The sequence below is a fragment of the Cheilinus undulatus genome, linkage group 7, assembly GCF_018320785.1.
Source record: "Cheilinus undulatus linkage group 7, ASM1832078v1, whole genome shotgun sequence".
Lineage (NCBI taxonomy): Eukaryota > Metazoa > Chordata > Actinopteri > Labriformes > Labridae > Cheilinus > Cheilinus undulatus.
In genome coordinates this window covers 23,325,385-23,469,563 of record NC_054871.1, presented here as the reverse complement: position 1 = coordinate 23,469,563, position 144,179 = coordinate 23,325,385, and the positions used below count along the sequence as shown (strand labels likewise).

The window sequence follows — 144,179 nt, the reverse complement described above, 5'->3', positions numbered from 1 at the left end:
GTTTAAAACACATATACTTTAGTAAACAATATGAACAAAATCTACAGTCCCCCCCAAAAGTATTGGAACAGTGGGCCCAATTCTTTTATTTTTGCTGTAGACTAAAAACATTTGGGTTTGACATCAAAACATGAATATGAGACAAGACAGCAACATTTCAGCTTTTATTTCCAGGTATTTACATCTGGATCTGATACACCACTGAGAAGATAGCACTCTTTGTTGAACACAGACATTTTTCATGTGAGCAAAAGTATTGGAACATGTGGCTGACAGGTGTGTTTTGTTGCTCAGGTGTGTCAAATGACATGGATTATTCACACAATAAATAGCGCTGAATGTCTACACTCAGTTTCAGATTTGGGTTTTGCATTTGGAGACTGCATTTATAGTTGACAGGTGTAACCAACATGAAACCTAGAGAGCTGTCTATGGGTGAAAAAACAAGCGATTGTGATGCTGAGTGAAGATGGAAAATTAATCAGAGCCATTGAACAAACATTGGCTATAGCCAGTACAACCATTAGGGATATCCTAAAAAAGAAAGAAACCTCTGGTGTACTGAGGCCAGGCTGGGATTTGCCAAAAAGTACAGAGATGAGCCTCAAACCTTCTGGGACAAAGTTCTATGGTCTGATGAGACAATGATGAACCTTTACCATAGTGATGGAAAGGCTATAGTTTGGAGAAAGAAAGGATCTGCTCATGATCCCAAATATACAAGCTCATCTGTGAAACAGTGGAGGTAATGTCATGGCTTGGGCTTGTTAACTCTCCTAAGATGGGTGTGGTGTTTATTTTGTATTGAATATTTTACTTTGTGGTACTTCTGGTTTCCGGAGCTGGTTGCTGGCTGCTAACTTGACTCTGTTTCTCCTGAGGCGTTCACCCTGCCCCCCTGGTGCTGTGGAGAGGCACACCTGCAGCGAATCCTCTAATCACACCTGCTATTTAAGACTGGCTGCAGCTCTCTACAGCGCCTGAGTCTTGTCTACATTACCTCACGGTAAACGTCGTCTCCAGGCTCCTTCTCGTGATCCTTCAGAGAAGTTCTTTGTGCTTTTTGGATAATTCCAGTGATCTCTAGTGTTTGCATTTTGTCTATATTGTCGCTAACGTGCCTCTCCTCCTTTTTTCCAGTGCCTCCTGCTCAATTCACCACAGCCAGCTCCAGCACTCCCTCACTCCCTCCTGGACTCTTGGAATCCCCTTCCCTGGTGCACTTATCCTCACAAATAAACTGTTAAAACTGCTTCCGTCTCCGCACCTGAGTTCAACCCACACACAAACATCACAATGGGCTCATTAATCCTCAATGATGATGTAACACATGATGGTAGCAGAAATAAACTCAGAAGTCTACAGAAACATTTTTTCTACCAGTTTAAAGATAGATGCAACCAAACTGATTAGGAGATCCTCCATCATGCAGCAAGATAATGACCAAAAACACACTGGCAAAACCACAAAGGAGTTCATCAGAGGCAAGAAGTGGAAAGTTTAAGACTGGCCAAGTCAATCTCCAGACTCGAACCCTATAGAACGTGCATTTTACCTGCTAAAGAGGAGACTGAATGGAGTAACCCCCCAAAACAAACAACAACTAAAAGAGGCTGCAGTGAAAGCCTGGAAAAGCTCCACAAAAGAAGAATGTTAAAGTTTGGTAATGTCAGTGGATCACAGGCTTGATGCAGTTACTGCAAGAAAGGGATTTAATATTAAACATTAAGTCTTATTCACTTTAATCTAGTTTAAGTCTATCTCTGTTCCAATACTGTTCTCACCTAAAAATGTGGTGTTCTGTTACAAATAAAGCTATCTCCTAAGTTTTGTATCATATCCAGACATAAATACCTGAAAATGAAAGCTGAAATGTCGATCTCTTGTCTCATATTATCTTTTGATGTCAAACCCAAATGTTTTCAGTCTACAACCAAAATACAGGAATTGGGCCCACCGATCCAATACTTTTGAAGGGGACTGTAAATATTTAATCATAAAAGAAAGAGAATCTATCCCTGGACTCTGAATTGAATTGCATTCAATTTGGCCAACTTTACCTGATAAGCACAGTTTATAAGTAGTCAACCCTATTTTGAAGCCACAAATAAGTTGTGTGCTGTACATTTTATCCATTTGTACTTATGTTCTTGCCAATTAAGAGTTCAATATGCATTATGAATGACTGGTCGAAGTTAAGGTGAATCATTGGTGCATTCATGGGGAATGTTGTATGGAAAGTTCTAGATTCTTCCCACTGAAGTATAAACCATGCACCGATTTGAACCGATTTAATTTACTGAAAGGACACATACTAAGTTAGTGCGGTAGTAAGTGCTATTGCCTCTCATCAGGGTATTCCTTGGTTTGAAACAAGCAGGATCTTACTCTGTGGAGACAAAAAAAAAAAATCTGACTTTTACCTGCTGGAGTCTGGACCAAACTTTAAAACTATTAAATCAGGGACAGAGTAGAAAAACTTAAAAGGCAAGCTGTGCAAGAAAGGAGCATGGGGCTGTGGGATTCAGCATCATGACATGAGGTTCAGGGGCCTAACCCCCTGGTTTTAGATACAATAGATTGCAACATTTTGAATACACTACCATGAAGGGTGTAACAAAGGGAGGAAAAAGGGTACTGATTACCCGGGCCCACAGTAGGAGGGGGCCTTGAGAAGCCTGCAATGAAAAGTGTGTTTTAATTTATTTTTTCTTATTAATTAGTGTCATTGTTGAATCAAAAGCAACTAAATGAAAAGGTCAACAGACTGAAATTTGTATCAAATAGAGAAAAATACAACACTGGGGGGCCCCTGCTCCGCCCTTAAAAATTGCCAAATGGTATAATGCAGCACCGTGAAATAATGCAGTTAAAATTCATTTAACTATAGTAAAAAATGTTCATGAATGGGGAAATTATGGTTCAAAAACAAAATGCATAGATATTTGCAAAAAGGATGCAACATTTGTTGCGTGGCTAGTTGGCTAAGGGGGGGCCCTGTGTGATATTCTTTCTGTGGGCCCAAAATTTCTAGCTACGCCCCTGACTACATGGACAAAAGTATTTGACAGCCTGACCATTAAACTAACAGGGAGGGACTGAAATGACATTTGGCATTGGACTTTGTGATGTGAGGCTTGCATGCAGCTGCTCGGCCATGGAAACACAGTTGTTGTGCTTACATTAATACCGGTGGAAGTTCAGAGCTCTTCAGCTATGGAACCACAGAGCAACTTTTACTCACCATATGCCTTAGCAGTCATTGACCCCACTCTATGATTTCTTCTGAATTGTGGCTGAGTTGCTGTTGTTCCTAAATGCTTCCATTTTCTGATAATATCACTTACAGTTTTAGTATATCTTTGAAATGGGTTGGTATCAAAGACCCTGCATTCAGTTGGTTTTATTCTTGACTTAGTATGAACTTTTTCAGTCACCATGGGTAATGTCTTCTTCTCAGGCACTAACATTACCTGTGGTGTACCACAAAGGTCAGTTGTAGGTCCAGATTTGTTCTCTATTTATATGCTGTGAATTAGCTAAATAATCCAGCGCCATAATGTGTCATTTTATTGATACACAGAAAAAACATAGATATCCCCTCCTCTGAGACACAGTGACCCTGAAGCAAAGATTATGTCAGAGACGGTCTCACTGATGTCAACACTTGCATGGGTGAAATACAAATAACTCAAAATTAGAAATGACTTGTTCTATTTGCATGACTACAGTTATAAAGTGAGACTTCTTTCTGCTTCATTTATATTAGGTCTGGGTTAGGGTTAGGTTTAGGCTGTTCATGTAAGTCAGGGGTGTCCAAACCATGGCCCAGGGGCCAAATGAGGCCTTGGCCCAAATTCTAAAATATGAATGAAAAATGGTCCACATTAGAGCATAAAACACATGCTTTACCATAGTATTTATTTCATCTGTGTTTTTGGACAGATGAGTAGGCTATAGTTTTGTGTTACCTTGGGGGCTTGTCCGGGAAGGTAACACAAAACTGTACTTGTCTGTTAGTTAGAAAACACGGAAACAAATAATAGTTTGTGAAGACGGTTTGGCTCTTTTTGGATTAGCGTATGTTTTACATTTAGCACTAGACAATGCTACTGTGCTCATTCTGTAAACAAACATTTTGACATGACAATTCATTAATTAACTTTTTTTTAACTTAACTTTAAAGCATATCGGATCCCTTAGAATATATTTTCCTTAAATCAGACTGGATTAACTAACTTTGGTATCATAAAGAGAAGGTACACTGCCTGGCCAAAAAAAAAGTCGCCACCAAAAAAAGGTCACACTCTCTAACATTTCGTTGGACCGCCTTTAGCTTTGATTACAGCACGCATTTGCTTTGGCATTTCTTTGATAAGCTTCTGCAGTGTCACAAGATTTATTTCCATCCAGTGTTGCATTAATTTTTCACCAAGATCTTGTATTGATGAAAGGAGAGTCTGACTAGACCTGACCAACTGCAGCAACCCCAGATCATAGCACTGCCCCCACAGGCTTGTACAGCAGGCACTAGGCATGATGGGTGCATCACTTCACCTGCCTCTCTTCTTACCCTGATGCGCCCATCACTCTGGAACAGGGTAAATCTGGACTCATCAGACCACATGACCTTCTTCCATTCCTCCAGAGTCCAATCTTCATGCTCCCTAGCAAACTGAAGCCTTTTTTGCATGCCAATGATTTGACCCCCCTTAAACAGACTAACATCTTTTCTACGACCACAGGATGTGTCTTTCGACATGGTTGTTTAAGAAATGAGAAGTTTTTCATTGCATCAGCTGGGGTCAAATAACTTGTTGCCAGTTGAAAGATCATCGCCCATGCAGTAATTACCCAATAGGAGGCTCGTACCTATTTGCTTGGTTAAATCCAGGTGGCAACTTTTTTGTTTTGGCCAGGCAGTGTATATGAAAGTGGCCCCAGCATCCTTGAATGTTCTATATGTGGCCCTCATTTGAAAAAGTTTGGACACCCCTGATGTAAGTAATTGTGCAGGGTCAATATAAGCTGTGCTGGTAGGGCAGGAGATTACATGAGCTGACACTAAAAACAAAGACATACAGTAAAAATATGTCAATTATTTACAGTCACAGTTATAAAAAGCAGCAATTATCATTCCAACAAGTTAACTTTTATGATTTCCCTCAACAAAAGCACTAAAATGTGTAAATAGGTGGGAAAATTGCATTTTTCACAAGGACAAGGGTGACTACCAGACAACAAGGCTATGTATTGATCATCCTCAAAATGGATTATCAGTAGGACACCTAATCATGGACGTCAACACTCTGGCTGGCAAAATGCCTTTGAATTGAATCAAACACTGGCCGACAATAGCGCAGACTCTGATCCCTTCTCACACCACTGGTTTGTCAATATCAGGCTGCAGCAAGCTTGCACACAACACCCAGCACAGGATTGATCAGACTACACAGGCCAGGACGCATCTATCAGTGACAGGGTCTGTCTGTTACAGGTCATGCAGCAAACAGAGAAAGATATGACACTGTAAAATTAGATAAACCTTCATGAGGTTTATGACATGTGAGGATCCATCATGAAATACTCAACACACCCTTTGAACCACTTGCAAGGATTGTAAAATCCAATAAGAACCATTCAGAAAACTGCAGCGCAGTGAAGTTAAAAAAGGGATGAAGACTTTTATAGATTGTTGAACCTTGACACAGTGTCTGAAGTCCTTCTGCCAACAGATAAAAACATACATTTACAGAAACAGATCATGTGCATCCTATGGGACAGGTATAAGGCGTGAGGTGTTATGTATTGCACCTGTTTTCTGTCTGCATTTAAAATAGGAATATTACAAATATGGATTTCACCATAGCTTCCTGATGTTGGAGTCCACAGTATTGATCAAATACAGCTCTAATACATTGACTTTGCTCTTCCCACTGAACAACACAAGCAGGGTGAAACATTGTCCTGGATGTATCTCAAGTCTCCTTCTACACAAAACGTGCTGACAGGCATCTTGTTATAAAGGTCTACCAAATCCCATTCTGCTCAGACAGAAAATCTGTCTGAGGGTCACCCTGTGATTTTCTCTCCCTCCTCTGTTATTATTCCATTTCCTTCCCCGTGAACGGAAAGACCGAAATAACCCTGCTGAAATCTATGGCTCTCCGGGGGCGAAGCTTTTGTGTCCATGCAAGTGGAAAACAAGAGCAGCGGCGGCTGAATGGGACACTGCGAGATCTAGAGTTTCACAGCCTTTCGGGGCCCTGTGCATAGACACAGACATGGCTCATTATTTGAGTAGACTGTATGGAGACCAACCGAGAAGTGTCGTTTGAGACACAGCAGGTATAATTCATGGGGGAAATTGTAGGCTGGACTTTTGTCTGAAACTAACTGACGACTGAGTGCACAGTGATGAAATATTCTGTAAGGACCTGTGACTGTGTACGTGGGGCAATAAAAAAGGAGAGGTTATGATCCTTTTCGAGGCCAACTTAAAACAGATCCAATGTAAACTTTTCCTCCATGCACCTGTTATTATTTTTACCTCCTGAGGGATGAAGGTGTTGCTCCACCCCACTTCAGTTAATGCTGAAATATAAAAAAAAATATATGGGAGGATTTACATAATACTTTATGGACACATTTAGTCTTGCCCAGAGGATGAACCTTGGTGAGGTCACTCCTGGCTTTTTTATTTCAGGGCACCAGTAATTTCATTTATTCATTAAATATTTCTATTTCTACTTTACAGTTTGGCAGACAATTTCTTATAGACGTTTTTTTTTGTATCCCCAAAGGATTCATCCTGTAGCAATCCTGCAATTTTTTGTCCTATGCCAACATGAAGTCAACACTGGAGTTTTCAGTAACTATTGGATGGATTTCCACTATAATATGGACTCAGATCATCAAGTCCCATTTTCAAAACTTTACAAAGTTGCTGTATTCATGACTTTTGATCTGCATCAAAGTCACTATCAGTACAATTTTTCTGTTTGTCAACTAACATCAGCAAAAGTTATATTCTATTCAGTTATATCTTTACTTGTAACACAACAGAGAATTTGGTAAGCTAACACGCTAAAAACTGCAAAAGTTGAGCACATTGCAGTAGTGCAGATGTGTCATGGAGTCAGCGCTGCCATATAATCCAGATATATGCAAGCCCTCATCAGCTGACATCCAGCTGATTTGCTCTGAGTAAGCTTTAGGCTAATTGCACACATGCTGCCATATTTAAACTTCTCTAACCTGGCTATGTTTTGCTACTCCCTCTGCAAGCAGCTTTTTGCAACCCTCCTCCACCCCAGCTCCTTCTTGATGCTATCTGACTTCAGTCAATACCATTCTGTTGTCACTGATGCCTGTCTCTTCCTTGTTTGGACAGGAAGAGCAAGAATGTGTGCTGTTCCTGCTTGACGCTTTTCACATAGGCTCGTAGAAGGGCGGGAGAATCCGCAAACAGCCACACCAACAAATATAAATAACAGAGATAAGAGCAAATTAATAACTGTTAATAAAGAGACAGAAGATATAACTGCAAATCATATGTGTTTCTTGACAAAGTCCTGACTAAAACATTTGATATTTACCTCAGGTTCCTCCCATTTCTCTCGATTGTTGTTGAGATGTTTCTACACCTTGATTGGAGTCCAGCTGTGGTAAATTGAACTGATTGGACGCACTTCAGAGTAAAAACCACACCATGAGGTCAAAGGAACTGCCTACAGAGTTCAGACAGGACTGCTGCAAGGCGCAGATCTGGGAAAGGCTAGAAAATAATCTCTGGTACACTGAAAGTGCCCAAGAACACAGTGACCTCAAAGTTGACAAACTACCCATTTTAGTGCTCATTAAGTGGCACTAACATTTTACAAAGTGCTCCTTGTTATGCCCTTTAAGTGGGCAATAGATGAAAAATTGACCTCCATGGTGCACTTCCAGTGGACAATAAATGAAAACGTGCCATCCAGGGTTTGATTCAGTTGGGCAGGGTGCCCTTTAAGTGAGCCAAATCTGAGAGGGCGCAAGTCCAACAGTGGAGAAAATGCAATAAAGTACCATAAGCTCCAAAGTATCATGTTTATTTTCACTGGCATCCTCCCTCGTGAGGTAACTGCTTTACAACTAAATAGTTACAAAAGTGTAGTTGTAATCATAATAAAAAAAAAAGTAACCACTTCCCTAATTATACATAGATTCACTTTAAGGAAGGGAGTAATATAAACTCAGATGGGATATATATATATATATATGCATCCCTGTAGCTGAAGCCATGCATATGCCTGAGCTCAGATTTAGACCATGGCATTGGGTTTTCCCTCAATCTTTTTGTACCTCCATGTTCTGTTAGTTTACATAACCCAACTTTAAGCCACTGCAGCATAAAATCCCAGGCATCTATCTGAATGTTTTACTAACTTTTAATGGATGCTCTTTCTCAATAATTAATTCAAGCGTGCCTGTCTTTGCCTGTTGATGTGGCCATCTGTCCTCCAGTTCAGCAAGTTTCTTAACACAGCTGAGCATTAAAATGACATTTAACTCCACATGTGGTGCACTTAAATGCATGACCACAGACCAGCGCATCTACAAAGAACAGCTGTCAGATTGAAACCAATGACAGATGAAGCTGGAGCCCTGATTGATTCACTTTGACCGTCTCTCACTCAGTCTGTCCTTCTCACACTCACAGCTTGCGGCGTCTACCCCAGTCTGGCACTGTCTGCCAGTCAGCACGGAGTTAAAACACATCATCCTCGCCAAGAAAATGCCAGCAGAGCTCTTAGCTGATAAAGTGGCTGCACCCTAATGCCATGTGGTGTGTAAAGTGGTCCCTAACACTGGGCTCCTGTACTTTTACAGTGTGTTAATTACACACCACCATGCTTCAAATAGCAGTGCCACATACAGCCTGTGCTTACCTGTCCCATGTCCTGGCTTATTGTGCTCTCCCTGAAGCATCTATTTATAATCCAAGGGCTTGTTGGGACATGCAGCTCTGCTACTATTGCTAGAGAATTGTTTTGAATGTTTCCACAGTCAAGAGGCCACCATGCTCCGCTGTGTTCTGATTCAACCACTGACATTACTGTCCTAGTGCTGGTGTAATCAGACCCAGGCACCCTAAACAACCACACTGGTGCTTTCCCAGCCCTTCATGAATTATAGACAAGCAGATTTTCTCACATGGCTCAAAGTGAGCTGGTGTGTCTGTTTGGTGACGATCTGGCACAGTGATGGCCCATGGCAGCGTTCCACCGGCAGATAATTAGGAAAACCCTCTTGTCAATGTGTCTCAGCAGGCAGAGATGACAGGTTCAGTTATTGATTGTCAGAGGAAGGCTAAATATGTTCATCCAATTATTGTGTCAGGCATTCTGATGACAAAATAATTGTCATCAATATGCATCACAAAACCAAAGTGATGAATAAAGTCAACTATACTTACTATAGAAGGGTATGTCTATTCACATATTGTGCAATTTTGGGATATTCAAGATTAACATTGATTAACTTGCTTTCATTACTTTGAGATTCACATGTAAGACAAATGGTCAATTAAAGTTATTGAGAGGGGTCTGGTTACAGACGCCCCCTTTTGCAGACCACTACTGTTAGAAGCTGCCCCTAACAGAACAGAAGTGAAATAATTTGCTGTTTTAGTGTTTCTTTTTTTTAATTCAACTTTATTCATAGACAAAGTGTAGCTGTTACATTAATTAAATATCCACACGGTAATCATTACAGTCAAAACATCATTTCATAAATAAACAGAATAAAGGTCAGAGGTCTAATTCAGGATTAAATTAAGTATAGACCAGTTTTAGAGATAGACTAGTAGACAATGCCTCGCTTAAGCTCAGTTGGCTTTAACTAAAACTAATGTAGCTACACAAGCTACATACTTAACATTACCATGTAAGCCAAAGTAGCTACACTAACTTTAGCAATGTGAACTTTAGCAAATATAGCAAAAGCTAACATGGCTACATAAGCTACATAAGCTACATAGCTTCAGCCAGCGCAGTTTCAGCACACGCTGCTAACCTAGCCTTGTTTGCTTTAGTTTAAGCTACGATGGCACTGTAACTATGTTATCCAAGACAGTCTTGCAGCAGACCATACCTCTATTGATGGCCACTCTCACAGACCTGAATCTAAGATGCCATACCATCCTTCTCTGGAGCTTGGAAATGCTTTATACTATGCTACTGAGAAAAGGATTCAATATACTTTGAATTAGCGTTGGACTAATGAACTGTTAAGGGCTATTGTGTTGTTTGTTGTTTAATTTTGTTGTTTTTTAATGTATTGTGTGTATTTGCTACGTGTTTCATGTCAGGGCGTCCTCCCAAAAGTTTTTTTAAGCTTGTGTGGGATGTCATTTTCATGGACATATCACTCTGTGGCTGTTTTGTTGGATTCCTGTAGTCTCTTTTGTGTATGAATTAAATAAATCAGATATTTTAAGACAGAAATGCCCTAATTGGCTTGCATTTACACTTACAGATTTTTTCAAATGAAACTTTATTCATAAACAAAGTCTGGCCGTTACATTCATGGCATAATCACATCGCAATCATTAAAGACTAAGCAACATTTCATAAATAAAACAAAAAAATATCATAGGTCTAATCCTGGATTAAATTATGTCTGGACCTTTTTTAAAAGTAGTTCCAAGAACGGTAGCTTACCTAAGCTTCATTAAATTTAGATATAGCTAGCATAGCCAAACTAGCCATGTAACTACATAAGTCAATGTAGCTAAGTTAGCTTTAAGTGAGCTTTAGCAACATAGCTAAAGCAATGTAGCGATGTAGCTTATGTAACAAAGCTAACATAGCTTTTTTAGATTTATCCATAGCTATGTTAGCTGGGTTAGAATGAATGAAAGAGCGAGCAGTGCTTTTTCATCACCTCTTTTATGTATAATAATATAAATCAAGGTCCCCACATCTGAATAGTTTAAAATGGTAGCAGTTACTGCTCTACTACATTTTCAAATGTATTTTAAGGTATTTTACTACAAAGTAATGCTCTATTATATGGATCTGGTATATCTTTATTGATCTATCTTGCTATAATTGGTTGTAAACATAGTGGGACGTAGGGTTATAACTGAGTAGGGGGTGTATGGGCCCTTGCTAGGAAATCATTTGGAGTATCAAACCCTTTTTGATGCTATTTCATGCAACGTATTTACATTCTAAGTACTTATCTTGATTATTGAAATCATTTTTCAAATATGCCTCATATTTTGAGATCCCTTAGTGCCTGAGGCTCCAGGTAATAACTGACCCAGTGGAGCTTTTTTAAAGATTTTTTAAATCCTTTTGCCTCTATTCAGATAGGACAACCCAAGAGAGACAAGAAACACGGAATGAGAGTGGGGGAAGATATGCATCAAATATGACTGGGAATAGATCCTAAACACTGAGGACAACAGCCTCCACATGGGCACGTGCTCCGCCAACTGAGCCAAACCAGCACCCTTACCTACCCAGTGGTTGAACCACCTACCAGTTGGTTTTTTACTTCTCAAAGTCCCTCTGGATCAAACTTAACTTGATAAACTTCTCTTTTGAACCCAAAGTGCATGTAATTCCTTCTAACAGGGTTTTATGAGTGCTAAATTTGGACTAGGATATTTAAGACACCATGATTCAAATTGTGACTGTCCTACTAGATTTCTGCCATTCTTTTGTCCTGGGCTTTTGTTAAACTGTTTGTTTTTGGCTTGTTGGTCCCCACATCTTTGGAAATGATGTACCCCTCCATGTCCCTTCAAAAAACAAGTTGTTGCTGTCACAATATAAACAGTAGAAATAATTAACATACGGTGTTTAAACTGTGGAAATGCTTTAAAGTTAAGATTATGTTTCTTCACTGTTAGAATATTAGCATATGTAAGAGAAGCTTTAAAAGTGAAAGAGCATTAAAATCCAGAAACAACACACCTATCTTCTGTGTCTGACAGAAAACTTTCTTGCTGAGCATTCAGCCTTTCCCCCCCATGCCTCACACATGCTTGACAGCAGATAAAGCAAACACCTGAGTGTGTGTTCATGGGAAAAAAAACGAGCGTGACACAAACAATAAAAAAAAAAAAATCTATTTTATCACTGCCATCTATCAGCCTGGAGCTACGCTCTCTCTTTCTTCCTTGGCTATTTGAAACGTGTTCTACAACCACTTGACGTCAGCAAACACTTTTCCCATCTTTAACAGTGTGAGCGGGCTGTCCATACATGCTGCTGACATTCAGGTTACCCTGAAGATTGCAAGACCAGAACTGTCTCTGCACAGGTGGGGCACAAGAGACTCTTCAGGCAAATGTAGGTCAAGAAGAAAAACCCAGCTACAAATGCACATAAAAGTTCAAACACAACATACGACTGGCCTGTTGCAATATGTTTATGTTGCTGCCCACTAATTCCATTAGGCTGGGCACATGCTGATGATGTTATGCTGCAATAAAAAGGGGAATCACAACATGTGAGGAAGAACTGTGTGGGTTTCTGTGCTTTTTTTTAGCTTTCAGCATATGTGCACAATATCCATTTGAAAAGTCCCAAATAGAGCAATAGCAGTCTGGATTTAGAAAATGCATGTGTGTATTTGTGCATCCTGAAAGCACTTCAATTCATCATGAGTGGCTGGGAAGCTTTTTATAGGACTCACCAACCCCTGGCTGAACTGCATTAACCCTCTGTCTCTGGATCTCAGTCTAAATCCATAGTGGGAGTGTTTTTGTTTTCACTAAATACCTCAGCATGGCCAATGGGATTGTGTCAGCTGGTGGAGCACTGTCTACACTGATAACAATCCTCACAACCATCTCCTCAGGCAGGAGAGCGCCTTTTCACTCCCCTGATGTCTCGTAGTGTATGCAGAGTGTCAGGGTGTTAGGGAGAGTGTATCTGGATATGTAGCCATGCGAGGCCAAGGTATCAATTAGCTTACATTAGTATCTATTAGTTTACATACATCAAATATAGAGTGTTGAACTCCTGCAAAAACATATCAAGTTTAATAATCTAATTTCTATCAAATCAGGCCTCTTTCTTCTGTATATCTGCAAATTTGATTTTCTTAGCACTAGATTGTTGCTTTATAACGTGTGATTAGATATTTTTGACAAGAAATTGGACAAGCACAGTTGCTATAATTTGAGTTGTGTATCTCTGTACTCACTTAAATGTGGCATAAAAAGTGACAGTGTGTGGAAGGAGCAGCAGCCACATTTCACGCCAGGCTACAGTCACATGTGCTAGTATCAGAAGTGACTATGCTCTTCTTGCTACTTTGTGTGTTACATATAAAGTTCACTTATGTTTCATATATATTTTTAAAAAATCATTCTCTTATGTGCATTGATGTGTATTTTGAGTGAGGAATTAACACGACACTGCTTATTCAGGTCATATGATGGAGAAATATGTCTGCCTTTATGCATTACAGTGTGCACATTTACAGTATGTTGTCTTTTTTTTAATCTTTCTACCCTCCAGAGATTCTCAGAAGTGTCTCATCAACAGAGCGCTGACGCTATACCAAATAAAAGACTGCTAGTATGGTGTCAAAAAGGCCTGAGGGGCTTCTTCTGCCCTGTCATTAAAGGACCCATGTGATGTTCTAACTGTTTGTGCGTGTCATGATGTTCTGTGTGGCCCAGCTTCCCTGAGGCCAGTCACAATCAAAGGGCCTTCAGTACCTTTATGCAATAACCTCCACAGTTTGATCCCTGCATGGTTGAAAGAAGGCTTAAAATCAAGCCAAGAATATTAGATCCAATGCATTTGCAACACCAACACCCAAAAGAGAATGCAGAAAGTAACCAGAGCAGTTCCTCTCTTCAGTCTATGACCTTTATGTAGCTGTGCAGGTCTGACCTCCATCATAGTTCTCCCACTCAAAAGGCAGACATGCTTTCAAAATCTGCACATAAACTTCACTTCCAACTTTAAATCATGTTCCTTTTATTGATAATTCTATGAGGTTCACAAAACAAACCATTTTTCCTCCAAAAATAACATTTAAACATCTTACTTTACATCTTCATACATAAAGGTTGGTTTCCTTTTGCACAGCAAAGATATGACATTTATGTTTCAGACAACATAACAACAAACATCATGTACACAGAGTCAACTTAATACTTGAATGACTTCTACAACAGTGCAAAAATAAAAAAATCCAAGGAACAGGCTGTAACAAAAGCACCCTGACAGGAGAGTTAAGGATGCATTTTAGACCCATTGAACCATCCAGGGTAAACGTGCTTTAAAAACGGAATGTTTTGGATAGTAAGGAGCACTTTTCAACAGAAAAATGCAATTTTAAGAAAATAATATTAGGTAAACACGTTTGAGGCTACAACAAATCCTCTTAAGTAAAAGAGAAGGAATTAGTGGCGTGCGTCCTAAGGCGCACTGGGATTTTGTCGGCTTGCTCTCTCAGCTGCATGCACTTGCTTTTTCATGTTTTTGTTTACACATTCTTCGAATATCGTTCAGTAGCCTTTCTAAGTGTTTTCTGGGTCCTTTAAATTAGTCGTGGAGGCACAGAACAGAGTTTACTCTCACCAACATAAAGGTGACACAGAAAAATGTTTCTTTTGGAGACATCTTTTCCCAGCATTAATGCGTCAGAGACGCGCAGAAATGCCTGAAATAATTCAGGCAACTTCCTGCGCCTTTACCTCCTGCGGAGGTGCCTCAGGGTTGCTCTCTATGGAGGATTCACTCCCCGTGCTCTCTCCAGAAAGAAGTCTGGTTACTCTGAGATCAGCTTTCAGTGTCTGCACATCGTTTCCGATGCTCATTTCGCCCAAGTCATTAATAATCTGACACAGTTCCTGTTTACCGTTTGTGACACGATCATCGACCGTGTCTAGAATGTCCTCACACTCAAAGTGCATCGCTTTCTCCTCCTCTTCCTCTCCTATCAAGTCCTCTGTGATGGAGCCAAGCTTGGGCGCGCTCCGGCTGCGCTCCACCGGTGGTTTGTAGTAACACTGTCCGTTCAGCAGCTTCCTGAGGGGGACCAACGGGATGGTTTGTTCCCCTATGAGCTGCTGCTGCTGGTGCCGTGCATCGTCCCTCCGTTTTAGTCTTTTGAACTCAGCCAGCGCTGTGGCAGAGGTCTGGTACAGCAGCAGTGCCATGGCCTTTGCCTTCTCAGGCTTGGACACGAGCACGGCGTGGCAGCGCAGCATGACGGCCTTGTGCTTCATCTCGTGCCTGTATATCCAGGCAAAAATCTTGGGCAGTCTGGGGTCCGCGACGCAGTAAGTTATCCGGTGCAGCAGGTACAAGTGTCCCGGCCTCCTGGCCTTATCGTCCACATGCACCATCCGGATTCCCTGTGAGCTGATGGTCAGTCTCATCTTGGTGCCATTCTTGCCCATCTCGCTCTTGCCCCAGATCTTGCTCACTGCCACGTCCGTGCAGCCGTCTCCTTTGGACTGGATGGTAGTGGCATTCCCCAGGTAGAGCACAGTGTAGGTCGGGTCCTCGCTTGTGATCTTTACCTTTTTCCTCTTGGACTTGAACATGCTGCCCACTCTGTTGAGTGCGCTCTCAGGGCAGGACTTGGCGAAAGAGGTGAGCGCGGAGTAGTTGAGACTCACCGCATAGCCCTTCTGCTTGGACTGCTTGTCTTCCTCAATCAGGTCGAACTTATTCTTCTTCCAAGGCAGCATTTTAATTCCAGTCAACAGCAACAAAGTCTACTGGGAGAAAAAGAAAATAAAACCTTGTATTAGGCTACTACTAGCTAAATTCTAAGAGTTTATAGTCCTTTCAAGTCATTTATGAGCTACTCTACGGAACGCAAAGACACCGTACTTGATGTGTTCATCCTCTAAAGTGCTCTGGTCCATTGTGATGTCCCCCCTCCTGTTTTCATGGAGGACGGTGTACAATCTGCTCTACAGGCACGAGCTTCTCTGTTTATATTCAGGAAGAAACCATTTCAGCGTCACTGTAGGGGGGGAACTGAACCAAATGCTCGTGAGCCTATTCATCGGGAATGTTTCCCTATTCATTCATACATGTTGCTCACGTTTCCCGTTACGTTCAAATATCTGTATGCAGTCAGTGCACAACAAATAAGTAAAAAGTTAATGGAACTTTTGTGAGAATCATCGACCTCTTTGGTTTAAAGATAAAATAAAACTGGCATTTAAATAATTATAACGATAGGTAGGGAACAATGAAAGACAGTCCTGGGAAATGTGTTTCATACAATAAATTCCAGTAATATAAATAAACTTATAATAATTGAGACCATAACAAATAGTTAAATGTAAATTGCTGGTATTTGAAAATGAAAGCATACTCGCCACTTTTCAAGTATAAAAACGTGAGCAGTTTACTATTGCCATTCATAAATTAATTTAGATTAAAGATAATAGCTTGTTCTGTTTTGTCAATATTTGAAAAGTGACGTGTTTTCTTCCTTCTGACCAGCAGTGGGTGCAGTATCCATTGACTTGTGTTTTAACAGATTATTTTTCCCATGTTAAATTAAGAAACATAACATGATATTACAGCTCAGAATACTTTTAGCGTGAATCACCTCATCATTTATGGTTTATTCGGAAAGAAAAGGTGGGCCCTCTTTATTAACTGTCGTATGCTGCCCTCTTTTGGCTAGCATTAGAACTCCCTTTGTGTTTGCACTGAAGCCTGAGATATGCACGATTATTTTTGGCAGTGAATGACGATATTTTAATTTCAAAATGTCATCTAGTTTCTAAAATTTATTAATCAGAACCGCAGACAGGTTGATAACATGTTGATCGTACAATTGTTTAGCACATGGAACTAATGGGTTCTGGTTTTATTTTCTTTACGGAACCCTTGCTATTGCTGTACATAAACTGGACTGTACCATTAATACGTCACCTTAGATAGTTAATGTTAAGCAGCTTTGACTGAGAAATGTTGATATATTAATAAATCATGAATATTCTGGATTTCAGCTACTTCAATTATGAATATAATTTTCAAGGTTTCCCAATACTTTTGGGTCTACTCCGCCGTCTATGATGATAATAAATTGGTCTGTTCCACTTCCGGTGCTTACGGCAACACGGAATAGCGAAGGCGCTGTGCACATGGGGTGCATTAGTAGACATTTCTTAAACCTTCAGCGCGGTGCGATCATAGTGAATTTTTGAGGTGACAACATTAAGATAAGCATGGGCAAGAAGAAGGCAGGCGGGGGAGCCGGACTGGGCAGAGCTCTGATAAAGGAGAGACTCCAGGCAGGCCGAGGAAACAAGAGAGGCGACTCTTGGGTAAGTTATGACAACAACTAGCTCATAGCTCATGCTACTTATTATAGCGATTGTACCGCCACTTAATTTCTTTACATAGTAGAGCTGCCAGGGAAAGAGTTAAACAGTGTAAGGTGGAGGCTAACTGACGTTACCATTGTTTTAGGTAGAGCTGGTGTTTCGGTTTTACATGTGACCATGGTAATTGGCGACTTTCAGCGGAATGTGTCTGTTGTACTCGTAGTTAGAACAGATTTTGTTAACGTGAGTCCACGCGAGTGTTTCCTGCTTTAGTTTTTCGTTCTACTGTCCAAATGGGCTCTCGGGACATGTATTTAATTAAAAACTAAACAACGTTTTCACCATCAATAATGTTAAAGTTTTCAGCATCTGCTGTTACTATTTCAGCCACAGACGCATTAACTGAAAGTTGTCAGTTAGCTTGGTGACCAGTTGAACCGAAACACCTATTTCCGAATCATACCGTCTGAATGTGTCATTACACCTGTTGGTGTTACTTTTCATCTTGATCTATTCTTGATCTATTCTACGAATAGATTTTCAATAGTGCAAGTGTATTTTATACATCTTTTCCAAGCGCAAAAAGTGATAAGAAAGACTGTTATTGAGACTGCTGTCTATAATTTATTGAAAGAGCTGGGGTGTGGATGACTGTTTGATTTTTTATTTTTAATCGAAAGGCAAGCCAGACTGTTTTTGTAGCATTCCTCAAGTTCACATCAGAGGATCTTTTATAGATTGATGATTAATCTTGTTGACCATTCCTGGAGATATGATGTTTTTCTTACTTGCCCCTGTTTCATGTTCACAGATCCACACCAGTGAGCTGAACGATGGCTACGACTGGGGCCGGCTGAACTTGCAGTCAGTGACAGAGCAGAGTTCAATGGATGACTTTCTTGCCACAGCTGAATTGGCAGGAACAGAGTTTGTTGCTGGTAATTTACACCTTAAGAAAGACCTGTGCTGTTGTTTAGCTTTGCATTCCACATATATGTGTTGGGCACCTTTTTTTTTTTTTTTTTTTTTTTTTACTTACCAGGCTTTGCAAGGTGTACACATAGCTCCTGTGCAGAAATTCTGTCTCAGTAATTGCTGACAGGTTCTTTGAGTGCCTTCCCTCAAAGCCTTGAAGATATATGTTTATTTCCCCTATGTTGTAAATGAAGTTTAGGTGTTGACAGCATGTCTGAGGACGTCTGAAAATATCTTGAATAGAAGCTACTTATTGTACTTACAGTATAACATCTTCTGTTATCCCTCACAAAGAAAGTTCCTTTGTTGCAGCTGCTCACAAAAAGAGAATGATAACAAGAAAAAAACAACATAACATGGCAATGAATATTAAAAACACAATATGCACAACTTTTGATTTGATTCCCCTCCTGTCTCTGAATGCATCTTACTCTGTTTCCCCAGAGAAACTCAATATAAGGTTTGTGCCAGCTGAAGCCAGGGCTGGTTTATTAACAGCTGAGGAGAAAACCAGGCTGAGAAAGCTGCATGAAGAAAACAGGCATTTCCTCAGAATCCCTCGACGGTAAAAAAGAAAAAGATCTAGTTGATCATACAAAACTTTTTTTCTGTAAGTAGGTGTTTAAGTTGTTTTTATATATGTCATTGCTCTTTTAAATTTCAGTCCCCACTGGGATCAAAGTACCAGCCCAGATGAACTTCAGCAAGCAGAGAAAGACAGCTTCTTGGAGTGGAGACGAGGGCTTGCACAGTATGTAGCACTCTCTAAACTCATCCAAATTTGCCCTTGAATAGCAGTCATCAATGTTGGTGTATATTGTTTGAAAATGTTTGTATGAATTTACGAAAAGCATTTGCTGTACATGGTTTATATTCCATCAGAGTGGATTAATGTAGGTCAACAGTCTAACTGTGTGTATTATGATAAAAGGCTAGAAGAGGAGCAGAAGTTAATTCTAACCCCGTTTGAGAGGAACCTGGAGTTCTGGAGACAACTATGGAGAGTCATCGAGAGGAGGTAAAAACTAAAGGCATGCAGTGTTGGCTCATAACCGGGATTGCTTCATCTTTATTCGATACATGGCAAAAATTTCTCTGCTTTCTTTTAGTGATGTTGTCGTTCAGATTGTTGATGCCAGAAATCCACTGTTGTTCCGATGTCCTGACCTGGTAGGTAAACTAAGCAGAGCTGCTTAGGAGTTACTTTTTTCATGTTTTACTCTCACTGCACACTTTATGCTTGTTTATTCTCTTTGTGGCTATGAGTTTTTCTTTTACGTATGCACGTTTATCTTCTACCCTGAGTTAGTTATTTAAAGATCTACAGTATCTTACTTTCTCACTGTGTAAGACAAGATGCTATAAAATAGCTAGGTATTAAAATTTACATTTATACTGATTGTTGTTTCTGTTGTGTGTTGCCAGGAGTTGTATGTAAAGGAAGTATCAGAGCATAAAGTGAACATGCTTTTAGTAAATAAAGCAGACCTGTTGACCAGGGAGCAGAGGCGAGTCTGGGCCAGACACTTTGAGAAAGAGGGGCTGAGAGCGGTTTTCTGGTCTGCATTGGCTGAGGGGAATAGACTGGATGCAGAAGAAAAGGTGAGGACAAGAATGTTTGAGGAGCTGTACCCAGATCAGTGCCTTTTGAACTTAATTGTATGTCGAAAATTGAAATTTCTCGGGAGAAGATAATTGAGAGGATCTGCATTCTTTCACTATGAAGAGGTTGATTTTATTAGCTTGACATTCCTTTTTTTTCCTTCAAAGAAAAGCGCACCTCTGTCTGTCAAACAACATCACATTTCCAAACATCTCTTCTAACAGGGCATGGAGGTGGAGGATGCTGAATGTGAAGAGAGTGATCCAGAAAAAGAGGAAGAACAGCCAGACAATGAAGATCTCATGACAGAAAAGAGAGCAGAAGGAGAGGTTGAATTAAAGACAAAGGAGGATGAGGACAGTGATACAGAGGAAGAGCAGCAGGAAAGGATAACTGTAGAGGAGGAGGAATGGCACACCTGCTCAGAAGGTGAAGAAGAAGAAGGGGCTTCTGGTTCATCTTTGGAATCATCTTTCCGTAACTCGAGCCGTCTGCTGCATAAGGACGACCTACTTGATATGTTTAAGGCGGTTCATAACGGGCCCAGGTGTAAAGAAGGACAACTGACAGTGGGACTGGTGGGTTAAAAGTTAGCAAGGGGGTCTATACTTCCCACAAGCACTGCTAATCCCTTTAAAAAATTACTGTTAGAAGTTTGACTGCCTTTTTTTCTTTTTGTTTTAACTTTAACAGGTTGGCTATCCTAATGTGGGAAAAAGTTCCAGCATCAACACTATTTTAAGAAATAAGAAGGTGTCTGTTTCAGCCACTCCTGGACACACAAAGCACTTTCAGGTACAGAAACAAAAGAAAAGAAAACATGCTCTAAAATACAAAAACAGACATAAAGCTGAAAAGCCTGAGATTTTGTGTTTAATCCTTTCATGATGTTTATTACAGACTCTGTATGTGGAACCAGGCCTGTGTCTGTGTGACTGCCCAGGTCTGGTCATGCCCTCCTTTGTTTCAACCAAAGCTGAGATGATCTGCTCAGGGATCTTGCCCATCGATCAGATGAGAGATCACGTACCTGCAATCTCCCTTATATCCTTTGAACACTTTTGAACTCTGTGACATTAATATTTTTGCAAACATCTGGACCAGAAGCTTTATTTTTGTGTTTTTCTTCTGCCTGGCAAAATCCCATTAACATCTGGAGAGAGAGCTGCACGTAAACCTTTATTAAGTTTTTGGGATGATGTATTTTTTCATAAACTTAAAATTCAGATACAGTGTATCCTCCATACCAGTTCTGTTCAATCTGTCACTCTGACTCCTGTATGCGACCATATGAATATTTGTTGAATTTCCTACAGGGGCACTGTAAATACAAAGGCATTTTCCCGCATTTTAAGTTTTAAAGCTTGGTGGAATTTAATATTTTTTTGTGCATTTTCTGCAGTCTTAAGACAAAAAATCAGGCTTTGTTTAACTTTATTTGGACTTGGGACAAGCAAGACATTTGTTTAAACATACTTTTATCAGATATACTAGTTGCAGTTAGGAACAACTCTAATTAATACTGAGTCAAACAATCCCAGCACACATATGCCTGTAATCATTTGACAGCAGCTCTGACACAGGGAGGAAAAGGCAGGGTTTTTGGGGGGTCAGCAAGTGTGTGGGTCTGCTCGGCTTTGCATATAAAGTCAGTAGGAACAAGCAAAAAAGAAAAAAAAAGGATTTAGTTTATGCTGTTTACCCTAACAAAATAACTAAATGGGTTAGGCTACCTTTTAAACCTGCCCCAGTGGCTGGTATATTAAGCAAATTCACCTGCCACCGCTCAAAAGTATCCCCATTTGGCTGTTGGTAATATCCAGCTCTGGCACACAAATCTTAAGTATTTACATCAGCAGAGCCAGGAGCCCCATTTACTTTTTGTGCATTCACAATAAAGTTTATGCACTTTAGAACTGAGTCCATACTGTGCATTAACGGTAACAGCCTATTATCCCAACTCACTTTCTCTCCTCCTTTGCAAACAGCAGCCTACACATCATTTCCATGGCCTTACTGAGGCTTGGTATCCCTGTAGGCTGTGAAGCTGCTTGCAACACGAATGAAAGTAATGCATTTTTAACAGCTTTTCTCCCTCACTTTGTCATAAACATGCTTTTAAATTAAATTTAGATGTACTATTTTGCAAATAAAACACAGGGAGGGCTAGTTAAATTGAAAAAGACCACTCAAGACGAGAAGTTAGATGATGATTGGTCATTCAAGAATGAGCTTTAAGAGCTGGCTCTTTAATGTGAACAAAGAAGCTTGTTCCTGTTTGAAAACAGATTTCCTTTTTTAATTTGAGTTGTTTGATGGACCTAAACAAAGGCAAAATGGTAGCAAATGAAGTGCTGTGTGGGAGCTGAAAAAACAAATCTTATTACTGTATGTAAATGGGGTATTAATCTTTGTCAATGCAAGCTCTGAATGTGGTCAAAGAATCAGAACTCTTATGTAGCATCGGCTTGTATGATAGTGTGGTGCTCATTCTTAAAAACCCTTGTTAAAAATGCAAAACATGTAATAAAAAATATCTGGAATTGAGCTAAACAGAAATGAAAAATTTTTATGTCTTAATATTAAAAGTAGAATCTTGAATTGGAAGATCATAAAGAGACGGGTTTAATTAGTTCTTCGATGCAGCTCTTCTGTAATTCCTTGACAGATTTGTCACATTTGTCAGTCGATCCCCCGGCATGTGTTAGAAGGCACATACGGCATCAACATCATCCGACCACGTGAGGATGAAGACCCTGACAGACACCCCACCTCTGAGGAGCTGCTGATGGCTTATGGATGTAAGTCTGCCTGAAATTTCTATGGAGAATACTCTGAAAAAGAGAATACAATCAAGTCTGTATACATATGAGCCTCTTTTAAATAATTTTCCTTTATGCCATGAATTAGTTATTTTTATCCATTACGTTGTTATTTTTTAATCAAACACTGTGTAAAAGACTCATTTGAAGTGATTTTTATTCTCCTTTTTCAGACATGAGGGGTTTTATGACGTCACATGGCCAGCCTGATCAGTCCAGATCAGCCCGGTACATCCTAAAGGATTATGTCAGCGTAAGTGCCAGACCTGAGACAGAAATCAAGTATATTTGATGTTGCTCTAAACTACTCATTTATCCAAAGTCAGTAGGTCTGGTTGAATAGGTTTTAATGAACAGTCCACGGACAATAATTCTGCTGCCAGAATAAAAAGTCCTCATCCTCATATTATTGACTTCTTACAGGGAAAGCTTCTGTACTGCTATCCTCCTCCACATATAAGTTCTGAAGACTTCCAGCCACAACACAAGAAGTTCCTGAGCAGAGACTCAGACAACTGTGACCTCTCAGCAACAACAAACAAACAGGGCATCAAAAGAATCGAAAATGTGGTCGACAAGAACTTCTTCCATCAGGTATGACGCAGCTTCTGCTTTTTGCAAGAAAAATGCATAAATAGTGAAGAAAAGCTCCGTATTGAAAAATGAAGTGTTTGAGTACTGATCAGATCTCTGTCCTCAGGAGAATGTGCGGGCACTTTCTAAAGGGGTCCAGTCTGTCATGGGCTACAAACCAGGCAGTGGACCTGTTGGTACGGGAAAAGCTGGTTCGGAGATGGCGGCAGGAAAACCCTGGAAAAAGCATGGCAACAGAAACAAGAAAGAGAAAGTACGCCGTCTTAACAAGCACTTGGATGCATGACAGCACTCTGTTAATGAAGGACTCTAAATTAAAGATCATTTTAACAGGAATAAAAAACATGTAAAAAAAAAAAAATCCCCATGTGATTCCAAAGGAATTATTAGTGAGCAGTATCTGTATCATGAGTCAATGGTCTAGCATCTGTTTAAGAAATGAGTAGTGAAGTCTATCATACTGCCCCTGATATGACATCAATTTGGTGAATTACATTCCATCAGCTGGATCATCTGTTGTACACCTGATTGCACCACAGTGATCAGAACTGGACTCAACATCCAGAGGGTGGGAACACTGTCAAATATTAATTTAAAGGGACATTTTCAATTTGTATTTTAAAGCTTAGAAAAGACTTGAGTAATCTGATATTTTTCTGTTTTGGTTATTGCTTGAATCGATATACAGTTTTAATTCATGTAAAGATCCACTACAAAATAAACCAGAGGTTTATGTTAGTGTGCCTGTGTTTCATTGAGGTAAGCCATTATTGTTGATCATGACCCAGTGGTTTAAAGAAAATGAGTGCTAACTGCAAATTTTGGGATCGTTCGAAATTGTGTATTCAGAGATGTTTTTAATTTTGTGGCATAGTACTGTCTTTGACAGGGATTAAACATCCAGATAAGCTAATTTGACCTGCTATAAGAGGCACACATTTTTGATAGGGATGAGTATTGAAATCCGGTACCAACATCACACTGGTACAAACACAACCAATACCCACTGGACCAAATTACAAAACAGATAACGAAGCTTTGTTTCAATACCCTGCCACCCTAATATCACTGTCACCCAAAATGAAAGGTACACTCTCCACTTTACTCATCTCTTGTTCATTTACAATACCCAGATAACTTTTATTGTCCCACTGACTTCCTCCTGGCTCAGATAAGTCACCGGAACTGTATAAAAAGTATCGATTTGGCACCGGTATTAGATGAAACCCAAACAATACCCAACCCTAATTTTTGATTGTCCACTGCCCATATTTAGAGTCCTAAGGGTCTTCATCATGTGTCTACCTCATGAGGAAGATGGCCTCTGGTCTGTCCAAAGACAAGTAAAATCACAACTTTGTGAATAAAGAACAAGGATTAAACAAACTCAGCACAAAAATTAAGGAAAATTTGTGTTTGGTAGATTATATCTTTGTTGTAACAATGCCTCTTGGCAATAAATCTTATACCATTTTAAATGGAGCCACATTTGTAAAGATCATGCATGTGTGGAATGAGCAGCAGAGCTGAGTATGTGGGTTGCACATACTGCAAGTTCATACATGCAGTTCTGACCTCAACCCCATTGAACACTTGTGGGATCAGCTTGTGCTTGCTGTTTGTGCCAAAGAGACCTGAACAACCACACTGGCTGACTTGTGAAAAATGCTGGTTGAAGAATAAGAAGCCATCCCACAGCAGTGTGTGACCAGGCTGGTGACCAGCATGAGGAGGAGGAGGTGCCAGGTTGTTGTGGCTGTGTAGGGTTCTTCCACACGCCACTGAGGTTCCTGTTAGTTAAATTAACAAATTGTTAAATTGTAAATATGTCTTGTTTCTTTAGACTTTAATCATCTAATCCACCAAACAAGAGTCAATGGCAGAATAAGCGGTTTGGCATTGGCAGAGAACATCTGGCAAATTTTTCATGGGCCACAACCCACATACTCATCATCCCACAGATGCATATTCCTCACAAATGTGGCACCATTTAAAAGGGGAATAAACAGGCTTCCTATTGGTATAGAAGTTATTACCTTAAAACATTGTTAAACCAAAGATATAATCTACCAAACACTAATTCCCTTACTTTGGGTGCTAGGTTTATATTTATTTTAAATGTGGAGGTCTTCAGAACTGACTGGACAAGTATCTACTTAAAGGGGCGCAGCATCTCCAACGGAAGTATGCATTCGCTTTAGGATGTCCTCTTAAAGACTTGGGAATTAAGATGAGTAAAACGCAATTTTTTCAGTCATCAAGACAATTTCTATTTTCCTTAATCTATGGTTAATCTAAGGTTTAAATTTTCGTAGTTTAAACTTTTAAAGAATGAATGAGCGATTCAGCATTAATCTTTGAAATACTTACATATAAAGTACATGAACTACAAATAAAATGCTTTTTAAAAGTTGTATCTGATACATTTGGGCTCCTCCCTACAATATGCATCCCATCACCTGCTCTAGCGTGCGTCTGACGCGCAACTTTGCACGTCACCGCGTGGCCGCACAGGTGCTGCACTCATTGTTTTTCCCCCCAACAACACGAAATGTAAGCATATACGCATAAAACATGGAAGGACGAAAAGCTACACTACAAAACCATGACTCGTTTCTCTCCAACCTTGCTAACTTCTGCGTGGATTCATTCTCAACCTGTTGGTCCAGTGACGCAGACAAACTCTGCGTCTCCATCGGTCTCAGCTGTCTGTCCTCGCTTCTTCTCCTGCTGTCATGCTTTCTGTAAGACGTTTCGAGTATAGCATTTGTGTTCGTTATTCCCTTGAAATGCTGTAGCATCTAAATATCTATAACTGTTGTAGGGTTGTGTCACAGAGGTGCAAGTATTGGAAAGAAATTCCGGGAGAAACTTTAACATCCTTGTGCAACTTCCTGGGTGACCTCTGTGGCACAGTGGGAGCCATTCTGTCTAGGCAGCTGCATATTCTGGTAAAATAGGCTACATATTTTCTTACCAATGGCACTTGTCATGTTTTAAAGTGAGAAGAGAACTTGTATCTGCTTCATCCTCTGTAGATCTTAATGGGTATATTTGCTGCTGCTGTGGATGCTGTCCATGTTATTTCAGGTTGCCTCCCTGTGCTCCTGTGCTGGAACTCAAAGGCAGGTATGTTAAAGAAACGACATATAACAGGAGAGCCATGGTCAGACAATCTCCTGCAGTAAAGGGGAAAAGGTAGCATGGCAAAAACCGTAAGAAAGAGCTCCACAGATATTAAACATGAATCCAGGATGTGCTCCATACCTTCAAAACTTCTTTTTTTTTTTTTGTATTTTTATGTTTCTCCTCAGTAAAGAAGCGGAGGATGATTTGTAGTCGCAGGAGGCAGCACCTCCTTTCAGTGTGCACTCTGGTGGTTGTTGGAGGTGGATTTCTCAAGTCCAGGATCACCCACCGACCAGCAGAGACCCCTCTGACTGGGAGGAAACTGCTGCATGTCAACCTCCAAGTGAGCACAGCACCCCTACTATGCCTGGTTGTTTTCCCTTCATTTTATATGATGTCATTTTTCAAGGCTAGCTTCTTCCAGTTGAGACTCTTGGGGACGTTGTAAACCTAGAGTTAGTCACACATTTATTAGTTCGTGCTTCAGCTGTTTTAACTGTTGGGGATAAATCATCAGTTGGTTAATTTTCCAGTTAGTTAACAATGCTGCCACATGTTTCTGGACTGGGTAAAGACACCACAATTACATCTAACCAGCACAGGCTTCTCTGTACAGGCTTCCTGTCAGCTTCAGGGTCTAGTTCAAGATTTTATCACTTGTTTTAAAAACTGTACATGGACTGGCTACATCGTCTTTGTCAGAGTTGATGTACCAGATGGTCTAGCATTTTGCAAGATACAGGCACAAAATCAGAAGTGACAGAGCCTTTGTGGTAGACATTTTTGACAGTATTTTGTGAATATAAGAGCCACTGAATTCCTTGAAAATACAGAATTTTGCTCAAGACACCTTTATGTATTGGCTTTAAGACAAACTGAACTCGACATCTAAAGATTTTTTTAAAAATGAAACTATATTTTAGGGGCACAGATGGCCTAGCGTTTAGGTCACATCCCTTGTACATGGAAGGCCCTGGTTCAAATCTCCTTTCCTGTAACTCTCTCCCGCACTCTCTCATACCTGTTTCCAACTCCATCCACTGTCCTCCTCTCTAGAAATGAAAGCACAGAAAACCATTATATATATATATATATAAACATATTTTAAGCTTTTTGATCATGTTTTATTGTGTTTTTCTCCGCAATTCTTTTAATTGCTATACAAAGGCATGTACAGTCACCTGTGGGTGCTTTATTGGTGCTAATTTGAAGTATCTTGAGTCACTGAAGCAAAGATGGACATCAATGCCATTCAGTCTGGTCTTTAAGTGTAAAAATTCTCCCTATGCTTGCATTTTGTCTGGCATTTTAACACCTCAAAACTGCTCTCCAAACAGGACAACACTGAAGTTCTGGGTTACATACTTGGCCTGCTCTCTTTTGTCATCTCCTGTTCCTCCAGGTTTCCTGCACTTAGCAGAGCAGTAAGTTACAAACAACACTCAGACTTACTTTTTACTCCTTTCTCTTGATTCCCAGACTTCAGCTAATTCAAACTCTTCTTTCCCCACTTTAGTATCAAGGACAGGCATTGAACATGCCCCATGTTTTGTCCAGACTGCTGTCCTCCCTGGCCTGCTCGCTCTACATTTCTGCCATTTTCCTCTATGATACTCAGTTTGTGTTTGTTCTACGAGTTCTGCCATGGCTGCTCTCAGCAATGAGCTGTGTCATCCTAGACCTTCTTGTATCCTCATAAAGAGCAGCATCAGCATGTCATATTAGTCCCTCTGTCACGCTGAAATACGGTTGGGCAATTAACTAGGGTTTTCAGATCTATTAGTATGTTTTAAAATGAGACAGTATTGTTTCTATCCATATTATTATTTTTTATTTTAAAAATGATGTTTAGAAAAACAGGGAATTATCATTTTAGTTTTTGATTAAGTTTGATTATTCATATTATTAGAAAAACTCATATCGATACCTGTTTGCAAGCAAGCAAGCAACGTTATTTATATAGCACATTTCATTGTAGGAAAGCTCAACGTGCTTTACAGAGAGGGTGTAAAAACATCAACGATTCCACAATCATAAAAAACCTTTTTGAAGGCTTGTGAATAATCACACAAGACAAGACAGAAATTAAACAACTGGAAGCATAGAGGGAAAGAAAATGGGCACATAGACCACATAAACATACAGAGAAGTTATTCATATGCTTTGGAGAATAGATATGTTTTTAGTTTAGATTTAAATAAAGACACAGTAGTGATAGACCTCAGGTCTGCAGAGAGGTTGTTCCAGAGAAAACAACCACAGTAACTGAAGGCCCCCTCAGCAGCTTTTGTTCTGATTCTAGGTATTGCTAAAAGACCTTCACCTGAGGACCTGAGGGGTCGGGTTGGGTTATAAACTGTGAGCAGGCCAGAAATGTATTCAGGGGCTGAACCATGGAGAGCTTTATGGACTAGAAGGAGGATTTAAAAATGATTTTGAATTGTACGGGGAGCCAGTGGAGTGTTGTGAGGACCAGAGTGATATGATCATATTTCCTGGTGCATGTTAGGACTCTGGCAGCTGCGTTTTGAATTTTCTGTTGTGATTGATACCACAACAACAACAAAAAAGAAGTACTAGACACCGAATACTTTCTGGTTTTCAGTTATCAGAATTGCAGGCAAACTCCTGTGCCTAGCTGAGCAGAGGCTTCCATCTAGCCACTGTGCATTAAAATGGACACAGGATCCACACAGGATCTCTGGAGCTCAGTCAGAGTGACCATCCTAGTTAGTTATAGAATACGAGATTCAATTCATGCCATGGCTTGAGTTTGTTACATGATAAATCATGCAAACAGATCTTTGGACCTTAATTCCAATATTGTCAGATTTTAGTCATCTGTTGGTGCAAAAATGGAACAAGAACGCAGCTCAACATTTTTTTCCCTGATACAGAGAGCCTGTTAGGTGCATCAGGCCACACTGGTGAGGATAATGCTGTCATGAAGAAACTTAGAAAACTGCAAGTTTCAACTGCACGGACAAAAGTAAGAACTCCTACCTGATGTACATGTACAGGAATATTTTTGCGTCATATCTTGTAAAGATAACCACCTAAACAAAAGCATTTTTTACATATTTCACATCATTTATGTAGGATTTTATTTAGAATTTGCAAGTGTCAGCTAAGATGTGTAACCCTTTTCTTCAAAGGCCAAAAACACCCCAGAGACCACTGAGATGGGCAGATATATGGATATCAGTGTTCATCCTGCAAGAAAAGTATGGGAATAATCTACTGTGGCAAAATAAAGTACTTTGACAAGAACTTTTGAACTCCATATATTCAGTAAGTGGATATTTTTGCATTTGAATTTTTTTTCTTAATTGCAGACATGTCTGAAGGAGGTGAAGTTGTCTGGAAGGGAGACAGAGAACAGCCCTTTCCATGAAATGGTGCAAGTGATCAGAGTCAACAGTTTTTCCTCAGACTCGTCATACATCTCCTCAGTGGAAAGTTCTGATCTGGAGGTAGGTCAGACTACATGAACAAAGGTATTCAGAAAAATCTATAGGTGAAAGGAAAAGCTATATCAGGCATTCTGTTACCAGTTTAACTTGAAGAACGTTATCAGTTATTGTAGCTTGTTCAACCATATTATCAGTAATTTTGAAATGTAGTATATATTTTTTTTAACTAAACATACTTATTAACTTCCATATGATATCAGCTAATTTGAATTAAATTAAATAATTTTGTTTTGTGTCTAAATAACTTTTATATCAGTTATTAAATTTTTAAAGAATTTTTGAACTTTGTAAACAATTTTTTTTTTTGTAAATAATTATTTTACATTTTGTCACATGCGTTATCTTATACTTGTTTTAGTAGAAGATACACAGTTTCTCACTTTTGCTTTGTTATTTTTAGCTAAAACTAGCATTGCTCACTAGCTATGTAGGTAGCATTACTACGTAAGCCAATGTAGCTAAGTAAGCTTTAGCAATGTGAGCATTAGCAATCATAGCTAAAGCTAGCTCTGTAAGCTACATATCTAACATATCTAACATTAGCTTTTTAGGTTCATGAGTGAAGATATCCATGCGCTTCATGAGCTTTAGCTATATTAGCTACTTAGCACTATTACAGAGCTAATGGAGCTCTGTAAGATACGTTTGCTACTTTAGAGTGTTTTCATAGAGGACACGCTTTTTCCCTGTAAGCTTAGTTTACTCAGCTTTATTGAACATTTTGTAATCAGGTTTTACAGGTCAGATTTTTGACTTTTGATTTTTAACGTGTAGTATCATAACCCTTACCTTAACCCTTACCCTAACTGTAAATTTAATCCTATTTTGTTTTGATAACATAGGATTAGATTAGGATTAAAACAGGATTCAATAGATGCAGCGTCTCATAGTCATGGTCTTTGAGACTGGGCATCTGAGAGCTATGGTCTGCAGCGTCTCTCATTAGATCAGCCAAATTAGGAAATATTCTACACCATTTGTGCTTCATTTTTAAAGTAATGTACATATCATGTAATTTCTGATATATTTCCCCAAAGCACCTTGTGGGTTATATGAAACCTGCTCACTGGCTGCGCTGTGTGTCACCCCTGATACAGAATATCAGCATTACACCATCATGCAAGAATCCTTAGAGTTTGGAGTAAAGATCATCCTGATTTTGTCAACCACAAAAAAGACTCTCAAACAGGATCCAGGTCCAGTCATTCACATAAAAGGTCCAGCTCTTTGAAGCAGCTTGCATGAATGCTGTCATAAATGAACCCATAGAGTGTACTTCTAATAGTCAGCCAATAGATGGCGACATCTTTGCATATTTGCATAGTGTGATTATAAATGACTATTATACTGTAAAAATGTGAGGGAAATTGTAGGAAGTTTGACTTTGTCTTTTCTCACCTTGGGTGAACTATTGTATTGACACGAATCTTTATAGCTATTGCCTTTTTATAAAGGCCAACTATATAACAACCTCTGAAGTTCAAAAAGAGGTGAAAGATGGTGATGAAACTGATAAATGTTTGACTAACAGCTCATTTTTATGTTTTTGTTTGTCTTTGAGTCTACTGGAATAATAAGAGGCTGCTCAGTCTCACAGAGCTTATTCAGATTATGTGCCTCAACCAGGGTTGAAACTTGTATTTTGTAAATCTCTGCTCTCCATTCCTACAAGTATCTCTAAATCTGCGGTAGGTATTTCTGTCTGTATGACAGTAAAATTAGATGAATTCACTTGCCTTACATTTGAACATTATTTTGAGCAACTGAAAGTGTGAAATTTGGAAGAAATCATAAGAAGGAGTAGGACTAGATAGAAGTAAAAATATGCTTTGAGCCTCTCCCATGTGACTCTGAGGGAAGTAAGTCAAGACAGCCGTCAGAGGTTTGGAGAAAAGACAGTGGTCAGCATATCCGTGTAAGATCGATGAGTCAAACTCTTGAGAGAGAAGTGTGTGTGGGAGTATGCACAAGGGTTTGTGGGTAAACGTGTATGAAGAAGAAGGGTTGGAAGCTTAACTCCACAGAAACGTGGCTTCACTCTGCAACAGTGCCCAGAGTTAAATAATAGCTACAGAGTGGAAACTAGACTTCTTTTAGAGGACAGTTCAGATTATATAATGTAACCTCTCTGAAAAGATGAGGTTTAAGTTACATAGAGAATGAAATTACAAGCCTCACCCTTTCAAGCCCTTAAGCGTATTGCTACAAGAGAAACTCCCTCACAGAACTGCTGAAGTTAGTCGTGTGTGCACAAACACTTTTATCTTAACAAACAGGAAAAAGCAAATGACATTAACACAGTGTTTAAGAAAAGTAAAATAATAAAAAATGTTTGTCATTTTATATGATGTTACGGTAAAATGCAACTTTAGACAGGTTGATCCAATTCACTTCATTTCAAACTACTTTATTAATCCCTTATAGGCTAATTGGCTTAACCTTTCAACTTCTTTAAATCTGAGTTCTCATTGGTCATTGGTGCTCTACAAAATTTCAAGAACTTGAAGAGCCTTTAAATATGCAGAATTATTGGGACAGCTCAGCTTAGTCGGCAACATTATTGAAATTCTGTAAAGTCTTACCTTCACTGATCAGAACTGAACAAACCTTTGCATTCTGTATTTACAAAACAAAGAACAGTTTCTGGTTAATCCCTGGTTCTGGCACTTTGTTTACTTGGTAAATCAATAAGAGACTTGTTTCCACTAAAATGGCACTATGTCTAATATTTAATCATCAATACGCACAACTCCAGTAGTTAAGATGACTGAAAGCTGTAGACTTTTTTTCCTGTTGTGAAATGTTTGCATTGATTAAACCAAAGTTTACCCAACCATCAAAATAGTTTGAAGGGCTAGCTGAGGACAGAAAGGAGCAGACTGCAACAGTTTAATATATTCAGTAACATTTCCTGCTCCTGTACATGACCATAATCGCAGATTCTGTAAAAACCACACAACATTTTGGAGTGTCCTGTCTGCTCAGGACTGTCAGAGCAGCCAGCAGCCTGAATTGCTCATTGTGCTGTGTTTTATGAACATTTCTGCTGAGTGTCGGCTGTTTGTGGGGGTGAGACCGAGGTGGAGGTGAGGGAGGGATGGGATGCTGAGGGGTACAGTTAGGGGTGGAATTGTTTGAGATTTGCCTTGTGTCCCAATTGTTCTGCTGTAAAGGGTCTTTGATTGAAGACAAGCACTGGGTTGGGTCTGTCTGCTTAGGAAGTAGTGCCTTGTCTATAGGGGGCCCATGTTACCCTCTGCTATTTCTGGAGATGTTTATTGTCCCTTGTGTGATGCCCGCTGGCCAGGACTTATGTCTGTGTGCAAACAAAGTTAAATCGTTTGCATTCTTGACATGTACTGTAGCTGATTCAGTCACACAACATGAATGATGAAAAGTACTTGTTATAATGCATGATTGACATGATTTCAGAAACTCTAGAAGTCTAAATAACCAGTGTTGAGTGATCTGCACATAAAAAATGGCATAAAATGTACTTTAACCACTTTTACTCTTTTCATACTTGCAAAATAATCAGGATACCCTTTAAATCTTTATGTGGTAGGTCAGGGTGCAAATATTCTGCTTTTTTGTTGTTCCCACATGCAGCTTACTTTGTAAACTACATGAGAGTATCCAAGGGTTTTTGATTGTCTAAATACCGAAGTAATGCAATCATACACTCAACTCATCAAACATCATGTATCAAAATACCTGGTTTATTATGTGATTTTATCATAATATTTGTCAACTTTTGATTTAGAATGACATTTTTTGAGGTTGTATTGTTACAACCTCCGCTAAGGAGGTTATGTGATTGGCGGGGTTAGTTAGTTAGTTTTTTAGCTACATAACTCAAAAAGTTCTGGACAGATGTTGATGAAATTTCCAGGAAATGTCAGAAATGGCATAAGGAAGAACTGATTAAATTTTGGGAGTGATCCAGATCACTGTCTGGATCCAAGAATTTTTTAAAGGATTCTTTACTATTGGGAGATAGGGCTAATGGCGGAGGTCTGCGCTCTCCAAGTGCTTTTCTAGTTGCTAATGTGTATATATATGGACAAAAGTACTCATCTGCACCTGTCAATTCATGAACTCAGGTGTTTAAATCAGATCTGTTGCCTCAGGTGTATAAAGTCAAGCTTCTAGCCATGCAGTTTCCCATGGCAAACATTTGTGATGCAAAATGGGTCATTCTGAAGAGCGCTGTGACTTAAAGTGTTGTACTGTGATGGATGCCAACTTTGTTATGTAAAATATCATCCCTTCTGGATATTCCACTGTTAGCAATATTATTAGAAAGCAGAAGTGTTTAGGAACAACAGCAACTCAGACACGAAGCAGAAGACTTTGTCCTGAGACCGAGTCCTGAACTTCCATTGCACTAATGTAAGCACAAAAACTGTGAGCCATGGAACTGGTTTCCATGCAGCTACATTCACGCTTCACATCACCAAGTGCCAAACGTCAGATGGAGTGGTGCAATGTGGTTAAAACAGTTTTAAGGCATGATCAATCTTGCTTCCCTGCTTGGCAGTCAGATGGGTGAGTCGGGGTTAGGAGGATGCCAGGAGAACGTTACCTGCCTGACCGCAGTGGGCCAACTGTTAGTCTTGGTGAAGTAGGTCATGGCATGGGGCTGTTTTTCAGAGTTTGGTGTATCTCCAGTGAATAGTTATCTTAATGCTTCAGCATACCAAGACATTTTGGACAGTGCTATGCTTCCAACTTTGTTTCAGCCATTTAGGAAAGGCTCTTTTCTGTTCTAACAGGACTGTACTCCAGTGCACAAAGCAAGGACTATGGTTTGATGAGTTTGGTGTGGAAGAACTTGACTGGCTCACACAGAACCAAGCCAGAGTCAAGCTTGATACATGCCAACACGTGTCGCTCATTATCTCATTAATAGCGATTAATTATGATCCACAATCGGTGCACTAATTTTTAATTGTGATTCATCAAATGCTTTATTTTCCCTCTCAGCGCACTTTGGTAAAGTCACTTCAGCGTCTCCATGCCGCCACACTGATGTAAAATAAGGACACCACTGCTCCTTAATACAGACACTTTTATCCAAAGTTAAGGACCTGACTGTGATCTGACCCATTAACCATAAAGCAGGGTGGAACTTTCTTCCAAGTGGGGAGGGCCAGCTGAACCTGGGGGCGGGGCTTACTACCCTCTCATGAGTCATGAGAGGAAATTCTGAGAATGGCTTGTTTCAGCACACATTTTCTGAAAGGTGGAGAAAAAGGGGGGTGATGTGAATGATTTTTTTTGGTACTTGAGGGGATTGTGGCCATGCCAGGGGCACAAATTCTTGTTAGAAAAGAAAAATTGAGTTTTGCATAACATGTCCCCTTTAAATTTCCCATAGTTTTACTGATTTGTTCAGTAATATTAGGTATCATTACATTAATAGAATTAAGCATTTGAGACATTCAGTCATTTGGGGATGACGCATCAAGACATACACTTATAGAGTCTTTCTTTTTTCAATGGTTTTAAAAATTGTGTGCTACCATTCTCTGTCTGCTAATTATCTTTTGGGGTATCTTGACTCCTACATGAATATTGTTGAACATGACATTAACATTCAGTCATAAGTCTGCATTTTGATATCATGACTTGTCCTCATTTTTCAGTGGGATTTTGAAGAGGCCACTGCCAAGTGGAATGAACCAACAGCAAGACAACAAGAAAGGGTCGAGTTGCCCCTGCAATGGTGGCCTGCACCTTGAACCCTGTAAATTGTACACCTGTGCCACGTGTGGAACCCCACAAAGACGTCTCTGTGGTGAAGCTGACAATGAGTTATCTGAACATCTGGTGGATTATTTTGCAAAGTAATAAAAATGTTCACATTTCATTTCATAATTTAGCTAACGTGTTTAGATGAATTGATGCTGAAAATTGCATGTCTGTTGAGGGTTAGTTACAGGTTTGCCAGTGCACAGTAAAGCAAATATAGCCATTGTCAAAGGTCCATCCTGAAAGCATTCATTAAGCCTGATAAAGCCAAAATAAAGGGAAAGTTTACAGAAAAAACTCCTTCAATAAAACAATATTGGTCCACTGCTACCTTGCAAGGTTATTGGGCCATATCCTGTATTTTGCTTGTCGACCCGGGTTATCAGGGCAGGAATGGGAACATGAGCAACAGAGCAGATAAGAGCCAGACTAGACGGCCAGGGCTCCTTTGTCCTCTCCATCATCCCTCTGACCTCTGTCCATCTTTTTAATCTGGAACTTTTGGGAGAAGATGATGGAGCAACAGAGCAAGGCATTTTTAGTGAATGGACTTCCTAAAAGCTGATAACGGAACAATACACAGATTAGAGCAAAGTGATGAAGCACAGTTTACTCCTCCCTGCTACATTTCCTTAAGTGTTTTTCTAGATAAATGTCTTGGCAGCAACTAATAACGTTGAACAAAGCATCAGCTGATATCAGCAGTACAGATTCATGTAATGTCTTGTTTTGACCATAAATACAGCAACGAGATAACCCAACAATTGGTAATCACAACTTACTTTCATTTCCACAGAAATTTGGAGGGAGGGAGAGTGGTTGGAGTGGGGTAATATCCACTTAAACATAATTTGTTACAATTTGTCTGTGTTTTTAGATGTCATTTAACACTGCAAATAGCATTCTGTATCTTGTACCTATGCCAATCATTTAAATGAAGAGAAAAATGACACACAACCCTATCCAATCAGAGTCACTGATAAGCTGCTGCACTACTTACAAGAAGCTTTCTAGTTTATTATTGTCAGGAAAAATGATGATGGGCAGTTAGTAATGACATAAATTAATGATAACGATTATTGTTAGAGAAGAAAAAGAAAATATGCAGTTTTTTTCGTGTTTAACTGATATATTTGATACAAAGCAAAGAATTTAGGTAATTTTCCTAAAAGGGTGTCACACGAGAGGCCAATGGTATTTTAGGGTCCCTGTATTTATTTACATGTACAGTGCAGTCAGAAAGCATTCAGACCTACTTTGCTTTTTATGTTGCAGCCTGATGCTACAGTCGAAAAATTATTTTTATTCTCCTCAGTCTATACTCAGTCCTCATCATTACAATGTGAAAACAGAACTTTAAAAATTTTTGCACATTCAAAAATAAATAAATAAATAAATAAAGCATGACATATCACATTGACATAGGTATTCAGAACCTTTGCAGTTCTCTTGTGGTAAATTAAATTGGACATTATTCAGAAGGGCACACATCGCTGTAGAAGGACTCACAGCAGACAATGCATATCAGAGCAAAAACCAAGCCATAAGGTCAAAGGAACTGCCTGCAGAGCTCAGAGACAGGATTGTTGCAAGGCACAGATTTGGGGAAGGCACTGAAGGTTCACGAGAGCACAATGGCCTTCATATTTCACCAGTGGAAGAAGTTTGGCACAACCAGGACTCTTCCAAGAGCTAGTTGCCCAGCCAAACTGAGCAATCAGTGGAAAAGGGCCTCAGCAAAAGAGGGGACAAAGAACCTGATGGTTAGTCTGAATGTGCTCCAGTGATCCAGTGTGGGGGTGGGACAAGGTTCTAGAGGGTAACCACCACTACACTCCACCACTGATATAGGCTTATGGTAGAGTAGCTAGACTGAAGCTTCTCCCTAGTGCAAAAACACATGAAAGTCTGCTTGAAGTATAAAAAAAAAAATCCACGTGAAAGCTAAGCTGGCCTTGGAGGGCTATAGTGATGGTTGTCCTTCTGGAACTTTTTCCCATCTTCAAACAGGATCTCTGGAGCTCAGTCAGAGTGATCATTGGGTTTTAAGTCATCTCTCTTACTCCCTTGATTGCTCAGTTCGGCCAGGCGACCAGCTTTTGGAAGAGTCCTGGTTGTGCCAAACTTCTTCCAGTGTAGAAATATGAGGGCCACTGTGCTCATGGGAACCTTCTCTGAGCTCTGCAGGCAGTTCCTTTTACCTCAGGGCTTGGTCAAAGGTGTGTACCTTCCCAAATTTTACCATAGGTGGACTCCAATCCGGGTGTAAAAATATCTCTGCAAATATTGGGAGAAATGGGAAGCACCTGCGCTATTTCAAGTGTTTCTGCAAGGTGTCTGAATGCTAAATACTAAATTTGCAAACATTTCTAAAATTCACTTTTTCTCATTGTCGTGCTAGGGTACTGAGTGTAGATTCATGAGAAAAAATGTTTTTACTGTAGCATCAGGCTGCAAAATACCAAATCAACAATAGGGAAGGGGGTCTAAATACTTTCTGAATGCATTGTGGATTATTGGTATCATCATCAAGCTCTACTGTTTATTCAGCCTGTGTTTTCTTATATTTGTCACTGCAACCGTTTTATCTAAAATACATCAGGGATGTGATTAAAAAGTCAACAATATAAAGTCATTAAATGCTTCCTGATGCTGAGGAAATCTCATGTTGCTGATGAATAGGAATGTATCCCATGTGTATAGCTTGTTAAAGGGGCCTGCAATCTGAGATGTTGAATAAGATCATTGATAACAAACACAATGCCTATTTAACTGGACTCATATTGCAAATAGGCATCTTCTCAGACTAAGAGAGTTGCCATAGATTTACCAACAGATAGATCAGGAATAGAGCCACATTTTGTATGGTTGTAAACCTGGGAGCTTTAACATGAGGCCAAACCTTTTTTTTTCTGTTTACTATATTATTAATGAAATACAGACAAAAATTGTCCTCTTTGCATCTGTGCAGTTATTGTGCAGAACTGGAACATTTGTGGCAAATTTCCAACAATAACCCAACAAAACATGCTGTGTTTGTATTTCATTTGAGCCGTCTGATGTCATGAATGCTGAGCAAGCACTTGTCCGTCTCCGGGCCTCATGGTTGTCACTTCTGAGACCAAACCAAAGAATAACAAACTCAGTGTCCCTATAAAAAAGGTGGAATTCTGTTTGCAGAGGTGATGAAGAGCATGGATTAGAACATCTGAAGCAGCAGTGGGGAACAAGCCTTTCTGTTTTTCTTGGCTCGTGCATCAGTGATCCCTCCACTGCAGAGCACAGGGAAGATGTGTGATGATTTGAGCCTGCTGGACATTTTTGCTGGTCGGCCAGAAAGGGGGGGGGGCAGTGAGAGGACTTTGTCCGGGTGCAACACAAACTGCTGAAAAGATGCAGTGAATGAATTATCAGAAATTGAGCACAGATGAAAGATTACTTTGTTGTTATTCAATAACTCTGTTAAAGGAATTATATAACAGACTCTGTGAATTGTTCATTCAGAAGAATTACACTGAAATGACACGTGAGGTTCTTGTTTCAGGCTTGACATTCTCTAAAACTGCTGGATAAAGTCTTCTTGAACAACTTCATAAAGAGAAAAACAGATGTTTTTGAACTGGGGATATTATAATTAAAACATAGGAAACCAGTACTTCAGTTATATCAAGGGAAATGTGAGATTAAAAAGCTTCACTTGCAGGAAGAAGAGAAGTCTTTTTATTTCTAAACCATTATCTAATTTTACATCTGGTATGTATCTCAACATTATAAAGGTCTATTTCACATTTTTTATGTAGTCACTTATCTAACATTACATATTTTTGTTAAATTGACATTACTCTGTAGGAATCTGTTTTCACTTTGACATTAAAGAGTTTATATTTTTTTTTCTGCCAAAAATTTCAATTCAATTATATTGACAATGATAGATTTATAAGATCCACAAAAGGATACAATACCCAGGGGGTTTAATGTTTTTTATTGGCACTGCATTCACTCCTGATAATCTTCTGGGCTGATCAGGTAGCTCTTGGGGGCCTGATGTGGCCCTCCAGCCACTGGGTGATGATCACTGCCTGCTGCATTCTTCTATGACTTAGTGCTTTGTAGAGGATGCTTTTTTAAATTGTTTGTTATGATATTGAAATAAACATTATATATATATATATATATATATATACATATAAGTAAAATGCATAAAGAACTGTCCTTATGATCCAGGCTGTACTACAATCAGATTATAGATTACAGTGCCAATTTCAATATCCAGCATGGATTCCTTTAAAACTCTTCATGCATACATTGATACATTTTTTTCTTGTTCTGTATCAGTGCATGCCATCGAAGGAAAATATAAAAAATTGTGTGTTTCAACACAAGGTAAATCCTATAATAATCCCACATAATGAGCTTGTAAAGAAGGCCTCCACTGCCTAATGCTGCTGTGCAGTAGTTGTGCAGAATGTACGTAATTGTCAAACTTTCAGTAATATCCCAATAAAATTCTTCAGGCATGCTTGCAAGTAAGGGGCCCCGCAGGTGTTGCTTGATTTTCCAAAGAGGAAATTAAACCTTGATAAGAGCACTATATTGTTACTCACTTTCAATCATAACTGAATTTGTTTAATCTCATTAAACAAGCAGAACTTGCTGTGACTGTACCATTGTGGGCCCCTGCATCATATTGGGTGGTCACAAACAATGGCTCATCACCTCATTTTTGCGTTTCCGCCATGTGCCTTCAGTTGGTCATTCAACGCTGTGGTACATGATGACACTGTATGAACCTTTTATAGCCGTGCTAATATTTACTTATTGGTGATGGGTGCGCTGATCATCTTGCGCAGTCCTCCTGTGATGTCATGACACGTCACTTCCTGCCGTCAGACAGCCAGTTCAGGCCAGTTCACTACTGCTGTAGTACTCAGTCTGTCCCACTGAGCTGTCAACGCAGCAAGCCCTCTGCTCAGCCTGTCTGTTGCGACAACGGTTTTCTTTTAAACTTAGCCCTTCTTTCACTTCAACGACGTTTTCCTTCAGATAACAGCAGCTCTCTTCTCATTATGACTCGAAGGTGATCTTCAGAGTGTCCAGGTGGTTCTGGGTGAGTGTGTTATCCTCATATCTTTGCGGGGTTTTTTGCCTACATCGCTGTCATCATCACCCATGTGTCAGCCGCTAACGTTGCTTAGCGGGGCTAAGCTAACGTTAGCTTCATAGCTGATACGTGTACAGGGAGCAGGTAGCGGTTGTCAATGGGAACCCAGTATGTTTTAAAGGTGTCTGAACCGAAAGCAGGCTGGCCATGGAAGACACTTGGACGTTGTTATTAAGCCTGGCACTAAGAAGCTTTCTAACAATGGAGCTTTGCTAACATTAGCCAGCTAGCCAACATTCAGCGATGTCTTCTAGTCCCCCCGTTGAGGCTCGTACCTGTCTGCTTGGGGCTTGTAGTTATGATTTATGATTAGAAATTGGGAATATGTCTAAAGAAAGCGTCTTTTAATAGCATTTGATGATAACTTGCCTCAAGCTACTATAAAATATACACTGTGGCAGTGTATACACAGGTCAGTGATTAAAACATTGTTTATGTAGTTCTTAATTGCCGTATGGTTAATTTTCTATTGTAGGGGTGGTGGCTGCCATAAATCGGGTTTACTTTTCATTCAGTGTAGGCTGTGGCTTCATCAAAATGAATCCAAATGAAGCTAGTTAAAACGTTTTACCGACCCACCACCTCTGTAAGCTTGGTTGGCCTCCTTCCTCTTAAACCCCTGTCAGTCTGGTCTACAGTAACAGCCAAGGATGTAATGTACACATTCCTGCCTATCAGGCTGAGACACACTACGATTCAGTGGAAATCTAATGAACACCATGTAAAACAGTCACCCATACTCTTGTGCATGAAAATATAAGTTAAATACCACATTAATATTGCATAGCTCCTTCTCATTGAGACTTTGTCCTTATTTGTGAGGCTGCCATCCAGGAATATAGATCATATATAGAGCTGCCAAAACAGACACAGCTCCCTCCAAAAGTGGAATAAAACTTAAGCAGCCCATATGGATCTTCTGACTTCTTTGATCTTACATAATTTATGTATTTTAGATTTATTAGTAAAATATTGAATGAAGTCCTTCTCAAAATAAAACTGTGTGCTAAATTTAACTTTATGCATGCAATTTTATCAAAAATCCAATAGCACAGTGTGTTTTAATCACCAAACTGGTGTCATCTGGGGCTGAATTAAAAATTATACAGCTGCTGAGGGGCCATGTCAAAATAACCCAATATATATTGTGTATCCGGATGTCGCAAAAATTTGTCGGGATATCAATTTTGGGCCATATTGCCCAGCTCTATAATAAAGACTGACATTGTTACTTGAATAAGATAGATTTGTGAATGTTTATTTCCACTAAGGTTGTCCCAAGGCTTTGACTTGCTTTCTCCACATTGCCTGTGGATGCAGGCTGTTGGCTGCCATTCATATGCCATGGCATGGCTGGCATATCTTGACTAGAGCAGGATTTGACAGACAAGTGTTCAGAAAATGGATTGGATCAATATATCAAACCAGATCAATTAAAAAAAAAAATCATAATTAATAAAGCTTATTTGTTTTGTGCAATCACAAATTGTACTCTACAGTTAATGACAAATGTAATTCATAATTGATTCACCTTTCTGTTTATATATTAACTCATTGAGTGCTAGGGCTGGGTATTGCCAGTGATTTCGTGAATCGATTCGATTTCGATTCAATTCAATATTGATTCATTGAGAGATATTTCAGCTACAGTATCTGTTTTGCTTGAATATGCAAGGGGGTCTTGAGAACTAATGGCAGAAATTATACTTTCAGTTGAAATATTAATAAGAAACCTCCTAACTTGGCCCAATATTTAAAATATTAAAGTTCACACTAAAAACTGATCCCAAACTTGTTTCCTGAAAATACTTTTTATTGACGAACACATTTGATCAATCAACATAATAAAGTGCAACATAGACATAACAGTCAGTAACAAAAGATCAGTCTTTGAAAAAAAATGAATGGATATCGAAAATTCAAACAAAAAATCGATCTGAATCGGAAAATCGATTTTTTTGAACCCAGCCCTATTGAGTGCCATTGACATATATGTACGTCAATTTTTTTTTTTTTCGGCGGCTGGCACAGGGTGGCGCTCTCACTCCCTGTGAGTAATTTTGGGGCTTCTGGGATACGTAGTTGAAACACTACAGTCGGAAGAGATGGTAGATCAAAGCCACAGAGATTGAGACTCTGGGGTCAAAGAGCAGAGCGATTGTTACAGAGGTAATCTAAGCTAAAAGTTCTAAAATAGACGCTGGAAGAAACTTTAAACTTTTGCCTGAGAAATCACTTACTCACTGAAACGGACACCTAACTTAACGACAGCGAATCCAGGGATCAGCGCTTTCATTCATCTGCCTATGCCTGCCAAGAGGCTAAAGAATGCCACGAGGTCTCCCCCGTGCATCAGAGAAATAAGGCAGCCTCTCACCAGCTGGATGAATACAGCGACGGCACTTTGGAGACGGACTTTTCTGACCCAGACTCTGAGGAATGGCTACTGAGTGAGCAGAGCGGATCTTGTTCTCCGTCCCAAAACAAATGGAGGTAAGTTAATGTTAGGAACCCACTGATGATTCAGCCAAATTTATTAGATGCAACCATCACTCATGTGCTCCTGTGATTTCAGAAGCAGACTTGAGAGAAGAGCAAGCCCCATGCAGTTCGGCAACACCGTCTGTTGGCAGAAAAAGAGGTAAGAACAAAAAAATTCTATATTATAGATTATATATTATATATAAAACATATTATATAGCTATTGTATTAATTCTGTAATTTACAGGTAGTGCCAGGGAACACGCAAGCAGGAGAGGACGTGAGCATATAGGGGGTCCCGTGGAGGCCGTCCAGTTCCAGAGTGTGAATGGCAGTTACTGGAAGCATTGTTTTTTATTTTACAATAAAATAACATTTGTAATACAATTTTCAGATATCTTTTATGTCATTGAAGGCAAATTTATAACATTCAGATCACTGTTTTGCTTGACAGACTCTCTTTCACAAAAATGCATTTTTCTCAGCTTTCTAGAGAAAAAGTGGTCTGTTTGGTGAAACTAGCCTCCATTCACCTTAAGATAAATCAAGAACGGAACAAGGTGCAAACACATTTTTTTCCATGATGAAAAAGAGAGTTTCTCCTGTCATTTGAGCTATTTGGTGTTTTCAGAGTCATAGTGCAAAATATTCTGTGGGTCTTGAAAGATGACTCAAAATGGCCAAAAACAATGGCACAAGCCACTTTCCATTTTATAAAAGGGCTGGCACCCAATGAGTTAACAAGACTGTTGTTGGCTTGCTGGCACATGTGCTTTTATGCTACCAGACAGGCTTAGGAGATAATGAATTTTAATGAGAATGTGACCTTTGGGTTCGGAGGAATGATATCCACACAGACACACACACTACATAAATGTTGTTTAAACGGTCCAAAAAACACCATGTAAAACAGTCACCAAAACTCTTGTGCATGAAAATATAAGTTAAATACCACATTAACATTGCATAGCTCCTTCTCATTGAGACTTTGTCCTTATTTGTGAGGCTGCCATCCAGGAATATAGATCATATAGAGCTGCCAAAACAGACACAGCTCCCTCCAAAGGTGGAATAAAACTTAAGCAGCCCATATGGATCTTCTCTGACTTCTTTGATCTTGCATAATTTATGTATTTTAGATTTATTAGTAAAATATTGAATGAAGTCCTTTTCAAAAAAAAACTGTGTGCTAAATTTGACTTTATATTGATTTTTACCCTTTCAGCATAGAATTTTATTAAAAATCCAATAGCACAGTGTATTTTAATCACCAAACTGGTGTCATTTGGGGCTGAATTAAAAATTATACAGCTGCTGAGGGGCCATGTCAAAATAACCCAATATATATCGTGTATCCGGATGTCGCAAAAATTTGTCGGGATATCAATCTTGGGCCATATCGCCCAGCTCTATAATAAAGACTGACATTGTTACTTGAATAAGATTTGTGAATGTTTATTTCCACTAAGGTTGTCCCGAGGCTTTGACTTGCTTTCTCCACATTGCCTGTGGATGCAGGCTGTTGGCTGCCATTCATATGCCATGGCATGGCTGGCATATCTTGACTAGAGCAGGATTTGACAGACAAATGTTCAGAAAATGGATTGGATCAATATATCAAACCAGATCAATTAAAAAAAAATCATAATTAATAAAGCTTATTTGTTTTGTGCAATCACAAATTGTACTCTACAAATGTTTAAATGGTCCACAATATGAACCTTGCAAAGCAGATGGATACGCCCATTTCCTTGTTGTTCAGTGGCCAGTCCATCCTGCAAAGCTTCCATCTGAACCATTTGGGGCCGGTTAGAAAGTGACAGGACCAATCAGCGAAGGGCAGTACTTTCAGGCACGGCAGAGTCGTAAACAAGCAGCAGCAAGAGGCTGGTGCAGTTATGGCGGAAGAGCTTAGCGTGGATGCTGGTAAAGCACAAGTTTTATCAGAACTTGACAACAAGAAGAACAAAGAACAGCAGTGAGTTGTTTTCTTTTCAGAAACAACAAAAGTCGAGTACTTACATGTCTATAGTCACCATGTTTCGCGTTATTCCCCATAACTGTGCACACGCAGCTCGATAGCTTCTTTATCACGTGTTTTGTTGCTGTTATTGGCCCGTAGAGATGTGACAGAACGTTTATCCAATCACACTGAGTTTTTTTCAAAGCCTCTGCCTTTTCTCAAATGTTTTCTATTGAAGCTTCACACATCCATCTGGCAGTCAGGTTACTACAATATAAGGTCTGCACCCCCTGAAAAATCTTTCTGGAGTATGACTGGTGCACAGATTTTTCTATTTACTTCAATCCTTAGTTTGTAAAGGGTTGAGATAAGATGGGGGCCAAAGAAGAGTTAAATACTTTGGTGACCAATTCTGTTTCTCTCTGGTGCATTATTGGTTTATTTGTCATTTAGAGGGGGGAATAAGAGCTGTGTTTCAAAGGATTTAGCAAGATTGAGGATAAACTTAATCTGTGTATGCATAACACTCAACTCGATGCACAAAAGAGAAGCCAACAAGTCCCAAAGTTGTTCCATTTCTGTCAATGATTAATCAAATGTCTTTTGAGCTTCACAGTCAAGAAATGAGACTGAACTAATGCTTTGAGATTTTTAACACAATAACTTCCGACATTTCAGCCATTTTCTTTTGTTTTTGTTGTGTCTGTATCCACCTAAACCGATATTTAAAGATGAGCCCTGTGACCTGACAGATTTACTATTTATTGCTAAATGTTCTCTGGCTCTATTTTGTGGACTAATCATTGCAGCTCTTCGACTTATGTGTGAGTGTCTCCTTCTTCTGCTGGAGTTAAGCCTACTAATAAGAGATTAGCACAACTGTTTAAAGATACAGTATATCTTTGTTTACATTACATTACAGTGTACCTTAGTTAAGTAAGGCCATGTTCTATATATTCTTACTTTAGGCCTACTTAAGTAGTACCCCTGCCTAGGACTTACCCTACTAACGCCCCCTGTTACTGGGGTAATTCTGTGTACAAGTACAGGGTTTTTTATCTGCTACACTAAACATTAATATTGGTGAAGGACAAGTGCTTCAGAAAACACACGTCAGCAGATTAATTTGCATAATCCGCACTGGGCTTTAGACCTTGTTGGAAACAAAGACAGCTGGAGGAACCTTTAACCTCTTAAACATAATCTCATGGGCCTAACAATTTTTGGTGGAAAAGAAATGTGTTTTCGTCAGGACTCCTGCTCTAGGAACATTGAACTTGCCTTTTTGTGTCTTTGAACTTCCTTCTCTTTGTGACAGCTCCCAAGGTCTTGTTCAAACGCAAGATTTGGAAGCAGTTTAGTTTTAGTTTAAGAAGTAAGGTGCCACTTTTCCACGATTCCTTTGAGCCAATGCCTCAGGATTTTTCACAGGTGAGCTTAAACACAGCAGCCTGTGATGGAAGACCTGCCAGTGTTGATTCAGAGTGGAGATGAGAAATACTCTGACATGGTAAAAGTAATTTCAGCAGCCTCACACTGTTTGCTATAGGAGCCCCAAAGCGGTGTGACAGAGAAACAGAACTTTCAAGTGCAACCGCATATAGCGGTTTGCCCCCAACAAGACCAGGACAAACTAGCGGCCTGCATCAGTGGAAGATGAAATGTGGAAACAACTGTGAATTTTAACACAGCAATGCCAACCTAAGAATAGAGTTGTGCAGTGTTCGATAGATACACTACAGATGTGTTTGTTTAATTGCAGTTTAACCCTAGGCTGCTCCATAGATTTGAATGTTATGTTTGGAAACTGAATAGTCAGTAATGATGATTTCCCAGCCACAAGTCTATAGGGAATAGCCGACAAACACATCTTCTGTTAGAACTGCTTTATTGGACATGCATAAAAGACCATGTTTATAGTTTTATTTGCTATAAATCTAGTCTAGGCTAAAAAAAGCTACATTTGATACTATGTGGTGGGGAAAGATGCTGAAATTCTGACTCTCAGTGCTCTATTGATGTAAAACCAATACATAAGAAAAAGCCTCAGAATGCCTATCATTAGACCCCTAGAGAGCAGTTTGGGGTGGACATCATTTTCTTTGTCCGTCCCCTCTTCTCCTTTCTTGTTTCTTGACACTTGGAAAACCAAAATGCTTCCACACGTCAGATTAAAAAGTCACATGGGACCCCACAATCTCTACAACTTAAGTTGCTTGGGTCTCCCAAAGATACTCCCTCGCTACCAGTGTTGGGCGTAACGCGTTGCTAAGTAACGCGTTACAGTAACTCCGTTACTTCTTATGGTAACTAGTAGTGTAATGTGTTTCATTTCAAAATGAATAATGCCGTTACAGTTACTGAGAATTTAGATCACACGTTACTCAATACTTTTACAGCTGACAACTCTTCGATGAACGTTAGCAAACGTCCGGTTCGGCAGACGACGTGACAGAGCAGTAAGCACATCAGCATCCTGGGAGAGAGAACAGCCTCTGCAGAAACAAACAAACACAGGCACTGAAGCGCGCACACACACATCATGGCTGAGCACTCGAGCGTGAGCTCTCTGTCTTGGAAACACCAAGAATTACTTTTCCCTCCTTGGGTTAAAGGACGAATAGGAACAGGGAAGTAAAACCTTTCCACCTCCATGAACAGCAATTTTAACTTTACGAAGAACTGAGTTAAACAACACGCTTCAGCTAAACTAATTTCCAGAGAGCTGGATGCTATATCCAGCTCTATATACATTTCTACTGAGTTCTGTTGTGTCACCACTTCCAACATAATGATAATGGCTACAATGTTATATAAAATTTGAGTTATTTCCTCTCACACTGTCATAACAACACAAATTAATGTGATGTGTACAATAATGAGGATTCAAGTGAAAAAAGTAATGCCTGAGTTACTTTTCAAAGTAACTAGTTACTTTTACAAAGCAGTAACTCAGTTACTAACTCAGTTATTTTTTGCAAGCAGTAACTAGTAACTGTAACTAGTTACTATTTTTCAGCAACTTGCCCAACACTGCTCGCTACTTATAGCATCCACCATTGTCGTGCTGTTGGATCAAGCCGTTGAGTGGATTGCAAAGGATGATGGATATGCAAGGGCTTATTGTAACTGTACGTCCCACTTCCCTTTGCTTTTGCCCACTAAAAAGGCTTCTCTGAAGATCTATGTTTGGCAACTGTCACATGTCCATGCTGACTCAGAGGCACTTCTGTCACTGCAATACCCCGGTATTAACACTACTGTTACAGCTCTACCTAAAGCCTAAAAACCTTCTGACTAATGTCACTACTGTATGTCATGGGCATAAAAACAAGTAATGCATTATGTATGTTGAAAGGCTTACATTTCTATAGATACTGGGTTTCTCCACAAGCTATGCAAAGATGTCCTTCTGTCATTTGGGATGTTAAATTTGGTCTTTGACCTGCTGTGCTGACAGTTAGGGGCCAGGAAACCTCAGCCTTTTGCTAAATGTTAGTCCTGTCTGTGTACTAACACCAAAATGGTTTATTTATATGTGTTAACAGCAGCAGTATGATTGTACAGCAACTCACCATTAGGTCAGGTTGTTCCAGAGATGATTAAGTGTAAGCATAATGCAGTTGTCATTATATATTGTGGTTAATTTAAATCTTCAGTTTTGTATGCCCTTCTGACATTGTCCTTTCACGTTGTTTACCTTATTTTGCTCCTGAATTAACGTTAGATTAGTAAAACGTGCTATGATCTCTTTCACACTGGCCAGTTTTTCTACACTGTCAAGCACTTCTGCTGTTAATCCAAAATCATGTGGTCTGACTTAAAACTCAGCAACACTTTTGATCTGAAGGATTATTGTTTTTTTCCCCGGCACTTTCCCTCCTTTTTCCTTTCTTTATGTTTATATTCACAGATTTGAAGCTAACATACATATTCAGTCCTGTAGTGCTGATATCTTTTTGTCCTCCCTCCTCCCTGATGTCACTCATATTAACTCCCCTCTCCCTCTGAGATGATCTTAGTCGCCCATAACATTCAACAGATCTTCAGACTAGGTTTTGACTCTCAGTGTTCCTGGTTTATTTTGAGACTGATGCTATGGATGTGTGAGAGTTTTCTGCCTTTAAAGGTGAGTTTGAAAGGATGATTTATTTTAATCATTTTAAGCTGAGTTTGAATAGTTTAAAGAAGGATATATTTTATAGTTATTAATCAGTAGTCAAGTTAATTTATTTGCCTTATACTTTTTAATTGAGTTGCATTTGTGCCTGTTGCCTTAGTATACCTGCTTTGTATGCTTGCATTGTTATTGGAAATGTTATTTTTGTGTTCTTCTTTGTAAAGATGGAACTGCCAAAGTTATCTTATTTGCAGTGTGACTTTCCAGACATCAGAGGAAGGGGCAGGTGGACAAAGATTTTGTGTAGGGCCAGTATCAGAGTGATAAATAGACTGATTGGTCCATGATGGGGAACAAAGCTTGACCATAATGCCCCCTGAGTTCGAGGGGAAGTGATAAAGAAAGCACATTGAGTGCAGAGTATGATGGCAACAAAACACTTTTTCCTCCAAATGCTTCCATGAATTATAGACCTCTGTCATTAGGTCATGGCTCATTGTTCATGTTTTTCCTTTTTGACTGTGTGTTAAAGAACGAGACTGAAAGGGAAAGGGGACTATGTCTAGTCAAAGGAATCCTGGATTTTTGCTTACTCTTTTTTGTTTGCTAAGTGAGAAGCTGCAAAAAACTTTCCCTACATAAAAAGTAATGCTATTGTACATGTGATATCTATTACTACTCCTGATGTGATCAGATATGGGACATGATATAATAGAGCTGAACAAAAGTTGCTAATGAATGAATGTGCTGATCAAGAAAAGATGAAGTAGTCATGACATTATTAATCTTCAATGTCTTTTTTTTATTGTTATTTCGAGTAACATTGAACATTTTTGACCCCTTTGTTTCTCAAATGCAGACTTTCAGTGCTCACTCATCTTTTTCTGTTGTTACGGTAGACTTGTGGAAACCTTAGCAATAAAGTAGGGTTTTGACATACATAATTGTCTTGCCCCCATTTGTCAGTATTAAAGGTCTATTTGCTATTTTTAAAGAGCATGTTGCTGAGAGCTCACTGCAAGATATGGGATCTCAATAAATCAAGTAATTTCTCACTAAAAACACAGACAATATCACAGGCTATTGCTGTCTCTTTTTTCCTATAGCTGTCTATTCAGGCATTCATAGAGAAGAGAATGTAAATATCATGCAGGGCCAATTTACATGTACATGTATTATTCAAAATTCTGTAGATGTAGACCTCTAGATTGATCAAATAGTGATATCAAAAACAAGTACTCAAGCTCACTTGTTCTCCAGGCACATTCAAAAGACACCATTATCATATTTTGAATAAATTACTTTCAATAAAAATACCTCAGTACGAGTGTTTTGTAGATCATATGCTTTTGGACTCAGATCTGTATTTTTACACAGCAGTGTTTTTTTTCTGATATCAACATTTTGGTAGAATCTAATGTTTAATCTTGTAGTTTTAAAAAACATCAACAGCTCCCTTTTGTATTTTTCTTGAAGCCAGCTTTGCTTATTAATACAATAGCAGACTAATCAAATGACAGACAACAATGTGGCTTTAGGCTGGGCTGAAAGAAACTATAAATATCACTGAGGTCATGCTGACTCCTAGAGGCCCCATACAGGGCCCTCTGTTCTCCTTTAACACATGTTTCTTTTGTTATGATTTCAAAACATTAGACATGACTTTGCTGTTGTTGTTTGTGCCACCTATTTTTACATTTGTGGTTAAGATTGTGAGATTTATTATTATGTCATATCCAGGAACTCCAAGCATCACGTGTGAGTTGCCTGACAGCTCTTTTTTTCAGCATTAGATTATTATTATTTGCTCACAGCATTGCTTATTTTGACCTCTATAGTAGTCAGGATCTTTAGTCACTGTGGGAAAAAAAATGAGTTGAATTGAAGCGTGAAATGATCAGGGTCAGTACAGGACAGGATTAACTACACAGTACCTGGTGGGAACAGTCAGATCAGAACTTAATATGATGGGAAAACATTTTGTTCCCCCTCTCCCGTGTGGTCTAGTCTATAATATCTTAAAAAAAAAAAAAAAAAAAAAACCTGGACTAGTGTTACCCACAATGCTGATATATAGCTTTAGTGCTTGACTGAGTAACTTCAAACAGGTCACAGTATATTTTTATGCTTTATACATCAGGGTTTCCCATACATTCATTTATTTGTGGCGGACCGCCACAAATAAATTTGGCCCACTACAAATAAATTCTGGCGCTACCTGTTCGCCCTTGCTCTGTGAATGTAGCGTGTTGTTAAAATGACTATATCGCAAATATCACAGTATAAATTATGTGGGAGTTTTGAGCCGCCAGGGTGCATTTCTCACTGGAGTTTCGCTTCTCCCATGGTCCCTAAATGCATCTCTCCCAGCAGAGAGCTGTCTTTTTCTCCTCTGCCCATCCAGAAAACTCCTGCACATGCGGCGGGGTTTTTTTTTTAATATCAGATTCAGATTCAGATTCAGACCACTTTATTAATCCTGAAGGGCAATTCAGTTTACAGTTTACCCTACCTTATATCTAAACAATTAGGGGACAAAAACAAACAAATCCAAAACATTTACCACAGTATATAAATCAGCAATAAATACGGTAAGTACAATAAATACAAAGTCAAGGATGCATTAAGAAGTAAGACATACCAAGCAGTTTCAGCTCACCTCTCAGCATTTAGCAGCCTGATAGCTGAAGGGATAAATGAGTTCGAATATCTGTTCATTTTCCTTGGGGGAGCATGATAGCACCACCCAGAGGGAGCTTAGGTCCTTCAGCTGGACACCAAAAACCTTGGAGCAGACAAAATACGCCGCAAGATGACTCTGAGATAACAGTGGCAGCAACACAACACGCTGCTAAAGACATGAGCCCAGTGTTGTTGAAATGCCAGGATTTAAAAATCCCATAAAGACATTTAACCCAGAATACAAGATTTGCCTGGGTGCGAACATTTTGCTGAAAACTCCCTGCCAGAGTCGTACATGTCAGAGAGAAGATGGCCCAGCAGCAGACAAATGTGATCCACTTCTCCACAAAAACGGAGACTTATCTCAGCCTTCAGTTCAAAACACTGACAACAAGTAGTTAAAATGTTCTCGCCTCCAGACAAGCTTTTTCCCCCACGATCACACAGGAGAGTTTATTGAAAAAGGTCTAAAGACGCTCTCGTGTCATGAACTCCTCAGAAACTGGTCCAGCGTTCATCAGCACAGATAATGGACTAATGTAATCACAGCTGTGCCAGAATGGAGGACTAGATTGCAGGATTTTTTCCTCTGGCTGCATGCAGGATTGGTGAGTTTTGTGTAGGTTTGCTTCACCCTTAATGAGGGAAATAATCATTTTTATAGTCACCAATAGTAAGCATAACACAGAAAACATTTCAGGACTTTCCATACATACTCTGTGTCTTGTTAAAAATTATATTGACATGTCTTTGTACATCATGATATTTCCCAGCCCCAATGCAGACCCACGCAGATCTATGGGTCTCATGAGATCAGGGACCGTCAGTCTTTTCAAGTGTTTGATTATGAGCTCATTTAAAGAGGTTTCTTGCCCTCCAAATCAAGCATACCAGAGCTGTTTTCAAACATTGACATATTGTCCCTAAATTTTCAGATTGAGCTGCATGACTAAAAGCAAACAGCTGAATTTTTCCCCCAGACTTTACTCAAACTTTTCCTACCAACCTCTTTGTAAAGTTTGCCATGGAGTCGAGGTGAGCTGATATGTTAAAGTAGCAGGAAATATTCAAGAATGAGCAGACAGGGGATGACAGTGTTTATATAACAAGACTGGTGAGCAACCAGTGCGGTCTTGTTCATTAGATGAAGCAGCTTTATCTCTGCCCACCAGTATGCTTTTCTCCACTGTTTCATTGATACTGTGAAAATGTTAAATTGCACGTCAGTTTGATATAAAGGCAAGAACAGAGTCTGACTCTGACACTTGATCTTTTATACACCTCATCTTATCTTGAAATCACCACCACACATGAGCGGTCCAAGTTAGAGACTGAAAAATGTCTCTGTCTGACAGCTGCCCTAATCATAATGAGTATATGCTCTCTAAAAATAAACATGAGTTAAGTCCTTGGCTTTTGCTTTACCAGAAAAGTTTGACATTTCCTTATGCAGCTGCAACTAAATTTACATCAATCATTATCATTGTCTTGTGGGATTGTCACTCTGATGTTCAAGATTCCTCTTCCAGTTTCTCACAGTCAATTCACAGGGGGGGACTTTAAGTTAATGAAAGCTTTGTTTGTAATATGCATTGTTTTGTGTCTGTTTTTTTTCCCGCAGGGTTCCAGGTTGGTGTGGTGAGAGAGCAAGCTATTTGCAGGGAGGAGGACCGCCTGGGGCATCTTGTCCTTGGCTCGCAAGGTAGCAGCAACACCAACTAAATTGAAATTATATGTGTTTTAAATGTGCTGGTTTGTAGTGACGAGAAAGGCTAGGAGAGGTCTTAACTAGCTTGCACTTGTTTGAAAGAGCTATTTTGGCAGCTAGTAACTAAGCTGAAGCTATTTCTGTTTTATTCGCAAAGAACTGAGCAACATATTAGTGCTTGTGAGCTTTTCAGTAAACTTTCCTCAGCAGTATTCAGAGTCCAAAAAAACACCTGGTAATTTAAAATTGCCATCCTCCCTCTTCTGCATAAGCTTACTGAAATAAAGTGTAACTCAACTTGTCTCCAGCACAGGTTAACATGTAACATATTGACACTCTAGCCCTGAGCAGGGCGAGCCAGAGCCTTTCTGCCTTTGAGTGTGAAACCTCCCAGCCTGTAATTAAGGAGCCTGTCTTCTGAGGTTCCCACTCCACGTAGTAAATCCAGCATTAGGCTGTGAGAATGGTCTTCAATGAAACACTTTATTGGTCAGTTAAATGTAGGAAAGAAAAGGAAACAAAATCTATTTGTGGTGCTTTAGCCTTGTCTGCTGTATGAGCAACTGTCAGGAGGCGCTACCAGTTTAGCCTTTGACCTGTTAAGTCAGGCCAGTTTGTTACTGGAGGTGAGTCTCTTCAGCATTTGCGTTAAGCAAAGTAAAACGATGTTTCCCACACAGTGAAGCTCATGTTGTCAGTGGTGTGTAAGAACACAGTAGCCCACCTAAGGTGTCCAGAAACTTCAGGTTCAACTGAAATGGCTGTATTTTATCTCTGCTGCCTTCATTGAATAATGCACTAGACCTATAAAGCATGTCAACTTTGTATAACAGCCTTTTTCACTCTTTATTTGCTTGTTATTAGCTAAAAGTAAGGCGGGCTAAAGCCAGTTAAATCAGCACTGAGAAATAAGAAGTCTCTTTTTTTATCTGGGGGTCTAAAGAATGTTTCAGATAACTGGCATTGGAATCCAAACAATTTTCTGAAGTCCAAAAATATACATAATTGTAATTAAAATATACATAATTATGTGACAAACAGTCTATTAATGTCTCAAACCAACAACTGTCAGAAGAGTGGAAATGCTTGTTGACTAAGAGAGGATTTTATTACAAGATATAAAAATGATTGCTCATGGTCACAGTTCTAGTAAATAAGTGAATTCTTTTGATAGCACTCTGGTGTCAGCATTTCCAGTCATATCAGAGATTTAGGAGGGAATGTTCTTGTAAACTGCACCCAGCGCCTGCCTAGCGCCGGCCAGGGGGCTGCTATTGTAAAATTCTAGGAAGGGCTTGGTCCTAAGCAAAATATCCCGCGGTATGCCAGAGAAAAAAATCCTGTGGGGTGCAGCGACAGATAAAATCAGAGCATGGGGGGGGGTAGTGATAAAAAGTCAGTAGGCATTGTTGGGTCACAGAGACAGAGGCTGGGTGGCTGTATGAGCATCATGTCTTGACACAATATGCAAGTGGCCCCTAGAGTTGGGTGGCCCTCTCTTCATGTGTGTTTTTGAATTTTTCTTTGTGTGTGTGTTCTCCTTTTTTTGAATGGCCTTTTTATTTGTCGCCAGTAGCATACTTCAAAGAGCATGTCTGTATCGCCATCTAACTTTTCCATTGTTTTCCACTTCAGTGTGCAGTTCTTAAACAGTGCTGTGAGGGAAACTGCCACCTACTGCCCTGATTTTTTCTTGTCAGGTTCTTTGCCAAAAGTTTAAGCAGTCATCCTTAACCAAACACATTTGCTTGTAAATACTGTAGGGCGGTCAGTTTTTAAAAGACAAACAACAACTTTGAATGAATTTAGAACTATCAACGTGATGTTTGAATATATTTAAACCCTTCATTCATTCATCCTCATACATTTGTCTTTCAGTAAGATATGCTCAACATACAAAAAATAACAGTTCTGTAAACATCTCAATGAAAAACATTTTCCCACGTTTAATGACACATTTAAGACATGTGAGTGATTTTCAAAAGCTTTTGATTTAAACAGCAGTAATATGCTATTTAAGCATTTACCAACACCATGATGGCATCTTGGCTGATCCTGGTCATTTTAATAGAGATTATTTGCTAGAAAGACAACCTGTCAGCTTGATCAGGATCGGATGCAGCCCTCTCTGTTTTTCTTTACATTAGTCACAAACGAGAACACCCTCTTAGAGCACACTGAGGTTCCCTGTATGCACAAATGTTTACGAGCCAGCTTGGAGAGCCACAGGCTTCTAATGCACAGCTTCAGCACCAGAGTAGCCGTTTGCTGTCTCCTTCATGTACGTTAACATCTCCTGAAGTGCACCCTAGCGTATTCACTCTTTCGTATGAATGTTTGAATTTTAAATAAAATGAGACAGCCCTAAAATGCTGTAACACTCTGGCAGAGACGGGAGCAGAGCGAGCGAAGTCATCTGTTGGGGGTTGGATATAATAAGCAGAAAAGGTCAAATGCTAGTGCCAAATGTCACAAGATAGGTTGATTGATAGATTGATGGCAGTGCTACATTGAGATTGTAAATTTGTTTTTTAATACTGATATGTAAAGGTCTTTACACACTGGGTCCGTTATTTTAGGATGCGTTTTTTTCTGATGAGAAATCCGAAAAAAACGTCACGCACTTGAACCTTGCACACTGGATCTGATGTGTTTTTATTTGCCTTCACTGTGAAAATTCGGAGAATGTGGCAAATAGTTTCGTACTGGGCACCGTTTTGAATCATCACTCACCCATTTAAATGACTTGGACTGATGCGAAATTTTGCATAAAATCGAGCCTGTTCTGAATAAAAATATGACGGACGAAAATTTCAGCGTCAGTCTGCAAACGTCATTAGAACAACATGAGCTCGATTTTCTTTTTTGACGTGCGAAGAATTCAGACGAAATAATCAGACCCAGTGTGCAAAGGCCTTTACTCTGCTAACATTCTTTGATTACATGAACTCTAGAGTTACTATCTGGACACTTTTGATTCAATAAATGCATACAACTTGCTTTCTTAAAGTATTGCTTTACTGCATGTGTGTTTGACTTATAGTCCAGTTAGGACCAAAGATTTTGTAAGAGAAGAGTTGAAACTTGTAACTGCTTGTAACCACTCTGCAACATTCTAAAAGCCTGTCAGTTCACACCACTGCAGCTAGAGGAAACAAGTTATTTCAACATCATAGCAACAACTCTCAAAGGCACTCAATTGAAAATGATTTATTTCTGAAGTAGCTGCACAATGAATATCCCTCTACAGTACAGGGCTTAATGTATAGGACAGTACTGCACATAAACTGCTTTTTCCCTTGTATCTTTATCATCTTGATATTCCTTAACATCAGGTTGAGCGACTCCTCATCATCACTAATTCAGTTTACAACACTATTGTAGTGTGGCAGTAAAATTTCACAACACAGATGAACCAAAAATGTTTTGTTTTCTCAGTCTTGTTATAGCTAAGACATCTGTTGAGAATATTTTTCCAAGGACTAGTTTAGCTACTGCAGCCTTGAATTTCACATGCATTAGCTCATGTGGCATTTGCTGCGGTCAGCTGATGGAGGAGGCAGAAGTGATTAACATGCTATGTGAAAAGATTTTTTTTTTATGTATCAATTTTCAAAATTAACGGCATGATTTTCTGTAAGGGAATATTCTTCTTTGAACACATATTTTTTTGCCATTCATAGCCTATCAAAATGAGATTCCCATTTCCCATTTATGTGCTTGCAATGTGCTTAAACCAGCTGTTAGTAAATTGATGATCTAAATTACAGGCAACAGTATCAGACAGTGTGATTCAGGCTGCCCTGGCTCTGTTCAGACAGTGTTGACTTTCCTCAGCATAGTTTTAAAACTATCCTCTCATATACAGTCTTTATACTTGCAACTTTTTATTGCAGTAATAAAGGATTTCATAGTTGTGGTTTACTACTTTACTCACACAGAAACTACAACAGAACTCAACTTAAACTTACAGTAAGTGGGTGGCATGTACTTTTGTCAAAGTCTGGATAGATTGTCACAATTTTCCACTGAAGCCCAAACAAAATCCCAATCCCAGTGCAACAGTTTTACAAACACTGAATCCATCCACACACGTGTACCGCCACTGTTTCTCTGCCAATGCAGAGGCTGAGCACCAAAATGGCCAAGCTGCTTGCTGAAGCTTGGTTGGGCTTTTAGCCACAGGGACAGATTGTCTGCAGCCTAACTGGTTACTCCAGGTGCTTGTTCATCATCTGACCCTCATGCCCCTCTGTGCCAATGTCAATGCGGAGCACACACACACACACACACACACACTCACAAAGTGACAGCGTGCCTTCACTGGCAGCTGAGTGTTCCTCAGGGAACAACTGAGAGCAAGAGATTCGCTCTAGCTTGATATTGGATAACACACATCTGATGACTCAGTTGGGTCTGTGTGCATGTGAGTGTGTTGACACTATTAAGAGATGATCTCAGGTGCTCTGAGGTTGAGCAGCTGTCTGGGAAGAGCTGTGCATTCTTGTAGTTGGGACTTGTCACATGTGCTCCAGTGAACTATTAACCTCTGTGAGCGTTGCTGCACTTTGTATCCTCAGATGGTAATACTTTGTCTTATCTCATTATAGCTGTACAGCAAGGTGAAGCATTTACCCTGGGCTGAATATAGAGCGAAGTAAAACATTTCATACCCTGCTGAACCTTTTCTTATTCAAGTTCTTTTGTCCTATGAGTGATTGAACATTTCCTCAGTGCACGTGCTCGTCTTTAAAGTCTTTTCTGGTAGTAATATTTAATCAACACAAACACAAAAGTTTGCTATCTAGTACGTAAGGCCCATAAAGGGGTATGTTTGAAAGGAACATAGCTTTGTCAAAGAGCGACTCTGCTGCCACAACCCATAAAAACCACAACCTGAATAGAGGAATCATCTGTCTGATATGCTGCTGTGTTACAACTCTCTTTTGTAAGCCACCTGAGAAACAATCACATAAATGTCATAACAGACAGACAGTTTAGAGCTAAAAAATCTGTTTCATTTTCTCATTCTGTATTTAACACTTCAAAATTCCTTATATCTCAATTTCTGAGTTACGTGAAGTTATGTTTACATTTGTTGAGTTTCTACTGAAAACACTTCATTTCCTGGTGTTGCTTTTTAAAATGAAAGTCTTCTGTAACGATTTGCATAGGAGCCTTTGATTGTGACGGACATGGCAGGATTCAAAAGCTTTAGTATTACAGGACTAACTGATAGGAGGGATTGAACTGTGGCTGCTTGGAGATAAACAGTCACAGCCTGCTTCTTTTAATCATCCAGGACTAAAGACAAGCAAAATATATATTAAAAAATACCTTCAGCAGGTAAAATGTTTGTTCCCGCTGCATTTGGTGAACTATGGCCAGAGCGCAGCTGCCTGGCTCTGCGCCAGAACAGAGACAGAAGTTGGGGATTAAATTTACTGTTTTCTGGCAAAAATCTCTATTGTGTTACATTTAATGACCGTAGGCCACCATGGCTGATACAGTTGGTAAATTTACCTCAGTGAACAAAAACACAGCATTTAGCTGGCTGTTAACTTTCAGTGAAGTCAGTGACATCAGCTACACTATTGAGCTGAACTGTTATGTGATTTTATATTACTGTAGCATTAAGGGTATGGGGTTATTCCTCATAGAGACCGGTGACGTTGTGGGCTGCTATATTTGCCCTACCCATCATAAAACCAAGCCAGGAGAGAGGTGAAAACCTTTCTAACAGTCTAAATCCAAAATTCAGTGTTTTGAAGGAAATGTAAATGGAATTTAACTTGCAAAAGCTAAAGTTTAATGCTGGATAAAGAAAAAATAAATAAAACTGCCGGTGAATTTAAGGGATGAAGTGGGATATAAGCTTGTAACGACATGGCATTATAGTAAACTAAATACATTGATTTAGCACTAACCAGTTTTAATGTATTTTCTGTTCTCTAATAAATAAGATACAGTGATGTATTATGATTGTCTTGAAAGAATGGCATTTTATGATAATATTGTTATTGGTAGTCATATAAACCATATTTTATCATGAGTTCGTATGACATGTAAAGAAAGTACTTTTAATGCAGTAAGCAAAACTCAAAACATCAAGTTGTAAAATAACAGTCACTAGAGTAGTCACATATATTGATAAGGGCGCTGTAAAGCTTCCACTAAGATAGTTGTTATCTTCTCTGTTGCTGCAACCTGACTCTAAGGCCATGACAACGTAAAGAACAAACTGATAAGTTAGTTACCTGCAAAGTTCCTGAAATACATACGTTAAAAAATGTTTAAAGGCATGTTATAGTAAGTGGTGTATATCAGGATGGTAGTGTGTGAATGGTGGAGGGGAATGAGGTATGGGATGCTTTAAAGTTCATAAAATCAACAAAGGAAACTGAGAAAGATGCTAACACAAAACCTCATTGCGTGCAGGATGAGAGAGAGGGATTACAGGAGAGTTTTATTGGCTTAACAGCTGGGCCCAGTTGTAACCAGAAGGCACTGATGACCTCCTGTCAACCAACAAGTGATGTTAATTATAAGATCTTAGTTTAGCAGAGTTCAGACTGTGAAGTTTGCCATTAAGCACAGTGTTACAAATCATTTGCTTCAGTCACATCACAGCTTTCCTTTTCTGCCTCTCATAAGTGTTCTTGCACTTTAAAGTTACTTTGGTTATTTTAAAGCTGTTTGTGTGCCAGATTGAATGGATTAAAGTTTTTTTTCTGTTTAAAATTTAAAATTGTATGTATTTTGAAATAAGCACATTTTAGTAACCAGAGGAAACCTGTGTGTCATGCTGATTAAAACAGGCATTCATGTGTACGGGAAAGGAGCCTGGGTGCCTAATCTAATTACTACGGTTACCAGTGCCACCATAGTCACCCTCTAGGCTCTACACCAACACTGTCAGTCACGCTGAATTTTGATACCAGATCATTAAATGATAATTGGCTGTAAATCAGTGGTTTGAGATTTTTCTGCTTATAAACGCCCAGTTTTGTGTAATTTTGCAACTACAGAAATGCAGAGCTAACTGCATCAAAGTAAAAGTTCATAATCAAAAATCACCTAGTTTTAACAGTTCCACAAAGTCCACTTTTACATCATTTTCCTAGAAAGTATTTCCAGACCCCAGCTTGGGTGTCCAACCCTCTGGTGTCAAGGCACTGCTGTGTTGATTTTTGGATTAAATGTTTGGCCACAGTGGTAATATTTTGTCTGTTGTGTTTGCAGTAACAAAGGCACGGGCTTGGCAAACTGTTCTGCAGCATGGAGAAGGAAGACCTGAAAGTCCTCAACAAAGGGGAAGAAGAGGAGATGGTAAGCTTACGTTTTATGTACATCAGTTTCAGTATTTCAGTATTTCATTTTTCAACTTATCTGAATGTACCAACTTTTTTGTCTCCCGCCCTTTAGGAGCTGCAGGGCTACCGTCTATGTCGTTGGCGGCTGGCGCTGGTGGGCCTCGGGGTGCTGTGTACGGGGGGCTTCCTCCTCCTGCTGCTCTACTGGATGCCAGAGTGGTGCGTCAAATCCACCTGCATCCGTACCACAGCCCGTGATGCTGAAGTGGTGTTGCTGCGCTCCACGGTATGTGACAAGTATAACATGAAATTAAAGGGGAATTACCTCCAATTCTTTTTGATGCAAATGTGTCAAATGCTCCATGGTTTCTGCTTTTGAAATGTGAGGGTTTGTTGATTTTTTATTAAAAAAATTTCAATGAAATAATTCGTATTTAACCATTTCTGAGACTTGGATGTAGAATTTTTTTTTTTTTTTTTAATTAAGGGTTTTTAGTGGATTCAAATAAATAGCAAATTAAAGCTGCAGTTGGTAAATTTTAGGTTAGAACATTTTTTTCTAAATTTTCTATTTGGATCAGATGTCTGTATAGCCATAAACAGCGTTTGGTAAGAGGAGTAAAATGAGACTACTGCAAGATTTGTGTTTCCATATGCCTCTGTATTCAGCAGTCAAAAATTCTCCACTGCTCCAGGACCATTCTGATCTACATCTGACTTCTCTACCCTGATTGGTTGAAGGGCAGGGCTTACTCCCTCACCCTGATTCGTAGAGTACGTTGTCCTGCTACGTGAACGCACAGGACAAGAAAACAACTTTGACAATGGCTGAAAATGGCTGGCTAGGAAACACTGGATCATCCTTTTCCATAATTCTTTGTGTCAACTTCAGTTAAAGTGATGCATCTGCTGACTGCTTATCAAAACAACGTTACTAGCACCAATCCAAACAATAATTCTCGCTGTCAAACTGATGATTCATGTAATAAACGGGAGGAAACAAGGATAAACAGATGAATTTTATAGACATGACAACTATATTGTCCCAAATAAAATTAGCCTATTTCTTTTCTTTTCACTTTTTTAACCGAACATTAAATCAATCAGTCAGTATTTTAAATTGCATTTGTTTTGCTATTTTGAAATGTTAAAGTTAGTGTCATAAAATTTTTGTAAATCAAAACGATTTCAAGTGATAAAGTTGGCATATTTCCAAATTGTGGTTATTATATTTCTCATCATGATTACGAAAGTAAGATGAGAAAAAATCTGTAACCATTGAAGTTTTTTTTTAATTTACGGTTTATAGAGCTTCTCACATAACGAGCTGAAAGAAAGACAGAACCAGAGTAGACTTATATAATTAACAGAAACGAGAGAATAAAAGAAAGAATGGATAGGTAGAAAATGAAACCAAACTATTTAAAACTGTTGCAAATAAATAGACTTGGGTATTATTCATCTAGTTGAACTGACTATTAAGAGAGTTCAGAAAAGGACACGTTTCTGCTGTTCTAGATGTTCACAGACATAGTGCCTTGTCCTGAAGAGACATTAGGCTACTTTAGCCGGTTGTTTGGTAGCATCAGAGTGCAATTAATCAGCATACGTTTTTTAATTGCATTTTTCACCCCTTTGATTAATTAATCAGAACTTATCAAACATTTTGGCAGCACTAGTTACACTAAATGACGTGTCACAAATCTGAAAACATTTACTAGGAATAATGATTTTTTTTTGTCCCTGACATTTTCAAGAATCTATCTTATAATATTTATATTTTCCTGGTTTGTTTTTGGCTCAGGAATAAAAGTAGTCTGGATTTAATTTTGCTCTGTAAAATTAGTTCAAGGCCTTGTGTACTAAAATTAGTGAAAAGTAAATGGAAAAATAAATGGAGGTTTCAAAATGTTGACAAAATGCCAACAATATGTGGTTTTCAAACTGTTTAACCAGAGGAGAGTTCAAAAGCTGTGAGGCACAGCTGTGTATTTATGGTATATGTGGAAGAGCCTCAAGCTCAATTGTTCCACAGCTGTGAATGAAAAAATTGATATGTTTTAACACACTGCTTCCAGCAGGAAATAAATTCTCATGATAAATATCTATATGTCATCAACGATTACTGTTAGGAAATAAAAGCTTTGCAAATTAAAGTGGCAGCAAGTAAAATGGGCAATCCAATGGAGATGCCTTCTGCATCTCCTTTTACTTCCTTGTATAAAACTACATCCTAAAAAGTTAAAAAAGCAGCAATGTTGCTGCACAGCCTTTGTGCTTTTAGTGCCACTGAGGTTAGGAGAGAGGGGGAATGAGAGAAAGAGTGACAAAACTGCAGAAGGAACCCAGTGATACATGACAGTCAATGTTACTGGTTATTCATTGCAGGCTAACCCTGATTGGTTGTTTGAGTCAGACAAGATTTTTTTTTTACTAAATTCAAAGAGGCTGGCAATCACAAACACAACTTTAAAATGAAAAATACAATTCTGTTACAATAGTTTGTCTCCTTTAGCTTTATTATTTATTATTTTTTCAAAGTATATGGAATAAGAGAAAAGACAGCTTCAGAATCTCTTGTTTGATTAATATGTCTAATTTTATTGTTAGCTCTTTGCATTGCAGTGTAATGAATTTAAACTATCAAAAACTTTAAGGCAGTGTTTGCTGCTGCCACCTCTGTTTGCCCTGATGTGAGAGGCAAGACTATTGTTTGTGCAGAGGCAGATGTATAGTACAAACAATAGAATCATGAAAAAAAACTCAGAAATATTGCCAAACAGTGCTACAAGTGATAAGTAGAAACTGTAGGTACCCTGGTGTTTATGTCCAGTGAGAAATGGTGATTGCTGAGCCATATGGTTAGTTGAGTGGTGCTGTTGTTTTGAAACTTCTGTAGTATAGCGGAAAAACCATTGAACGCCACTGATTTCCTTCAGCAACTTGCACCAGAAAGGATGGGCACATAGCAAATAAGATAATTTGCTATGTGTCCAACAGTGTGTCCACAGGATTTGTTATTGCTTTTTTGTTTGTCTGTCCCTGTGTGTATTCATTCTTTTCCCTCTCTGTGTGTTTCTTGTGTGTGAGTTTGAATTCATCCATGACCATCAGAGTATAAATCATTGTCTGATTATGGGTTTTGATTGGCTAAGAAATGCCCTCGAGAGGGTTAAAGACTCAGAAAAATACCATTCAAATGTTAAAAAAAGTTTCTATTACCCATGCTTTAAAAGAGGCTTGTTCAGAGGCAGGAATTTGATTTATGGTTCAGGTTTGAGTTTGGATTAGTTGGAGTCTAAAAATAACTCCTGCCTTACACAAAAGGCAGCTCTGTGTTTTAAGGTAGATGTGTCATATACTGTAGGTTCCTGGCTACCTGATGTGTTTTTAACTAGCTGCCATTATAGACTTGTATTTGAGACAGGAGAATGAATATTAAGGTAGTTTACTCTAGAGGTAGTTAATAAATGAAGATCTGTCTTCTGGTGCTAACCCTCTGTGTGTCTCTGTTCAGGATGAGTTCCGGCGCTGGTTCCTGGCCAGGGTTCGAGTGATGCTGGCCCCAGGGAGCAACCCCTTCCACAGCCTGGACACCCAGACCACCTCCCCTTCCTCCCCCTCCACCCCTTCCTCCCCTTCCACTCCCTCCCATCCCTTCTCCTCTCCTGTCTCCCCTCCTCTGGCCAACGGACATACCCCCCATCCCTCCGATGGCAGCCCCGCTCAGGAGCTCATCCATAGATTTGCAGACTACCAGCCCATACAGGTAGCACCTAAAAAACATAATGTGACTGTGAGACTCAGAACCACTGATATTCTTGTCAGATTTCAGTGTTCAAACCATGCACACTTACACACTACTTTTAAGTTATGGTGATAAATTCTTTGTAAATATGGCAAAGCTTCTTCCAGGAACTTGTATTTCTATATTGCAGACAGAGAGAGATGCACCCTTTTCCTTATTGTCCCTGTGGGCACCCTCAACATGCTCATCGTTCAGACTGATTTTTCAACTGTGTAGAAATCATTACCAAGTGTTTTATAAGTGTCTAAATGTATAAGACAACTGTGCTTCTTCCTTTCTTTTTCCCTCAGATTCGCTATTTTACCTTCCATAGCACAAAGTATTATTGGAACGACGAAGTGCAGAACTTTGAAGTTTTAAAGTAAGCATTCTTTATTCATACACAGACATTTATGGACTGTTTTAATTCAGTTTCACAGCAGTATGTGTTTAGCTATGCACCACAGTGTATAAAGTACCCTCTAAAAGTATTGGAACGCTGGGCCCAATTCCTTTATTTTTGCTGTAGACTAAAATCTTTTGGGTTTAAGATTAAAAAGATGTACATGAGACAATAGATCAACATTTCAGCTTTCATTTCCAGGTATTTACGTCATGATCTGATGCACAACTTAGGAGATAGCTTTATTTGTGACAGAACACCAAAGTTTTAGGTGAGCAAACGTATTGGAACAGAGAGACTTTAAGCAGATTAAAGTGAATAAGAATTACTATATAGAACATTTGGAAATCCTTTTCTTGCAATACCTGCATCAAGCCTGTGACCCACTGACATTGCCAAACCTTTACATTTTTCTTTTGTGATGCTTTTCCCAGCTTTCACTGCAACCTCTTTCAGTTGTTGTTTGTTTTGGGGGGTTACTCCCTTCAGTCTCCTCTGTAGCAATCAAAATGCATGCTCTATAGGGTTCGAGTCTGGAGATTGACTTGACCAGTCTAAAACCTTACACTTCTTGCCTCTGATGAACTCCTGTGTTGTTTTGCCAGTGTGTTTTGGTCATTATCTTGCTGCATAATGAAGGATCTCCTAATCCGTTTGGTTGCATCTATCTTTAAACTGGTAGACAAAATGTTTCTGTAGACTTCTGAGTTCATTTCCGTTACTTTCATGTGTTACATCATCAATGACGATTAATGAGCCTGCCTCAGAAGAAGCCATGCAAGCCCAAGCCATGAAATTACCTTCACTGTGTTTTACAGATAAGCTTGTATGTTTGGGATCATGAGCAGATCCTTTCTTTCTCCAAACTTTAGCCTTTCCATCACTTTGGTAAAGGTTCATTGTTGTCTCATCAGACCATAGAACTTTGTCCCAGAAGGTGTGAGGCTCATCTCTGTAGTTTTTGGCAAATCCCAGCCTAGTCTTCCTGTCCGTCTTGCTAATGAGTGGATAGCATCTTCTGGTGTAGCCTCTGTACTTTCATTCATAAAGTCTTCTGTGAACAGTAGATTGTGTTTTAGGGTCTTTCTTTACGGTTCTCATGATGTTTCTGTCGTCAACTGATGCTTTTTTTCCTTGGTCCACCCATTCAACACCTGTTACTTAGTACACCAGTGGTTTCTTTCTTCTTTGGTAAATTCCAAATGTTTATGCGGGCTATGGCCAATGTTTGTGAAATGACTGATGGATTTACCATCTTCTCTCAGCTTCACAGTTGCTTATTATACACCCATAGACAGCTCTCTTGTTTTCAAGAAACTGAGCTTACATTGAATAATCAATGTAATAAGACACACGTGGGCAACAAAACGCACCTGTCAGTCATATGTTCCAGTACTTTTGCTCACATGAAGAATAGGTGGGTTCAAACAAAGAGTGCTATCTTCATAGTAGTTCATTGGATCCAGATGTAAATACCTGGAAATAAAAGCTGACATGTTGATCTATTGTCTCATATTCATCTTTTGATCTTAAACCCAAAAAGTTTTAGTCCACAGCAAAAATAAAGGAATTGGGCCCTCTGTTCCAATACTTTTGGAGGGGACTGTAAATAAAGGATAAAGTGTGCAAAGTATAAGTGTAAAAGAATAAAACTACATTGAATTCATCTGTTTATGTGTTCAAAAAGAGTAGTGAAAGGAAACAGCTGGATTAAAAGTTTCAGAACATTATCACATGTGAATATGTGATATTAAAAGTGTCAACTTTTTTCCATAAAATGACCCACATTTATTTCTCCCACAGCGGCCTGGAGGATCTGCAAGTCAGCTGCTCCACTCTCCATACGGAGCACAGTGCAGGCCTGTCCAGGAACCAGCAAGAGTACAGGTAACAGCTGACCTCATTAAAGGTTGGCTGCATAAATTCATGCAGCCTGATGATTGTATGGTTTTCTTAGCCACATTACTCTATTATGAGTTACAGCAGCAGCAGTTTGTGAGCCTTCAATCCTTAAAACTGTTTTCATCCTCTGATTTCTCACAGTGATGTCTGTCAGGGATTCCTAATATGTCGTATTCACTGCAGAGCTGTTTCAAAGACTGTTGGTGCTGGTTATATACAATATGAAAAAAAAAAAAAACATGTCCTTAACCTTTTACTGATGTCCTTTATGTGATTTTATGTTTTTGTTTTCGTCAAGACTTGTTAACTTGGCTCATAAATGTCTCTCTCACCTCTTGCCAGGAGACTGTTCTTCGGAGTGAATGAAATTGCAGTGAAAGTGCCTTCTGTTTTCAAGCTGCTTATCAAAGAGGTGGGGCCCAGTGTGCATAAACTGACCCATTTTTGTTTCAAAGTCTAGTATGCCTTGAGTGGACTTTAGCTTGTCTGCCTGTGTACTCAGTACAGTAACATGTATGTAAAGGTGTTTCAAATTTAAGCTAATGCCTGTGATTTGGTTATTGATAGTTTTGTCCCAGTTTCAATTACTTGATTTTTGATCAAAAATGCCTATCATTATTAATGCAAAATGTAAGTCACATAAACTCCCAGCAGAAACTACAGAATATTAGCAATGCAAGAGCAGTGTGCTTATGCAGTAAATTTAAAGACTTAAATCTGTTTTCAAAATTCTGCATCCCTATTATCTCTTATTTAATTTGGAATCAGGCACATTATAAGTTTGATTCTTAATATTTCCCTGACAATAGAGACCTATCACCTTAACACAATTTTTATAGGTAGGCATTTTGTTACGTTATACAAGCTATTTTGTGTATCCAGGTAGTATATTGAAGAATGTTGTTTAATGGTACATGCCAAACTAAACAATTCCTCTCCAGAAATAATAAGAATTCTGCTAATACTGCCCAAAGCCATGCACATCAAGTCCCAACCTGCCTGTTTAGCACCTTTAAATGCATGTGCTATCGTCTTCCATTTCACTTTAATAACTAACAAACAGATGAACCCAGTGTAACACCAGCTCTTCTCAGGGTTCTTAAATAAGTATATAGCCTGAGTGGTAGGCGTCAACTTATAGTATCTTAAACTTGCCTCAGTGTCCCAGCAGCATCTTCATTATGTCCCTGTAGATATCTCTCTGAGTTGTACTGCCATCTTTGTATTTGCCAAACTAATGTCTCTTTTTCTGTCTCCTCCTGCAGGTCCTCAACCCTTTCTACATCTTCCAGCTCTTCAGTGTGATCCTGTGGAGTGCCGATGAGTATTACTACTATGCTGTGGCCATCGTTTTCATGTCAGTTATATCCATAGCTACCTCTCTGTACACCATCAAAAAGGTGAGAAATTCGGGCTGCAAGAAAGATAACAACTGATCTGGAAAAATGTTGCCAGTGTTTTTTAAAAAAGTCCAGAGCAACCCACAAGAGTTCAGTTAAGGCTGAACATTTACAGTGTCTGTCTAGGTTAGAAGTATTATCTCACAAGATAATCTGCATTTATGAATAGTATGTGTCTGATATTACAATAGCTAACCGAGAATTACTTCCTACAGTTTTGGGTTCTGGAGCAACATAATGATAACAGTCAAGTTTCAATTTCAGTCAAAATTTTGTCTTCCCACATTCATGGAAATTAGATATTATAGATTAAACATTTACTGTGCCACATGTCTTGTTGTACTACTTTTGGTTTTATATTATATCATGATGATTAGATTGTTTCAGTTATTTGTTTTGTTTGTGGCATACTCTTCAGTGTTTGGAGTGAAAGTTTTTAACTTTTATACAGTAGCAGAGTGTTGTACTGTTGTAAAAATCAGTAAGTCATTGTATTAACAATTAAGATCTCTGTATTGAGATTATGTTTTTTGCCATTATTGAGCTAATAAGCACCATTCTAACTTAACATGCCATCCTCAGTATTCTCAAGCAGACAAAAATAACTGGAGCAGCTAAGTGACACACAGACATTCAGTACTCACCACCACCATTGTTGTCCAATTCAGGGATTCGCCCTTCAAGGCTCTCCCTCACACAATCTACACTCTAAAAGTTATTTACCCTTTTGTTTTCCAGCAATACGTCATGCTTCACGACATGGTGGCAGCTCACAGTATTGTTCGTGTGTCTGTATGCCGAGCCAACAAGGGTTTGTCAATTTCAGTATTATTATTTCATTTATTTATTCATTTGATTTCCCTTGAACCCTCATTTTAACAGTTACTTTTATTATATACAGTTTCCTGCTTTACTAAATAGTTCTCTCCTTGCAAAAGCCACGGTAGACAGTTTCTGCTCCTGTGTTGGCCCAAACTCACGATCACTCTGCTTTGGCTGCCCTCCAGAAGGCTGCCAGTGTGAGACAATGCAGACTTTGAGAGAGAGTGAACAATGTGTGTATCAAGATAGAGGGTGTAGCTTGTTTATACACTGAAGAACATTATAAAGAGGTTAACTAAAATGCTTTTTCATGTTTGCTTACCCATTAGAGAAAGTGAGCCTCCTGCAGAGGTGATGCATAAGCATGGGCTATGTTATTACTTTACGTACCAGCTGCAGCCAATTAAATAAATTTGCTGTGTTTGAAAATAATTCAGGCTCAGTTTAAAACAATGCAGTGGAGGTTTTTACCTTTTACATTTTTTGTGAGTGCATTCACCCTCTGCACTGGCCCTGTGCTTGTGATGCCTCAGCTTTTTTCCTGCTGCCCAGAGAGCCGTGAGTAATGAGAGATGTGCTGAACAAGACTCTGGGGCTCTGACACACAGAATCTCTCCGTCCTCTCCCTCCCACCATCTGCTACCATTGGCTAATTTTCACAATTCTCACCTTTTTCCACACTCCTTATTCACTGCTTTATTTTATGTTAAACACACTTTGGCTCTGCTCTTGTCTGCATTTATTTCACACTTTTTGTGCCTCTCTTACTTGTAGATATCGATGAGATCTTGTCCACTGACCTTGTGCCTGGTGATGTGATGATCATCCCCAGCAATGGGACCATCATGCCATGTGATGCTGTGCTGGTCAGCGGCACCTGCATCGTCAATGAAAGCATGCTCACAGGTCAGCTGATACATGAGGGTACTCAACTATAACCCCAGGAGCCTCACAGCATTATACCACTCTTCCTGCAAATTTCAAAGCAGCCAGTGATAATATAAGTCTACCCCTCATAGGTGAGAGCGTTCCTGTGACAAAGACCAGCCTCCCTAACCCAACACCAGGGGAGAGAGAAGAGGAGGTGGGCAGTGCCTACAACACAGAGGATTACAAGAGACACACACTATTCTGTGGCACCAACGTCATCCAGACCCGTTTCTACACAGGAGAACTGGTTAAAGCTGTGGTGGTCCGCACAGGTACATGTTTGTGCTGCAATATTAGTTAAGAGCTGTTGAAGTTAAAACTGGCTGTTCATGTTTTCATGCTTAATAACTTTAATAAGTAAAAAATAAGATAAACAGGATTTTGTATGTTTTTATTGTACTAACGCACCTCTCATTTAATATTAATTTTCTGTGTTATGATCATATAACACCTTGCTGATTGGAGAAACTTTTTCCAAATAATTAGACATATTTGAAAATGGTTGAGATGTGGTGCATTTCACTTCACTTTTTATGTATATATTTGTGTTGTCATGATCAAGAACTGAGAGATAGTCCTGTCTTGGCTTTACTTGCTCTTTCTTTTGGCCGGCTATCCATCTCTCCTTTGTTCGATAATGCTGCACATTTATGCAAACAACCCCTCCCTCCTGTATATTGGTTTCTAATGTGACACAACACTGTGTTCATCCTTATTGTGAACTTTCATAAAAATGATACAAAATTGATGACAGAAACAAGACAAATTCCAAAATCAAACTACAATTTGCTTCAGTTATAACACCAAGGTTGACAACAGTTGAAATATCCTTCACACTCGGTATATGCACAGTCTAAATCTGATGTCTTCTTTAGAGACTTCTTTTTAAATTTAAGCTCTGTTCATTACAATATGGATATTGAAAATGGTGTAACATAAAATAGTGAAAAGCTTCACACAGTTACTCTTAACTTTGTGTTGTGCAGGTTTCAGCACAGCCAAAGGCCAGCTGGTGCGCTCCATCCTTTACCCAAAACCCACCGACTTCAAGCTGTACCGCGATGCCTACCTCTTCCTGCTGTGTCTGGTGGCTGTGGCTGGAATAGGCTTTGTCTACTCCATTGTCCTCAGCATCATGAACAAGGTAATAAAGAAAGGCCATGAGCAAATTTGATTGAGAAATATTTTTAATTTGAGTAGCACAGGCTTAGAGTTTAAGTGATGTGCAAAGTGAAAAAGGGCAACTTTTAAGGGGACATATTGTGCAAAAATCACTTTTTCAGGCTTTTCTAACACGAATATGTATCCCTGGCCTGTCCACGATCCCCTCAAGTACCAGAAAAATCCATTCCCTCTCCCATCTCTTTCTCCACCTTTCAGAAAATGTGTGCTGAAACAAGCGGTTCTCAGTATATACATCTAGTGACCTCACCAGGGGCCCTTAGCACCCGCCCCCAGGTTTGGTTGGCCCTCCCCCACTTGGAGGAAAGTTCTGCCCTCCTCTACTGATCTTCCTCTCAGCTGAGATGCTGGATAGCTCAGTGGGTTACCCTGCTGACTACAATCTAGGAGATTGATGATTCGAATCCCAGTCTAAACTTTGGGGAAAAAACGTGTCTGTTATCTCACAAGTGCTGCATGCATTTTCTGAGAGGGTAGTGGTCAGGGGCGGAGTCAGACAGCTAATTACCATTTAAAGACACAGACACAGAAATGGCTTTTTCTGAGAAGGGCTGAAACAGAGGGGTTTTTAAACATGCAAAAATCCAATACTGACGTGTTTTTTCATCAGTAAACTTAACAAGCATGTTTTGGGGACCTCTGAGAACAATATAAACTTGTCTTATAAGGATAAAATATGTCCCCTTTAAGAGAACTGTTTCTTATCAATTCTGATGAAAAAGTTCACTGACTCTGACTTTCTGTTGATTCAGTCATAAAACCTAAATATCTGTAAAATAACCTATTTTGGTTTATTGTCAAGGAGAACAGTTCCAACTACTGGAAAAAATGGAAACCTCATTAATCATAGAGTTTATTTCTAATCAAAAATCAGCTTCTCCTTTCACTTTCACTGTCAGTGGTCACACACAGTCAAGTCTATAAACTTCCCAGGGCAGCACAAGTTAAACCTGTGGACTTTCTGCATCTCTCTGGGGCTGAAGCTTGAAACTGAACCAAAACATTTTTTTCCCACTAGAGGGCAGAATCACTCTAGAACAAACTGACAATAGAGGCTTTAGTAGTTATCCCCTTTCTCGAAACTTTGTCATAAAGCTGTCCCTTCAGCAAACACAAGAGTGTTGCCAATCCAAACAGTTTTGTGCTGAAAAACATAAACTGCCTGAGACATTTGTTTTCCTTCCTTTCTAAAGCTGGTTTTGTAATTATTATTAAAAGGATTGTTGAAGGATTAGGATCAGCTGTTTCAGGTCCATGTTCTGGATTTATTTTCATTAGGGGAAGAAATACATCTCATGTAGACTTTTCTGTGCAAATCTTTTCAGTTTAAACCAACTCTTGTTGTCTTATATTGGAGTATGTTTGTATAATTTGACTTTTAAATCTACACTTTTATTTTTAGAATTGCTTATTCAGGGCTAAGAAGCAGGAGATGAAATACAAGTGATGGTCAAATGTTTTGTTTACTGATACCTTTTCCTTCCCCCTTCCCCAGGTGCCAGCTAAGACCATCATCATTGAGTCCCTGGACATTATCACTATCACTGTGCCACCGGCGCTGCCAGCCGCAATGACTGCTGGCATTGTGTACGCTCAGCGACGCCTCAAAGACATCGGTATTTTCTGTATCAGTCCACAGAGGATCAATATCTGTGGACAAATCAATCTGGTCTGCTTTGACAAGGTGAATACCAGCTGCTCTGTAGCAGCCATATTAGCACTTAGCCTAAGACAGTACACACATGAAAATAGACAAACTATGCAATACAGCGGTATGAGTAGTACGGGGAATGAACTGAAAAGAGGACTTAATGTTAAGGGTTCAACAATATGCTGCAAAGAGGATTAATGAAAGCTGCAATCAGTATATGTATTTATGATGTTCCTTTTTTGTCTAGAGAACCGATTGCACCTGTTTAGTTGTGTGGTTTTAAATATGTCTTTTAGTCTGCATGATTTGAATACCTACAGCCAGTTAGGTTAATTCCCTGTCTGATTACAGACTGGAACTCTGACAGAAGATGGATTAGATCTGTGGGGAATCCAGAGGGTTGAAAATGGGAGGTAAGTGGGTTTTATCATCCAACATAGAATTAATTTCTTTTCAGTATGCTTTTGTCCTACATATCTCAAGTCTCTATGCTCCTTAAGCTAAGATTGCATTTTCTGAAAGTTATTTTATATTTCAGAAAAAATAAATATTACTGAGCATTTGGATGAATTTGGAATAAATTGAAATGAGAAAACCAACCAAATGTATTCATGGAATTTATTTTTCTATTAGGGTTTATTCCTATTTTACCACAAATTTGTGTGCGGGGATAAAACTTTTGATGTTCCCAAAATACATAAAATGGGTATGGATCGCATGTAAGGTGATAAGAAACCTCTCTGTGCAATTGTGTGGCACAAGTTCATGGTATACATGCAGCAAAATAACACAGTGTTTGTCCTGCATATTTTTAAATCTATTGCTGTCTGTGTTGTCATTCATATTATGAAGCACACTTTTAAATATTTAATATTTATATGTTTTGAATTCTCTTCACCATTTAATGTGTGATTAAAATGTGTCTGTCTTCATCCTGCTTCTCTAGTTTCCACTTGTCAGAGGAAAATGCCTATAAGGAAAATCTTGTCAAGTCCCAGTTTGTGGCCTGTATGGCCACCTGCCACTCTCTCACTAAAATAGATGGCCAGCTGTCTGGAGACCCACTAGACCTAAAAATGTTTGAGGCTACAGGCTGGGTGAGTTGTTATGGATCATTGCAAAAGCACTTTATTGGTAAGGACAGCACTGTGGGGTGGTGATTAAACTCACAAACCTTATGTGGGTTTAAGGACAAATAGTGACTACACATCTTACACTTCCCTATATCTGAATGCTGTTGAGATATTTCTCATCCATATTTATTAAAATCTTTTGTCTGCTCAGATTCTGGAGGAGGCCACTGAGGAGGAAACATCCCTCCACAACCGTATCATGCCCACTGTAGTTCGACCCCCAAAACAGCTGTTGCCACAAGAGCCTGCAACCTCACCTGAGCAGGACGTGGTAAGGACATGGACACAGTTGTTCCACAGTGTAACCATGGGTCCTCCAAGTCAGGAAAATTAAAGTCAAATAAATCACTCTCTTTTTCTTATCATTACATACAAAGATATTCACATCTAATAGACTTAATGCTTGAAAATACTACAGCAAAAATGGTAGAATTGTAGTTTCTTTTATGGCATGTTTGTAGCCATCATGTTGGCTGAGTGCTTAAATCTGAAGTGTCTTAGCTAGAATTTAACTAGGATGTCTTGTGCTGAAGTGTAATATATCTAACCATTAAACAAAAGCAACATAATAATAATAATAACAGTAGATGGTTGATTTATTTGGTTCTCATTGACTTACTGCACTGTTTTCTTCTCATTCTAGGAGTTATATGAAATCTCGGTAAGTACCCCACTACCAGTTTGAAGATATGCCCAAATTCCCTTATGCACATCAAAATGAGCAATTCACTAAAGCATATATATAAAGTCATATCAGTGATGTAGCCAGTAATTTTAATTTCAAATAATGTTTTAGGTATCTGAAACAGTAAAGTTTCGAATCATTTTGTGTATGATTTTATGAAATTGTCAGCTAGGAGTTTGAGTCTGTCCAAATCTCCATCTGAAAGAAAACATTTTTTTAATTACTAGCTTTCTGCAGAAAAGTTTACATCATCTCATTGGCAAAAAAGCTTAAACTTTTGTCTGTTTTTGTGTTTGTGTGTGTGCATGTGTAGTCAGCGTATGAGATCGGTATTGTACGTCAGTTCCCCTTTTCCTCAGCACTCCAGAGGATGAGTGTGGTGGCTCGTCTGCTGGGAGAGAAACGTATGGATGCCTATGTAAAGGGAGCTCCAGAGGTGGTGGCCAGTCTCTGCAGGAAAGAGACAGGTGAGTGGTCTATGCATTTTACAAAACACACCAAAGGTTAATTAATTGATTTTTTTGCTTACTTTCTGTCTGTGACTGCGCTGATTTTATATTTACGTTCCTTTGCAGTGCCAGAAGACTTTGCAGAGATTTTGGAGGGCTACACCAAGCAAGGTTTCAGGGTCATAGCTCTGGCTCATCGTCGACTTGAATCCAAACTCACCTGGCACAAAGTCCAGAATGTCAACAGGTACTGCAACAAATTGTTATTATTTTAGATCTTTTTAGTTTACAGATAAATGCAGCTGCAACCCAGTTGTTTCTAAAAAGTTAATTTGCATTTTAAATTATAATTTTATGTGTTAAAGAATCCTGGCACAATAATACTGATGTGTTTTTTTTTTTCTTTTTTTGACAAGGGATCACATTGAATCAAACATGGAGTTTCTGGGTCTGATCATTATGCAGAACAAGCTGAAGGCAGAAACCCCAGGGGTGCTGCAAGACCTCCACCGTGCACACATTCGCACCGTCATGGTTACTGGTCAGTGCTGCTTATACACATACTTAATGAAACAAAGACAAACAAGCACACTTGTATCTGAAGAAATAATTATGTCCATATAGATTCTAAAGAAAGCACACAAACACAGTGAGATTATACGAATGGAAACATACATAATGAATCTGATAGTCTGTGTAATGGCACTTAAAAAGATTAAGTCCCTTTAGTATTTAGTAAGCTCTCCTTTAATCTCAACTAATACCTGTTTCTAGGTAGCTCAATGTGACTGGCACAAACTGACTCCAACATTAGAGGACTTTTAATGTTTACTTTGCTTGGTTTACACCTTTAATATCTGTCTTCCAGAAGTTGTACAAGTCTTAAAATAAAAAGCAGTCTTACAGAAAACCTCTCATTGTCTATACAGACCACTTGCCCTTTTAATGTAAATACTAAAACTGCTTTTGAGGAAAGGACTTTGTAAAATCTTGACTTTATAATGTGTGCATGTTTGTCAAAAAAGATAGACAACAGGAACTTATGGCAAGTAGGAATACATGATGTAGGATTTTTGTCAGTATCTACTATGTCAATATTTACAAAATGATTTTAGTTGACAATGATATGTAGTTCAGACCTAAAACTACAGTCCTTAAAACATAATTTAAAATTTGAGGATGAACAAATTAACACATTTCAGTCCTTAAAATATGCTTGAGCTGAAGCAGGTTTGTTGGTCCAGCCTCATAACTCCACTAACTTATTTGTTTATACGGCCAATATTTGCAGCTAATATGGGCAGATTTTTATTGGCAAATTTTCACTTTTGCAGATACCAAAAATTTACTTTTTAAGCTAATACCTGCTGATAAGGATTTCATACCAATGATATCCTGCATCCCTAATGCTAAAGGATATTTAAAAAAAAACAGATGATTTGTATCACAGATAGACACTACATTTGTTTAGAGGATTTACAGTTAAGTGTCTGTCTACACTGCTGAATGCTAAACTATCTCATAAAAGGTAATCATCAAGCTCACACAGATGACACTTTTCCATTTTAGATCTCATTTAGTTCTGGAGAAAATGTAAATTATGAAACCTGCCATGTTCACATTCAGGTGACAACATGCTGACAGCCATCTCTGTGGCCCGGGACTGTGGGATGATCCCTCCCCAGGACACTGTCATTATTGCTGATGCCCTCCCTCCACATAACGGTCAAGCTGCCAAGATCACATGGAGATACGCTGACAAACCAACCAAGATATCCCGCCTGGAGGTGAGGAATGGGGTCTAATGTGAAAAGAATAATAGCAGAAAAACAAATATAGAAAGAACAGCCTGTTAAAAGGACGTTCACAATCACACAGACCCTCAAACCGAGTGAAGGGTTGTGTGAAGACATTGAAACTCATACACAGAGGATTGAGAAGTCCATTTTAAGTTCAAGTAGAGAACCAGATGTTTTACCGACACTCTCTTCAAACTGAACATTAACTGTGACACTTAAAGCTTTTTGCTTTTTGCTTCTGTTAGCCATGAAAAAATAACTGCAATCAGGTAACTTGACGAAAGGAGTGAAGCCTGAACACACTTAATATTTTATAAATGATTCAGCTTTTAAAACAGTGAAATGTATCAACCTACTTAATCCGTAAAGATAAATGTAGAAGCACAAGTTTAACTGATGTATAAGATTTAAAACTTGTGTGTTTACAGATAAAAAATTAACAACACTTTTGGCAATATGTCATCTTCAATCCTTTCTTTTATTACTATTACAGGAAGTGACAATCAGTCTGGAAGATAACTTCCACATTGATGAGCAAAAACCACAAGAGCTGTACCACTTTGCAATGAATGGAAAATCCTTTGCTGTCATCGAGGAACATTTCCCTGACATGCTTCAAAAGGTTTTGAGTCTCCCTATGGTCATTCCACATCATTCCATCTTTTTTTCTGTGACTTGAATAGGTTGAAGAAGTTTCTGCTACATGCACAATAAACTCCCTGATAACCGGTTTCTGTTTCTATCTTCTAGCTGGTGCTTCATGGGACAGTGTTTGCCAGAATGGCCCCAGATCAGAAAACCCAGCTAATTGAGGTGCTGCAGGGTGTAGAGTGAGTAATTTCATCAAATGTATGATTTATTGATACTAATACACCAACAGTATATGCTTCCTGGAACTAACAATAATCAGCTGAAGCAAAATAACTTTGGGTTCAGACTTTTATGCGTATGTTTGATGAAAAAAGATGTAAAATTAAGCTCTGTTCTTTATCATTTGCTTACAGCTACTTTGTTGGGATGTGTGGAGATGGAGCAAATGATTGTGGGGTATGCAACCACTTGTAAAGTATTTCTGTGTTGAAATAAGCTTTTCTAAAAAAAAATACAGATTGATGCAATGTGGTCATACCGTATGATTTTCACTTTCCTCACCCAGGCTCTTAAAAGAGCTCATGGTGGAATCTCTCTGTCAGAGCTTGAGGCATCTGTAGCTTCCCCCTTCACCTCCAGGACTCCCAACATCTCCTGTGTGCCCAGCCTTATCAGGTCTACTATTCCTTCTTTTATGCTCTAAATGCTCTTACATTTGGTTTTTCAATCTTTTAACATAAAACCCCACAAAACAACCCATGTTTTTATGTTGGGTTATGTTTTTTATTTTTACATGATGCTCCGATGAGGTGATATGTTGGATAGAGATGAGCCACTATGTACTTGTTTTTGCAGGGAGGGTCGTGCTGCTCTCATCACCTCCTTCTGTGTGTTCAAATTCATGGCGCTCTACAGCATCATCCAGTACATCAGTGTTACTCTCCTCTACTCTGTGAGTACTCTGTTTCCACACGGAAAGATAGCTGTACATTTTATAGAAACTTTAGTGACATTTGCAGAATTGACTGTGATTTATGCTGTCTGTTTTTGTTTCTAAGATCCTCAGTAACCTTGGAGATTTCCAGTTCCTCTTTATTGATATTGCCATCATCCTCCTTATTGTCTTTACCAGTAAGTATAAGAAAACTGACTTTAAAGTTCATGTTTTTAACTCTGTTTGTGTTATGGTTTTTATGTTTTTTTCAAATACAAAACATTAACAGGTCATAACATATTTGCACTGTTGGTCCAGGACTCACATTCAGCAATTATCCACATAGTAAAAGCATGATTAGAACAAATGTACATTTACAGAGCAATTCCTCAGCCTCACTTATCTTTAAGCTAAGCTGCTCTTGATATGTTAAGATTAAGAGGTTTCTTTCAAAGACAAATCCTTTCTACAAGTATCTCAGCTTTTTTTCATAACATAAGATAACAGAGATATCTGAAATCCATCCCCAACCCATTGTGTCATCATAGCCTTCCTTAGCCTGCATTAAAATGAACTGAATAACCCTTTTTAGTAGTAGTTCCAGAATTTATATTGCATTTAAGACAAAGTGAGAAGTTTCCTATTTCATTAATTACACCTTGAAATCTCAAAGGACAACACCAGATCCTTTTTTTTCTCTTAAGCTATACTTTTATTTCTTGCCTCTTCCCCTCGCCCTCTTTGCTGCCAATCTGATCATCATTCCCCTCTTCCTCTTCCTGTTTTCTAGTGAGTTTAAACCCAGCGTGGAAAGAACTGGTGTCTCGTCGCCCTCCATCAGGTCTGATCTCAGGGCCTCTGCTGTTCTCTGTGCTGACCCAGATCCTCATCTGCTTGGGCTTCCAGACCATCACATTCCTCTGGGTCCGACACCAGCCCTGGTACACAGTCTGGACTCCACATACAGAGTGAGTACCTGCTGTCAGTGCAGAAGTACAACAAAACATTACAATATCATTTTCACCTGTTCCCCTGTTACTTTAATTCACAGTCTTTTTCTGGTTAACTTGCTATCTCATAATGACCACAGACATAAATGCTTATTTATTCATTGTTTTTTAATTGTTTTGTTCTCCCACTCAGTGTATGCAACCAGTCTTCATACATCAATGAGTCTGACCACAACGATACAGAATTGGACGACCACAACATCCAAAACTTTGAGAACACCAGCCTCTTCTATGTGTCCTGCTTCCAGTATCTCATAGTCGCCATTGTTTTCTCAAAGGGGAAACCTTTCAGGCAGCCGAGCTACAAGAACTGTGAGCAACCTAACTCATCTAACATTTTAAAAAGATAATTTTCATTGTTATAAACTTGTTCATATGTATTTTTGCTTGCTTTTATTCTCGCAGGGCCTTTTGTGGTATCTGCTGCCAGTTTGTATGTTTTCCTACTGTTCATCATGTTCTTCCCAGTCAGAAGCATTGATGAGTTTTTAGAGGTAGGACAATATCAAATAAAGGAAGCACACATCTCTACACAGCTGTGATGTAGACTTGAGTTTGGTCTCTAATTCTCTTTATTTCGTAGATTGTTTGTGTTCCATTTGAATGGAGACTAAGACTCTTTCTCATCGTCTTAGTGAATGCTGCCGCATCTGTTTTGATGGAGGTAAGACACACACTTAAAAACATCCTAATATTATATGTTTTTCTCATGTCCAGTTTTTGTTTTTTCATGCAGTGTGCTCATCTTTGTCTTATTTAGCTGGACAGCAGGATCAATCTTGTGTTGTGAGAAGAGAAAATGTTTTTGAGTGAAATGTTTCTGAGACAAGCTTCAGAATGAAAAAACTTAACTTCTGATGTTTGACCGCTTGAACAAAGTTTATTGATTTTATATATTTTTGGACTTTGAAATTCCATAAAGCAGCATCTGTTTATCTTGTTAAATTTTTGGATGGACAAATGCTCCTTAAGAAAATAATTGAAGCTGTTGAACACTTAATGCTGACCTGCCACTCTTAGTAGAGCAGGAAAATAATGCCTATTTCTTCCTTGTAGAAGGCCATCCTTGCATCCAAGCTCTACTCAGCAGATTCCTTAGATCAGTGGTTCTCAACTGGTGTAGCCTGAAGACCCTACACCTCCTCCTAAATGAGAAATCATGAACCAAATTTCAGAGGATTTTCAACCACTCATATTTTTTTAATGTTGTTGCAATTTGGAGCTAAAATGAAACAAAACTTGCTTCCAATTATGAAAAACAAAACCAGTGCAAAATGCAAAAACTGCTTGATCCTGAGTATCCAGTTGAGGCTGGCTGCAGAAGAACCAGACCTCACATGTACACACACCATGTAAAAATGCCCATTTGAAAACAGAAAAAAAAATGTTTTGGTCTGAATAGTTAAAGTCTTTATGGGCGCACACTGAACAGGGGATGATTTTTTTCATGTCTGTTTTGGTTTTAGAGGTATGAGTTATACATAATTAGTGTCATGGCTGTTATGGCTGCAAGTTAGAGTATTGTGGCTTTTTGTGACGAATGGTTTTGTCACTTTTTAGGTTGACCTAAAGTTATTTTGAGATGTTATTTTTTGATATGGCAACCACCTTGGATTGGCTTCAGAAGACAGCATTTGTAACCAGTCTATAGACTGAGCAAAGAAACGAGACAAAACAAACATTTTTAAAAACCCCATTATTACAGAAGTACTGGGTACATGCCTGAATACCTTTAATTTTACTTTTCCCACACTTAACATGTAAACTTTGGTTTCTTTATAGAGATTGTTAGGTGAATAAGTTGAGGTCTCAAGAAAACAACCAAAACATACTTATTATTGTGGCAAAATTTTGGCTTCAGTACATGATAGACTCTTTGTCATATTTTTTTCAGGCACACTTTAGCTATCTACTGAAAATTGCCCTGGGGCCCACTTTTGGGTCCAGACCTACCAGTTGAAAACCACTGCCTTAGATGATGCTACATGCTGAACTACCAGTGCACATTGCTTCACTTTTTTAAACCAATTTAAGATTAACCAAATTATTTTGCACCAAATCAACATTTTAACTATCTTTGTAACAATAAAATCACTGCACTTTTTTCTTACCTGTATGTCAGATCCAATTCTAACAACATGTAATGACTAACACTCAGATTAATGGAAGAATAGTTACCTCACATGATTGTGAAGATCTTTGACACATGGTGGCTTTTCAGAACCAGTTGAAGACCTCTGTGCAGAAAAACAACATCAGACACTGTGTAAAAATCAAATTAGCCTCTCTGTAATTCTTTCCCCTGCCCACTACGCTATTTCATAGACCTTCATCCTTGACATCGTCTTATGGAAGCTTGTGTTCAGCCGAGACAAACAGGGCAGCTTTGTCGACACTCCTGCCGCCCCGACACCACAGGTTGGGAAAATATGACACCTTCCTCTTCAGCCGCTTTCATTTTCCTCTTGTGTGGTGTTCCTTCTCTCTGTTCCCTTCTTCTTCCTTCAATGCCACAGAGCACACCTTTATTATAACCTTTAACCAAGACATGCATGTGTGAGACGTCTGTCTCATCCCGATCTGCTCCCCTCTTCCTTCTGTTCCCTCGGTGGACCTTCTGTTCAGAGCTTCATTACAGCTGTAGTTTTATAGCTAACCTGCTTCTCAATAGCTTTTTTTTTTGTTTTTGTTTTTGTTTTTTATTTTGTAAAAAAAAAAATCTAAATTAAGAGCTGTTGGTCAGTGTTACATGGATTTGCAATAAGGTAAGTGGGTTTAGTTGATGATTAAGTGAATGAATAATGCGCTCATCTTTAGATATCATGTCTAAACTACCTTATTCAGCTGCCCATTAGTAAGAATTTGTCAGAGTATAAAAATCCACTTCAGTTTTATTTAAATTCAATAATTACTGAAGATGGTGACATATTGCAATGCAATGATGAGGCTATTTACTATTAGTTCTTAGAACCCATACTGGTTATTTATACTGTACATTTCCATTTTCTTGGCAATGAAATTACTTTTTCCAGACTGACATGTTGTTTACAAGTTTGTGTTGTAAAAAATTTGCAGGAATATTAGCTTTAATTGTATGCCCATGTAGTGATATTTCAGATATAGTAACACTGTTATTGGATTTTTCTTAATTTTCATAAACTATTCCTAAGCCTTGGATATCTCACGTTTGCCTTGTAGATGAATGATTGCTTGCCCTCTCCTCTCCCTCCCTCCACTGCTTCTCCTGTATAAGCCTGAAGGCTGTGCTACCTGCTGCGCTTATCTCAAGATTTCCCTGATACTTCTAGGCAATTTGGCCAGTCTGACTTGTCAGTGGTTCCTTTCTAGTACTGGATCAAGTAGATAATAGACTAATTTTTAATTCCAAAGATCCGTTGTTGAATCTTTTCTTTGTTTTGATCTTTGACTCCATAAGCTTGTTTTAAGGAGTGAAATTACTCTGTAAGCTGTCTACAGACAACTCCTTCTACCAATTATCATGCTGAATTTTGTTTTGAATGACTTGCCTGCATGAATTCTTTTATGTGCCACCATGGCACTCCTTAAGTTTTCTATTGTGCATGTGGCCATTTAAAAGCATGTTTATTTGCATGCTAGTGAACGTTTCAGAAAAATCTGAACATAATATGACACAGCTTTGTAAAACCTTCCCACCTCTCCTGTGTTTGTTCTCTAGTAATAACATTTTATTTATTTATCTGTTTGTTTGTTTGCCTTTGGTGTTTTCAGAGGAGCATAAACCTGGGGACGCACAAATGTCTGTCCTGGCTGTGCTGTCCACACAAGATGGCACCCAAAGCCCGCTACATGCATCTGGCCCAGGAGCTAAGTGTGGACCCTGACTGGCCTCCAAAGCCAACTACCACAACTGAAGCCAAGCCCCGCCCAGAAAATGGCTCCACCTATCACATCATGGTCAACTCCTAGCACCCCCAAAGCCCCTCCCAGTCTTTAATTTCTCCCATAAATGTGTTCAGTGAACGCACATTAAATCCCTCAAAGGTAAATGGTTGAGACTCTCATCTCAAACTGTAGATCTAGAGATTTTACTGCTAAAATATAACACAGAAGCACCAAATAAAGCTGAGTTTAAGTCCTCTCAGCACTCTGGCTTACACATTCATGTACTCTCAGGTCTCTCTAGCTCATCTATGGTCATTTTAACATTAAGTAAAAGTAGGACCCCTTCCTTTCTGTCTGGAACTGAATAAAACACAGGATCAATGGAAAGCTGATCAGCCAGCTCTTATATGTTGACTTCTTTAGATTACCTTTTCTGATTTAGATTCTTTAAAGGGTAAAGGAGTGCAAGAGTGAGCCCTCTTCCCAGTCCATTAAAGCCTTTTCCTGACATATATGTGATGGCACACTTGCCAAGGAGGATGTCAAGTAATTGCATTGATTCTGTAACTACAATAATAAGGCAGCCAAACTAAGGAACCATTGTACTAGATGTCAATTTAAGGTGCAGTTAAAAAATCACTTAAAAACAATACATTAAGAGGCATGCGCTGACTAAAATGACAGGTAACAGAAGTAGTATTGTGAAAAGTGACTTTAAGAGTTGAAAGTGGTTAAGTGGTGAAGCTGAAGGTGGTTGGACTGAGTCAGATACATATAGTTGACTTTGAGTGCTACCATGTAGCTGTCTTATACAGATCACGTACATTTAGAAGTACAAAACCCTTTTCATGAGTCAGCATCACCACTTTGCAAGCACTCATTAGAGGGAATAGATTCATAACCCCAAAAATAACTTATATTAGACCTTGAAAATGCTCCCCAGAAACCAGTATTCACTTATTTTTTCAAGCATGCTGCCAATGTAGCCAGGTCTAATGGCTAAAGTTGTTTTTCTGCAGAGCCCCAGGTAAAATATGCTAATCTAAAGACATTACACAATTGGTAAACAACAAAACGAGGACCATAAAAATTGTAGCTGTGGCTGCATTTTTTTTTTCAGACAAAACATACCATCAACAACAACAACAACACCAAAACACAGTAAGACATCGCCAGACATAAAGAAAAAAAAAATCAAAATTACAGGTTACAATACTAGTTACATGGGGATTTTAACACATTATTCCAAAACTATAACATAATCAGAGCTATAGTAAAGGAGTGGTACATGAACTCCAATGATGTGAATATGCCTAAGGCAGACCACCAGGGGTGCTATTTATTCTTCCAAGTATAGTTTCCATTTAACCCATCTTTTAATGTGTAAGTCATTTCACAGTCTCAATAAGAAAGTCAACCTTTCTAACTCATGAATTTCTTTAATAATTTCAACCCAATTATCTGCTGTGGGGGGATCTATCTGTAACCAGCCTTTTTTGCTGCTGCTGTAAATATTTTCCACTGTGGTTGCATTTTCAATCTTAAGTTACATGAAAGATGATAAATTTTTCATAATGTCTTGCAAAAAATGGTGGACGAAAAGGAAAGGAGACTTTTTCAGCGTCAGGCTGGGACCCGTGGAAGGATGTCCACTGTTTTTGTCAGTTCTCATAGTTTAGCTTTAGGCTTTTTACAAAGAGAATGTTAAGTTTTAAAAAGTAAAATACAAAAAAAGACATTGAGAACAGAAACAAATCAGCTTTTAATGACATGTTAGCATAGCAAATGTTTGGGTTTGTTACAAACTGAAATGTGTTGATTACTGTTTCATGTATTGCTGTGAGACTCAGACATCCATGGTCCAGGTATTTCATGTCCTTCCACCACCTGCTCAACGCCTGTTTATTTTTAAACAGGATGCCTTTAAATCTAATAACTGAATTTTCACCAACCTAAGCTGTGCTTTCATATTACTGCTATGATTGCATGTAGATATTTAATGTTACTTCATAACTCTGGTAGGACAGGGAACATTATGGCTTTTCCTCTAGCACTCCCTCCAGGCCAAACCTTTTTCCCAGATTGATGAAGATTTAAGAACGTCAAACTTGACTCGTCTTAGGCTTTTCTTTTGGACCCATGATGTAGAATCTAATATTTTTGAACATAAGAGCCATGACCTGTCCGCAAACTATGACTTCAGAATGCTTACTATGACTTGCATGAAGCCAGCTCCCTTATTATCATATTCTGAAGACTTGATGGTTTAAATCCTTGAAATATCACTACAGATGCAGCATAACTGTAGACTTTAGAAACATTCACATCAACATCTCCGTATTTAAAAGAAAACTGCAGAAGAAACTGCATGAATATGGCTGGTTACTGTAGAAAGTTAACCACATGCATGACATCATATACATCAGTACGTCTATAAAGTCATGTAAGATTAGCTTTAGAAAGCCAACAGTAGTACTAATGTCCTTTTTTTAGAAGAAAAATTCTTCCCATGGAAGACTGATAAAGGCGTTTATGCATCTCATTAGCTCGCTGCTCTTCGCACATTTAAAATATCCATGCAGCACAAGCTGCATATGATAGATGGACCATATATAATTGTATTCTTGCATTTAACAGAGGCTATCTGCGTAGCCAAGGGCTATGTTTTATGTTCAATGCTCCCCCTTTTTATTTAAAGTGCTGCCACACAGAAGCTATCTTTAAAGATCAACCACTTGCTTCATCAGACTTTAAGATGGCTTAAAAAGATTGTAGCTTCATCTTAAAACTATAAAAATGTCTTCTGATCTGATAAAGAGGCAGTTGGCACTAAATGAGTGAATTAAGATGTCCTTCACTTTAAGTTATGTTTTTTAGCCATAATTGATCAGTTAAAATAATACCGAGTCATTCACTAAGTGATGACGACAGGAGACCTCTTTACAGCCACCATGTTAGCTATCAGAGACTGTGTTTAGTTCTCAAAGAGGCCGAACAGTGACTCCACGCACAGTGCCGGTTTGCCCATACTCATAGCAGCCTTCCTTCCATAAATTGTATGGATTAATGTCATTGGTTTCAACTACTTAAGTATCCAGTAGTACACCAATTCAGACACGTGTCCAACTAAAAGTAAAGTTGCTCTTACTCCTTAACAGAATAAGACAATATATTTGTCAAAAATCTGGTAGAACACTGGATTAAATGTCACTTCATCATGTATAACACATTTAGCTTGTCTATTGATTATCAGTTATTATCATAGAGGATAAATCATAACACATTTCCAAACAGTCTGATGTTGCTTAGTTCTAAGAAGCCATTAATAGCTGAAATAATTGTAATAGATTTACAAATCCATTCTTTTATAACAAGCTCAAATGTGATCTGTAACCATACTTTGAATGAATACATTGTTTATGTTCAAAGCAAAGTATATTGTTAGAGTATTTTTCTGGTAAATTATCAGTGTATCGAAGAAAATATGTTTGAGTAAAGTGATTTTAAATGCATAATGTGGCTCAAGTTGACCCAGTGTGCCAATTTGTGAAAGGATTTGGAGACACTGTCAAAGAAGTATCTGATTAACCTTTTTTATTTTATTTGATATCAACTATCGTACTGGTGTGAGTGAGCCTGCGTCACTTTACTGTTTTGTGACCTACTGAGGCTAGAATTGAATGTTGAAGAACAAAATTTGTTGATTTATTGCAAGGCAATACAATGTGTATTGAATCTATTTCCAAAGAGTTTTCGTTGCATATGTATTTAAAAAAAAAAAGTATGGAAAAAGTTTAATTTAGCCTGTGTTAATTCTGTCAGATAAGATTTGATTCAGTAGAAAGTGACTTTAACAATGATAGTTACTGTAGAGATTGGACTTTATCTGTATATATGGGATTTGCATTTCTAATGTGTGCATAGGAGTCAGAAGATTTAGTTATAAAAATGTATGTTTTTTGGATTATCAAAGGGCTGGTGTGTGTTTTCTACTATTTTGGTACTGTGTTACAATCAGTTGTATGTCTACTTTTGTTTTTGTTATGTCTGTTGGGTTTATTTGTACCTTCACTTTTAAAACTTATTATCTTTGGGCATTTATTACACAATATGAGTCAGATATTGTGAAGTATGATTGGGGCACATGAATCAATGTTTGTTCTGTCTCAGATGAATGCAACAAGCACCTGCAGTCAAATTAGAGGAAACTTAAACTCAAACCATCCTGAATGGAAAGATTATTTTTTTCTTCAGGTCACTAAAGTCGATTCTCTCTTCTGCTTACTTGTTGCTTCTTTTCAGTCTCAGTGCTTTTACACAAGAAGGGAATTTGTGTCATTAAGTCTTGTTGCGTCCTCTCAACAGATTCACAATTTGAGCAACATCAGACAATCATGTTACTTTTCTGTCTAGTCACTAAATGTACTTATTTCACTATCTAAAATCTTTTCTATCCATGTAAAATGAAAATGTAATTGGCAAAAAGAATGTGCATTGCTGCTCGATATCAGCAGGCTGTTGAAATGATTTTATTGCTGCTATGGGCAAAATGATTCAGTCTTAGCTGTGTCATAAACGTGCACCTTGATACAGAAAATTCATCAATTTAATGATGTGCAAAGTGTAAATACTACTACTGCTTTTCTTCAACGCTTCAGCTTTGCCTTTTAATCTGACACAGCTACGTCAAAGCTAGGATTTTATGCTGAAACCTCTTTGCTCTTCTCCAGGTACAACATATACCGACTGTTGACAGTTAGCATCGGCCTCTTATTCACATCATGTACTTTTAAAACACCATCAAATGGCATTTAGATTGAGTCAGCCACTGAGTATTTGAAGCCTCATGTGGATGCTGTTTCCTCAGGGAAATGTGTCTATTTGTAATGAAAAGAGAAAATAATAAAAGTTGATACCCAAGCTGAATGAAAATGTACTGTTGGTAAAACTTCATCACAGTCCATCTGTATGTCAGCTCTTTCAGTGCGTTTTTTTGGTGTGGTTTTTGTTTGTAGCTCCCACACCTCAGCAAGGGGCTTGTCTGGAGTATTATTATTGGCAGAATTGTACTTTTTTTTTTTTTTTTTTTTGAAAATTTTGTACCTTATAATTTATTTTTATTTATTTTATTTTCTCTTTTCCCTGAGGATTGTATTTTAGATTTTTCTTGATTTCTTTCTTTTCAATAAATGTTCTCAAAATTGCATGGTATGCATACTGTGTATCCTTATTCCATTCAACTGGAGTAGTTTTCACAACCTATAAGGGAATATAAACAGGGGCATCTCAACAAATAGAATATCAATTAAGTTAATTTTTCCTGTAGTTTACTTCAGAGAGTTGGATTTCCATATATTCAAGATTTATTTCATACAAAGTGAAACATTTGACGACTTATTTTGTTGTAATCTTAATTATGGCTTATAGCTCATGAAAATAAAAAATCCACTATTTCAAAATATTAGAATATTGTAGAAAAGTCCAATATGCAAAGGTTTCCTGAGCCTTCATTCTGTCACTCTGGTTCAGTACACACAACAACAATTAGGAGGAAGGCTGCTGAGTTGACCATTGTCCATAGGACGATTATTGGCGCCCTCCACTGAAAGTCATTGCTGAAAGGGTAGGCTGTTCTTAGAGGCTGTATCAAAGTGTATTCATATAAAGTTGACTGGAAGGGAAGACTGTGGAGAGAAGGTGCACAAGCAACAGGCATGAGCTTAGCCTTCAGATGATTGTCAAACAAAGCAGATTCAAGAACTTAGGGGAGCTTCACAAAGAGTGGACTCAGGCTGGAATCTATGGTTCAAGAGCCACCACACACAGAAGTGTCCAGGAAATGGGCTATAACCGTCCTGTTCCCAGCGTCAAGCCACTTCTGAACCACATCATAAGCTTGTCACCTGTGCTAAGGAGGAAAAGGAAGTGGGCCATTGCTCAGTGGTCTAAAGTCCTGTTTTCAGATGAAAATATATTTTGAATTTCATTTGGAAATAAAGATCCCACAGTCTATAGGAAGCCATGAGATGCACAGAATCCAAGGTACTTCGAGTCCAATGTGAGATTTTCACAATCAGTGATGGTTTGGGGTGCCATGTCATCTGCTGCTGTTGGTCCACTGTGATTTATCAATTCCAGAGTCAATGCCATGGGACGTACTTGTTTACAGTGAAGCCAAAACTACTATAAGCTGGTTTGCTGAACATGGTGTTACTGTGTTTGTATGACCAGCCAACTGGCCTGACCTGAACTCCATAGAGACTCTCTGGGGAAATGTCAAGAGGAAGATGATACACCAGACTCAACAATACAGATGAGCAGAAGATGATCAGCGCAACCCCAGCAGTATTATAAGGATGTTATAAAGCACAGGTGTATGAGATGCTCCATGCCATGTCACATAGATGCAGTAATTTGTGCAAAAGTGTACTGAGTGCATATATGAACATAACTTTCCATAGGATCAACATTTCTGTATCAGAAATATTTTTGGACTGGTGTGATTATCCTGAGCTGTATGCCATAATCAACATTCAAACAGAAAAAGTATTAAAATATTTCATTTTGTATGATGTACCAAATATACATGGAAGTTTCACTGTAATTGAATCACAAGAAAAAAATGAATTTTATCATAATTTTCTATTCTTTGAGCTGCAACTGTACATGTGGAGAAAGTTGCCTTGAACGTTTGAATGTGCTGAAGAAATACTAGAACAATATTTAGCATTCACCCGCTGCAAGTACAAAAGACTGACCTTAGAAGATAACTTTTATTACCTCTGTGTAAACAACTCCATAGCTCGTAAGGGGTTGTAGGAGAATGGGTGTGTTTTTAAACGGTTAGATTAGCATTGTCCTCAGATTAAACGCGAAATAAATCATTTATTACAACTTTTAAACGTGGGCTTACTTTAATACTTTAAAGGCTTAACTCTAAACATGCGAACTTTGGACTTTATATTGTAAACACTATATTGTAAACACCCGGTTGGGTCAGAGAGCATCTTTTGGTAGAGCATAAATAATGATGCAATAAATGGACGTTTCATAACCTTTATAGCGATTTAAAAAAAACGATTGCTTCACCTGTTAGTTATGTAGTTAGTGCTGCATTTTATCCATTCTAGAGATTTTTGTATCCTCCTTCATATATTTGATGGCCATAAAATAATACACAAGTTAGGACTCAGCTACCTTAAGCGTACAGTGTAACGGAGTACAGTAAACAGTGCAGTGCTGTATAGGAACTAATTCATTACTGCGTTTTCTCCCGGTGCTGCTTTGAAGGTAGTACCGTCAACAGGAAGTGGACTGTCATTCTGGCTGTGTCCTTGTTAGCTAGCCAGCTAGTTAGCTGCCATAAAAGGCAAGCAAATGTGTACCATTTGGAAAGATGAATTAAACTGTGCCTAAAGACAGAATTGAAACGAAAACAACGTTGACCTGCTGTTAACTACAGCACCATGTTGCGTGTCGGGAGTAAAGCTGCCTGGTAAGTTTTATATTGCGTGAAGAAAACGGCAGCAGAGATGAGGAAAGCACACCTAGCCGGTCATTTTGACAGCTGAGGACAGCGAGGCTGGCTGCTTGTTTCATGAAATTAGCCGTTTTACTAATTTAAATGCCCACATTGATATATTCGTACCGTTTCCTGACATATTATAAGCTGTGACGCGGTTGAAGCCGCTGTTATGACTTGCAGCGGTACTCTAGCAGGTTAGCATAGCTAGCTAGTTCAGAGAATGTGGTCTATCCTATTGAGTTTGGCACGGCTCTCAGGTGTAATTTAAAAACAAATTGGCTTACGGACTGTTGTTCTTTGAGTCACCTGTAGTCTCTCATTGTAAAAGGTTGTGCGGCATTATTTGCTAGTAAACTTGAGTCCTGTGTTACAGTGTATTTGAAAGACTGATGCTGACGAGTACTGACCAGTTTTACCGATCTTTAAAGTGTGTAGCGTTATCACAGCTTCGTTTTTCTGCACGTTTTACGTTTTTTTCGGTTCAAACTTGTACTTTATGTAAATGATAGCTTCTCCCTGTATAAAAGACTTGTACACCAGTTGCTATTGCTCTGTTACACGTAACAGCTGTGTAGGTCAGATCCTGTTCCTCTGTTTCGCCTTTACACTAACCTTGCAACTAATGCCAGATACGGTTGTTTTACTTAAAACAGTGGTATTTTAACTAGATAATCTTTTTGCTTACTTTTTTAAATTGCCACTCGTTCATCAGTTTAATGAAATGTTATGAGAAATACCTGATTTGCTTTTAGCCCATGACCACAATAATATTGGCCTGATATCAGTATCAGCATAGATAAGCTTAAAAAGCTAGTTGTCAGTATCAGTAGATATCAAAATTTCTGTGATAATAACAGCCCTTAAGGGTCGACTGATATTTGGAACAGGTATCCATTTGTTATGACAGACACAATGCACTTAATGTGGCAAAAGTAAAACTGTATGTTAGGAGATGAAGGAAAATAAACAATTTAGCTCAAGCCCTGTCAATGGAGAAACAGGAAGTAAAGCCTTACACTCCCTGTGCCAGAGCCACACAGGCCTTAGTGTTGGTTGGCCGTTAGATGCGTGATATCAGGCCAGTCAGATAGTGTTGTGGGCAGGAGATTAGGTGAGACTAGAGAGTGAAAACAAAACCAGAGGCAAACACACCTTACAGTGGAGCCGAAGTAGCACACCTTTGAAATAATTGATTTTGGCCAATTATTGGGTAAATAAAGAGCAAATACTGATGATCGCTAAATGTCAAATATTGGCATTAATAATGAGCCCGGCCGACAATCCGTATACCCCTAACAACCAGTGTACTGATGTCTGTACATATCAGCAGTATGTATGAATAAGTTTATGGAGTTTTAGAAAGGACCATCAAACCTGCATCAGCTGAAGTCTTTTTATTTCATTCTCAGTCCTTAAACTTTAAAATTAATTTTACGTACTTAAGTTGAGAATTTCTGGTGTTAATGAGCAGTGATATAAAGTAAACATTTGCATTGTCCAATTTTTCTGCCATGTCAGCATTGCCTGCAGGAACCTGGTCTCCACCAACATGGGGGTGAGATTCCGGGTACCCCTTCAGAAGCTACACCCTCTGTCACGTGCCATCCACCACCGATACTCTGGGAACACCAACCCTCAAAGACCCCCTCATCGCACTGCAGCCCGCTATTTTACTTCTATGTCACGGTTGCCAATGCGACCACCCAAGCCTCCCCCAGGATCAGGGGGCCGTGGCTATCAGCAGCAGCGCAGCTTCTGGGTGGCCCGCCTTGCTGCTCGTTTGTTGAGGCTCCGATACATTCTGCTGGGTACAGCAGTGGGAGGAGGCTACACAGCTAAAAAGGCCAGTATTTAGTGTCTCTTAAGTGTTTCTCATTTATTCTTTATTTTACTCCTGTTCCATTAATTAGTATTTTGTTCTAAGTTAAGTCATCATCCTTGAGTTTAGGAAACACAAAGTTATCACATCAGGTGCACAATTAACAAAAAATATAAAGATTGAAAGGTTAAAAATTCTTAGTTTTACCATTACTTTTATGTGTGGCAAATCAATGTTTTTTATCTGTAGTTGCTCAATATTTTTATGGATACCAGCAGAAACATTTTCATATAAGTGAGATTAGTGTTACTCTGTCATTTTCTCTCTAGACCTATGAGGAGTGGAAGGACTTGCTGCCTGATTTTAGTGAATACAACTGGGTCATTCCAGATTTTGTCTGGGAACTTAGTGAACAGATTGATCTTGGTAAGTGGCATTATTTCTATGTCATATTCTTTCTTCTTCTGTCATATTCTTTTTTTTTTTTTTTCTTTTTTTCTTTTTTTTTTTAGAATTTTATTTTGTGATGAGTCAGGGTCAAAACAGTAGGATACATTAAACAAATAAAAGTCATTCAATGACATTCAAATTAATACAGAAACAACAGGATGTTTGATAACCCTCATGTATGTAATCACTATTAATTAGTGTGTAGTCTCACTACTTTGCATTTTGTTGTAATTACCTTTTACCTTTCTGGTTTGTTCACTTCACATCTTTTCTTCGTATCCTTAGATAAACTGGCCAAAGCTCTACCAGAGATGGAGGAAATAGCCAAACTTCTACCTGACCTAGACAAGATAGGAGAGAACTTCACTTTCATCAAAAGCCTCCTTTCATCTGGTGAGTAAACAAAACCTCAACTGTGCCTTACAGTGACTGTATTATAACACAATTAAAATGACTATTTATAGCTATCAACGTATCTAATCTTGTGTCTGGTTTTCAAATGAAGACAAATTTAAGTGTAGTAGTACTAATACCACAGAAAACATGTAGTGCATCTCTGCATTGGCTTTTTTTAATTTTCACTGTACATCTTATCACTACAGCATACCATCCGAAAATTGTGGTACTTGAGTTTTTCTTTGTCACAGTTACCCCTGAAAAAAGAGATTACATTGACTTAGAGTTACGGAAAGCTGTAAGAAAGGAGTTTGCTTCATGCTTTAGAGTTCTGCTTTTCCTGAATCTTCTTTGTGTGGTTGTGGTTGCTGAAATGGTCTACCTACAGCACATCTCATACACCAAAAAATGTATCACATCGATTTGAAATCAGTTTTTGTCAAGGTAATACTCTCTTTTTAGTTGAAACTTTTTGATTTTGCACAACATATTTTCAAATTGTATCTGTTGCTCAAAATCTTCAGTTCAATAATTTAAAGTAAAATGTTATTTAACCCAAAAAAACACCTAACAACCTGAGCAGTTTTTATTCTACATGTTTTAAATTAAGCTCTTTGAGTCCAAGCTGAATTAACTTAATATATTTGTTAGATTACTTCACATAGAAGTGATAAAGTTTTCATTGTACATTATAAACAAAGAAGTTAATATACATTAATGACAAAAGACATATTTTTGGGTCTTTGAGGAGCAAGCCTGGCTTGGGATGTGCTTATCCCTTTTAACAATTTCTCATTAGGTGGCTGCCTCACTGAAGCTCTGGCACAGCAGCAGCTTTGTTTTAATACACATCATCTAGCTGTGTCCCTGCTTTGACCACCATCCCTCAGCTTCTGTCTGATATGATTTTTATTTCTTGTGTTGTTCTTCCTTTCTCCTCCTCCCCTCCCCTCCTGTCCTCCTCAACATTCTTCACAGGTGTGAGTTTGGGTAGTGAAGTCAAAGGAGCTTCTGGTCTGCATCTGTTGTTAGGTGTGTAAACCTGCTCTCTGTAGCGCCGCCCCTCCCCTCTGTTCTCTCTGCTGCTGTTTAACCCCCCTCTGGCCTCAAGATTGCTATTGATGTGGGTTCCTGCTTGCCATGGTTGGCTCTAAAGGTGGTAGCAGAGCATCTTCCCGGGCTTCCAGGTTGCAGTCTAGACAAAATGAATAGAACGACAGGTTTTTTATTGAACAAGGCTTCTTGATTAAGTGAAGTGTATAACTTGTCAGTGAGAGGGTGAGACAGTCTCATCATCAACTGAAGATTATACTTAGCTATCCTGTTAGATGAAATGTGTTTAAAAAGATTATTCTTCAAGGGTTCTCTTTCTCCTTTCTGAATTAGTCCTTTAAATCATTAAAAGAGAAGAGTGATAAGGGTAAACCAGCTATGGTGAAAAAAGGTTTTCCCTGGTCTGAAAAGCTCTGAATTGCAAATAAAGTTTCCCCCTTTCCATTTGACCTTCTTTAACCTGACTGTTCTTGGCTGTTCTTATTCCCTCCTATGTGTTTTTGCCTCCTTTGACTTCCACCCTCTCTCCCCTGGCCTGCATTGGCTACTTTCTTTAATAACATTAACATTCACTAATCTTTGGGATGATCTGCATCTGCTTTAGTTATTCCTTCGCAAATGTTTGGAAAAAATCCTAAAAAAACATGCATAGTTTACATAGCTAGAACATTCATTCACTCTAGTCTTAATATGTAAAGATGTTAGCATATACAGGTTTACCCTGGATATTTATTTGTTAAATATTATATTTTAATACTGCATTTTTTGTCTATGGTGTTAAAAACAATGAGCATGATAAACACAGTAATGATAGTAATGATGATACTGATGAAAGAACTTATGATGCAACTCTTCAATGCATTCAGTTTATAATGAATACTGTAATTACAGACCTAATCTCCCATAGACTTTTATTCAGACATTTGGCAAAGCAGACAGAACCACACCTCTACTCTGACTCATAAAATCAGCAAAGTCTAGTTCTTTTTCTTTTCAATTCACTGGTTTCTGGATCATTCATTGGGGTGTAATTTTAAGTGTTAATACCTATATATTTAAAACCTCCACTCACTAACTTCACTTAACTTGCACATGCTTACTTTAACTGCTCAGTTATATGGCAAACCATACTTTGCATGGATATCTTGGCATGCTAGTTCATGTAACAGGTATGTTATTTAGCCATTTTAGGTGAGCTGCATTATTGAGAATAAAGAGGAATAGTTTTTCTTTATTCTTTAAGAACATTCTCGTTTTCAACAAATTTTTCCCCAACATGCACTGCTACATCTTCAGAATGCTAGAAATTCACCATAAACTAGGGCTGCACAATCAATTTAAATCTGATCGCGATTAAGGCCTCCCCTCATTTGGAATAACATGACTGATGCAAATTATTGATGTTTAAAATGTGTGCCCCAACTGTATAAAACTTTGCTGTATATCAAATCAAGTATTTGTATTTGAGCAATTAAGCTATTTTCAAGTTTGGGTTTAGATGAAAAGCTTCCAACATTAGCAGGAATATGGCCCAAAGAAATGAAAGCAAAGCACTACTAATTTAATTTGCAGTAAAAGGTGTTGTGGTTCTCTTTTTGATATATAGATATATTTTTTTAAAGAAGCTACAAAACCTATGAAAGAACCTTAGGTCTGCTAAATTTGTACTGAGAAACGTAACAATTTCTGGAAACCATAAAGTTTCTTCATATGAAAGTAAAACCACAATAAAAAATTTCCCTTTGGATGGAGATTAATTATTGTAATGAACAATCCTGATCTCAGTATTGGTCAAAATGATTGTGATTGTCATTGTTGCCATAATCATTCTGCCCTACCATTAACAGTGACCAATTGTGTGCCTAGACAATTTCTGAAGGAACACAGACACTGCAGTTAGTGAACATTTTTTCCAAACATTTGAAATCAAAGCACTCTTTCTTGTCTCCATTTCTTATCTTGGACATGCTTCAAATTGCATACCTGGCATCTTTCCACTGTGGGCATTATTGCGTTGAGCTCCTATATATTTAATAGCATTTAATAGTTAATGAAGCATTTTCACTGGTAATGTCATTCTGTTGTGTTGTTTTTCTACTGGTAGAGACCGCAGGCGATCCTCCACTTAAAGCCACAGACTCATCTGCTGCAGCCACACCAGAGAGCAGTGACAAACAATTTAAAAAGGTATGGACATCTCATACTTCTAGGCATTGACCCCTCTGCTTTACTTATGCTTGTTGTTACTCAGCTCCTGCCTGCAGCTTGGCTACTTTTCACTTCAGTGACAAGAACTGCTGTGGACTCGACAAAAATCTGCTCAAAGAAACGTATTTAAGAGTTAATGTTGCTCTCTTGCAGAATCAGTTCCACTGAGTGTGAATTGTCAAGTTTTACACTGGCTGCCCACAGCAGAGTAAAGATAAGCTTTTTTGGGGCCGCGATGTTATGAAATGGTCATAAAAAGACTCTTTGTTGCAGTCATGTTGCAGTTGTGTAAAATAATAAACGGTTTGTTCTCTCAAAGTAAGGCAAGGTTTCACTGCTGTGCCGTTTTCTGTTATCAAACTAAAAATATGATTTTAACAGTTAAGTTCTTGCAGTATGACACTCGTTCACTGAAGGTTAAGCCTAAAAGTTTATGCACTCTATTTATCATTGCTTCAGTTATGTGTACTACTTCTTAAGCTCCACTTTTTTGCAGACATCATATTCATGGAGGCCATTCCTGTTTTCAGCTCCTCATTATACCACAGTTTGTGACTGAACACCTTGTATGCATACCTGTGTCATTGCCGTTGTCCTCTCTGTTTCTTGTTCTTTTTGTTTTCTTTTCCAAAACTGATATGTTTCAGTGTCTCTCTGCTTTATTTTCATGTTTTTCTGTGCTTATGTTTTAACTGTAAAGAGTTCATGTTAAATAAAAGTTTGACCATTAATATAACGAAGAGACGTTAGAAGAAGATGTTGCTTTCCTCCCCTTTGCCCTGCTTTTACTCTGCAATCATGTTCTCCAACATGAGCACAAATAACACAACTGTTACAAGTTGATGCTTCTCTTCAAATTCAATGTTATATGTGTGTTTAACAGAGCAGAATGAAGTAAAAACTGCAAAGGAAAATACTGATGTCATGTTGGGGAACCCTGAGCTAAAGCCAATTTCACCTGCTAGATGTATGCTTTTTACTTTCCCCTGAAAGAGAACTATCCCAGTGCTTGCTTTGCTTCTATAATCATCAGCTTCAGCTTCATCAGGCTAATTATATCATAACTGACCAACATCATTGTGCTGCACATACAAACACTGCAGACCTTATTCTACCATTGCTGTAAAAAGTCAAACGTCTACTTATTTTGTACTGTTAAGTGTTAGTATAAAAAACAGTTCAAGTGTTGTCTTATCTAGTGTAAATGTACAGTCATGTGTACAGAGTGGTGGGCGACGTGGAAAGATTTCGTTTGTTGCCACTTGCTGAGAGGTGCTGGTTGAGGTATTAGTCACCTCTTCTGCTTTCAGTCTGGCAAAGTTTGTTACCTTCTCTTTGAGTATGAGAGAGACTGACTTTGTTGGGTCACACTGATGTTGGTGGCAAGATTACCACTCCCAAGTGCATAGAGCTTTTTAACTTGAGCTTTCAGTGTATCATGATTCTGAGACAATTCTGAGACTCATGAGAACCACAGGCCAGGTTCCCTCTATTGTCACTTTGTGTTTGGATGCAGCGTTGCCTGTATGGCTGACCGGCCCAATGGCTGGTTGTTGTCTTTTTGCTGCTCCTGCCTGTCTCTCATTATGACGTACCCCAGCAGGGTCTGCTGGGCGAGCTCATTCTTATTCAGCAGCAGATCCAGCAGCACGAGGAGGAGGTCCGGCGGGCCGCAGCAGCCAATAATGCGCGCCCCCCACCACCAGAGCCTGCTCCCAGTCCACCTCCGAACCCCAGTCCCCTTCAACAGAAACGCAAGGTGAAAGTCCCAACCCACTTAGATTCGCCCTTTCCCATCAACGCCTCAAGAGAACTTACATTTACAAGACACCTAGACGAAATAAAAGATTGATTTAACAGCAGATGGAAAAGCGGAGATTAAGTGTGCCCTACTCTTAAAGGCTGTTGCGTCTCAGACCTCAGTGTGGTTGGATGTGTTCAGAGGTGTGTTCTCTCTCACCTTTAAGCACACCCAGTGCTTTTGTGGCAGTTTCAATGCAGCATAGTTGCAGCAACATTAGAAGTCCACTAGAGGTCAGGAGAAATCTCTTTTTTTCAGCTGTTGTTAAATTTCTCTTGCATGTAATTTATTTGAGTAGAGCTTGCAATTTGAATGTAAAAAGAAAAATATTTCACCAGAAAACTGAAGATCCAAATGGAGCATTAGGGCTTTTGTACTACCTAATGTATATGAGATGGAGAATACTTAAACACTATACATAAAAGTGCTGTACCCATGCAGGAAAAGTTAAACTGGAGACATCATAGAAGCCTAATTTTTAAAATGCCAAAAATATGTAAAGTATTACCTACATTGCTATGACCCTAGACTGTGTTATATTCAAGAGGTGTCTTTGTCTGAAGCAATCATATTATTTGATAATTTGTAACCTTTCAAACAATGCATAGTTTTCCTAGTGCAGATGAAAAAAAAACTAGTCTGTTCCCTGAAATACCCAACATTAGCGTCCATGTTTCACCCCATAGTCTGTCAGGCTAGCTCAGACTTGCTTTGCCAGTTGGTTGTATAGAAGACATGCATGTGACATCATAGGAGTTCCAGAGGCGCAGCGACGTAGCAATCGCATGCAAATGGATTATCATCAGCAGCGCTCCATTCATGTTCAGATGCACTGCATGGAGTGGAGTGGAAACCCACTGCATGGTGTGAGCTACACTTTTTGAAGCTTATTTGAGTGGACCCAAGGTAGAAGTTTTAATAAGCTTTTTTGTGATGCCTAATGACCTTTAGAGCTCCTTTCTAGACCCTCCATGTAAATTAGAGAGAGAGTTGGGGGAAATAGTTTGCTGTGTTTCTTATATTCCCTTTCTTTTGCTTGTAAATCCCATTTGTCTATGTATTCTGTATCTCTTGCTCTCTGTCCTGTCTTTCATCCTGATAATAATATTGCTAAGTGTACACATCTAGTCTGCTCAATCATGAAAAAATAGATGACAGTGGCTACATGATTTTGTGATTATTTTCAGCTATAATTTTTTAGGACTCACTCTGCAATTTGTGCCTGTTTGTAAATCAAGAGCTTGTCGATCAAGTCTGAATAATAGAAGAATGGAAACTGTCTGCCTGAAATTTGATTTTTGTTCCTCTCTTTTTGTATTAACTTGACTCTCAACACTGGTTCCTTCTGTATACAGTGTGCACTTAATCAACTTTTATGGTGATGGTTGGATTTCATGCTTGTGGAGTTGCACAACCAGAGTAAAGGAAAGCCCTCATTTTCAAGTATAAAAGGAAGTGTAACCACCTTTTTGCTGTTCTTTTTCACTTTAACCTTTAGTCTTCTGACAAAGAAAAGATTGACCAGCTTCAAGAAGAACTGCTCCGCACACAGGTACAGTAGATCTTGATTTATCTTTGTTTTTGCATTATTAGTTTCATACCCTGTAAATTGCTCTTTATCATATTTAAAATTGGCTGGAGACTGTAAGAGGGAAATTGTATATGTGAGAACTGTGTTGTTAGTTATTCATGTTGATAATATCCTTTATCCACCAGATTTTAGACATCATCTGATGTGATGCTGATGTTATTGATGTTTTTGTTCCATAGCTAAAATATCAGCGCATGCTGGAGAGACTGGAGAAGGAAAATAAAGAGTTAAGAAAAGTGGTGCTGCAAAAAGACGATAAGGGGATTCACCAAAGGAAAGTTAAGGTAAATTGTACAATGAAACACACAGTATAAAGCAGAAAATGATCATTCTAAATATTCAAGAATATTTTTTTCATCATTTATTTACATCATGTATTTGCAGACTGTTAAAGCCTTTCTTTGTCGTTCTTTGTCTGTGGTTTCATGTTGAAGTTGTCACCCTGAGAAACAGACTGTGGAAATAAACTGTGATGTACAACTTATCATCAATATCATTTTTTATTATGTCCTCTCCTTCAGAAATCTCTCATTGACATGTACTCAGAGGTTCTGGACATCTTGTCTGACTACGACTCAAACTATAACACCCAGGATCACCTGCCCAGGGTAAGCAGCTGTCAGCTTTTGTAATTTGCATCCGGAAATATGGAGTTTTTTTTTTTATTTTTTCCAAGGCTCAGACCCTGATCACTTATTCATGTTTCCTTCTCTTTTTTTCTAATCAATGTTTGTATTAGCTGTCCTCTGTATGTAGTCTTTCCTCTCAATAACAGCCTCTCTGTTTCAGGTGGTCGTGGTTGGGGATCAGAGTGCTGGAAAGACCAGTGTGCTGGAGATGATAGCCCAGGCCAGAATCTTTCCCAGGGGCTCAGGGGAGATGATGACACGCTCTCCTGTCAAGGTATGTGGAACTAGACTGGCTGAGTATTGTGTGATCCTCATGTTTAAAACTTTAGTGAAGATTATTTTTATGATAAAATAAGTATTGCTTTTTAAATAAGTTTGGTTGTTGAAAATGTGAGAAAAAAGCTTCTTTGATTAGTCTTAGCTTCTGACAGTATTCATCTTAACTCTACAGGTAACACTCAGCGAAGGCCCTCACCATGTGGCCATGTTCAAGGACAGTGGCAGAGAGTTCGACCTTACCAAGGAGGAGGATGTAAGTCTCAGAGTGAATGACTTGCTGAATTTCAATATCATTTATATTTTCTTGTTTAACTCTGTATCTTGCTGTTTTCCCCTGTCCTGCAGCTGGCTGCTCTGAGGCATGAGATTGAGCTGAGGATGAGGAAGAGTGTAAAAGAGGGACAGACAGTCAGCTCTGAGGTTATTAACGCATCTAATTACACTACTGTGTTAATAAATTTCTCTTTTTTTGTCATTGAATATTAATGTGTGTTATCTCCATGTTAGACAATATCCTTGAGTGTTAAAGGCCCAGGCATCCAGCGGATGGTGCTTGTTGACTTACCAGGTGTCATTAGTGTGAGTATACATTCTTAAATATAATTGCTCTGTTTTTTGTCTGTGTCTTGGTTGTATGTGCTGCTGCCTGTCTTGACCAGGACGCTATTGTAAATGAAGATGGTTGGATAAATTCAAATAAATAATTCAAACTAGCATTGGTGCAGATGTGAAGCTTGTAGTTTGAATTCTATTCTCAATAAGCCAGTTAAGGACTACATTTTTAGATACTCATGTTTGCACAATTGTTTGTTTATTTTCTCCAGTATAAGAATGACAACAACTATAAGTTTTAAGTATTTCTTCATTTTTCTCAGACGGTGACTACGGGAATGGCAGCAGATACTAAAGAGACCATCTTCAGCATCAGCAAGGCCTACATGCAGAATCCTAATGCAATTATCCTCTGTATTCAAGGTGAGCAATGAGCATACTATCCCCATGTTGTAGTAGTCATACATGACAGTGATTATAAAGGCCTGTCCAATTTTGTCTCATTGTTGTGCTTTTCAAAAAATCTCCAGATCTCAACCTTTTACCTTTTAAACAGTTGTCATTGTGCTCTGTAAGCTATGGTTGTATCTTCTATGACAGTGGTTCCCAACCTGGAGTCCAGGGACCCATAGGAGGACTGCCAAAGATCTCAGGGGCCCTGTCTGCTCTGATGTTGTCAAACTTAGATGTGCATATCGCTGGTGCCAGGCCAAAACCTCTTATCTCCAAAATCACCACTTTTCAGAAAATGAAAAAAAAACCTAATAATAGACAGCGTCTAAAAAATGTAATGAAAAAAGGTGATGTTAGGTTTTGACTTGACACCAGCCATATATTTTTTATAAACCATGGTTAGAAACATACTGTATGATGGATAGTGTATAAGGGCCACTGAAAAGATTTTTAGAAAATAAAGAAATCCATTAATTTTTTAGCAATAAAAGATAGATAGCTTTTAATGGATTTTTTTTAAGAATATTTAGTGGTATATTTACAAGAAAACAAACTTAGACTTTCAGAGTTTAAAAAGAATTATATTTTGAGAAAAACTTGAAATTTCTCAATTTAAAAAGTCTTAAATTTTAACATTAGAGACATCCAAATTTTAAGTTTGGAAATGTAAATTTGCAGCAGTGTAAAGTCAGAATTTACACAAAACCAAACTGAAAATAGTGGTTGGATTTTTTTTACTATTTGACTTTATAATCTCAGGTTTTAGATTTTGGTTCATATACAGTTATGACTTTTAAAGTTAAAAAAATGCCTTTATTTTTCTTGTAAATTAACAACTTCTTAAACTTCCGGTTTCAAGTTTTGTTTTTTTTCTAGAGTTATATTTTTTTTCTAGAATGGCCCTAATCAGCGTCATAATAATGGATAGTTTTTAAAAAGATCTATTGTCAGAACAAGTGTATGTAAGCCTGTAATGCTAGGATTTTGTCAATGAAAACAATTCAGATTGACTCGTATTTTTTTTCAAGTGGGTCTGGGAACAATTTAAATGAATACATCTCAATTATTATGAGCTATGGCTGATCAGCTGCAACAGTAAATTGATCACTGGCACATCAGTACTTCAAAATCAGAATAAAAGATGAAAAGTATCCTGAAATTGCATTGGCAACTGGCAATTATACCTTGTATTTATTTTCTTAAAATTTAATTTTAGAGTGTTCAACTTCTTAGTTTTAACCACAGTGCTTGCAAATAGATACTTTTAGAATTTAGAACAACTACTTTTTAGCCACTTAAGTAAAAGATAAGACTTTCCATGCAGCTGCATTATGGTTTTAGGTTCTTTTTCTCATGGTTTAATATTAAAATTTTCAAATAAAGCTTAATATGTATGCGGTAATGAAATTACCTCTGGCATTTTCTTGGTTTTTTGGGGGGGTTTTTTTGTGTTTTTTTTGGGTCACATTTTTCCTTACTACCAGGACCAAACATATCTGTAAGTGTCTCATTAATATAACTGGTTAGATATTGAATATGTGTTTGGTCTTAAATTGTATGAAGAGAGTCTTCAAAAAGGTCTTAAAAGTATTTTATCTTCTGACAGATTTTCTGTATATACCCTGTTGTTTCCCTCAGATGGCAGTGTGGATGCAGAGCGGAGCATCGTAACAGACTTGGTTAGCCAGATGGACCCTCATGGGAAGAGAACTATCTTTGTCCTGACCAAAGTGGACTTGGCAGAGAAGAATTTGGCCAGCCCAAGCAGAGTAAGAGAGCTGAACCTTTGCAGAAAGCCAATATGATTAAAAAAGTTTTACTTTTTCAGTTAATACCTTCACAGGCATTTACTTGCTGCATCATGGATATCATGTTAAAAGTATTGATCTGTCTAAAAGCTCTTTTGTACTGCCATCAAAGGGCAGTGGCCCTTTGTCAATTTAAAAGCGTAATTACTAAACAGAGAAAAATATCTTTTTGTTTTAGTCAACATATGATGAGTTGATCAATTTAAAAGGTAATATAGGTCATAGTCATTGTCTTCTCTGGTTAAGTGGCATCAACGTAGCAAAACTTGTGAGCATGAACGTGAGCCGGCCTCAACTGGCATGTGAAAGTACCTACATTTTCTGGTTTATTCATACCAGTGCATGAAGTGTCAGCCCCAAAAATGAGGTTGTACACAGGAGCTCCACAAGAGGGAGCTGAGTACTTAATTTTAATCATTTTTTAAAGCTATTTAGAAGCTTGGACTCTAAGTTCACTGACTTAGAATCTAAACTGTTATTTGAATTTCTTGTTCTCCTTTAGATCCAGCAAATAGTGGAAGGGAAGCTGTTTCCCATGAAAGCGCTGGGTTATTTTGCTGTAGTGACAGGAAGAGGTAACATGTTACATTTAATTTCATATTGTTCATTAATGACTGTCATGATCTTGCCTTGCTTCACTTACTTTGATTAAATGACCAGTCAGCCTGTTATATGAAATCTGTCCTTGTTGTTTTCTCACGCCTTGTTCTGTGCTCCATTGTACAGGGAGCAGTGGTGAAAGCATAGATTCCATTAAAGACTATGAGGAGGATTTCTTCCAGAACTCCAGATTACTAAGGCAAGCAACACCTGATTGCCTAACAGTTAAGTAGCTTTCTTAACTAATTACTCTAAAGTTGACAGTTTAATGTCTCTCTTTGCAAAAAGGGACGGCATGCTTAAGGCCCACCAGGTGACCACAAAGAACTTGAGCCTGGCTGTGTCTGACTGTTTCTGGAAGATGGTTCGGGAGTCTGTTGAGCAGCAGGCAGATGTCTTCAAAGGTATGACAACACTTTTAGGACTAACCTGAATCCAGGGGAGGGTTCAGGGACTGATTCATATGCTTCTTATTTGTGCCTTTTGATAGTTTTACAGTCCAAGGCATGTTTTAATAGTGTGGAAAGACTTGGTGATATTTTATTCATTAACTGTAGAGACAGGGGATGTTAAGCCTCCTCTTTTTCTGACCTCCCTACTTCCTTCTCTAGCTCTGCTCAGCCCACCCTGCCACACTTTCTACTGTCCGGGCTTCCAACTGCAATTAGCTGAGACAATCACAAGCCCCTTGCTAACAGTACAGGAGATTTATGGCTTTGAAACTGCAGTTCCCACAGGCCCATTGTGTTGTGTATTGATCCATATCCCATCAAATCACACACAGCCGGCCTCCATCCTCCATGCTTGGCGCCGATGTGGCCCCACAAACCAGCAATTAGCCTAATCCCCACTGTGGATAGGGAGCTGTGGAAAGGGACAGCAGGCTTGGTCTGTGTGTGTGTTTGTGTGTCTCTTACTGTGTCCCTCTCTGAGTGTATATATCAGAATTAAAACTGGCTTTTGATATAGACTGTGAAATTGGCCCCATCCCCTCTCTTCCTAAGGGACCAGTTAAGACAGTGAATGTGTCCTCGCCCACTTTTTATTAAAGGATAGGCACCATTAGAGATCTGAGAGCCGCCTTTATATCATCCCAAGTTAAACAACGGAGGCCCTGTACCTGTATGGTTATTGCCTGTTGATTACAGAGAATTACTGTTTAATGGAGCTTATCATCAAAGTCAAAATAGATTTAAAAAACATTAAAATGTTAGGTTTATCCATGCATGTGAGTGAATACCTCCTAGAAGACATGCATCAAGGGAAAGTCATCATTAAACTGAAGTGGAACGGTGGAAATTTCAAATGAAGCTTTATAAAATATCAGTTGATGTTCAATTAAAGTATTTATTCTTCCTAATGAAAGTAATAGTTTAATTTTCAAATATGCAAGTTGGTGTTATCAAATAAACACTGAATCTGTCCCTTCTCCCTCAGCATCTCGCTTCAACCTGGAGACTGAATGGAAGAACAACTACCCCCGACTGAGGGAGCTGGACAGGGTGAGGAATAAATGTGCATTAAGGCTTGTGAAAGCAAGACCACATCATGAATTTACTCAAAAAAAAAGCAAATTTATTTACTATTTTATGTTTTTGCAGAATGAACTCTATGAAAAGGCCAAAAATGAAATACTGGATGAAGTCATTAGTTTGAGTCAAGTGACTCCCCAACTCTGGTGAGTTAATGATACAGTCATAATGGAGATTGTGAAGACTTGTCATTGTGTATTAATTTACATACTATTACCAGAACAGATGTTTTTAATTTTAGTTAACATTTTAACCAAAAGAGACTCAAGGGCCAGATTAGATCTTGTGTTTGTTTTTTGTATGCACAATGCCTACGTTTCAAATTCTTGTGTTGTAAATATGAGGGTTCCTGCAGATCCTTGAAAAATCTTAAAAACTCTTCAATTGGACTGTTAAAATGTAAGACCATTAACAGTCTTATTTATACTTTTGAGAGGTCTTACATTTTTAGATGGCACTTTGACATAGATATGTCTGCATCCAATCTTTTTCTCAAATTTTGGAGTGTATCATTTAAAAGATAGCATGTATCAAAAATCTTTCTGTGCAGCATTAACAAGATTATCCCCTTATTTTGGTGAAATCTATAGTTTATACTATTTTATGTTTGGCTTAAGATAGGAGGACCCCAAAACCCCCTATTATTTTTATATTACTCACTAAATTTCCTGTACTCTGGTCCAGTTCTGTCATATATGGACCTTCCCACTAAAAGTATGCACAGCTCAGCCCTCACTCTGTTGTTGAGTCAAAGTTATGATTAATTGTATATCCCAAAGTTTTTTAACTTTGAGTCTGGCGTTGTCATAAGATGAGACACCTGTTATTCAAAGTTGAATAATCTTTGAGCCGTAAATCGTAGGCACTTGTTTTTTTGTTTTTTTGTTTTTTTTTCTCTGAAAGCGCTCTGTTGTTCCAATCCAGTGGTGCCATTGTCACACCTTTGTAGCTGTCACAGAACATTGTGTAGCAAGCCTGGAACTTGGCTGACTTTCCAGGGTCTTTAAAGATTAAATCCACACCCGAAACTCCTGATATTAGACGTCTTTTTATCCATTTATCATACACTTTTGAATCATTCCTGCAGTTTGCTGGTTTGCCCACCAAATGCATTGCGACTGGACTGTGACAACTAATGGCAGGCTGTCCCATCGTCATATCATGTTTTGCTGAAGAGCACATTTACACAGACTTATAAACTGAAGGAGGGAGCCTAAATGCCTTATAATAGATAGAAATAAACACAGAGAGGCTGTGTTTTGCCCCTCAAAGTCACTGCACTTTCAGTGTAGAATATTTGTCCTAATTGCGTTGAACAGTATGAAGGCTGAACATTTTAGAATTTAGAGATTTTCTCTCACATTGGCACTGAAACCAGATCAGAGTTTGTTCAACAGGTCACATTTTCTGCCTGTAAAAACATAAGCTAAATATGTCATTTGCTAGCATATAATTGATAGGACACAATAGTTAAAATTGGTAACTGATGTCTGTTCATGCCACATAATTTGGCTGATTCCAGATGTTTGTAAACAGGGCTGTTATGATGTTACACCGATGCATCTGTGCATCCTTACCCAAATTTTCCACCTGGTTTAAAGTCAGTATATCTACATATTTACTTGCACCTTCAACCATGATATGAGATTTATGCAACTTTTAGAGTATATTGTCAGCCTGTCTCTCTGTGTATTTATCTGTGCATGAGTGCATAGTTCTGTCTCTCCCCCATGAGGAAAACCTAGCTAAATGAGATGTATGCATCGTTTTGTGGTCGTCCCAAGTGTGCGTGCCGTCAGTTCTGCAAGATCAATACTCTGATGAATGGCCCATGGACGGGAACAGGGGTGGCCCTGTTAACCAGCCAGCAGCCAGCACTATTGAAGATAGTTCTTATTGACAGTGAGGAATGCTAGCCTGAACAAAAGGGGAGGCTAATGAAATATGAGCGTGTGTTTATGATTAATGAGAGAAGCTGAACATTGGCCTTATCTAACAGGGATTTGGGGACGGTTTTGTTTCATTGCCACACTTCTATTGATGGATTTGGTGGGAGTGTGGAGGCTGGTTGCTGCTAACAGGCTTGGATAGAAGCTATATGGGAATGTGCAGTCCAAGTGCAAATGCAGTCAGGCATTTGAAAGCAACTCAAGGATTTTCATTTCATTTTCTAAACTGTCCAACACCTGAGATCAGCTTTGTTATAAACATACTTTGTTGTAGGAGCCGTCTTAGACCAAATCTTATAATAATCTTAAATAATAATTCTTATAATAATAAAAATAACAGAAAGAAACACAGAGAACTTAAACAGGTAGAGTTGTAAATGTAAAAGGACTATCTTCTGTAGTTGCTGGAAGTTGACATAACTTTTGTTTTACCCTCCTAGGGAGTCAATCTTACAGAAGAAACTCTGGGAACGTGTTTCCACACATGTAATTGAGAACATTTACCTTCCTGCTGCTCAAACAATGGACTCTGGTACCTTCAACACTACAGTGGACATCAAGCTCAAGCAGTGGACTGACAAGCAGCTTCCACATAAAGCACTGGAGGTAATGCAGACTCTTTATGCATCTATTTTTTAATGAGAGATGTTAAAATATCAACTCAGATCAAACTTTGCTCAAATCAATCATTCAGAGTTTGTGGTAAATTGAGAAGGTTGCCATAACTGAATGATTTTAATTCATGTTCTAAGTGTTCATTCAGAGACTTTCTAAATGAAAGTTAATTCCAGCAGTGGTGTTATGGTAATACAAGCCTTTATACTTTGCCTGCATTTAGGTTGCCTGGGAGACACTGCAGGAGGAGTTTGCCCGCTTCATGGCTGAATACAAAGGCAAAGACCAGGACGACATTTTTGACAAGCTGAAGGAGGCCGTGAAGGACGAGAGTATCAAGAGGCACAAGTGGAACGAAAGGGCCATGGACAGCCTGGTAAACACACAGTAAATCCAGTCACCCAGGGTGCAAGCATGCAGACAGCACACACATTATCTCATAGGGCAATGCCACAGAAAAATACCATTTGGTGAGCAGTAAAGAAAATGTTCTTGATGGCATTGATGCAAATACACATTGTTGCTATCTTTACACACATCTTAAATCTAAACTTACAATGGTTGCTTTAATATTCAGCTCAGCAAATGGCATATATTTTCTTGTCCTGTATTTGTATATCAGAGGGTGATCCAGCACAATGCTCTGGAAGACCGATCCATCACAGACAAGCCCCAGTGGGATGCAGCCATCCAGTTCATGGAGGAAACCCTGCAGTCACGTCTCAAAGACAGTATGTTTACCATGTTAGCCTCTTACAGTGTCTCATACCCTTTACTACAACTACACCCCAGTCCTACCATGGGATAATCTGCCTGTCAAAATGTTTCAAAGCTTGTTGTAGATATGCCAGTCAGTGCTTAAGATACAGTGTATAACAACAATGTCATGGTTTGCAAACATCTAGTAGATGTCCTAAACATAGAGCAGGCATCAGTTAGGAAAATGGTTGGCTGCCTTTTTTGTGAGCTTTACTGTCTAGCTAATATTTTCCCCATAGAATTCAAAGTTGGTGTGAAACTTTAGCAGCCAATATGTATATTTACACAGTCACCTATATTTGGGGAAGATCATTTAAGCAATTTACTGAACAGGAAGAATGAGGTTTAAAGAGGTCAAAGCATATGCTTCACAGTCTTTCTGTATTTCTTCATACCTGTCATCCTGGTTTGCTTTCACTCTTCTTGTAGCTGAGTCAGTAATCAGGGATATGGTTGGTCCAGACTGGAAGCAGAGGTGGTTCGGCTGGAAGAATCGCACACCAGAGCAGGTCAGATTTTGAGGGGTTATTCCTTACCTTTTCTTTATAAGTGTGTGGTATTTTTTTTAGCACTAAAGAGCTTTTAAAGTTAGCTAAATGTAAAACACTTTCTAGAAACTTCATGAGCAATTACCATTATTAGTGCTGATTCCCTTTACAGTACTTTGATCACACATTAGATAAAATAAACAACTGTTTAGCACCAATCTGCCATATGGCCAGCACTCACAGTCTCAACTTACCTTTTCAGCACATCCGCAATGAGACAAAAAATGAGCTGGAGCGTTTGTTGAAGCTGCACGATGATCACACAGCCTATTTGGCCAATGACGAGGTCACCACAGTCAGGAAGAATCTGGAGGGACGAGGAGTTGAAGTCGACCCTGTGCTGGTGAGAACAAAGTAGTTGTGTCTCAGTATCTGAACAAGAGATGAAAAATGTTACTGATAATATCAGTAGCAACTGTTCAATGTTTCTATAGTTTCTCAAATTCAAATGAAACCAGTTTGAATAGCTGGGGTCTTTTGCTGATTTAAGCACGAACTGCAAGTTTTTCCTCAATGAAATGTGCAACAGCTTTGTAAAGTACAGGCTTTATAAACCCTCTTTGATCATGTCCACCCTCTATAATATGCTGACTCACAAACATCCTTACTGTTCTAGATCAAGGACACGTGGCATCAGCTGTATCGCCGTCACTTCCTGCAGAATGCGCTGTCTCACTGTAACCTCTGCAAGAGAGGTTTCTATTACTACCAGAGACACTTTGTTGACTCTGAGGTAACAAAGGAAGATTTGAAATCCTAAATGTATTTCTTTCACCTTGTTGTCAGCTATATAAGTGAATAAAAAGGCAAAGGCTTAGCTGTACCTGCATACTTTTTCCAGTTGGAGTGCAATGACGTAGTCCTGTTCTGGAGGATCCAGAGGATGCTGGTCATCACAGCCAACACTCTCCGACAGCAGCTCACCAACACTGAAGGTCAGTCACTGATAGAATTTCACGTTGTCCAAATGATGTGAAATACTCAACTTTGACTGTCAGCTTTTTATGTTACCTTTAACCATTTAATATGGTACATTATGCTCAAATGCATTTATTGTGAGGTAACTCCTCTCAACCTATTTAAATGATGGAAATATACCCTGATCACACTTTCAATAGGAACAATAGAAGGAAAAATGTGATGCATTGTTGTTAAATTGAATATTGATTGTTACGCTTTGTGTTTGTGTGTTTCTCCATTTGTCCTCTCAGTGCGTCGGTTGGAGAAAAATGTGAAGGAGGTACTGGAAGACTTCGGGGAGGACCAGGAGAAGAAGAGCCAGCTCATCACTGGTCGGCGAGTTCAGCTGGCTGAGGATCTCAGTAAGTCACTCAAAGAGTCAATCACAGAAAAATTATCGCTGTTTATGTGTAAAATAAGAAGACTAGTGTTTACCTAAAGGCCTGATGGCAGAAAAGAAAGGAGCTTTTTTCTATCAGTTCTTGTTGGGACCAAATTTTTTTGTACACTGACTTTCAGTACTCAGCTTATATATGTTGTATTTTAGTAAATGACTCTTCCTCATAGGACAGCTGGAAGTAGTCAGTAGGTGGCAGTAGTGCTTAAGAAAATAGCACTGACTAGTTGTCAATATCAGAATTTCTACAGTAAAGCATTGATGTGATTGAATAATGTAGGTGTCAACTGCCAGTTATGTTCTTCTTATGATCTTCCTTAACAAGAAAATGGAAACTTACTTCCCCCAGACAGTCGTCCATAGTGAACGACGTTGCTGCCATATTTCCAGCTGAGCTGTTGCAGATGTTACATCAGCCTTACTTGGTGTTTGTTGCAAATGTATCAATTTGGTTTATCATTTTAGAGTCCTCACCTGCAATTAATGGATGCTTGTATACTCTTGTGCTTTTGTCTATTTGTACTTGCACATTTACATCATAGATCCAAAATCCTAACATACAGGTATTTGTCTTATTTTGATTTGGTATGGTTAGTTGTCGCAGTGGCAATGTGCATTTTTGCAATGTCTTCATCACTGGTTAGTTTCTGAAGAGTTTGGTTAGGGCTGGGCAGTAGATTTTTGCTAATTTTTTGACCTGTCTGCTCTCTGTAGTACCTGTTAACAGAAGGACAGTGAGGGCCAGGCTGGCTCCAGCTTTGATCACACTCAGCAAAACTAAACCTGCTTGTAAAGAGAAGTCTGGCTTTCTCACATCACAAACATAATGATAGATCCTGTAAACACAATGTAAAATTATCACGAGTAATGATAATTTTATCATGTTGTAAGCCCATTACCCAATATCATAAGCATGTATGAGTTTTAAGTGTCTTAATCAAGAGTGTCATTAAGTGGATTGAGTTAACTGAGAACAAAATGCACACATCTGTCTGAAAAAATATTAGCCAACATTTTGTCTCACTGACAGGTTTTAAGTTTTTGTTAACTGGATGGAGAGTAGAGAAGTAACAATATCAAAATTTCATATCATGATAATCATGCCCTAATATATTACACTTATCAGTATTATCATGATATTTTTAGAATTTGCAGAAAATCTAAAGTAAAGATTCATCATTTCATGTCATTACATCAAGTTTGATTTTAACACTATAAATCAAATTGAGAGCACAGGAACTATGCACTTTTGTTTATAAAAAAAAACCAAAAACATTTAAAGTACATAGAAACCTTACCAAATGTGCGTTGACAAAGGTACTTGGTTAACAAGGTTGTCATAATTTTTGATACTGTTTTGATACCACATTCCTAAAAAACATATTATCTATTATTTTTAATATTTTAAAGGACAGAAAAGTGCCAAAGTTATTAAAGAAAAACAGATGTACAAGTCACGTTTTGAATACAAAGCTCCTAAGAAATCTGAATCTTCCTCAGTACCGTTTGTATCAATTCTTACCTGTGAAAAGGAAAACTGTAAAATAACTGTAATAATCTGTTTTCAAAAGAAGTGGTCTTAGACAACTAGATTCAGTTTTTTTCATATTTCTGACAAAGCTAGCACAATTTTTGACCTTGTAGCTGCATTTATTCAGGTTTTTTGAGGAGAACAAAAATTTTATTTACTTGATGTAACATGTTAACACACCATGACATTTTAGTTTTCTCTCAGGAAATCATTTCTCTTACAGTCTTTGAACGCATCATGAATACAACTGTTGGTTTGGTGGTTAAGTGAGCTTATTGATGTCTATTCTGACAATTTCAACAGGGATTTCATCATTGAATAAATATTTTTAATTAATGGGAGCTGCTTCAAAGTTTGGGATCACTTTTCATGGACTTTTTTGAGCAGGGGACCAGCTAAAACCGTTCCTAAAGCCATGATTTTTTTTTTTTTTTTTTACGTCAACCTGACAGTCATAGGTAGGCTACAGCATTTTAGTGTTTGATTCATAATACTGATGTGTTTGGAGTATAAATTGATTAGCCAACAACTGAAGTGCTCCTTAGGCCAAGCCTGCTTGTCGGATTATGGGTCTGTCCTCTGAAATCCGACAGACAGGCACGGTAAACGGTGCAGGCAAGAGCATAGCAGACACACATGCCTCCTCCTTCCTGGTGTGTTTTACATCTTCAGTTGACTGTTTTTTGCCCATTCCCCTCAGTAAAGGAACCTATGTAGCATGCTGTCTGGATATTAGTTACTGTGAAGCACAGTTATCGCTAACAGTTATCATGATAATTATAGTATGAATGGTATAACCATGTGGGAGTTTTATCACGGTAATCATTAATACAGGTAATTGTTTCATCCCTAATTGAGAGTATCATAATTTCAGGGGAAATTCCTAAAGCTTTAATTAGATTGTTCGTTAGCTGCGTTTTTGATTCTGAGTGTGAAGGCTAAACGTGAAGTTGCACCCTAAACTGTAAAAATCTCCTGAATTCAGATTTTGCCTACTTTAATAGAGAGAACCAAATCAATGGATGTCACTTGGGTTTCAAACATTTAGCCCATGATATTTTTACACTTTATTAACTCATTTTCAGTTTCACACAGTCTCCACTGTCCTGCCTTTATTTTGAGACGATGGGGGTTTCATGTTACATTGCATACAGTTGAAGGATACAAGAAAATAGGTGGCTGGTCTGTCTGTGTGTGTTTTGTTTGGTTGACCAAGGCGCACATTTATCACCCTGAAACAACACACACACCTTGATGTTTTTGCTCTGTTGCACACAGATGTCTATCTAGTCAATGTACAAACAGGATATTAACTGTACAGCATTTGGCTATACAAACATCTATGGTAGTGAACTTTCACGGTCACATAATTTCAGGAAGCATACGACAGATACGGGAACAGTTAACTCAGGTGGAAAGATACATAAAGATGACACACAATGCGCTCACTCTTTGCTACAGGGAACGTTCATTCTACTTTTTTTGCGTTCATTTTTTTTTCTGTGATACGAGCAAAGGGGAGAGAAGAGCATATACACGCTCCCACAGACACACACTTGAAGTACTTTCTCTGTTCCAGACACTTCCAGGAATGCCCAGACCTGCCTGGCCTTGCAAATCCTATGAGGCAAGTCGATCCCAAACTTTCCCAAACAGGCATGACATCCCCACTTCCACCGCCACAGACTCCTCTCTTTGATTAATGTGGGAATGTGGTTTGAATCTATCATGGGATCTACAGGGTAGAAAAACACCTGTGCATGTACCCCAAACACTCAAATCTCATGTGGGTCAGGAACTTGTAAACTTTCTTGTCCCGTAAATCTCTAAAATGTAGTGACTTTGTATTTTAAAAAGTATGATTACAGTAATTAAAACTACAATTTAGGTGCTTCATTTCTAAAGCTGCTCAGAAAGTGGATGAAATTCCCACCGCAACATATTCGGTTTACAAAGTCCCTTATGATGTAGGCTCTGGATTTACATCAGCAGAAATGTTCAAGACTCAGGGAATGAGTGTCCAACTGTTTTTGTTAGCGTGCAGTGGTTTGATGTTTTTAATCTAACCTTTATTTAACCATGGGTATTCTTATTGAGATACAAAAATTCTGGCCAAGACAGCAGCAGCGGAAGTCCCCCACGTATAACCAAAAAAAGACCAACAAAAATAAAGACACATCAGTTAACAAATTAGCAGTAAACCTGTGCACATACTAACCAAATGATCCTTATTTCTATTTTAAAGCTTGTACTGTCTAGCTATAGCTAAAGCTAGAATTGGCACAGAAATAAAAAGTGCTGGCCATGAAAAACATTTTTCCTGATCTGTGTCTGGATGGAGGTGTATTTCATGCTAGTTTTTGTCTCTTTCTGCTCCATCATCTTCAACAGATTTAAGAAAATAACCAAACACCCCCCATTTTTTTGTAACTCACGATATTAAAGTATGAAGCAAAGATCACTCTCAGCATGCATGTATCATTAGAACTAATTTTATGCTGAAGTCAGACTTTTCATTCCCTCCTACCTAGAAAATGTATGTTTCAAAGTTTAAGCTTTGTCAGGCTGTCAGTTTGAGTTGGTGGGTGAGTGGACGATCTGGGTCATTAGTTTTCTGACACTTTCCACAGGCCTTTCAGGGTAATGTAGACTAGACCCCTATGTGTGTGGGCGTGGGTATGTGGGTCCATCAGTCTAGACTGAACTGTGATGGCTGGTTGATGGGCAGACTCAGTAATACGCCTCAGAGCACAAAGTGAGGGAGCTTCTGAAGGTTCAAAAGTCTTTTGAACCAAAAATTTCACACCATAAAGTTAGATCTGCATGCAGCTTCACTTGTGGTGCTTGGGTCTTGTTGCAGGTTAACGCTTCAAGTGATCATGTTTGCATTGGCATATCTTATTAATGCTAAATGATGCCGCAGCAAAAGCTGTACAGACCCTGATTTAGGATCGTCCAATTTTTTGCTACTTTGGAGTATAGCATTATAATATCTCTAATTTCTATCATTGATATTGTCCAATAGTACTGAAACTTTTAAATAAACAAAAGTCACATTTTATAGCAAGGTGGTAAGATACTAAAATTTTTCATATGCTTGGCATAACGTGACAATTTAATTCTCTTACCGATGGCCAGAGGAAGTGATACTGTCTGAATTGGAATAAAAGTGGCAATGTTTCAGCACTGAAATGAAGCAAACATATTCATAATGTAGCAGTGTGTAGGAGTTGGTTGCATTATTAGTAATTACAAAAACAAAATCTCAGTTTTATCTTGCAAGGTCAGGATATCATTGAATTTTAACATAACATGTATCAGATTTTAAAGTTTTAGTTTGTAAGAGCCTAACTGATTAATGGTATTGAGGGGAGGACTGTCAAGCTGTTTTTAGGTTCTGAAGTTCAACCTATTTGTTAATGCCACTTTTTTCACCCATTTCAGCACTAATTCTGCCCATTTTTGCTTGAACTTGTTTTTGTTGTTTTTGCCAATTTTTGCTACTTTAACCCTTTTTTACTACTGAAGCCACCCATTTCTTGTCAATTTATACCAGTTTTTGCCACTGTAAAACAATTTATACTACTGCCTTCATCATTTTCTGCCATTTTTTCCCCTTTTTGCCTTTTTTAACCCATATTTGCCACTTTAAACCTATTTTTGCTATGTTTTAACCGTTTCACCATTTTCTTCCCAACTTCCCCGCCTTTTATGCCTTTTTACCAATATTTTTGCTTTTAACCCATTTTTGCATCTTTGTAACCACTTTCACCTTTCTGCCCATTGTTGACATTTTTTAATCTATATTTGCCTCTTTTAACCTATTTTTGCCACTCTTTAACTGCTTTTCAGCACTTATTTATGCCCCTTTTGCCACTTTAACCCATTTTGCCAATTTAGACAAAATTTAATTTTTTAATTACTTGATTATTTTTTACTTAAATTTGTTTTAATTCCTTCTACTTTATTCTCTGGTATCCTGCCCATCCATACTGTTATCATTACAAATGACAAAGTGATTCTGTTTCAATAAGAGGTTTACATTTTGAAAATGCTATATTGTCCAGTGGCATAAGCAGATAAATAAAATTCCTTTTTTTTGCTTTGATAAAAGCGGCTGTTATTCAGGTTAGATATGAAATATCGTTATCACAGATTTTGCTGAACTCCACGGGGCCCCCCATTTGGCAAGGCCTTGACTGCAATACAGCCATTTTATAGGACAAATTAAACTCTTAGTCACTTTGTTTAACCCTCGCTCCCTTGTAATTTTTAGCTCCATCTGTCTTTGTTTGTCCAGAAAACAGACATGCAGAAAGATGTTAATAAAATAATCATTTTTCAACTTTTTTTTTACTTTCACCGCTTCAAATCTCTTCAACAACTTCAACCCTGACCACTAAAAAAAAAAAAAAAAAAAAAAAAAAAATTCAATGTTACACCCTTTTTATGCCAGTTATTGTACACCATGCCTATGACTTGGATTCCGTGAGATAGCGTCCATGCTAAACAGATGAGTCTATTAGAGCGTAAAACACGCCAGTTTTACCATCCTTTTCTCGAGCTTCCACCTCTACCAAATCATATGCGAGTGAATGTATTTGTTCATGTTAGGTTTATTTTATGTACAGGCATAAAAAATCATATATCATATGGATATATGTAGGATATGAATCACGAACGCGCACATTTCCACCTCTAACCAAAATGTGACCACAAATATGCCAATCACGCGCAGATATAAATTTACTGCATATTTGAGATATGATATATTCTTACCTATTGATCGAAAGGACCCGTGCATCCTCACGCATGTCCATCCACTTGCAATGAAATGAGGGCAAAGTTGAAATTGTCCAAATGTCCCCCTTAGTCCTAGGCTGCAGAACTCAGAGGTAACATTTTCGACAGTAAACACTCCACTTACGGCATGTCCGGTTGTAAACATAGATGCAGATTCCCACCTGAGCACACACGTACTTTTCCTTACACATGTAGCCCACTTTCAGACTTCCATATCTAGTGGCATGAATCGGTTCATTTAATTCTGATGATGTTTAGTGGGTGAAATAGCACTCCAAACAGTCTGAGTCCATGGAAGGAAAACCATGTGTGCGTTGTCAAAGGGGTGATCCCTGGTGATCGAGTAACTGCAAAGAAACAGTTGCTATAAGTTGTGTTGGTGCCATAGACACACAGTCAAAAAACGTGTTTTTAATGGAAGTCTGTTGGTCCAATTTCGGACAAACAAGGATGGATGGAGCTATTTGGCATCAATCGAGTTCTATGGGTAACACGTTTTTTTTTCTTCCTTTTTTTTTTTTTTTTTTAAATATAAAAAAATGTACTTGGCCAAATTTTATGCCTTGATCGATAAAAATATGACGATCAACTTTAAAAAAAAAAGATGATAAAAAATGATGAATGTCCTCAAAACGGACATAGTAGGATCCGAGGGTTAACAGAAATGCATTTCAGGGATCAGACTTTAAACTAGTAGCATCTCAGCATATGGAGTGTCTGTATTTTCCTCTCTCAACAGCTATTAATTTGTTTTAGATTAAAGCATGGATTTTCTGGCCAAGCAGGGCTCTACAGTTAGGTTGATTTTGTCTGTTTATGTTGCAGTCCTGACCTGACCCCAACTTAATACCACAGGCTGCTTGATCCAGCTAGCTCTCTTCACACATCTCTCCATCTCTTTGGAAGTCCGTGACACTTTTTGCCACCTTTGTTAAATTCTATCGAGCTGACCCTGGTCCTTTCTCTCTTAACCCTCCCTTAACAGAAGGGTAGAGAGAAGGATTGAGACTCAGAGAGGAGAGCCCACCTTTACCTGACAGTCTGAACTCCTGGAAAAGGAGGGAAAAGAGGGAGAGAAAGGAGGCGGGTGAAAGGATAAACACACTTAACAAAGGCAGAAATGTGCACCCAGAGGGCAGTTAGATGTAAAGCTGTTTGCTCCTACCTGCAGGCATGCTCAGCACTGCTCAGGTTACAAATACCGGTCAGGTGTGTGTGTCAGTGAATAAGTGTGTGACCGTTAATGAGTAGCACAATGTACATGGAAAAGAGGTGTGTGTGTTTGTCAGCGTGTGCCAGACCAGCTGTATGGCACAGTGCCGTCTCTTGAGCAAAGCCCAGGCCTAATGTTCAATCACAGGCCTCCAAGGAGACCACTGGGATGACGCTTGGCTGCTTCATTGCCCCTCATAGAAATTGTGTTTTGTGTGTATGTGTGTGTTGTGATGGAAAAAAATACCACAGTGTTTGATTTGAAAAGGTGCCTCACACCAGAGTGTTTCCAGAATTACTACTCTATTATGAAGTGTTGGATGTCATATTTAATATTGTGAGCTTCCAGACACTTCAGGCTTTTGAACATAAATCATGCTGGCACCATTTTACTAAAAGGTTTGTGTCAGCACATTGTGACATATTCAATGTGGTACATTTATAACATTAAGAGAAGAAGCAGTTGGCAGGATTATATGGTGATATTAACTTTCAGTGCTCATTTTACCATTCAAGTTTCCCCTTTATTACACTGATTTATACGCATTTTATTCACTGCAATAAACAAAAGTCAAAGTGAACGTCAGAAACTTTGAATGTGCGTTAGTTCTGGCCACCCCAGTGAACAAAATTATAAATCTTTTATTCAAACACTGCTTATAACAACTTTATACTTACACTTTAACTCATGAAGAAAGAAAACATTTTCCTTTTGTTAAATTTTATTTATATATTTTATTTATTATTTAAATTGTGAACCAAGTGTTGTGTGATTAAATGGAAATAAAATTTTTGGCCATATCACCCAGTGCACAGTGATGTCAAGCTACTGTTTTAAAACAATCAGGATATGGAGCCTTACTCCTGTCCTTTGCCCAGTAGGCATGCACAGTGGTAGAATTGATTTATTGATGGGAACATGTCCACATCTGCCATGATAGACGAGGAAATGCCCCCTTTCATCTACGTCCTGTGGATCTTCTTCCCATTGATCTCTCAAACGAGTTAGCAAGCAGCTAACTGGTCATAAGTTAAATGTCCCATGCACTGCTTTCATATTCTGTGCTTCACTTTTTTGTACAAACGGGATGAACGCCATACTTCTAGCCAACAGTTACATATGAAGGCAGACAAAAATGCAACTCCTGCAACATCTGTATACATTCTGCAATTTCCAGGTCAAAGTTCAGGACAGTAGTACATTGGTGAATGTGTGTATTCTCTTATTGCTATCCCGTTTCCTGACATTTACTTTATAAAATAAAGACACTTGTGACCTGAAAGGTTCCTTATCCTCAAGACCCTTAATATAAAGTATTATTAGTGTTTGGGCTATGTTTTTGGACACAAAATTGAACCAGTTAGTTGAACTTCTTGCTGGTTTCTGGTAGAGTTGTACCAGTTAACTGGCTGATGGCTGTATTTGGATGTTTCCAGCCTGTTTAACACATAATATAGTATGTGAGAGTGGCATGCACCGAGGGGAGCAGAGCATCAAGTCATTTGGTCGTTCATGTAACTTGGTGCAGCTTATATGTTTTTAAAAATAAACTAAAAGTCAGGTTATAGTTCTTTATAGAAAGAAAATCATTGTGCAAAACTGGTTTTGGTAGGTCAGTCCATTCAACATCAAAAATCAGAACCGCCCCAAAGAAATGGTGATCAGATCAGTACATCACAAGTTTTTGGTACAGAACTGTCAGGGCTGTTTTTAGTGAACACCTGGCTCTTAAATGACGTTTAACAAGTTTACCATCTTTGTAGGCGTGTTGCCAACAATTAATGAAATAATGTGCTTTAATGATCTCGGATATCTGCTTTTTGTAAAGGCTGTTTGAGGTTTAAGGAATTAAAAGTGTCCACAGAAGGTGTTCTCAAGAATAGTGATAATGTGTGAAGTGTTTGCATGTTTGCACACGTAGTCACTTTCTCCTTTTCCTTTCTCTTGTGTGGAAGCAGAGCACAATAAAGCTCTAGTTGTCCGGGCTTGCAGACCGGAATGCCCTCTCAGCCTCACGCTCACTTCATTTCCTTTCATCTCCCCCTCCTCCTGCCCTGATCAGCTTCCTCCAGAGTGATTAGTGTGGAGGAGTGCTGCTCCGTAGAGGATGACGTATCGTCTTAAGGTGTTGTGTGCACATGTGGCTACGTTCAGAGGGAAGAGAGCTAGGAGAGAGATAGTTGATCAGGTCACAGCTGTGACTCCTGCACCAAACATGCAGCTGGTTCATGTTTTCTCTGGGACTTTATTAGATGAGAAGGTGTTAGGTGTTTTATCTTTTGTTGAAAGTTTTTAAATTGAGGCCATAACAAGGGCTGGGCAATATATTGAATCTTTAAGATATGTTTATATATCTTCCAGAAAGATATAGCATAAGACTATGTTGTTTATATCCATATAGTTAGTTTAATGTTTGAAATTGCCTAATAAATAAAGGTTGTTTTCTAAGGATGCACAGATGCATCTGTTTAACCTTGAAATCATTCAGTATCAGCCCTTTAAACAAACATCAGCCATCGGAAAATAATGAGGGCATGAACCAGTGTCAGTAGCAGATGTTCATAGTTGTTTCATATCCATTTAATGCTAGGACAAGAGATTTATTATTTTGCAGAGGTTGGACAAGCTCTGATCTGTTTTCATGGCCAAACTTAAGAGGAAATGGCATCTAGGAATCTTACACTTAAAGAAATATTGAAAAGAACATTGCAATTGGCCTTTAGTTAACATGTCATTTTATGCCCAATCGTAACCAAAACCCCTGCTTTTTAAAAAATTGTTGCTTTGTTACACATGTTCATGTCTGCCCTTGAGAACTCCTCACTTAAATTTAAAAACTTATTTGTCTTAAAAAAGTGAAAAATTAGATTATGCATCACTGCACTCATTTCTGTTGTTATGAATAGGGTTTGTATCCCTCATATTCAAACTCATACTGTTAATGTTCCCCGTAATTCAGTATTTTACTCAAAGGTTATGTTTTTAAGCTACTATTTTCTTTGTGGAAAAAAACTTATTTCCAAACACAAAGAGTAAGCTACAACTGAAGAACCTTTATATTGATCTTAGGTGGAACATTTCACATGCCACAATTTGGCCAATAAAACCTACAACACTCATTCCTCTTAACCCCATAGAATGCTGGGTAAAACTGATCAAAAACCGCCTATCCAGGAATACTCAAATTAAAATAAATGCTGTGTTTGACCCATTTGGAGTACAAGCACAAACTTTCACCTTCTTTTTAGAAAGGTAAAACTCATGTTTCTGCTCAAACTGTCAAACTCACTGAAGCTGGGAAATGTATAAGAAAAAAAATCTGATATGGATTTGTATTGTGGAACAGAGATCTGTAAATATCTGAAGCTGGGCTGTATTAGCTGGAAAACTCAACTGGACCAAAGCATGAAGCCTTAGCTAGGTCAGGTTTAGACAGAACAACAATAGAACAGAAAATTAGGATTTTACATCTGATTTTTTTTTTTTTTCAAAGATCAGGCATTTTCACACTAGAGACTCAAGAAAGGATTGAGGTTGGCAGATGTCTTTAGTTGAACGACATTATTACAGCTAATACATAGGACTATTGAGAACAACACTGGACAATTTGAAGTTACACAAAACCAGTCCATGGATCCTTATGGATGTAATCCTGTTTTTGGACTAAAAATTTGACTGGATTTACATTGTGATGACTCTTTCTGATGCAGCAGGACTGTTTTGATGGAATATTCTGATCAGGAGAGTACAGGAGAGGATCTACTGGTGAGCTTTTTCAGTGGTATTATTGTTTCTTTGTAGCCTGACCAATGTATTAATTGTGGTGGTTTTATCCTGGAATGGTTAACAGCAGAACCTTTGGAATCAGAGCTTTTTTGTTAATTGTGACATGTGGTATGCTTGTGAACAGTCATTTGTAAAGAACTGGATAGTTAATAAAAGATATGCCAGCCCTCGGATTTATAGAGAGAGGCTTCAAACCTGTCTGTACACTCTCAGGTCTGTCATAGTCCGTCACCAGAATATAATACTAGGATGCTTTGCATGTGCAAATATTGCAGCCAGCATGTCGGTTGTTCTTGTCTGCAGATTTGTCAGATATGTATGTGGCTCAGTGTTTGCCCCTTTGGCTGACATTGTCTTTGCTCTTTCAGGTGACCATAACATTGCTGCTTTGGGTGACTGACTGATCACAATTTAGGCCTATTTATTATTTAACCCTCACTGGATATAAACCAGTGCTATTTAATATAGCACATCCCACTGACCTTCGGCTGTAGTTTCCCAATAACTGAAAAATATACAAAGATAAATTGACCATTGAGATAAACTTTAACACAAGAAAAACAAAATGTCTGCATGAAAAACATAATCTGCACACAGATGCTCCCCAAGTATAGAAATATTGACCCAATTTTTTACAAATGTGAATCAATTCTTGTTTTTACAGATATTATTCAGCATACAACTTTTTTTTGTTTTTAAAGTATGTTATCAGTATGAAGTCTGACAAAGAGTTACCTTCTCAGTGGACCTGCAGAGAAGAAAAAGATTTCTCATCAGGTGATAAGAGTATGAAGAGGCTGAAAAGTCGAGGAATTAAGAAGATTATTTATCATCAACTGGGATCTTAACAACATGCGGGAGTCACACTTGTCGTTGAAATATTTGGTTGTTTTCTTAAATTATAATGATAATAATAATAATAATAATAATAATAATAATAATAATAAAAGTCAGTACACATTTCCATTCCCATGCATTTAGGCAGAAGGTAGACCCAGAGCATCTTCAGGGTAGCAAAGGAAAAAGAAAAACTCATTTGAACATGTGGCATGAAAGCAGATTTTCTGTCCAGATCTCTCATATTATTGCTTATATACAAGAGGACATGTTATTGATAGATGGGAAAAAATCCTCATTGCTGAATTCCTGTCTGTTCCCCAAACTTACACACAAGTAAAAGGAGACTTGAACAACATTTACAACTGCATCACCAAAATCAGGACCTCTCATCTCTGGCTCACTGCACTGTAAACAAAAAACAGTTGAGGAACACAGAGTTTTCATCTGAACATCACTGTTTGACATTACTACCTGATCTTGTTTGTGGGATGTCAACACACATCATTTTTGTAAAGTAAGGTTTTCCCTCACCGTATTACAACAGAATCCAGTGTGTGCACAACCTCTACTCACTGTGGACTCTGTCTCTTTAAAAGTCTCTTCTTCAGGGGTCAAAAATGCTACCTTTTCACAGGAAAAAGTCAAAACAGAGACACAAATACGCAGTTTAAAATGCATCCACATCATTGTAGACATGGCCTGAGTCTGCTCTTTGGGAACGTGGGGGTGGTTTGTGCAGAGGGATAGTGGGCAGACTGTCTGCTCTTGGCACATTGGGGACTGCTGCTCTTGCTTGTACTCTTACTTCAGCATGACCTTTGTGAATTTGAATTACTTCTGTTTTTGTTTTGTTTTTCCATCTCAAGTTTTGTTTGCTCCCCGTGAAACATTGTCTATTGTCCTCATCTCTCCTTCTCGGCTGTCTTTCTTTTTACCCCCTCTTATCTTACTTTTTTATGCAACAGTTCCTTACACTTTCTGAACAACATGGAGATGTAACATAGGTTTTATTTTTTCCAAAGGAAGAAAAAAACTTAAGGCTGCAGCTGCAGAATGATGCATTTTCTCCCTAGGAGCAACAAGTACGCAAACAGTAGATTTACAGTTGTCATAACACAGGCACAGTGAAGCTTCCCATACTGCATTTTATCTTATCTTGACCTTAATAATGTGTGAGGGGGACTTCCGTCTATTGTAATTTTTCATGTCTTTTACCACATCTTGTGATATCTTTCTTTGCTCTGTGTCCACTGGTGCAGAAAAGTGTGTGGATGGAAATATTTAGGTAATAAGATTTAATACAGAATCCTTATTCTGATACAAAACTGTGTCATGCTTTTTGTTCTACTGATTTAGAAGTGTGGTCACCCAGGTCATATTTGCTATTTTAATGTGTCCTACATAAATTTTTAGCTAATCTATCCTTAACTACAAAGTGCAAGTCGATTCTCTTTCAGTTACACTAGTTTCACTCTCCACTTATGCTTTGCCATTTAAGATCTTTCTTCACTATACTATTATTTTTTTCTCTCCAAGATATAAGATAGATCTCTTTTTTTTTGTTAAACTTATGATCTCCACAGTCATCTGGGGGTGCTCCTGTGATTAGCCTTGTAAGGAGGCTACTTCACCCTATTTCTTTGTGAATTTGATTGTTTGATTCTCAAAACATGTATGAGTCTTACCAGGAAAAGCACTGTGACTCTCAAAAATTTCGAGCATTTCCAGTGTTTCTAAGTATGTGGGTCTTTTTACACCAATTCCTAGTGCATGCTTTTTGGTTTCTGTGAGTAAGACTGAAACTGAATATTGGTCTTGACTCTGAAAATGCTGCCCTGTCTCTTAACGGAGCAGCAGATAGGAACTCTGATTGGTGAGCCTACTGTTTTTTGTTTTTTTGTCTGTATATGAGCTTCTCTTAGCATGCATTCACTCTGATTGGTGAACCTACTGTTTTTTGTTTTTTTTTGTCTGTATATGAGCTTCTCTTAGCATGCATTGACTCAGATCATGTCTATACTGTTTCAATTCAGGCCTCTTGATACTGAACTGGACATGTACTGAACAAATACATGCTGAGCAAAGCTCATACACATACTCCAGGAAAACGGCAACGCAAACCACACTGTCCTGTCAGCCATAAAACTACAGCAAATGACATATTCAGCCTGAATATTCCCAGCCAACAGTCTCCTGTTTAAGAACGATTTGTTTCCCAGTGAAATACAACAGTGGACAAAGACAAGGACAAGACAAAAATATTGCAATGACATACAGTCATGTGCATAAGTTTTAGGCATGTTGTGTGGTAGAGATTCATCACAGGCCTGTTGTGCCACAACCCAGGTGTGGAGAGGGGGTAGAGTTCAAGTTCAGCACATTTCGACACATTTGTGTCACTCGAAAGCAAAGATCAAGCTTGACGGCATGCCTTTTCACCCCTGGCGATATGAATGCCCGGTGACTGCTGGTGGCTTACGGGCCCTCTGGACATACTACCAGACAGTAGCCTAGGCCGTGCTTACTCCCCACATCCAACATTTACTCTGCAAAGTGTGGACTTTGTTTTTTAAACAGATTATTTTTCCATACCCCTGGTAATATGCAAAGACTAGAGCAGCATGGCCAGGGTTGTGTTGATCCTCCTTCCCACCCAAAGATGCCCTGAGGCAGCTAATTCACCTAACCTGCACCTTACTCCAGCCTCAGTTTCTGACCCAAACATGTCAATTGCTGGCAGTTGTGAGTGTACAAATGTGATTCATTCATTCATTTAATATAGGCCATTATTTTTATGTTAAAAAGAAAAAAAACAATGTTTGCCTTTGTACATGAACTGTTGATGCTGCAGTGTAGACAATGTTTACAAGGGAAGTTTTCATGTTCCCAATTGCACATTGTTCCCAATGTGTTGCATTTTCGTCAATTACCATACTGAATCATGCCTTCAAAATTAAGGTACGTAACAAACCAAAATTTCTTCGTACCATAACACCCCTAATAGTTCCTTTTGAGAAAAGATAAAATAGTAGTTAAACTGCCACATGCTGTAAACTCATACTTAAGGGTCCTTGTGTTTAAATGTCCTAATGGCTTTAAGGTTATTGAAAACTTTTGCACCTTTCATTGTCAGTTGTTAGCCATGTTTATTAACTGTAGTAAACAGCATTTAAACTTACATTAAATGCCCTGCTAATTTTCAGTTGATCACGCTGATCATAACTGTCCTTATTTGACACAAACTTGGAAAGAAATCCAGCAGACTGATGAAATGAGAATAAGAGCTGTATGTTTTAGTTAACAGTCAACCTTGATGCAATAATAGAGGTGGTGATAAAGAAGTAAAACTATGATGGAGAATGTGAAGCTATCTTTCAGTCTCCACAGGGAGAGAGAGACAGAGAAAGTGTGGGAAAATGGGAAAGAGAGGGGGGGTGTTTGATGGAGGGGGGACTCCACCAAGGCTTCTGTTCACATGTTTCCAGCACAGTGTGGCCACCAGGGACCCATTCCCACTGATCTGCCTGTCACTCACATACATGCATGCACGCACAAAGATGTGACATCAGATGCTGCTTGGGGTGAGGTAATAGGAAAACCATATGATCCTTCTATGCTGTAAAAATGCAAACTTTAGGTTGAAATTTCTCATATTGGGAGCATGAAGCCACAGAAGGTTGGTCTGCAACTCATCTTGATGTATTGTCTTCTTAGCACGAGACATATTCTGAATAGTAGAAACTATGAAATACACTTCTTTAAGCCTTATTATGTTGACGCAGAGCCTTATTCTGATTCAATTTTTCTAGGTTACGGAGGAGAAGATAAAGTTTTGTTGTGAGAAACAAAAATAAACCCCTGGAAGCAAGATAAAGATAAAGATAACTAGGGCTGCAAGCAGCCCTGAAGGACCCTGGTGCATGTCAGGGTGTGTGGGTCTACTTGGGTGTTAGCAGTCCATGCAGTGTGCTGCAGCAAGGCAGGAAAATAATGTAGATCCTCCTTGGACTCTCGATAAAATCAGAATAGTGAGCACATTTCACTTCGTCATAATGCCACCAACTGTTGATCTCATATACAAAGGAAGAGACTGACACATAAAGGTGATCATTGCAGGACATTTTAAGCAAATCAGATGTTTAATTTAGGCCAACTTCACATCAAATGGTGAGATATCAAAATGCATTCAATAGGTAGTCAGACATGCTTTAATAAGACACGTCAGTGTTGCGGACAAATGTAAAAGCATTTCTCTCAAAATCTGAGCGTGATAGGTTCAGCTCAGTAAATAAATAAATAACCCAATTGTGCCACTTCCTGTTGCCAGTGGGGGGCTCGACACCAAAACAATAAAATTAACCTTTGAATGTGTGGGGAGGCAGACCTTAATCATAAATGTGAAATTAGAAAGAAATCAGATGTGTCATACAAGGTGGTTAAAACTCACAAGTATCCTTCAGATGTGGCACTAGTGATGCAGCCCAAAAAAACAAAATTTGGCCTTTAACTGTTTGTGGTGCATTAACTGGATTATCCCAATTAACCTTTTTTTTTCATCAAGGCCTCATACATACAGTGCTTAAAAATTTTATTAGACCACCCTAACCCTAACCAAAGTAAGGTTTATGCCACAGCTGCCCTAAATTAACAGCACTGGTAATTACCAAAATCATTTTTTTATTTTTCTGCAATGGTTAATACACCAATATGTAGAAGCTCTTTAACCCAAATGATATTTTTAATGCTAAAATAGAATTATTATTGTTATCCATGAATTTACAATTTTACTGATTTACAAAACCTGAAAAAATAGTAAAGTACGTTATTATTTCTTGATTAATATGTCAAATTATATTTATTTACTTGCATTCCTGAACAGAAAAAATGAGTTTTAGTGCTTGAATGTTATGCTTGATTCATTTCTGACTTCTTAGAGAAGCCCAGTGAGCCAGCTCAAATTTGGGTGAATTCAGTTTGAAATTCCTAATTCCTGTTCAAAATGGTAAAACGTGGAGAGCTCACTGAAAATTAAAGAGTTCACATTAAAGCACTTCATGATGCTGGATGGTCTTTGAGACAAATATGACAGGTGGTCTAATAAATTTGTTCAGCACTGTATGTGTACCAATTTTCATGCATGCAGTGCTTACCCTGTCCAATGGAGTTGCATGTTTCCACCAAAGACAAAAATATCCACTGGGAGAAAATTTTCTAAAAGTTTCTGGGACTTTTTAGGTATATTAAGGCCCCCAAAACAAGCTGTGAAGTGTTGTGAAAATAGTAATATCTAAGAACACCTACTGATACAACAGGGTCCATTTATGCTCATATGCTGACATTAAAAACATTAAATTCATTGTAAGTTCTAAATCAGTTCAATGGGAATGAGGATTCTAAACAGATCATCCTAAACACATTGATGTGTCAGTTAATCAGATATTGTGAAATATTATTATACATTCGTCTTACAATATATCAACTAGCACATGTCGCTGCTTCATAAAATTATGAATACCAAGGGCTGTTTATCATCTATTGTATCAGATTTTGTGTTGCCACCTCAGGTAGACATGATCACTTTTAGAAGGTATTTTTTAATTTTTCTGAGGCAAACACCTGCTGTCCAGTGACTCCAGGCCCTAAGGAATTCCAGGTGTGTTGTATGTTATATGGTTGTGTCGGTGTGTGGGGTCCAGAGCAGCTGGAAATATGTATGTACCCGAGGGCAGCAGGAGGGAAAGGTCTCTCTGCCTTTCTTATCCTTCTCAATCATCCTGTTTGATGGACTGGTTTGGTGTCAACTCTGTGTCAAGAATGGACTGAGACAGGGTGATTAAAGAAACATCTTTAGCATTCAGTCCCAGGCCTCCACAGAGCTGTATGTGCCTGTACATTCTCCAGAGTTCAGTATCAGTTGACTTGGTCCACACACCTGTGGCTGAGTCAGCAGAGGGGAGGTTTCCTCTGAGGATTATGACAGAATCTCAGCTAAACCAGACCTGTCGGCCTCACATCCCCCAGCCCATGTGGACAGGATTGATTGCCACTTAGCCTCTGCAGAGGGCTCCATTTGGGTGCAAAAAGGTGAGTCCTGGAAAACTTCAAACATGTGACTTTCTGGCATTTACACCATCAGATACAAGTAGACTTCATGCTTTAGTTCATTTCATTATAAAGATAGGGATTGTTTGCTTCTGTTCTTAGCACACAATCACCATCAGTTGTGTGTTGACACATCAGTACCTTTTATGTGTTTGGTTCCTCGGTTAACCCTTCAAGCCTGAAGCTAAATTAGCATTCTTGAAAACTTTGTTCCCCACTATCTTCATCTTTACAGCCCCCCATCCTAAAATCTCTGAAGTGTCTGGCACATCAAAAGCCCAAGCAATGCTTGTCTCTATAACCTGAAAAAACAACCTAACAGTGGTCATCACCTGGCTCTTTCAAAGGATTTTGTCAGCTTTTTTCTGTTTTTGTTTAGTCTGCCCCCCGGCTGACCCCGAGCTTTGACCTGTTCAGGCCATACGTATGTCTTTTCTCCAGGTTGAACTGCTCTCTCCCAGGCATCTGTTTTCTAGATAAGAGTGGTGAGCACACTGGTTGATTCATAGCTCTGTCACTGACATGGCGTTTGGGCCATCGACATCCCCGCTCTCCCTGTGTCCATGTCTCCCATGGCTCAGTTTTTATAGCGTGACAATCCAGATTTAGTGACAAATCAAGCAGCATACTGAGGGAAACAGCTTCTCTGTTTGTTACATTAAGGGATCAGCTTTCAGAGAAGGAAACTGCAGAAGAAAGTCATGAAATATAAAAAGTTTCTTCCTGATGATGACAGGTTGGGACAGGAACCAACCCCTCCAATCCAAGCTCTCCAGTGACCAATGCTATGAACTGCTGCTTTGTTTTCAGTGGAAATTTACCACAATCTGGCATCAAACCTCATCCACTAAATATTTGGTTGCCACATTTCTTGCAAAGCACCTTTACTTTGTTGGAAGTATGCCATACCTCATTGGATGACTATTTTGTTCTCCCTCTCTGTAAGATTAGGCCTTTTTCCCTCATCTTCTTCTCTTCTCTGTATTGGCGACTTGTCCAGCAGGTCCACGCTGTTTCTCAGTCTAATTACAGGTCAATTAACAGCTTTGTGGCTCAGCCCTCCTTCTGTCAGCGCTCTGGACATCCTGAGCTCAGGGGACTCTACAGAGGGAGAGTGAATGAGATATCATTTCATGTGGAGATCAGCCGAGAGAAGGCATTGAAAGAGGGGATTGGAGGGGAGAAAAAGCCCCCACCTCTCTCTTTCTCCCTACATCCATGCCGACCAACACAACACCAAGCATCTTAAAGCACAGGGGCCTCTGGGATAGAGGCCAGGGGATTATGGGAATATTCATGACCAGATAAAGGGGTGAGCAGTTGAATGACTGTGTTTTGGGGCTCATCTCTTAGGTAAACAGGGGCCTAAATGGAGTTTTAGATCACTACTCCCACTGCTGCTCACTGAGCACAAGGCAATGGTGACTCTGTCCACTGTTTTTTGTTGCATTTCTACAGGATGCTGAAAAGAAAGCCTTGTTGTGGCCTTTTTTCCCTCTTGCTGATGTCTGTTGGTGGCAAACAGATGGTGCTGGGGGAAATAAATATCTGTTTCTCACAGTTTTCATCCTCAGAATATTGGCTTTTCTGAAAGACACCATTCACATTCACCAGTGGCCTCCTGGGCTCATAAAAGCTGCTGAGGGCTCATTTTAAAGTCATTAAGTGTCCTGCTGTCAGGGAATGTTGCTCAATGGGTTTTTGCTGTTGCATGCCATGCCACCCTTATTCTAAAATGGTACAGCAATATTCAGCATGGAGTCAGGCACAGGTAAACTCAGTTAAATGCATGTAATGATGCATGTCTGATCATTTTCTTACATGAAAATAGAAAAGCATCATCAAGATTGAAGGTTTATAATTAGTTATATCAAGTTATATATAATTAGTTTAAAGTTGTAATTATCTATCTATCAAATGAATATGTCAAGTATTTGGTCATGGTGGATTCATGTTGTAAATAGAACCATCTAGGGGTGCTCAGAGAGCCTAGTGGTTAGGTTGCACCCCATGTACACGGGCAGCCCAGGTTCAGGTCCAGCCTGTGGCCCCTTTCCCACATGTCTTTTCCCCAGTCTCTCATCCCTGTTTCTGACTTTGTCCACTCTCCTCCTCTATCAAATAAGGCATAAAAAGCCCCAAATGTATATTAAAAATAGTTAGTGTTGACCTGTGTCTTAAGAGAACATTTGTTATTAATTGATGCTTTATTATTACAATTGATATTCAGAGTTTAACCTTCAGTGCAGCAGAACAATTTTGGTTGCCTTCCCCAGATCTGTGCCTTGCAACAATCTTGTCACTGAGCTCTGCAGGCAATTCCTTTGACCTCATGGCTTGGTTTTTGCACTGATATGCTGAATGTAGATTAATGAGAATTATTTTTTGACTGTAGCATCAGGCTGCAACATTACAAAATTGAAAATTGAAGGGGGACTGAATACTTTCTGAATGCACTGTACAATACAAGATGACCATAGCTTAAATTGAGGATAAACTGTCTTTGCTAACCACTATGGGCCTATCCATGGCCCTAGGCCCAAGGAAGCTTTACAGTTTTTCCCCTCTGATGGGTGGCCTTGGCCACAGGTGATGAAAGAAACTGATCCTCTTTAAGCCAATCCAGGTATTGAAGTCTTGGGTGTTGGTTTAGCTCAGTTGGTAGGTCACATGCCCCATGTACATGAGGCTGCAGTCATTGTGGTATTGGTTGCAGGTCTGCACCCTCTTCAAGTCCCCTTCTTTCCTCGTTTTTCCTGTCTCTTGGCACTTCTCCTATCAAGTAAGCTCCAAAAATAATGATAAAAAGGGAGAATTAAACTCTTTATCATAGGCTCTCTAATCTAACTGACTTATCCCTGTTGCCCCCTGTACTTGCACAACTTGTAGTCTCCGCCTGACTGTTGGCAGGATCTTTAATATGTGACCCATGTGAATCGCTCTGCATCAGAAACACCAGAGCTCCATAAAGAAACGTATCATCAGCCACATCTAAACCCTGTTAGAGGCTTTGAAGCCTGAGCCAGGGGATTTCCCATGTTTTGATGATCTGACAGTCAGTACCCTCCTTTCTTCACACCAACCAAAAACTCCACCCTTCTATCTTCTTTTTCTGCAGGTCGCACAGATGTTGCTAATCCTCCTCTGATTGGCCTGGATTGAGCTATGTTGTCCTGTGGTCAGGGCGCTCGGCCCACACGGCTAAACTCTGTCAGTTGCCTTTGAGCCGTGCCCTGCGGTGGGCTGCATGCTGGAATTGGCGTACCGTCGGGTTATGTTTCATTCAACCCCACACCTGCTGCAGCGACTTGTCAGCATGCCCCTCGACAGGCCCCCTTAATACCTCCATTAGGTGTTGTAATCTCCACCTAACGCCCTGCCATTTCGCCTGAGTGTGTTAACAGAGTATCAAAGGCTGGGGATTTTTTTTTTCCGGCCACCTGCCAGCGGTGAGCGTGTAGGAAGGTTAAAAGAGGTGGAGGTGGCATGACTGTACAGCTCTTGCTGGTTTTAATACATTAGGGTGGGCTGGGCAGAGCTTTTTTTGGTTGCCAATTAATTTTTATAAGTTCTGCCAACCTGTCTAAGTGTTTGTGTGAGTGTTACCACACTCCACTTCTCAGCTCTGCTTGTGTTTCAGGACGTGTGTGGGGGGTGTGCCTGCATCCCGCACCACCGTGTGCTTTTCATCCATCAGGAAAAGGATACCTCAGCAGCCGTGCTTCCATCAAAAGGGGTCTGCACATTCAAGCCCCCGAGTAGCATATAGAGTTTCCCTCTAAAGCACGCACACAGTTATCACCTTTGTGCCGACCTGAAATGGACACTTAGGACACTGTTGCTCTGAGGTCCAAACCACAATGATTTATCTCCTGAAAATGAACGAGCCTTTTTCAAACTGTTTTCATTGGGCCTCCTCTCAGGAAAACAATCAACAAAAGGTCGCCTATGGATCTCGTGTGGCTGATTGATCAAGCTACCGGAGAGCTAGTTTGTTTTTCAGAGTCGCTGTTTGAGTTTGTGCTTGGGGGAGATCCAGACAGATTAGTGAGGGTGACAGGGAAGCCGGAGCAGCAGCCAGGCCTGGAGGTGCAGCTGGCACTGCGGAGCCACAGCTTCCTTTTTCCCTCCTTGTCGGCCCACAGTCTTCCTTCAGCCACTGTTTAATCAGCGATTAAGACTGCTTTAGATGGCTCGCTCATCTCGTGTGACAGTACATGTTGGCTAGAAGGATTGCTCGTCTTGTGCTAGTCTCCGGACAATGGGAGTGTAATCATGAAAAGAAGTGACTGAGTGTGTTTCCAGTAGATTCCTCCTCCTTTCATGTGAAATGTTGTTGTTATGGTATCTTCTCCTGTCCATTAGCAACGTGCCCGTGAGCTACACGCCATGAAAAGTGGAGGGTGAGAGCTTTGATGTGGTCTTTGCTAACTGGGAGAGGGTGCACAAGCCTTCCTCATGATGTGTGAACGAGGTCTGCCTGAGGTTTAGCTGTCACTGTCAGAGGGGACCATCTGTTGTTTGGGTGAAAAATGTGAGGGAATTTCCACCTGCACAAATCTATGTTACAGATTTGAGTATTGTTTAAATGTTTTTCCATTGAAGAGAGCAGAATTATGACATTCTGCTCAACATCATGTGTCTTTTATTACATGTTTAAGTCACTTTTAACTGAGAAAAAGTATCACTTTATAGTTAAGAAAAATGCAATTCCCCATTTTTGTGGAGACTGAATTCTTGATGCAGTTTCTCGAAAAACACCTACAAATTTTCTTGACTAAATAGTTACATAAAATCTTTATATTTACACTCAACCACTTTGTTTTGTCTCCTTTTTTTTTTTGCAGAGAAAGTTCGGGAGATCCAGGAGAAACTTGAAGCCTTCATAGAAGCTCTCCATAAGGAGAAATAAGAGAATCAGGTATAGTATAGGTAAAGTTTGGCCATTAGGCAGGATGACAGGGTGCTATGTTAGGCAGACACCAAACACTGCACATCACCACAAATACAACAGCCCCTCTATTGAGCAGGATGGCTGCAGCATCATGCTGTTGGAATGATTCTCAGGAACTGGAAGGCTTGTAAAGGTAGAGGGTAAAATAAATGCAGCAAAATATAGGAAAATCCTGGAGGACAATCTTGTTCCATCTACAAGAGAACTGCAGCTAGGGAGAAGATTGATTTCCAGCAAGACAATGACCTGAAGCATACAGCACACGCTGCACAAATTAGTTTGAATTTGTGGTGGTACTAAAAGGGGTGTTCATGCCCTGACAGAGCTTGATCAATTTTGAAGAAAGGAGTAAAATTACAGTGTCACGTTGTGAAAGCCTGATTGTGACCTGTTCACACAGACTCAACAGTGCATCTACTAAATACTGACATGAAGGGGTTGAAAATGTATTTAGTCTCTTATTTTGTATCATGTATTTTTATTTAATTGACATCAATTTGTAGAAATAAGTTTTCCTTTTGATATTAAAGGGGGGCTTTTTTTGTAAGTTTTGTTGTCAAAGAGCCAAATTATATTGACCATGATTGATTAATAAAATCAATGAAAGGGTAAAACATCCAAGAGGTTGAACAGTTTTTTATAGGCACTGCATGTATATGTATGCACTGTGTTGTTAATCTGGGGTCATATTTATAAAGCTTTCTAAGCACAAAGATTTTCTCCCAGTGAAGAAATTCTAAGAAAATTCTTTGAACTGTGGAATTTCCCCTAAAAGATGAAACTAGATCCTCTTCCTGATAAAAATTTTTTAAAAAGCCTCTCAGCCCCTAAAGGCCTTTGCACACTGGGTCTGTTTATTTCATCCGAATTTTTCACACATCAAAAAATGAAATTGAGCTCATGTTGTTTTAATCAAGTTTGCACACTGACGCTGAAATTTTCATCCGTCATGTATTTTTTCAAAACAGGCTTGATTTTATGTGAAAATTTTGCATCAGTTCAAGCCATTTAAATGGGTGACTGATGATTCAAAACAGTGTCCGCTGCGTCCTCCTCACTTGCTTACACCCGCCGGACCCCTTCTCTCTCTCTATCCCTCTCTCTCGCACTGAAACCTCACTTCAGACACCAAAGTTGGCTGATTTATTATGTGGATATCAACCATGGCATTATAACAGATAGATGGGTGATTGATGGTTCAGTTCAGCACCTGTTACTTTATTCTCTCTTGGTCGCTCTCCCCCCGCCCAACCTCACACTCTTTCTCAGTCTCTCGCACCGAAACCTCACTTCAAACACCGTAGTTTGCCTGTGTATTATGTGGATATCAGCCATGGAAATATGACAGATAAAGGCATAAGTTGTAACCTACTCACAGGTCATAACAGAGACTGAATTATAAAGTTGCTCTCCGTTTCTCCAACTTGGATCAGCGTCATGATGCATGAACAGATGCTGTATGAAGCTCTCTGTCACGATTGGATCCCGTGGGATTTTAAGGGGGTGACAGAGACACAGGTTCGCAGTACGAAACTCTCTGCCACATTCTACAAATTTTCGCAGTGAAGGCAAATAAAAACGCATCAGGCCCAGTGTTCAAGGTCCGAGTACGTGACGTTTTTTCGGATTACATGAAGATGAAGAGATAGGTGATAACACGATTACAGCTCTGTGAAAGCCTTCTTTTAAAACCATCTGCAGTAACTGCTATATTTACCAGCATGGTAAATAAACTAACATTAATCAGCCAGATAGACTGTTTTACCTGTCAATTGCATGGATATTTCACATTTATCAAGGAAACCTTCCATGCAAAGCGTTTGGGAGTGGAAGGACTTTTGGCACTAAGGCACTGCCTTAGTGTATAAATGGTGGAGCTTGTTGGTAGATAAAACATATGCCAACGTCTGTCGGGGAAGAGTGAAAATGTCCTCTCCACCAAGAGAAGCTTTCAGTGTGGCTCTTTAATCTGTTATTTTTTAATGAAGAAATGTGGCCCAGTTCTGACAAAACTACCATTATACTACAGCTACATTTGAGCTTAACACTACACCAGTGATAGCCATTGCTACCCTCTCTCAAAACAGCTAAACCCTAGCCCGTAGCTACCATCTCATTCTTCTCAAAGAATGCTGATTAGCCAGGTCTGTTTTCATACCTGAAAGATGTATTTTGGTGTATGTTACCTTGAACAAAAGCAACTGTTGAGTAACATTGTAACTACACTCGACACCTGGGAGAATCGGCTTTATTACATTCATTCCTGGTGTGTTATTCTCACGCATGTCAGCAAAGCAACATCAGTGTTTTTCCCTCATAGCCCTGTTTCTATTTTTTTTGTGCTGCTCACATGAGCAAGACAAAAGGAAAGAGGTAGATGACAAGGAATCAGGAGTGTGCGATAGGAACATTTACAACTTTACTATTTACACCTTGCTCATTCAACAGAGCTTGTTAGCTTGTTTTAAAAAGTGGAGATAGTTGTGTGTTGATAGGTAAAATTAAAATTCAAAGGTAAAATTATTCAGCTGTAAAAGGCTTGTCAATACTAGGTGCCAAACGTCTTTCTATCCACCTTCAAAATAAAAGCAGTAGATGTAATACTGTTGAAGAGGGGAACCTACAATTCTCAGGGCAGAGAATTCAATTTATAAGAGATGCAGTGTGGGCGATGAGCATGCGATGCAGTGTAGTGTAATTCTTCAAATAATTCTACATACATGAACTGATCTGTTGTTTTTTCTCGTCTTTTGTTTACAGAACTGTTTAAAGTAAATTCATGGATCACAACAAAAACTGCACTGAACAAAGACAAACATTTAAATGACTTTCATCACCTCGCTCCATCATCACTCACCGGATTTTAATACCTGCTGCCGGCTTCCTGCCCCCCTCTAGCCACTGCTGGAATAGACGGACCTTAACAAAAGGAAAGAACGGATTTCTTTGACTTCCTTCTCTGGTCAGTATGAGGACTTCTGTACAGGAGCCCAACGAGTCAGATCAGCAGGAAAATGAGAAGTTTGCACAGTGTCACCTGACACCTGACCACTCATTTTCAATAAATGAAGACTGGGTACATGTCCATCTGTCCTTTTTTAGCTCATGGTATCTATGTATATGTGATTAGAAGTGTGTAAACTCCGATCTCTGTACAAAGAATCACCATTAATAGTCGTCTGCTGGGTTAAATAGCCTTGAGTTCATACCTTTATTTTGCCTGGTGCTTCGGAAATACAACATGGAACCTACCTGGCACACAAAATTTATTTAACATTTGCCTGTTTTAATTTTTGTTGCACTGAAGATCCAAAGCACTTAATTTTACCTCCAAGCTGCAGCTGTACTCTTCATTTACTTTGCATGTGCTTCTTCATGAGAAAGTTTGCTCCAGATCTTCTTAACCAAAAAAGTAAGTACCTGGTTTAATATTCAGCTTCCCTCAGATTATCCATCACATTAAACACACAACATCTTTAACAGGACACAATCAGTGCTGCTGTTTTTGGCCACTACATTATGTATAAATTTCTTTCTTTATATTTTGTTGATATTTTGGGGTTTTATTTTTAAAAATTCATTACCTGTTTGTCTGCCAAATGCACATTATTCACCTTTTGTTCTTGTCTTTGTGTGGGCGTTTTGAACATAATCTTTTTCTCCCTTTTTTGCCACAAACAGATGATTATCCATCCTCCAAAGACCCATTGCACTGTTTATGAGATAAATAATGTGGGTTAACATGAAGTCACTGTGTTTCTAGATGGCTTATAGACATGATTTAACAGCAGTTTTATTACTATATGGGATCAAGTTGAAGACAGCATTAGTCATTAGATGTATTTCATTTATTTTGGAATACTATTAAGAAGTACAGTAACCAGTTCTTAGGGGTATATCGTTTGATTTGAAGATCATTAACAGTCATTTTAACCCTTCTACTCTTTAAATTCACCTGAGCTATTTCCTTGCTGTGGTATCATCCAGTCTCTTAGCCTATTGGCCCATTTAAGCAGTGGTTGATGGGTTATCTCCACAAGATGACCAATGTTCACCAGGTTTGTTTGTTTTTTTTTTATTTGGTGGGATACTTATTTCTGCATATGTGTACATAGAACAATTACTCCTTCACTTTCCCTCTTCTGTCTCTGAGTGGTCATTGAGATCTCGTGCATATTGCTGTTTGAATTAGGGGCTTAATGTCACACACAAAACCAAGATAAACAGTCCTCTTCCTCAGTAAATGAACAGGATTTGTCCTCAGATTTAGGAAAAAATCAGAACATTAGACATTCTGGTGGGTTTTTAACGTGTATGCTTTTGTTCTCTCACTGATTCCTCCAAAAGTACCTGTCCATCTCAGGATGTTTTCCCCATGACTCCCAATCTCCTGCTTCTTTCACGTCCTCGTCTTTCCTCGGACTCTCATCACCCTCCAGAACCACTTTCCCTTCCTAGCTTGCAAAACAGTCCGACATCTGCCTGAAGGAGGGGTGTGTTCTTTGCTGACCCTGCCCAGTCATTCGCTCTTTCATGTGTATATGAGTATAGATATATATAATAAACCGTGCATTGTGTACAGGCAGAGTTGGAGGGAAGTCATGGAGCTATTATCATGTACAGCACGTGTAACAGGAAACTGGTGAGATGGTTCAAAAATGTTTTATGTTGTAGAAAGTAATGTTTGCATGGTGTACCCCATCAGATGTGCTTTATTTATTAAATTTGTGTTTAAAGGAAAAAATAAAATTGACATAAATAAAACAAAGCTTTTTTATGTGTTATCTTGTCCAGTCAGAATTACTCTTATTCCAGGTCACCTATTTGCAGCTCATTAGTGTCTGTGTGTAGTGGCCTCTGACAAAACACATCTACTTGATACAAACAAAATGATCTCATCTCAAGGCGTATTTGGTAGAATTATTTAGAGTAGTAACTTAAATTGTAAAGCTCTAAAGAGTGCTTTGGCATACATGCAAAAGCACGCAAGAGCAAGGCTTACAAACTGGGTTACAAAAGACCTAACCATGGCACCAGTTTAACTCAGTAGAGCAGATGCTCGTACTGTGCCTGTAAAAATTATTCACCCCTGGCCTGATCTAGGCAGATTAACGTGCCATATTCCTTCCATTTCTGATTGATTCAAATGAGCTCTGCTGAATGTTCAGTGCCTTAGAATTTTTTTGTATCCATCCCCAGACTTGTACTTTTCAGTAACATTTTCTCTGAGTTATTTGGAATGTTCTTTTGTCTTCATGGTGTAATGGTAGCAAGGATTACTGATTAACTAGTGACTGGACCTTCCAGACCAGTTGAGTACCACTTTCATATGGTTTAAAAAAGAGCGTTGTAACATAATGAATGGGTGTGCATGTAGAGCTCAGTCCATGGTTGTGTTCTGTGGTGAAATAATAGAATTTGTAAAGTTCTGCTATGAGTCTTTTTCTATCTGTGCTCTAATTTCTAATATTCTGCGTTCCTCTTTTCTGCTACCAAATTAACATTTGCTAAATGGTTCAATTCAAAAAGTCTGATTAGTATACTTCTCCTTTGTACCTGATGATTGTACCAGAGGAAATGTTATGTGACTTTTTGGCTTCATGAAGATCCTTACTAACAAAATAGCAGGTTGTTTATTAGTGGATGAGATATTTTAGTAAAAAAAAAAAAAAAAAAAAAGAAAGAAATTTACACAATGAGCTAGCTTTAATGCTTTGTTTCCCTCTCATCCTTAGAGAGTCGTGTTGAACCAATGCGTGTTTCCATTACACACTCTGCTGTTCTCCTGCGGCTGTTTGCTGCTGGATGTGGTGACCTGTGTGCTGAAGTGATGAGGCCTCTGCCCCAGGTCTGAGCAAACCCTCCGAGTATTTAACTCTGCAGGCTGTTATCTCAACCCGGAGCAGGCTGAAGACACGCTGCAGCCTTAGGCGGGTGGGCAGCTGAGGGCCTGCCTGATTAATAAGTCAGAGTCCAGAGGTCCTCCACTCCTGGGCATCCTCTCTTCTTTCACAAGAGGCTGCTTGTTACTTCATCTCCACATCGCTCAAAGGGCGGCACAGAGGGGAGGGAAGGATGGGGGGGGGCAGGCCTCAGCCTCACTACCATCACCTGAGGCTTTACACATGGAGATAACTGCCTCACGTCAACTTTCTGTTTTCTGTGCGGCTATTATATTCCCCTGTTTTCTTCAAAACAAGGGAAAAGCAGTGAAAAAAGCCTAATGACTTTGTAGGAGGCGTGAAAAGAAAGGGGGAAAAGTCAACCTCCAGCTGAAGGCCTTTGTGCTATCAGATAGCCACGTTCTGGGAGGAGGGAGGCCGGCCGGGACACACTATACACCATTAGCATCTGCAAAGGCCGTCACGTTGACTAATAGCCAGAGCCACAACGGCACACTGGTTCAGTTTGTGTTTTCCTTCAATCCCCTTTATGTGTGTGACACAAAAGCAGCCGGGCCAGACCTTTTAAATATGCCACAGCATCAGATGTGCACAAAGCTTCATTTCTAGCCTTTCTTACCCAAAAGAAAAGGCCGATCTTGTTGTTTCGTTTTTTTTATTTAATCCCCCACCTCATCACACGAACACATTCTGGGTCTTTTGGCAGGGGGTGTGGCAAGTCTGTATATGATGGAAATGTTGAATCAGTGTTTCAAAAAAGAGCAATAAATTGTGGGGATGGCTGTTTTTTGGCAGTGGCCGCAGTGTTAGCATTTGTTCGCCTTCTTGTTGCTGTTGCCAGCTTTGTTCTCTTCTTTCTGGTCGCTCTGTTGTCGTGCTGTCGGCTGAGGTTGTGGGAGAGGCCCAAACTCTGTAATGGGTCTATTTGCAGCTCTGTAGCTTTCCTCAGGTGGATATTTAGCAAAACTGAAGTTATTCAAAATACTCACATAAACCAATGTAAAATCATCTGATTTCTTTCCAGTCAAAGAGAAAAGTAGATAATGTACTAGGGCAAAAAGGGAGAACATGTATTCCTCAGTGCACATCCCCCTCTGTGCACTCCTGAAAATTTCAGGTGGACAAGCATCGGCCACTGACTTGTTCTTGAGTTGGATGTTCACATATGCACTTCACCATGTGAGACTCTTCCTGGCTGATTAGGGGTAGCGGGGGCTGAGGAAGTAAGGCATGGGTCACAAGAATAATGCAGAAGTGGTGCATAAAGCAAGAGACTCCTCTATATGATTCTCTTATAAGAATCTTTGGCTTTATGGTTTCTTTGAAAGAGTTGAGAGTTGCATACTGAACAGAAGATGTAGTCAAGCAGTTTCATTACATGCAGAGAGTTGTTTGCTGTACTGTTCATGGTTGAACATAGCTCACAGAATATGGACGTAATCACCCTACTAGTAGTGTTTATTCCTACATATTTCCTGCTGTGTTCTCACACTGTAAGACCAAATAGTTGAAGGTTGTTAAAGAATGAGTTGTGTTAACTTAACAAAACATAATAGCTGTTTAAGCTCACTTTTAGAACACATTTTTAGTCTGAAGTAAATAGTACTCAGTCAAGTTAAGTATTTTTATAACTGTACTCAAATTATTTAACAGTCATCCCTTAATCTGCTTAGTTTTCCCTGAATGCCTTTTTGGAATTAGACATTTTTGCACCATGAGGGAAGTTACTGACTCAGTTAGAGAAGTCCCGCCTGTGGTGACCAACTTCATCATCTTAAGGGAGATTCACTGAGCTTCGAGGAGATACTTTTCTGGATCTGTGCCTTTCAGTCCTTCACTGTAAGACTGAGCAGTTTAAAGCTGGTAAAAAAAAATGAGTTGAGCCATTTCATCTCTATTTTTCTGGGGTAAAAGAACACATTTTTAGGTTTAATCAAGATAAATGTAGGACTAAAGTGAGTTGATATAACTTATAATTGCCCAGTACCTACTAATAAACAAAAAACGTGTTTTTTCAGTTACTTAAAATCGTACATGATTAGTTGCCTCGAATGTTTGAGTTTTATTAGCTCATCAGGGATAACTCAAAAATTATTTCCACTTTTTAAAAACTTTGAAGTAATCAGTTTCAACAAATATTTTGAGTATTTTCATCTTGTTTGGTTTTACAGTGCAAATAGGTTCACCCAGACTTCACGTGGAGGATTTAGGCTATAAATAGTGTAAACTATAAATAGACTAAATTAGAATGACTCAGTGTTTAGTTTACTTAATCTAAATTCAGTCTTCATTACTCCATTTAAAGCAACCAGTTTACTAGATTATTTAAGGTAAACTCTACTTATCTGACCTTACAGCTATCGGTTTTCAGAAGTCGTATGCATATATAGAATAGCTTTACTGGGTAGTCCTAGCAAATAAAGCAGCAACAAAAAATAATGATAAAGTGATAAAAGGCTAAATCATTCCAATCATTTTATCAATATTGTTACTGCCTCTGTCACTGTGTTTTATCCTCAGTATGTTTTATATAAGATGCTCTGACACAATGCCCCCTAAAGGGATTAATAAAGATGTTTGAATTGAATCAAATTGAATTAGCAGTGTTCTCAAACAACATGTGGATTCTTTTTTCAAATAATCTGGAAGTTTTATTCACAGTGTAGTTTACCAGTATTGCTAAACTTCTAAAGCTAAGTTTTTAAGTGTATCTTTTTTTTTCCTTCACTTAGAATTTTATCCAAAAATCATTAAAGCTTTAAAGAAGCAACCCCATGTGGACATAGCTGTATCTCTTATTGGTATTTTTCTTAATCAAAAATCATATCTTACCTTCTTTAATCCCAAAGACATATCACTTAACGAGAATATTAACCATGGATAATAAAGGAAAAAGGCAGTCTCTAAAGCACACTCACTGAAAATAACCATATACTATAAGTCATTTTTTATGCTGACAACCTATTATTATTATTTTTATTTATTTATTTATTTATTAATATAATCATTATTATCATTATTGTTATTATTATTATTACTGTTATTATTATATACAAATTAATTTTAATTTATTTTTATTGGTTTTATTACCAGTTAAAAAAATTTCTTGGCTATTACCATTGCAGTAAAAATTATACTTGTGTTACTCACTGTAGCCCTGTGTTGCACTAGGTTTCTTGTTTAAATTTTCCCCAAAGATGAAGAGCACTTGATCCGAGACATCACTCTTTTGTACTCTGATTACTGCAAACATGGACGGTACATTTCTCCTCAGAGAGCCTCAGTTCTCTAGGCAGCCGGTAATAAGAGTGAAGAGACACTGATTTGGCCTACAAGTGTCACTTATCAGCTCTTCAGTCTACAAGTGCAGATAAAATACAGTGGATGTAAATCTAACACTTTGCGCCCCAGGAGACAGAATGCCGCTGTTGAGTCACCGCTGCCGAATCTTATCAGAGGCTTGTTGAAGCAACAGGCTTCCTTCTCCGT

At 38.8% G+C, this 144,179-nt stretch overlaps 5 protein-coding genes across 9 annotated transcripts; 4 read left to right on the top strand and 1 right to left on the bottom strand.

Moving 5' to 3' along the window:
• Positions 1 to 13,971: 13,971 nt before the first annotated feature.
• fam43a (family with sequence similarity 43 member A) lies at positions 13,972 to 15,929 on the bottom strand. 2 transcript variants are annotated; one of them, XM_041790602.1, is made up of 2 exons: positions 15,858 to 15,929; positions 13,972 to 15,739 (listed from the first exon to the last, which is right to left on the bottom strand). In XM_041790602.1, exon 2 carries the CDS (start codon positions 15,710 to 15,712, stop codon positions 14,687 to 14,689), a length of 1,026 nt encoding a protein of 341 aa, XP_041646536.1. In that variant the 5' UTR covers positions 15,713 to 15,739; positions 15,858 to 15,929; the 3' UTR covers positions 13,972 to 14,686. The 2 variants fall into 2 exon arrangements, with proteins under 2 accessions (XP_041646536.1, XP_041646537.1); XM_041790603.1 differs by having other exon boundaries at positions 13,972 to 15,742; positions 15,858 to 15,922.
• Positions 15,930 to 17,105: 1,176 nt separating this feature from the next.
• Positions 17,106 to 24,046, top strand: lsg1 (large 60S subunit nuclear export GTPase 1). Its single transcript, XM_041790527.1, has 14 exons — positions 17,106 to 17,314; positions 18,126 to 18,252; positions 18,734 to 18,854; positions 18,954 to 19,040; positions 19,221 to 19,307; positions 19,399 to 19,459; positions 19,715 to 19,891; positions 20,117 to 20,470; positions 20,586 to 20,687; positions 20,793 to 20,936; positions 22,570 to 22,693; positions 22,888 to 22,967; positions 23,138 to 23,308; positions 23,415 to 24,046. The coding sequence occupies exons 1-14, from the start codon at positions 17,216 to 17,218 to the stop codon at positions 23,592 to 23,594; spliced, it is 1,914 nt and encodes a 637-aa protein (XP_041646461.1). The 5' UTR covers positions 17,106 to 17,215; the 3' UTR covers positions 23,595 to 24,046.
• Positions 24,047 to 25,794: 1,748 nt separating this feature from the next.
• On the top strand, positions 25,795 to 35,782 carry tmem44 (transmembrane protein 44). The gene is made up of 10 exons (XM_041791741.1): positions 25,795 to 26,052; positions 26,133 to 26,259; positions 26,347 to 26,437; positions 26,623 to 26,780; positions 27,775 to 27,861; positions 27,954 to 28,124; positions 29,268 to 29,426; positions 29,593 to 29,661; positions 29,773 to 29,910; positions 35,559 to 35,782. Exons 1-10 carry the CDS (start codon positions 25,883 to 25,885, stop codon positions 35,652 to 35,654), a joined length of 1,266 nt encoding a protein of 421 aa, XP_041647675.1. The 5' UTR covers positions 25,795 to 25,882; the 3' UTR covers positions 35,655 to 35,782.
• Positions 35,783 to 40,604: 4,822 nt separating this feature from the next.
• atp13a3 (ATPase 13A3) lies at positions 40,605 to 88,838 on the top strand. Its single transcript, XM_041790519.1, has 34 exons — positions 40,605 to 40,771; positions 53,693 to 53,773; positions 61,022 to 61,108; positions 61,205 to 61,378; positions 64,610 to 64,861; positions 65,191 to 65,261; positions 67,086 to 67,169; positions 67,527 to 67,596; positions 68,450 to 68,584; positions 69,323 to 69,395; positions 70,181 to 70,312; positions 70,426 to 70,608; positions 71,323 to 71,480; positions 73,014 to 73,202; positions 73,521 to 73,582; positions 74,116 to 74,266; positions 74,454 to 74,573; positions 74,946 to 74,963; positions 75,301 to 75,454; positions 75,563 to 75,683; positions 75,853 to 75,977; positions 77,063 to 77,223; positions 77,729 to 77,857; positions 77,986 to 78,065; positions 78,240 to 78,282; positions 78,392 to 78,501; positions 78,682 to 78,778; positions 78,885 to 78,957; positions 79,551 to 79,728; positions 79,904 to 80,082; positions 80,176 to 80,264; positions 80,354 to 80,434; positions 82,096 to 82,188; positions 83,521 to 88,838. Exons 3-34 carry the CDS (start codon positions 61,058 to 61,060, stop codon positions 83,716 to 83,718), a joined length of 3,834 nt encoding a protein of 1,277 aa, XP_041646453.1. The 5' UTR covers positions 40,605 to 40,771; positions 53,693 to 53,773; positions 61,022 to 61,057; the 3' UTR covers positions 83,719 to 88,838.
• Positions 88,839 to 90,940: 2,102 nt separating this feature from the next.
• opa1 (OPA1 mitochondrial dynamin like GTPase) lies at positions 90,941 to 139,536 on the top strand. 4 transcript variants are annotated; one of them, XM_041791341.1, is made up of 31 exons: positions 90,941 to 91,129; positions 92,678 to 93,002; positions 93,308 to 93,404; positions 93,714 to 93,821; positions 94,803 to 94,856; positions 96,982 to 97,064; positions 98,689 to 98,844; positions 100,385 to 100,438; positions 100,657 to 100,761; positions 100,999 to 101,085; positions 101,267 to 101,380; positions 101,558 to 101,638; positions 101,731 to 101,805; positions 101,893 to 101,964; positions 102,261 to 102,360; positions 104,029 to 104,159; positions 104,701 to 104,773; positions 104,925 to 104,997; positions 105,087 to 105,202; positions 106,236 to 106,300; positions 106,400 to 106,476; positions 108,720 to 108,885; positions 109,118 to 109,270; positions 109,517 to 109,625; positions 110,083 to 110,162; positions 110,404 to 110,544; positions 110,818 to 110,934; positions 111,043 to 111,136; positions 111,413 to 111,523; positions 134,681 to 134,754; positions 137,548 to 139,536. In XM_041791341.1, exons 1-30 carry the CDS (start codon positions 91,101 to 91,103, stop codon positions 134,743 to 134,745), a joined length of 3,111 nt encoding a protein of 1,036 aa, XP_041647275.1. In that variant the 5' UTR covers positions 90,941 to 91,100; the 3' UTR covers positions 134,746 to 134,754; positions 137,548 to 139,536. The 4 variants fall into 4 exon arrangements, with proteins under 4 accessions (XP_041647275.1, XP_041647276.1, XP_041647277.1 ...); XM_041791342.1 differs by lacking the exon at positions 94,803 to 94,856; XM_041791343.1 differs by lacking the exon at positions 98,689 to 98,844.
• The last annotated feature ends 4,643 nt before the right edge of the window (positions 139,537 to 144,179 follow it).

What these genes read in the sequence shown, in the direction of transcription:
- fam43a (XM_041790602.1), bottom strand. Translation starts at nt 15,712, where the DNA reads ATGCTGCCTTGGAAGAAGAATAAGTTCGACCTGATTGAGGAAGACAAG.
- lsg1 (XM_041790527.1), top strand. Translation starts at nt 17,216, where the DNA reads ATGGGCAAGAAGAAGGCAGGCGGGGGAGCCGGACTGGGCAGAGCTCTG. An exon ending in AGGAACAGAGTTTGTTGCTG is followed by an intron (nt 18,253 to 18,733) that starts GTAATTTACACC and finishes CTGTTTCCCCAG; the next exon opens with AGAAACTCAATATAAGGTTT. An exon ending in GACTGGATGCAGAAGAAAAG is followed by an intron (nt 19,892 to 20,116) that starts GTGAGGACAAGA and finishes CTCTTCTAACAG; the next exon opens with GGCATGGAGGTGGAGGATGC.
- tmem44 (XM_041791741.1), top strand. Translation starts at nt 25,883, where the DNA reads ATGGAAGGACGAAAAGCTACACTACAAAACCATGACTCGTTTCTCTCC. An exon ending in TTCCTGCACTTAGCAGAGCA is followed by an intron (nt 27,862 to 27,953) that starts GTAAGTTACAAA and finishes TCCCCACTTTAG; the next exon opens with TATCAAGGACAGGCATTGAA. An exon ending in TGGAAAGTTCTGATCTGGAG is followed by an intron (nt 29,911 to 35,558) that starts GTAGGTCAGACT and finishes CTCATTTTTCAG; the next exon opens with TGGGATTTTGAAGAGGCCAC.
- atp13a3 (XM_041790519.1), top strand. Translation starts at nt 61,058, where the DNA reads ATGGAGAAGGAAGACCTGAAAGTCCTCAACAAAGGGGAAGAAGAGGAG. An exon ending in TCCCTGACATGCTTCAAAAG is followed by an intron (nt 77,858 to 77,985) that starts GTTTTGAGTCTC and finishes TCTATCTTCTAG; the next exon opens with CTGGTGCTTCATGGGACAGT. An exon ending in GTCTGGACTCCACATACAGA is followed by an intron (nt 79,729 to 79,903) that starts GTGAGTACCTGC and finishes TCTCCCACTCAG; the next exon opens with TGTATGCAACCAGTCTTCAT.
- opa1 (XM_041791341.1), top strand. Translation starts at nt 91,101, where the DNA reads ATGTTGCGTGTCGGGAGTAAAGCTGCCTG. An exon ending in TTCACCAAAGGAAAGTTAAG is followed by an intron (nt 100,762 to 100,998) that starts GTAAATTGTACA and finishes CCTCTCCTTCAG; the next exon opens with AAATCTCTCATTGACATGTA. An exon ending in ACTTACCAGGTGTCATTAGT is followed by an intron (nt 101,965 to 102,260) that starts GTGAGTATACAT and finishes CATTTTTCTCAG; the next exon opens with ACGGTGACTACGGGAATGGC.